Source organism: Grampus griseus (genome assembly GCF_964374135.1).
Source record: "Grampus griseus genome assembly, chromosome: 12".
NCBI lineage: Eukaryota > Metazoa > Chordata > Mammalia > Artiodactyla > Delphinidae > Grampus > Grampus griseus.
The window spans coordinates 25,981,322-26,104,547 of NC_139006.1; the positions used below are offsets into that span (position 1 = coordinate 25,981,322).

The following is a 123,226-nucleotide window of genomic DNA, read 5'->3' on the forward strand; positions in this document are numbered from 1 at the left end:
ACTCGTGTCTCTCTGTGTCTCTACCCACAGCCCTCATCAAAGCCCTGGTCCCCATAGATGCTCCTGTCTCCCTGCAGGCAGCTCCAGCTGGGATGGCAGCTCCAGCATCTCTAAGGGCCTCGGGGGGTCCAGCCCCTCAGGGGGCACCCTAGGCCTTCCACAGCCAGCCGCCTGTGTGCCTGCCCCCCACCCATCTGCGGGCCACTCACCATGGGTGGCTGCTTCTCCAAGCCCAAGCCAGGTACCTCCTCTCTTCTCACCCTCTCCCTTCCCCCTCCCTCTGTCGCTCGCTCCCTCCCTCCCTCTTCCTGCCACCTTCCTCCTGCCCCTCCCCCTGCCTCCGAAGTAGGTCAGGCTGGGCTGCAGCCGAATGTTAACGCTGTGGGCAGGAGTGGGGGGGCTGGAGCCCTCTTTATTTGGGGCTTAGGGTGCTGGTGGTGGGAATAACAGTGGAATCTTTCTCGGAAAGGGGAGGGGAGGGTTCCTCCTGCTGCTGGGTCGGAGAGAGGAGCATCTCCCTCAGCGCTGGGGAAGGGGGCTCCGGGGACATCCTCAGCAACTGCATGACCAAGGGCATGCAAGATACCCCTCTGAGCCTCACCTCCTCCCCCTAAAAAATAAGCCTGACCTCTCAAAATTGCTATGAGGTGGAGTGGACATGTCCTAGCCCTTTTCACCTCTTCTGACCCCATGTGACCGTGGGCCGCCTCCTGGGCCTCTCTGGACACACTTCCCCATTTGTAGAGGAAATCCCCACCCTGGCTGGCCCAAGCAGTCCCAGCCCAGGGCTGGGGGGCGGGCAGGGTGCTGGGGGATGCCTAGGTCTGCTCTCCACGGAGACCCTTGTGTGCTGGCTCTCCCTCCAGTCCCCACTTTCCCTCTTCCCTCCTCACAACACCCGGAAGGCAGGGGTGTGCAGGCCTGACCCAGATGAAGAAACCAAGGCTGAGAGAGGCCTCTGTAGTGCACCCAGGGATCGCCGGCCAGCTCGCCCCAGCTCCCCTTACCTGATACCCATCAGCTCCATTACCTTGGAGCCCATGAGCCTTTTCTCCTTTTCCTGGGTCTGAGGGAGAACTTGCAGGCAAGAGGAGACCTGCGATGCCCTGCCAGGCAGAGGGACCCACCTGCGCCTGCCCCATGACTCCCATGCTGCGGACACCCAGCCCTCGGGCAAATGATGTCCCTTGTCTTGACCCCAACTCTCTCCCGTCAGAAGCAGACAGGAGGATGCTGGCTGCCCCATATCAGGCTCCTGTAGGACTGCAGAGCTGACAGGAGGCCCTGGCAGAAGATGCCACCTGTAGGTTCCTTTAAAGGACCACAAAGGGCTGGTCTGCCTCAGACCCCAAGCCCCAGGACCCCCGGCCCCAGGACCCCTGGTATAGGGCTGGTCACTCCTACCACACCAGGGACAGTGCTAAGAATTTGGGCTCTTGAGCCCAAATCCAGCCCTGCCTGTTCCTGGCTATTTGGCCTTGGGCAGGTGACTTCACCTCTCTGAGCCTCTGTGTACTCACATGTGAAATGGGACTAATAGTTGTGTCCCTGTGCAGGCTAGTGTGCTTGGCATGGGCCTGGCACGTAGGAGGCACTTACAGGGTGTTAGCCCCTCTCTGGGGGGCTGGGCTTCCTGTGGGCTGTGGCAGGAGGGCAGGAGCTTGGGCCCCCGGTGCCCATGGTGGCAGGTCTGGGGTGAGGCTTGGGGAATATCAGGGTGTGGGAGTGAGAGCGTTCTGGCCATGACAGTTCAGTGAGGGTCAGGAGGGGCCACAGGGAGACCAGAGCGAGCAGAAGAGGCTTCTGCAAATTCCTCACTTTCCACCTCACTGGCTCCTGTGGCTCAGAGCATGTTAGAACAGTCTTCCTGAGCCCCCTCTGTGTGCCCTGTGCTTCAGGGGCCCCATGTTCCTCAGGAAGTGTTCCAGGCCAGTCCTTTGTAAGCTCAGAACTAGGAGGTAGTGCAGGTCTCTTGGCATCTTGTCACCTGACTTTTATTAGGCCACTGGTGCTACCTAAAGGTTTTCCCTCTTTGTCACGGCAGCCAGGAGGCTCGGAGCTAACCAATAAAACACAGCTACCCAACTTCACCTATTGAGCATCTACTCTGAGTTACATTTATTATTTCCTTCAGTATCCACTGTCCCAGAAGAGGTAGGTACTGTTCTCTCCATTTTATAATGAAGGCGTCTGCCGAAAGGGTCTAAGGGATCCACCGCAGCTCCTGAGGCTCCTGACCTGACGTCTTCCCCCGTTAGACTACACCAGCGAGCACCTCAGGGCCTTCTGGAAGGAGGTAGAGGATGAAAACAGCCTGGCTTGGCTGTCCTCTGGGCCCCTGCCAGGCTGCTCCTGTGAGCTGTCTCTCTAATTCTTCTGAAAACATTCTAACACCATTACATAAAGCGTGGAAAATGAAGGAAAAAACCCACCCCACCCATAACCCCCCACCTGACTGACACAACAGCCTCAGCGTGATGTGTTCCTGGGCCCTTCCTGCCCAGCTGGAATCAGGGAGCCACCTTCAGCCCTGTCTCTTGCGTGCCTGAGCCTTAGGGGAGGCGGCGGTGGGGGGAGGGGGGCTAGGACAGGAAGGATGAGGGGCCAGACCAGGCTGGGGGAGAGGATGGGCAGGCGTGAGCCCAGCCCAAGCCGGGAAGGGCAGGACAGCAGCCCAGGCCAAGGGAACTGCAGGGGCTAAGGCCCGGAGCTGTGAGCCGGGTTCTTTGTTTCTGGAGGGTCAGGTCTGTGGGGGAGGGGCCTGGAGGCTCAGGGGCCTCGGGAGTTGGGAGGGGGCCTCCTGCCCAGGCCTCGGCCCTGGCCCACGCTGTGCCCCCGGCTCAGCTTCCACGCTCCTTGCAGCAGCAGCCCAGGAGGCCGGATTATCACTGCTAAAAATTCTGTTTATTGTTCCCTTCTAATTAGGAAAATACCCCAGGCACATGGTAGGGAATTTGGAAAATGCGGAGAAGTATAAAGAAGAAAATGATAATCTCACTAACTCCCCCCAGAGGAGGCCCCACTGGTGAGGGCGGCGCTGTGCCCTCTGCATGCACCACCCAGTTGGGGTTCACCCCCAAGGCCCCTGCACCCAGCGCCTGGCAAATAATGAAGGATTCTCAAACTGGCGAGAGCAGCTATCTAAAGTTGCAATTATGGTGCATACACTTTTTTTTTTTAATTCTGAAAAAATTTCAAATCTCTGGAACCCTCGATTCCCCCGTTACCCAGATTCACAGGCCATGCACTGGGCTGCGTCCAGCTTTGGACACACTGTTTCTCAGGCCCCAAACGTGCCCCTGAGTCCTCAGGGATGACGCAGTCCTCTATGGGGGCCACTTCCTCAAGGTCAGCAAGGCTCCAGCACTGAGTTCTCACCTCCACATGGATTCCTGGAGAAAGGGTCGCTTCAGGGTTGAGTAAGCCTTGTTGTGCCCCCTCACTAATTCTGTTAGGGGAAAAGAGAACACGCAGAAATCAATTTAAGCTCGTCCAGGGCCCCCCTCACCCCCCACCCCCCCGCACCCTGGCTCTGCCTTTTGCTGGTGGTGCAGATGGCTTTCTGGAGGCCCGGGGAGAACCCGCACTCAGAGCTCATGGGGTGGGCCGGGCTGGGGGCTCACCGCCATCCCCCCTGCCCACCCACAGTGGAGCTCAAGATCGAGGTGGTGCTGCCCGAGAAGGACCGGGGCAAGGAGGAGCTGTCTGCCGGCGGGAAGGGCAGCCCCCGGGCCTACCAGGGCAACGGCACAGCCCGCCATTTCCATGCAGAGGAACGCCTGCCCGCCCCCCACCCCTACCCTGGTGCCCAGGACTGCCTGGAGGCTGCTGTCTGCCACATCAAAGACCTGGAGAACGGCCAGTGGGTGCTGGGCCTGGGAGGGGGTGGGAGGCTGAGGTGGGAAGACAGCTGGGAGGCCTGGAAGGGACCCATGACTGGCTCCATCGGGCCACCACCTCTGTGGCTCCTGCTGGTCTGGGGCTGCTCTCCGACCTCTGACCTCTGAGGGCAGGCCCTCCCCTCCCAGGATGCGGGAAGTGGAGCTGGGCTGGGGGAAGGTGTTGCTGGTGAAAGACAACGGGGAGTTCCATGCCCTGGGCCACAAATGTCCGCACTATGGTGCGCCCCTGGTGAAAGGTGAGCTGTCGGTGCCCACGGGGGCAGGGCGGGACCTCCCCGACAGGGGCTTGGCGGCTCCCCCATCACAAGGGAGGCTCAGCCCCCGCTCCACTAGGCCCCAGGCCCCCGTCTATTAGTGGGGTGTCCTGGGCTGTGGGGAAGGGCCAGTGGTGCTGGATACAGGGGTCCTTGGAGAGGAGCTCTTGCTGGTGGCCCAGCCCAGCACTGCCCCCTCCCAGGAGTGCTGTCCCGTGGACGGGTGCGCTGCCCCTGGCATGGCGCCTGCTTCAACATCAGCACCGGAGACCTGGAGGACTTCCCTGGCCTGGACAGTCTGCACAAGTTCCAGGTGGGGCCAGGCATGCAATGGGGTGGGAGCCTGGGGGTGCAGGGGCTGGAGCACCCCAAAGCCCAGCCCTGAGCAACACAGCCCTTGCAGGTGAAGATTGAGAAGGAGAAGGTGTACGTCCGGGCCAGCAAGCAGGTGAGGGGGGAGCTTGGGGCTCAGGCAAAAGAGAGAGGTGAGAAGGGCCTCTGGGCCCAGAAAACAGCATGTTCATGGGCCCTGTGGTGGGAGGGAGCCTAGCGGGTGTGGCTGGGGAGCAGAGTGAAGGGCTGTGTGGTGGGGATGAGGTGGCACTGGAGCAGCAGGACCTGGCCTGCTGGGATGGGCACAGGGAGCCCGGCAATGACCCCAGCTTCCAGCTGCCCCCAACTCGCTGGCCACCCCCAGGCCCTGCAGCTACAGCGAAGGACCAAGGTGATGGCCACGTGCATCTCTCCAAGCGCTGGCCACAGCAGCAGCACCAACGTGCTCATCGTGGGCGCAGGTTGGTGGTGGGTTGTGAGGGGCAGGGTGGGGTGGGGGAGAGGAGGCTCCTGACCCACTGTCCCCTCCGCTCAGGCGCAGCTGGCCTGGTGTGTGCAGAGACGCTGCGGCAGGAGGGCTTCTCAGACAGGATCGTCCTGTGCACTCTGGACCGGCACCTTCCCTACGACCGGCCCAAGCTTAGCAAGGTGGGTGAGCGTGAGCGGGGCCAGGCAGGGCCAGAGCCATGTCCCACTGGGCACAGTTAGGTCCACTGGGACCCTTGCTTGCCGCCCCTTGGGGGTCTGGCCAGCTGCCCTCTCTGTTCATGCCAGGCCCATCTGCAGTGCCCCTGAAAGATCTGGTTTGTCGAGCTCTGTCCTGTAGCTCCTGTGTGACCGAGGCTGCCAGCCCCCAAGACCCCGAGGCCCTGGTCCTCGGTTATAAAATGGGTCAGTGGCCACCTTGTCACTGGCCAGGTGGGGCCGGGCCTGCAGAGGGGTGGGAGCCTGGGGGTGCAGGGTCCTGTCTCAAGCCGGCGTCTCCTGCAGTCTCTGGATGCACAGCTGGAGCAGCTGGCCCTGAGGCCCAAGGAGTTCTTCCGAGCCCAAGGCATCGAGGTGCTCACTGAGGCCCAGGTATGGACAATGCTGGGGAACAGGCCTGGGGAAGGCTTCATGGGCACCGTGAAGGGCGTGAGGCCCCAGGAAGTATGGGTGTGCTCTGCCCTCCTGGCCCTGCTGCCCAGGCACCAGGCCTAGGGGGTCATGGGCCCCAGTGTGTGGGGCCACGGACCGTCTGCTCAGGGCTGGGACTTGGGAGCATTAGGAGGGCTTTGAGGGGGAGGTGGTGCCTGAAACTTAAAGGGTCAGGAGAGGTTGCCAGGAAAGGGAGGAAGGTTCATCCAGGTGGCAGAGCCTCGCAGAGGGCCTCGTGGGCGCTGGGCGTGGGGCGGGACCCGGAGGCCTCGCTCTGCCCGGCGGGGTCACAGGTGGTCACGGTGGACGTGAGGAACAAGAAGGCCGTGTTCAAGGATGGCTTCAAGCTGGAGTACAGCAAGCTGCTGCTGGCACCCGGGAGCAGGTGGGAGGGGTCCCCACGCCCCTGCCGGTATGCGGAGGGCTCGGGGTGCCGGGAGCCCCGCCCCCACTCTTGCCGTGTCTCAGCCCTAAGACCCTGAGCTGCAAAGGCAAAGACGTGGAGAATGTGTTCACCATCCGGACGCCCGAGGACGCCAACCGCGTGGTGAGGTTGGCCCGGGGCCGCAACGCTGTGGTCGTGGGAGCCGGCTTCCTGGGTGAGCAGCTGGGGGTGCGGGCTGGGCCTGGGGCAGCAATGGCCCTGGGAAGTGCAGGGTGCGAGCCTTCCCCGCCTGGCCCCAGGGATGGAGGTGGCCGCCTACCTGACTGAGAAGGCCCACTCAGTGTCCGTGGTGGAGCTGGAGGAGACGCCCTTCAGGAGGTTTCTGGGGGAGCGCGTTGGTCGTGCCCTCATGAAGGTGAGACCCCACTCAGAACCCACCGCCCCGGGCACCTGCCCTGCCCCCGCCTGGCTCTCACCCCTGCCTACCCATCAATCTACATGGCAGATGTTTGAGAGCAACCGGGTCAAGTTCTACATGCAGACGGAGGTGTCGGAGCTGCGGGCCCAGGAGGGAAAGGTGGGCCCTTCTCCACCCCCCGCCGCTTTCTGTCCCTTTCCCTGTGCCCGGGAGCTGCTCACTCCTGCTTTCTGCAGCTGAAGGAGGTCGTGCTGAAGAGCAGCAAGGTCTTGCGGGCTGACGTCTGCGTGGTGGGCATTGGTGAGTGGGGGGCAGGCGGTGGCAGTGAGCATAGTCACCCGCACACGCTCGACAGTGAACTTGGGCCAGTCCCTTCTCCTCCCCCAGCCTGTTTGCACTTCTGTAAAATGGGGACCACAACCGTACCCCCTTGGCAGGGTTGTTGGGGGGTGGTGGTACCAGCTTAGCCTGGCCTGGCATGGAGGACGCTCCCAATGACCCCTGTCCAGTAGCCCTGCGCAGCCGCAGGACACAGAAAAGCCTCTAATTAGTCCCTGCTCCAGCTGAGGTGCCAGTCCGGGGAGGGACAAAGCTGGGAGGTGGCAGCATGGGCTGGGGAGGCTCGGCATGCCAACCCCCACCAGGGGCTTCATGGAGAGCTTCTCGGAGGAGGCTACACCTGAGGCCTGATGAGAAGCCCCGAGGTCTGTGGGGCTCCAGGCAGCGAAGACAGGACATGAAGGCACAGGGTGTGCCACCTGCTGGGTGATCGGTCTGGGCTGGACTGTGGGAGTGAAGGGCGTGGTGGTGCAGAGCAGTGAGGCAGGAGGAGGGAGAGGCCGGGGAGTGGACACAGTGGCCCCTGTCTTGCCAGGTGCAGTGCCTGCCACGGGCTTCCTGAGGCAGAGCGGCATAGGTCTGGATTCCCGAGGCTTCATCCCTGTCAACAAGGTGGGGCTGGGTGGGGAGGGCGGGCAGTGTGCTGGGGCCGGAGGTGGTGGGAGGTCCCGCTCAGGGCGCCAGTCCTACCTACGAGTCCCGGTCCCCTCCCCACAGATGATGCAGACCAATGTCCCGGGCGTGTTTGCAGCTGGCGACGCTGTGACCTTCCCCCTGGCCTGGAGGAACAATCGGAAAGTGAACATCCCACACTGGCAGATGGCTCATGCCCAGGGTACCACCAGCCCTGCAGCAGCTTGGGGTGGGAGGCTGTCCCAGAGTCTCAGCCTTCCCCAGGCCCACCCCCTCAGTTGCTGGCCTTGGGTCCTGCTCACTGGGTCAGCCATTCAAGGCTCTGTGGCAGCCTGTCCAGCCAGCCCCATGCAGGTGGTCAAGGCGGCTCACAGAGACCTCCCATCTCAGACCTCCGTCCAGTGCCCTCTTGACATCCCATTTCACCAACCACAGTGCCCCACCTCGCTGGTCCCTCCACCAGCCAGCCTCTCCTTTCCTTTTGTCCTCAGAGACACATGTTCTGCAGAATTCCTCACCAACCTGTGCAGTCACCCAGGGAGGGAGAGAGGGGTTTAGTAGAACCCGGGCCAGCTCCCCACTCTCCCCTTTGGGCCACTTGACTGGCTCTGTGAACCCAGCTGCCTCGTGCAGGCCCCTGGGATGTGGCCGTCTGGGCCTGGAAACCTGGGCTCAGTGGGGACCTGCTGTGCTCTCTGAGGAACAACCTTCCCCCTCCCCTTGGGCGGTCCCTGTGCACACCTGGTCTGGGCCTCTCAGCCGCAGGTACAGCCAGTTAGCTGCCTCGGAGAGAGGACGGCCAGACCCCCTGCACCCTCCTCCCTTCTCTCGGCCTTCACGTTATCTGAGCATCTGTGCCTGAAACCCCACTCCTGGTACCAATTTCTGCTCGGGTCCAAGGTCTAAAGTTGGTGCTAGGTTTGAAGGAACCAAAAGCTACTCATCAGCTGAGTATAATTAAGGTTTAACTGGGAGGGTCCAAGGACTGTCACAGACCTCCAAATACAGGGGTCCAGTGGGGCCTTGTCCAAACTGGGGAGCCACCCACCCTATTCTGTCTTGGGCTCTGAGTGAGGCTGTCATCCCTGCTTCCCTGGACACTGGTGCCCCATTCGCCCGCCTCCCTCCTCAGACCTGACCTGTCCGGTTAGTTGCCTGTGTCACATCTGAAATGGTCCCGGGAAGCCAAGCCCTTCCAGACCCAGTCCAGGCACTTCATCTTAGTGGCCAGGTTTGGGCCTGGTGTCCCTCTCTGCACGCATTATCTGCGAGCAGCGGTGGACAGTGGGTTGGGCAGTGATTTACCTCTGGGGTGGGGGGGAATAGCCCCACCTGTCAGGCGTCCCCAGAGAGCCGGGGCAGGCAGTGGAGGGGTGGTGAGGGCTCGGGGCGGGGCTCTCACGACCCCGGGACCCTCAGGACGCGTGGCGGCCCAGAACATGCTGGCGCAGGAGGCGGAGATCAGCACGGTACCCTACCTATGGACCGCCATGTTCAGCAAGAGCCTGCGCTACGCGGGTAACAACGGGCCCCGGACGCGGGCAGGGCCCAGGTGTGGCAGAGTGAGGAGGCGGGGCTTGGACGTCAGGGCGGGGCTAGAAGCATCCAGGGGGCGGGGCCATGACGGCCGCAGGTGGAAGCAGGGAACTCCCTGCGGGCGGGGCCAGGACCCCCCTAAAAGAACCGCAGGGGCGGGGCCTGGGGTCCAGGGCAGAGTTGGAAGGGCACTGGGCGCGGACCCCGTGAAGCCCAGTCCCTTCCTCCCGGCCCGCAGGGTACGGAGAAGGCTTCGACGACGTCATTATCCAGGGGGATCTGGACGAGCTGAAGTTCGTGGCTTTTTACACCAAGTGAGAGCAACGGGGTGGGGCGGGGGCGGGAAGCAGCGGGTACTCAGTCGGGAAGGGGGCTCGTCCCGGAGAAGCTCTGCTCCGGAGGAGGGGGCTTCCCTGGATGGTGGGCCGAGTGGCACGGGAGGCAGCTAGGCAGGGGCCGGCCAGGAAAGGGGAGGAGGTGGGGACAGTTCTTGGAGGGGGGTGTTGACACCCTACTTTTACACCGAGGAAAGTGACACAGGTAGAGAGTGGGGATCTCAGAACAGGTTCCCGCCCTGAACCCCACTGGGCAGGAAGGCTGGAGCCTCTATGGGGTCCTGCAGGAGCAGAAGCCATGCTGGGAGCTCAGGACATTCCTGAGCGAGAGCCTCCCTGGGCCTCAGCTGGACTCGGGTCTCCAAGGACAGGGGCTGCTGCTGGGCAGTCCTCAGGCTCGGCCACCTCTCCCTGCAGAGGCGACGAGGTGATCTCCGTGGCCAGCATGAACTACGATCCCATCGTGTCTAAGGTGGCGGAGGTGCTGGCCTCCGGCCGCACCATCCGGAAGCGGGAGGTGGAGTGAGTGTGGGCACGGGGTGCCTTGGGGAGGGGGGAGAAGTCCCCCGAGGTGCTGGTTCTAGCTGCCCCCACAGTCCTCCAGTGTTCTCCCCAGCCCCGCCCCCCATCAATCAGCCTGAGGCTCCCAGGGCTATGGTGTGGTGTGGGGCAAGGGTTGTGGTTTGGGAGAGGGCTGGTTATTTGTGCTCTTGGTGGGTAGAAGGGAAAGAGGCTGTGTCCAGGGCAGGACCAGTGCTGCGGGGAAGGGTTAAGACCCACTGCTTGGGCAATCACTGAGCCCGGGACACCCCACTGCACATGGTTGAACACAACCATGGGGAAATGCAGCTAGTGTTGCCCCTGGGGACATCCTGACAGAGTTGTGGGGTGTTGTTCAGGGTCTGAAGAACACCGGACACCAGCCATTACCCTCATCCTGGCATGGTGCCACTGGGAGTCACCCTGTGGACTCAGTGGCCTACAGAACCCCCACCACCACCACCAAGGGCTGAGGAAAGCCTGGAGGCCACAGGATGGGGGCGGGGGGGCTCAGACTGGAAACGGAGAACCAAGGGGGGACAGGAATGACACACTCTCTCCCCGGCCTTCTCTGTCTCTTCCTCTTGCCTTCGCAAAGGCTGTTTGTGCTGCACAGCAAGTACGTGTGTTCTCTCCTTCTTCCGAGCCTTTCCCACCTCAGCCCAGAGCCTACGCCTGGTGGTCTCCCCGCTCTGCCCAAGTGCACATCCCTGCTGGGCACCAGGGCCTCGCACAGCTCCCTGCTGTCTTCAAGGGCTAGCTGCTCTTGGTGTCCAGAGGGGAACCTGCTCCCTTCTACCCTCACTCCTCCTCCCTCATTCCTGCAGGACTGGCGACATGTCCTGGCTCACAGGGAAAGGATCCTGAGCTTGCACGCAGCGGACTTGGGCAAGCATGTTGGGGCATCAGGGACAGAGGCCAAGCCTGGGGGGCAGGTGCCAACCTCCAGTTCCCCAGGAGCCCCCAGGGCAGAACCTGAGCCCTCTCAGTGCTTGCCTTCGGCTGCCTGGCTCACCTCCCAAGAGGCCTCAGCGGCCTCCAGGAGATGCTCAGCCCCCAAGACGTCCAGTGCCACTGATGGCTGGCAGTGGAGGCAGGACAGACCCTGCCTCTTCTTCCTCTATTGGGACTGGTCCCCTGTAGGACCCTGCAACATATTAGACATTATCTTAAAATTAAAACTCACACATTTGCAGATCTGTGTGACTTCCACTGTAATTGGGCAAACTCTCATGAGGGAGAAAGATGATGAGACAGGCACGACCACAGACCACAGAACGCTCAGTGTCACACCAAGGAAGTTCGGTCTGTGAGCACCCAGAGGAGGGAGCAACCCCTTTGCTGCTCCCGGGGTTAGGGAAGGCTCCTCAGACCAATGTCTTGGATCTGGATTTTGAAGGAAGGGCACTCCAGTTAGAGGGGACAGCACATGCAAAGGTTTTGAGGTAGGAAGTGCTTCTTCAGAGGTCAGAGGCAGCTCGGGTTTGGCAGTTTGGCGGCGTTGGCCCAATCAGTACTGAGGAGCAGGTCCCAAGACAGACCCACGCTTCTCATGGCAGCCTGAGCTTCCTGAATGCCCATTTCGCAGGTGAAGTAGCTGAGGCTCTGCTAGAGTAGGACTGAGAATCCAGAGCCTCTGCGCCACGCTGCCTCACAGCCAAAAGGAACGCCGAGGGGAGACGCGGGGACCGGGTCGGGGACACAGCAGGAAGGGGATGGTGGGGCGGCCTGCGGAGGCCAATGCGAGGCCGGAACCCTCCGTCCGGGATCCCTGGCGCGGCGGACGATCGAGGCCGAGCCACGCGCACAGGGCATGCCGGGAGCCGCGCCGGGGAAGTGCGGGCCGGGAGGGGCTGCGGCCGGGGACCCGCGCGCGCTGGAGCGGGTACAGCGCGCCCGCACTTCGCGGGGAATGCTTCTCGAAAGACTAGGAGCTCGCTGCACAGACGGGCCCTCAGAGTCACTAGGACTCCAAAGCTCGCCCAGAAGTGAGGGCGCTCCGCAGTGCGCCACCGTCCGGAAGTGCGGCGCCGTCGGTGTAGGGCTCGCCGGGAAATGTAGTCCCTCGGGGGCGGCCCGGGGCGGTGGCCGCACGTCCCGCGGACCCGGTGGCCCATCGGGCGTGGACCCGGCATGGCGGGGCCGGGTGGCTCGGGCGGCCCGATCGGGACCGGGGCCCTGGCCGGTGGCGCGCGGTCCAAGGTGGCCCCGAGCGTGGACTTTGACCACAGCTGCTCGGACAGTGTCGAGTACCTGACGCTCAACTTCGGGCCCTTTGAGACAGTGCATCGTTGGCGGCGCCTCCCGCCTTGCGACGAGTTCGTGGGGGCCCGGTACGGCGGGGCGTGGGGGTCCTGGGGAGGGGGTGTCTGAGGAGGTCCCAGGCGGGGCGCTGGGGCGAGGCCGGGCCGCCGTGTCCCGGAGCGGGACCCGGTAATGGCGGGGCGGGGGGGTTGTCCACGGCAGGGGAGGGGCTTCCGAGGGAGTCCCGGAGCGGGGTGGCCCCGGGCAGGGTACTAGAGTTAAGTTGTGTTTGTGGGTCTCGAGCTGGGGCCCCAGGTGCTCGGTAGGGGGGTGGGAGTGTCAGGGGTCCCCACATGCAGAGTCCTTTGGGGGTACTGGTGGAATTCAGGAGTCTCCATCGATCTTGGCAGTTGAGAGGTGTTATCCGACTTCTGTGGGAGCCTCAGTGCCAAGTCTCATTCCTTGGGTGCCCCCAGGAGGGTCCTAGCCTGACCGCCACCCACCCCTCTCTTTCCAGGCGCAGCAAGCACACAGTGGTGGCCTATAAAGATGCCATCTATGTATTTGGTGGAGACAATGGGTGAGTCTGGATTGAGGAGGGAGAAGCACAGTGGTGGGGACTGGGTCTCTGCAGCTCCACTGCCATCTCTCCAGATATTAGCTAAGCACTCGGCTTCAGCTTCCAAATCAGTGAGGCTCCCTCAGCACTGCAGCACACTCAGGACATGGAAATATCCCTCTTGTTCTGAGTGAGTGGACACAGCCTTGAAAGAAACACATTTGCCATGGCTGCCACCCCTGCCAGGCACTTCTTCCCTGCGCCTCCCTCTGGGCCTCATCCACATGCTCACATGGCAGTTGAGAAGGTTTGGAGGATACAGATTTATTTCCTTCCCCCATTTTTCACTTTTGTAAGGGTTTTCCCACATTTTGCTGTACATTCCCAGCAAACAGCTTTTCCTGATAGCACATCTCCATCCCACGAACAGTTCCCAGTGGCTGGTTTCCTTTGGTGAAATAATGGCCGAGGTGAACCCTTGGTTTGTGCAGCCGCATCCTTCTCCTGGAGTGTTTTTCCCAGGAGCTGGACCACCCCAGAGGGAAAGAGCTGTCTTAGCGAGGGCGGGACCACATCAAGTGCAGGGTGCGGGCACAGCAGGCAGGCTTGTTCTGCACCAGGAGGCAGGGTCTGGTCTGGTCCGGTCTGGTCAGGGAAGCCTTCCTGGGGGGCTGATGACCTGAAAGATGAGTAGGAGTGAGCCAGGCAAAAGAGGAAGAGTGTCCCGAGCAGAGGGGTCAGTATGGGCAACCACCCAGCAGTAGGACAGTGTAGAACTGTGCTGCCCGGCATCCACTGGGCTTCTGTCCCTCATCCACCCCTTCATGTGCTCAGGAGAGGCTAGGGATGCCCACCAGGGCTCTGGAAGGTTGGGAGCCTGCTTGATGTGGGGCTGAAGTTGGGCTCCTGGACAGACAGGGCTCAGTTCAGGTTACAGCTTTGTGGTTTGGGGCAGGTGGCTTAAAGCCACCAACTGCACCCTGGTCTCCTCTGTAGAAGGGGGTGGGCCTCTGCCCTGCTTTTGCAGGGTGCTCCTGAGGGTCAGTGAGCATAGGGCTGTGAGAGGCTGAGGACAGAGGTGTCCCTGTGCTGAGGGTGTGGTGTTGGCACACAACTCATCCTGCCCTTGAGTCCTGTCCCTGCCTCTCAACCATAGGCTCTGGCTTGTAGCCCAGGCAGGGCTGGCCTCTGATTGGTGCTGCAGCCATGGTCCTGCAGGATTCCCTGGAGGAGCTGACCTGGGGCTGACAGAGTGGGCAAGCCCCCACGGGGACCTTCAGACTGGATAGAAGGGTCTCTTGGGCGTGGCCCCTGGCTTCCAGCCTGTCTTCCTCAGTCTCTCTTCCCATGTGCAGCCAGCTAGAGTGTGTTCCTTCTTGAGTCATAACCCTGGGATGGTTCCCTCTGAGTAAAAATGCAAGCCCTCCTGGCAGTTTGTGAGGCCCTGCCCGCGTCTGCACCCACAGCTCCCCTGCCTCTGTCTGTGCTGCACTGGGTGACACCTCTGCCGTGCGGTGTTCTGATTGCACCAAGCATCCTCCTGGTTAGCCCCTCTCGCTGGCTGTTCCCTGCTTCCCACCCTTCCTGCCCCTCCTCTAAATCTCCTGTGAGTGAGGCATTCCCCCACCCCTTGGACTAACCGGACCAGCCAGCAGCGCCCCCTCCCCTTCTGCACCTCTTACTGGCTCCATTGGCCCCCAGGCACACAGATGTGTCATTTCTGTCTCCTCAGCCAGGGCTGGACCTGTATTCCAGCACCCAGACAATTCAATAAATGTTTGTCACTTGAAGGAATAAAATGAGGAAGAGGCATCCGCCCACAGATGTTTACTGCAGCCTTAATGAGAATCCCCTGAACCAGAAAAGGCCTGGTGTCCAGCGCAGGGCAGCGGGTGGAGACATCCCCCTGGAGTGTTCTGTAGCAGGTGGAGTTTGAGTGACAACTGTGTAGTGAGAAGCAGAAACATTTTCTGTACAATGTGACACTAAGAAACAGGATAGGAATTTGTCTCATTCTAGTTGCAACTTTGTACAGACTGGCTACAAAGGTGCTCATGTAGCTGGGGCGGGGGGTACAAATGAGAAAGGGGAGGGACTACAGTCATGCCTCTGCTTCCCAGCCCCAGCCCCCTGGCTCCGTGGCCTCAGGCAGGCCCTTTGGTCTCCCAGGCTGTTTCCTGGAGGCGGAGGCTAAATGAGGAGGCTGGGGTGCTGGGCTCCTGTTGGGTGGACGCCCTTCTCTCTCTTACTGATAAGGGCTGGTGGTAACGTGCGGGTCTTTTTTTTTTTAATTAATTTATTTTCGGATGCGTTGGGTCTTCGTTGCTGTGTGTGGATTTTCTCTAATTGTGGCTAGCGGGGGCTACTCTTCGTTGTGGTGCACGGGCTTCTCATTGTGGTGGCTTCTCTTGTTGTGGAGCACGGACTCTAGGCGCACAGGCTCAGTAGTTGTGGTGCACGGGCTTAGTTGCTCCGCGGCATGTGGGATCTTCCTGGCCCAGGGCTCGAACCCGTGCCCCCTGCACTGGCAGGCGGATTCTTAACCACTGCACCACCAGGGATGCCCCAACGTGCGGGTCTTGTTAGGTGGTGGGATGGCCAGTGGATTTGCTTTCTGCTTTATTGTATCTTTTTTTTTTAATTTATTTTTATTTTTGGCTGCGTTGGGTCTTGGTTGCTGTGCGCGGGCTTTTCTCTAGTTGCGGCGAGTGGAGGCTACTCTTCGGTGCAGTGCACGGGCTTCTCGTTGGGTGGCTTCTCTTGTTGCAGAGCACGGGCTTTAGGCGCACGGGCTTCAGTAGTTGTGGTAGTTGGGCTCAGTAGTTGTGGCTCGTAGGCTCTAGAGCGCAGGCTCAGTAGTTGTGGCACACGGGCTTAGTTGCTTCGCGGCATGTGGGATCTTCCCGGACCAGGGCTTGAACCCGTGTCCCCTGCGTTGGCAGGCGGATTCTTACCCACTGTGCCACCAGGGAAGCCCTGCTTTATTGTATCTTTAATGTAGTTATTACATTAGCTTTGCAATAAAGAGGTGGCAGGAAGAGAGAGAAGGCAAGGGACCTCCTCTGACATGTGAGCCAGCGTCTGCGTCGTATGGCGCAGCCTCGGAGAAGGGGTGCTGCAGCCCACAAGTGGGCGTGTGGGTGGGGATTCTGGAACAGGGGGTGAGGCGTGAGGAGCCTGGGATCATGCTTAAGTCCTGACCCCAGGCAGGCTGGTTCTGAACCAGCTGGGGAGCTTCCTTTGGGGTCACCTCTCTGGTCCCTCTGGCATCAGCTGGTTGCCTGGCCCTGGCTGAGTCCCCCAAACAGCTGCCCCCACCCCCGGGCACAGTGTCCATCTCCCGGGTCCCTGGCTGTCTTTCAGGAAGACGATGCTCAACGACCTCCTTCGTTTCGACGTGAAGGACTGCTCCTGGTGCAGGTGGGTGTCCCTAGTTCCAGCCCTGTTTTTCTCTAGACACGGAGCACCACTGGGGCCTGACTGCCAGCCAGGTCCTGCTCATGGAGAGCTAGAGAAGCTTCGAGGAGGAGATGACAGCGCCCAGGACTGCTCTTAGTGATCCCCTCTATTTCCTGGCTTTCTTTTCCGGTCTGTAGCTGAGATTGGTTTTTCTGGATCCTGTTACTTAAGGGGATCTATTTGATCCAGCTGTGGGTCCTTCGATTCTGCCTCAGGAGAGCTCTTCAGTCACCAGGCCTGTCTCCTGGAGCCGACAGGGGGACCATGGGCTGATGGGGCGTTCCAGGATGGTCTCTGCTGCTGCAGGGTGCCGCCCAGGGGCTGGCAGCAGCGGCTCCCCTGCCCTCCCTGCCCTGTGGGGCCCATCCTCTGGCAGGAGACCCCACACAGGCAGTGGGCAGCCTGTAGGTCCTGGCTTCCCTTCCCAGCTGTGTGGCCTCGGCCATGACACCTGCCATCTCTGAGCACTGCACATTTGTGCCCATCTGCTCCAGTCCAGCCCCCACTGGGAGCAGCTCACAGCTGAGGAGAGAAAAAGATCCCAGGATTAGGAGGTGCTGGGCTTCCTCCTGAGCTATGCCAGCTCCTTGTGCAGGAGCCCCTCGGCACCAGGCTCAGCAGCAGCTCTGGGCGCTGCTCTCTGGGTTGGGGTCTCACTGCCCCGCTTCGACAGAGGAGGATGTCCACGCCCAGTACTCACAGTTGCTGAATGTGGCCCAACAGGTGGCATCACCCCTTGCCCAGACACCCGGGTGGTGCTGTATTGCTTTGGAAGTTTGTGTGTTATTTCTCTCACACTTGATTGTAAAATGTGTCCAAGAGTTACAGATTAATTTAAAAATCACTCTCAAGACTTTATAATTCTTTGTTAAAAATTGCTTAAGTATAAAACTCTGAAAAGGAGCAGCCCCAGGAAAGCAGTATAAACCGGTTTTTAATTCAATAAATAAGATGTGTGGACCACCCATGCTGCAGAATATGGTGCAGCTGTGGGGATGCAGGTGTGGATGGTTCCAGAGTAGCAAGGACATCTACCACATGATCCATTTAAAACAATTACTTAGACGCATAAATATGCCTGGGAAAGGTGGTGGGGAGGCATGCTCAAGGTGTGGATGGTGGTTTCTGGCAAAGGAATTATACATATGTTTCAGTGCTGTTTTTTGGGGTTTTCTTTATTGGCAATATTTTAAGGTTTCTATAACGAGACAGGTATTACCCTCAAAATACAAAAGCAAAAAGAAGTTTGGGGGTGAGGGGGGCTGCCCCCTGCCGACACCCACTGCCCCTTTCCCACCAGGGCCTTCACCACTGGGACCCCTCCTGCTCCCCGCTACCACCACTCGGCCGTCGTCTATGGCAGCAGCATGTTCGTCTTTGGTGAGCGGCCCTCCTCCCATCAAGCCTCGACCATGTGCTGTGCTTGGCCAGCCTCTCTGTGTACTGTCCTCTGAGTTCCTGGGCTGGGTTGAGGCCCTCTCATGGGCCCCTTTCCCTGACCGTCCTGATCTCCTGGGGGTGGAACTGTCTGCCTCTGTGGCCAGGCTGGTGTCCCCCAACCAGGGGCAGGACACAGGGTTCTGCTCCTCTGTCACCAGAGCCTCGAGCAGGGGCAGGCAGGCAGGATGTGCCCCCGAGGGTCAGAGGGGTCCCAGAGTACATTTTAACTGAGGCTAGATCCTGCCCCAACCCCCTGGGTTTGATGACTGAGTTGCTGCCTTTGGATGTGATGGCTTCTCACTCCCTTTACAGGGGGCTACACTGGGGACATTTATTCCAATTCTAACTTGAAGAATAAAAATGACCTCTTTGAGTACAAGTTTGCAACTGGCCAGTGGACGGAGTGGAAAATTGAAGGACGGTGAGAGACTTTGCTGAGACCTTTGGCGTTGTGCAGGCTGCCGTGCTGGGTCTCGGGGGGCAGCGGGCCTGGATCAGCTCTGTAGAATTACAGATGATGGGCGTTAACTGCCAGTCGCTCCTGTCTGCGCCTCCCCCGGCTCTTAGATACCCTCCTTCCAGAGGGTAGAAGGGACAAGTGTACTGTGGATGGCACTTCTCTGGCCCTGTTTTGCACACACCCCCTTGATATTGGGTGGGAGCTGGGAAAGGGCTCTGTGCCCTTGAACATGTGAATCCTTGTCCAGCTGCCCCAGCCTCATGAGTTCAGCCTCTGCCACTGTCCCTTATTCCCAGTGGCCCAGCTGGAGTCCCCAGAGCTCCGGTCACCAGGTGTGGGCACGGCAGCTCCAGGGCCCAGCGGCGGCAGCACTCGTAGGCTGTGGCCCTGGCCTCATGGGGCCATGAGGCTCAGATCTGCACGGGGCAGCCTCCCTGCTCACCCCCTCCTCCTGCCCCAGGTTGCCAGTCGCTAGGTCAGCCCATGGCGCCACAGTGTACAGTGACAAGCTGTGGATCTTTGCCGGCTATGACGGCAACGCCAGGTAGGTGGCAGCCCGGAAGTGCACCAAGGCACAGAGCAGCCTTCCTGCGCTAGGGAGGGGGGATTCGAGCTGGGGGTTTCTCAGGAGGGTGGTTGTGTAGACAGGGCTGGGAGAACAGGAAGATGGGCAGGACGAGGGCCACTGAGTGGAGCCCCTGCCCAACCCTCACAGGGGACAGAAGTTCTGGCACCCCTGAAGCCCCCTGGGGCAACTGAGGGGGTGGCGAGCCCACCCATGTCTGTGCAGCTGGCCGAGGATGTGCTGGCTCCACAGCCCCGAGGCCATAGCTGGGTGTCATCAGAGCCAGGGGTTGGGTGGTGGCCCCTCGAATGGCTGGGGTGAGGATACTCGGGCCCACGGTGAGCAGTGACCTGAGTGAGCAGGAGGGTGGCAGCGGCAGGGCTCAGACCCGGCCCGCCTCCCCATGGAGGGCAACAGAGGTGCCTGCCTGTGTCATGGGCCCTTTCCTCCTTGTTGTAGAACATTGGCTTTGCTGTATTTTTCTAATTACAAAAACAGCACACGATCATTCCCCAGGAATTCAGCGTTACCGAAGCCCCAAGTGCTGCAGGGTTAGTGGTGGCTTCTGTGAGGGCCTCTCCTGGCTCCAGGGGGCCCGGCCCAGCAGGGATTCAGTGCAGCCGAAGCCCCCACCCCGAGGCCGCTCCATAGTCCCCTGGTCAGAATCCCCCTTGGTGCGTTGTCTTCCTGGAGCCTTCCCTCCTGGCTGGGCCCAGGCCCACCCTGACTGCCAGCCCAGCTGTGGGGTCCCGACCCCTCTGTCCTAATGCAGGTTGAACGACATGTGGACCATCGGCCTCCAGGACCGGGATCTAACGTGCTGGGAGGAGGTGAGGGGCTGGGGCCGGGGAGGCCGCTTTGTTCCTGGCCTCGCCAGGCCCTCCTGACATCCGGCCCAGCCCTCTCACTGTCCCCGCGGTGGTTACCCAATGACTACGGGCTCCGAGCCTGTGACTGGTGCAGTTTGGGGCTGATTCACCCTTCTCTGAACACAGTGGGGGCGGCTACTGTCGGGGTCCTGGGCAGTGTGTCTAACCACTGCCCTGTCTCACCTGTAGTGAAGGCTTCAGCCCCAACTGTTCAAAACTGGGCCCATTCATATGGGGGCTTTAAGCTGTTCCACAAAAATGGACCCATGACCCCTCACTCACGGAAGGTTCAGGAGTGAATGTAGCCCTAGCTCAGCGGGTTGGCCCCGGACCAGGAGAAGGGCTCATGGCTTCCCCAACCACGCAGGTGGCCCAGAGCGGCGAGATCCCGCCCTCCTGCTGCAACTTCCCAGCAGCCGTCTGCAGGGACAGGATGTTTGTCTTCTCAGGCCAGAGCGGGGCCAAGATAACGAACAATCTCTTCCAGTTCGAGTTCAAGAACAAGACGTGAGTGCCCTGCTGGTGGGGCCCCCGTTAGCACACCACACCAGTGCCCGGGGCTGCCTGTGTGGGCTCCACACACAGCCAGCACCTTGGGAGCGGGGCCGTGAGGGCCCTTACGCAGCCTGGACCTGAGACCCCGCAGGCCCCTCGGGGGGTGGCTGCAGCCCAGCATCCTGGGGCCTAGGCGGCCTCCCTCCTTGTCCCAGTGTGAAGACAGCCAGCCACCCCTTCCAGCAGCTGCCTCCCCGGGCAGGTGCCACCCTCCTGCTCTGCCCCTGCTGCCTGCTCTGTGTTGGGGGACGAGGGTGAGACAGGACCCCATGATGGGCTGCGAGGAGCCAGGCAGGGCTGGTGCCAGGATGAAATGGGGTGGGGGGCTCAGAGCCCAGGTGGAGGCTGCAGGGGAGCACGAACCCCCACCCCATCGCTGGTTCACATGCAGCGTGAACACACATCACAGGTGGACACGCATCCCCACCGAGCACCTGCTCCGGGGCTCTCCGCCGCCCCCGCAGCGGCGCTACGGGCACACCATGGTGGCCTTTGACCGCCACCTTTACGTGTTTGGGGGCGCAGCTGACAACACACTCCCCAACGAGCTGCACTGCTACGATGTGGACTTCCAGACCTGGGAGGTCATTCAGCCCAGCTCAGACAGTGAGGTGAGTGCTGCTGGTCCACAGATGGGCGGGCCCAGGGCCAGGGGCTCCAGACAGCCAGCAGGAGCAAGGCTGGGACACCTGGGGCCCTCAGTCCTGGACATTGCCCTGGCCCGACCCCGGCCTGGGCCCCTCTGGCCTGTTCTCCATCTTACCACCTATGGGCTAACACTTCATGGCCCAGCATTGGCGCTGTGCTGGGGATGTTCTTCCGGGATGCATGCCTTGACCGCAGCCAGGCTCCCATCTCGGCCGTGCTGGGAGCACCCTCATCCTGTCACTTTCCCCCCACACTGTCCCCACAGCACCCATCCCCACCCCAGGCGGGGACAGCAGCGGTCTCTGGCCACCTGTCCGGCCCTTGCTGAGGGGCCGTGCACCTGCCCGTCTCCCCCAGGTCAGTGGAGCCGAAATGCCCGAGCGAGCATCTGCTTCCGAGGAGGCACCTGCCCTGGGCTCCGAGGAGCGGGGCGGCTGCAAGAAGTCCCGGGATGTGTTTGGCCTGGACTTTGGCAGCACCACCACCAGGCAGCCCACGCTGCCAGCCTCAGAGGTGAGGGCCGGCACCCTCATGCCCACCCCTCACGCCCTGAAGCTGGTCCTGTGCTGAAGAGGCCAAGGCTCAGGGCTTACACAGCACGTGAGGCGAGGCCGGGAGCCCATGGCCTGCTGGACGGGCTACATGGGTGCAGCACATGACACCCAGCACCCTCTGCCACCTGGTGGGGCCACAGGGCCTGTCCAGTCTGTGGGCCCACACAGGCCCCGCCTCCCCCCGCCTCCCCGCATGGTTGTGCGGGGGGGTTGGGGGTCCTGCCCTGTGGCCCCTCCTTCCAGGCCACCGGTGCCCTCCTTGCTTAGAGCCTGGCCGCGGCCAGGCCTCAGCCAGCTCTGCTTCTGGAGACCCCGCCCTGTCCCTTCCCCTCCAGCTGCCCAGCGGAAGGCTCTTCCACGCGGCTGCCGTGATCTCCGACGCCATGTACATCTTCGGAGGCACCGTGGACAACAATATCCGCAGCGGGGAGATGTACAGGTTCCAGGTGGGGCAGCCCGCGCTGCCGGCCTGAGGCGGAAACTGGAAACCGAGCCCCTGGGGGGCGGGGCTTTGTGGGGGCGGGGCTTGTCTGGCGCCAGAGCCGAGGCTGTACCTGGTGGGCCGGCAACCCCTCTGACGGGTCGGGCGGTTGGGCCCGGGTACTCTGGAACCTGAGTGCGGGAGGGGCCGGGCGGACCCCCGCAGAGCCTGTGGGGGGCTGGCTGGGCGGACCTGTCCAGCAGCGTGGTCTCTGCCTGCAGTTCTCCTGTTACCCCAAGTGCACGCTGCACGAGGACTATGGGCGGCTGTGGGAGAGCCGCCAGTTCTGCGACGTGGAGTTCGTGCTGGGTGAGGTGGGTTGCCCTTCTGTGCCCGCTGGCGGCCCCCGCCCCCAGGGTGAGTGTCCCCCGCCCTCCACCAAGGTGTCCCTCTTCCGGCAGAAGGAAGAATGCGTGCAGGGCCACGTGGCCATCGTCACGGCACGCAGCCGCTGGCTCCGCAGGAAGATCGTGCAGGCGCGGGAGTGGCTGACCCAGGTGAGGGCCGCCCGCCGCCTGGGCAGAGGCTTCCGTGGGGTGTTCTTGAGCGCCCCTTACTCTGCCCACAGAAGCTGGAGGAGGAGGCGGCCCCGGCACTCAGGGAGGGCCCCGCTGGGGCCGCGGGTGGGGCCCGGCCACCCCTGCTGCGTGTGGCTATCCGCGAGGCCGAGGCACGGCCCTTCGAGGTGCTCATGCAGTTCCTCTACACAGACAAGATCAAGTACCCGCGGAAAGGTCGGCCTGCGCCGCGGGCGGGAGGGAAAGGGGTGGGGTGTGGCCACCCTGGCAGGGGGTGGCCGGGGTCTCCGAGGCTTCACCCCACCTGTGGCTGAGCCACCTCGTTGCGGAGGGAGCCCGGGCACCCCCCCCCAACGCCCCGCCAGAGGCTCAGGGGTTCTTGGGCACAGGCCACGTGGAGGACGTGCTGCTCATCATGGACGTGTACAAGCTGGCACTGGGCTTCCAGCTGTGCCGCCTAGAGCAATTGTGTCGTCAGTACATCGAGGCCTCCGTGGACCTGCAGAACGTGCTGGTCGTGTGTGAGAGCGCTGCCCGGCTGCAACTGGGCCAGCTCAAGGTGCGGGGTGGGGTCCGTGGCAGCCTGTGCCCCCTCCCCACCTGCTGTGGTAGGTCCGGTGAGGCCTGACCCAGTGGCCTGCGGCCTATCTGTCCAGGAGCACTGCCTGAACTTCGTGGTGAAGGAGTCCCACTTCAACCAGGTGATCATGATGAAGGAGTTCGAGCGCCTCTCATCTCCTCTGATCGTGGAGATTGTGCGGCGGAAGCAGCAGCCGCCTCCCCGCGCCCCCTCGGACCAGCCCGTGGACATCGGTAGGGACCCACCTGGTCCCCGAGAGTGGTGGACAGGGCACAGCCACCTTGGGCACAGGGTCCTACCGCAGGTGGCTCAGGCTCGGGCAAGGCAGAGACCTGCTCAGCGGGCTGGGTGCCAGGGTGACATCTCCCAGGACCATTCCTGGGAGAACATGGGCCCTGTCCAGCGAGTGCTGCCCTGACTGGGACGCCAGGCATGAGGGTCTGCAGCGAGCAACGAGCTGAGGGTCCCACGATTAGTTGCCCAGCTTCTCTTCTAGGTGGGCCCACATCTGGGCCTGGTGAGGGGTGGGCACAGCCCTCAGACGCTTGGTGCCTCCCTGTCCCATCCCCACCCAGCCAGGAAGGGACCTCACAGACTCCTTCACCCTCTGGCCCTGGGGCCTGTGCTGCCTCGGCCATGGGCTCCAGGTGACACAGCTGAGGGGGCGCCAGCACTGGGGCAGGAGAGAGCTCAGGGGGCCGAGTCCGGGAGAAGGTCAGACTCTGGGGGGACAGAGCCTCAAGGGCCAGAGTAAGGCCTCTGATCTGGGGGTTTCGTTCAGGGGGGCAACACGGGCAGATGCACAGGAGGTGGTGCCCTGGGGTCCTGCATCCTGAGTCAGAAGCCGCCCTCTGGCTCAGGCCCCCTCTACACCCCCAGGCACGTCTCTGATCCAGGACATGAAGGCATACCTGGAGGGGGCGGGCGCGGAGTTCTGTGACATCACGCTGCTGCTGGATGGGCACCCGCGGCCAGCCCACAAGGCCATTCTGGCAGCCCGCTCCAGGTGGGTGGGGTGTGTCTCGCGGGCGGATGGATGGGTGGGCAGCTGGGCACTGGCTGACTTGCTAAGGGCCTGCCCACCGTCTGCAGCTACTTTGAGGCCATGTTCCGGTCCTTCATGCCCGAGGACGGCCAGGTGAACATCTCCATTGGGGAGATGGTGCCCAGCAGGCAGGCCTTCGAGTCCATGCTGCGCTACATCTACTACGGCGAGGTCAACATGCCGCCCGAGGACTCGCTGCATCCTCACCTCTGGGGCTCCCGGGTCATTCCCAGGACAGCTTTGGGCCCTGCTGGCTTGGCCTGGCCAAGCGATTTCCTGAGGACTTCTTAGTGTCCAGTCTCTTCCGGGTTCTCTGGAACAGTCGGTTGGCTGGCTCAGAGAGGTTTGCAGTCAGGAGAGACGGGTGGGTTCAGAGGAAGGGGTCATGGCTCCGTGTGGGGTGATTCCTGGCCAGGTCATGTCTGTGGGGGTCTGAACATGGGAGGTCAGGATGCCCTTCAGGGCTCTGTGAGGCCGTGGATGTTTCAGCAGATGGGCATGTGGGTACTTTCCTGGGGAGAGGAACCTGTGGTTTTCTTTGGATCCTGAATGGAGCTTTGGACACCTGAGTGGTTCAAAGCCCATGTAGAGGCTCTGCCTGGATGGGAGCCCGGCTGTTGTGGTGGGTGGGCCCCCCTTGACCTGAGCAAGAGGCAGCAGCCCTGGTTCAGGGCTTCTCCGTCCCTGGTGGCTCCCCAGGGGGAAGAGGGCAGCTGGGTGGGAGGAAGGCTTTCTTGGCCCACAGCTCCTTAACCAGCCCTCAGCTACCTGTTCGCGGCGCCCTACTACTACGGCTTTTACAACAACCGGCTGCAAGCGTACTGCAAGCAGAACCTGGAGATGAACGTGACGGTGCAGAACGTGCTGCAGGTAGCTGCCCTGGCCCTGGGCCTCTGTGCCTGCGCGGTGTATGGGGCAGGGGCAGTGCCTCAGGGAACCTGCCGTTCCAGATTCTGGAGGCAGCAGACAAGACGCAGGCGCTGGACATGAAGCGGCACTGCCTCCACATCATCGTGCACCAGTTCACCAAGGTCAGGGCCCTCCCACCCAGTCCGCTGCCTGCCCCGTCTGCAGGACATACTCCCCTTGGCGGTGGCCTGGGCCAGGTGGGAGGGGCCCTGGCCGCCTTGTGCAGCAGTGGGTTCTGGGGATAACCGGGCAGAGCTTTCCACCCACTGGCTGATCCTTACCCCGTACTCGTTGGTCAAGTCCCCAGAAGACTCCTCGGCCACCTGGCCCTGGCAAGAACACGGCTCCATCCTTTTGGCCTTTGGTTGCCTCCGCAGGTCTCCAAGCTGCCCACACTGCGCTCGCTGAGCCAGCAGCTACTGCTGGACATCATCGACTCCCTGGCCTCCCACATCTCAGACAAGCAGTGCGCAGAGCTGGGTGCCGACATATGAGGGCCCACGTGGTGCTGCCCGCCCTGCCTCGCCCACTGCAAAGACTGTGCTGGCCACGTTCGGGCCTGCGGCCAAGGGGTCGTGTGCCCAGGGCCTCCGAAGGGAGCTGAGTGGGGGATTCCAAATGCCTCATCTCACTGCTGAGGACACAGGTCCCACAGGAAGCAGACGGTGAAGCGGGATCCTGGCTGGCACCCTCTCCCAGGGTGGAGGTGTGGGTGGGAAGCCAGGGCTTAGTGGTGAGGACACTGCAGGAGGAGGCAGGGGCCTGGCCAGGGCCCAGTGAGGGAGATGAGCCCACCAGGGAGCTGGCTTTGGGCCCCCTACACAGCAGGGACCCAGCATGGCTTGTGCATCCAGCCACTGGGTCATGTTGCCAAGACCCCTCAATGTGGGGGCCGCACAGCACCCCCAGACCCTCATCAAGGTTGGTGTAAGGGTTTCCTCCTGCCACCCAGAACTTGGGTAGATGGAGTCCAACTCCAGGTGAATTTTGAGGTGTGAAGGGCCCTAAGGTCAGCTCCCAGCCTGCAGGGTCAGCCACTGCGGACTGGGCCAGACATCCAGAGGGGCTGTGGGATCCCACCCACCTGTGTGTGCATGGGGGCCCTGGGCTGCTCCAGAGAGAAGTCAGAGATGCCCCAGGCCCGCATCTGTCCCTAAGTATTTATTGTCATAGGCTTGCCTCCATTAAAGCCACAGCAGTCCTACCTGCACCCAAACCTCACTGCGCAGTCCCCACCGGTGGCTCCAGCCCTCCATCCTCCTGGAGCTGAAGCTGGGCCATGTGGCCCGATGGCTCAGGATAAGCCAGTCTTGCCTGGTTCTGTTCATGCCAGCAGCTCTCCACCCCCACCCAGGGTGCCCCAGTCACATAGTGGGAGGGCTGGTGGGAGGAATGCAGGCCAGCCTCTGGCCCCTCCCCACCTGAGGGGAGCCCTGGGGGCCCGGAGCTGGCTCTCCTGGCTCCTGGGCTGCCCTGTAGGCTCCTGCCTGCACTGAGAAACTGAGGACAGGCCACTGAGTCCTTCCCTGTCCCGACAGAAGGTGCCAAGTCCACCCCAGTGGGGAAGGCACCATTCTGCTCCTCTTCTGGGAACAAGAACCCTTCTGCCCTGGTTGCCAGGAAGCCACTTTGGGGGAAACACAGTCTCTCTCTTCTGAGCCTTAGAGCTTGTTTCCTGCCTCTAGTTGTGCCCCACGTAAACGCAGCATCTGCCACTCCTCAGGCCTTGCTGAGAAGCCCCAGGTGGACATTCTTAGGCAAGGGGTGCTCACCTGTAGGCCCAGCAAGCTAGGAAATGGCCTGTGCAAGGTGCACCTCGGCCGGCCCGCAGGCTTGGGAACCACCTGTGACCTTGCCCTCTGTGTCTGCCTCCTGTAATGGCCATTTGACTGTGCGTAACGTGAATAAACGAAGTTTCACTCCAAGGGCCCCAAAAAGCAAACCACACAACACAGTGTGGCATTTTCCAGGACTAGAAAGGATTCAGCGGTGATCTTGGGGCTGCTGTGGCTGAGGCCCAGCAGGGAGGTCAAGTGTGTGGTTAAGTGCCTCACACACGGAGCTGCTGATCACAGATGCAGGGAGGCCTGCCACGTTCCAGGTGAACTGAAGGAAAATGAGGACAGAGGTGACACCAGGACTGCTGCCCAAGTGCCTGGCCCTCTGCTCCCCACACGCCTCATCCCAGACCTCTGGGGATCAGAATGGTCACTGTGGGGCCCTCACTACTTGCCAAGCATAGCAACCTCAGGTCAGTAATTGCCTTTCTTGTCCGTTTTTCAGATGGGACAGGCCTGGTGGTGAGTGGGGGGCTGACCAGCAGCTGGAGCTCATGCCAGGTCTGACTGCTGGGCAGATTGGATCTGGGGACGGAAGCCTGTTGTTTCCCTGAAAAAGAACTGAGCCTGGCCTGGGTTTCATGGGTGTCTTCAGAGACCAGCTGGCTAAGTCAAGGCTGTTTCAGGTACCAAGGAAAGGGTGCCCAGTATTGCCCCCGAACCTCTACTCACACGATCCCTCAGAGAGCCCTGTACAGTACACGGACACAGAGCTATATAGTGAAGGCTTTCTGCTCTCCACAGCCAAGGGCTTGGACTACAGGGCCTGAGCCCTTCGGGTGCTACAGCCAATCTGGGGAAACGGGCCTGGTACCCAGGGGAAGGGCCCCAGCCCCCAGCTGAGCCAGAGAGCAGCGCTTCTTTCTAGAATCCACTTTATTATGGCATCTGGCAGGGCTGGTGGACGCAGCTCAGATCAGATCCTCTCAAGGTGGATACTGAGGGAGAAAGAGGCTGAGGCCCTGCCGGGCGGCCCTCACTCAGGCCATGCTGCTGCTCAGCTGCATGGCAAAGTCCTGCACGTGCTCCTTCAGAGTCTGGCGGGCATCGGCCTGTGCCCGCTTTTCCCGTGCCCGCTCCTGCTGCAGCTTGGTCAGCCGCAGCCGCAGCCGCTGCTCCCGCCGCTTGCAGGCCTGCAGCTGGCGCTGGGCCTTGTCCAGGGCATCAAGTGCAGCCTCAGCCCGCCGCTTCCAGAGCAGGGCGCTGCCCACCTGGTAGCTGTGCTCATTCTGGATGTAGGCTCCAGCGGGCGGAGGGAGGCGCAGCATGTAGGCTGAGGGTGAGATGGGCCTCGGCTCCAGCGGAGACGGCTGTCGCTCTGGCTCCCGCTCAGGTGAAGGCTGGGTGCTGCAGCCTGCTTCATCTGCCTGGGCACCCAGGGGCCCCAGGAGGTCTGAGAAGGGGCTGCTGAGGCCAGGCTCCAGCCTCCCGGTGGGGGAGGCAGGCAAGGCGGCAGGTGCTGAGGCCTCTTCCACAGGAAAGCAGGTGATGTCAGCAGGTGGAGGTGGGCAAAATGGAGTTGTGGGCCCTCGGCCCTCAGAGCAGCTGGGGGGAAGAGAGAGAGACTGACAGGCCAGGCTCAGGGCTCGCCGACCCCATTTCACCAGGTCATCTAACCCCCATCCCTGAACCCACTCCACGGGCTCAGACCCCGGTCCAGCAAGGCTGCTGTCAGGCACCCTAAAGCCCAGTCCCTCAGACCTGGGGTGCAGTGGGGCACCTCCCCCTCCGCTGCAGCACGTACCGCTTCCTGCATCGCCGGAGCCGGCTGACGTCAGGGGGGCTAGGGGGGTAACTGTGCCCCTTGGTCTTGGTTGTTCGACGCAACTTGGAAAAAGACTCAAATATCGTCGGAACTGCTCCCTCCTTCAGCCTGTGATACCCACTGCGAGGGAGAGCGGTCTGGATGAGGTGGAACAAATCCCTGCCGCCCCAGCCGACCCGCAGGGCATGGAGCCAGCAGGCCCTCCAGCACTCCAGCAAGCTGCTGGGTTAGCTCTGTGGGAGGTGGGCGGCACCCTGCCAACAATGAGTCTGGGGAATGCCAAGTTAAGGCCCCCACCAATCTCTTCCGTGCAAAACTCCTCAGAGTTAAAGAGTGTGGACAGGCTCCACCAGAACAGGGTAGCCCAGCCAAAAGAACTAATTCCGTTTGTGCACTTGTAGGGAGGGCTGGGGTTGCAGGGAGTGCGCTCTGGCACAGTGATCCCTAGGGGGGTGGGTCTCACTGCCCAGGTCTGTCGGGAGAGGAAGCTGAGGTTCTCAGCTGGAGAAACCAGGGCTGCTGCTCCGGGGACCTCCCCACCGGCCGGCTGCCACCCCACTGCCCAGGCCCTGCCCACTGCCAGCTGCCAGGAGGCTCACCTGATTCCCACCAGTTCAAAGCAGTTCTCCTCGAAGTGCTTGGAGCAGAAGTAGATGTACTCGGACGCCGGGTCCCACAGGCCCTGGCCGCTGGGGTCCAGCCGCTGGCAGTTGGCCAGCCACAAGCCCCGCCTTGGATTGTCCTTCTTGGGGAGCCTGCGGGGCCACAAGCCCGTGAGCCCGACGGGAAAGGCCGGCCCCGCTCATGCCGCCCCCAGACCTCGCGCTGACACTGCCTGCGCACAGACAAGGAAGCTGAGGCCTCCAGAAGAAAAGAGACTCGCTGAACATCATCACGTAGGTGAGACTCGAAGCTGCTGGCCCGGGCAGGCGGACCGCCCCTCCTCCCCCACCCAGCCTCCCACTCAAGCCCCGCCCCGACCACAGAAGCGCGTGCGCAGTGGCTCCGCGAGGCGGCAGGACGGGCGCATGCGTAGGGGACCCTCCGCGCGCCGGCGCGCACGCGCGCTAACCTGTGGAAAGAGATGCCGCGGTTGCGCGTCTCGCGCGTGTCCCGTGTGCAGCAGCCGGCGGCGGAGCAGTGACGCGGCATCTGGGGAAGAGGCGGGAGCTCGGTCGCGGGCGGCCGTCGGGGCCCGGAGGGGCTTCGCGCCCCAGGCTGCCACCCCGCTGCAAGCGGCCCCCGAGTGGCGGGTCTTCCCCGGCTCGATCTCGCCCGAACCCCGTCCCAGCCTGTTCTCCAGACTCCCGCTTGCGGCACTCACGGTCTCGCCATTGCTGCGCCGCCGAAGTATCGCGAGGTTTGGCTCGCGGCGGAAGTCAATACCATAGAAACGCGGAAGTGCGCGGCGTTCGCCGAGAGGCGGGTCCCGGAAACTGCAGAGCGAGCCCGGGGAGTGGTCGCGGGGATCTCCCACGCCGCCCGGGTCGGGAAACGCCTACGACGGGAACGAGCCCGGCGGTGCTGGCGCGCACGCTTCCTGCGGGAGAGGTTCCTCTTCTGGGCCGGGCGGGAGGTTCCGGGACAGTTCCTCCGGGGGTGGGGCGCGAGAGTGGGTTCGTGCGGGGCGGGGCAAACGCGGCTGGCCCGCGACTCCGACGACGAGAACCAGCCCACTTCCGGCCCCCGAGGAGCGCCTTGGCCGGCGCGAAGGACTCCAGTTGTTTAGGCGGAGAGCGCTTCCCGGTTCTCCGCCCCTCACTCTGAAGCCTTTTTCGGGGGGTAACGCGGCAGTTGACTGCTCTGTGTAGCGAGACACACGTACGGACCTGCTGCATCTTTTCTGTTCGGGAGGAACATAGTTTCCCTAGAAATTCACTTGGAAAAGGAAAGTATCTGGCGTGGGAATTTGGTCGAAGTGCAGCACAGGGCAGACTATGCTCAATACAGAAACTTTAATAGGTAAACACATCTGTAATGTGACAGTCGGGGGACAGGGGGCCTATAGCCGCGCCCTCGCATTCAGTACTCTTCCCCTTCCTCGGCCTCTGCTTCCACCGAGTCCACGCCCACCTCTTCGTAATCTTTCTCCAGCGCTGCCAGGTCCTCCCGGGCCTCCGAGAACTCGCCCTCCTCCATGCCCTCCCCCACGTACCAGTGCACAAAGGCGCGCTTGGCGTACATGAGGTCGAACTTGTGGTCCAGGCGGGCCCAGGCCTCGGCGACGGCCGTGGTGTTGCTCAGCATGCACACGGCCCGCTGCACCTTGGCCAGGTCTCCCCCTGGGACCACCGTGGGGGGCTGGTAGTTGATGCCCACCTGCCAGAGAAGGGGAACATGGTGAAGTTTATTTATTTATTTAATTTATTTATTTTTCATGGTGAAGTTTATACTGTGGCCTCAGAAATTGTAGGTAGGTTGTTTTTTGTGGAGTTTTTTGCGGTACGCGGGCCTCTCACTGCTGTGGCCTCTCCCGTTGCGGAGCACAGGCTCCGGACGCGCAGGCTCAGCGGCCATGGCTCACGGGCCCAGCCGCTCCGCGGCATGTGGGATCTTCCCGGACCGGGGCACGAACCCGTGTCCCCTGCATCGGCAGGCGGACTCTCAACCACTGCGCCACCAGGGAAGCCCTGTAGGTTATTTTTAAAAACGGGGGCCGTGGACCCAAATTATGCCCTGTAGGAATTGGTACTTTGTTTTGTACCAATATATGCCAACATCTAATATCCGTTGACTTCATATTTTCACTTTGTGAAGCGCCATCTGAAATGGCAAAACTGGAAACAAATGTCCTTTGTGGAAACTAGTTAAATTATCATACACTCCCTACAGTAGAACACTGTATGATCATAGAAAAGAATGAGAAATCTGTCCCGGCATATAAATATGTCCAAGGTATACTTGGTAAAAAGAAAAGCAACTTTAATTCGATTTATGCTTAAAAATACCTGTAGAGTATTAAACACCAGCTAGAGTCTTTGACAGCTCAGGGAATACCATGCTGGAGGAGGACAAACAACGGGGAGAGGGCTGATGCTGTGACCCCCTCCCTGCCCTAGTGAGCAGCTAGCAGTCAGCAGCAGCTGGACACAGCCAGTCTCCAGAAGAGCTGGGATGAGCAGGGGGAAGGGCACAGGGGGTTCTGACTTGATAGAGGGGTGCTCTCGCACAGCGCTAAGGGCAGGCCAGCCAGCCCCTCCAAGTGGGAGTGCTGCCAGCTTCCGTTTCTCTTTGGCATGAGTGGAGTCTGTCACCTACCTTTAAAGAATGTTCTTTGCCCATGTCGCTGGCCCCTTTCTGTCAACGTCACCCGTATAACAAGAGGTGTAATGTGAATATGCACAGACTATCTCTTGAGGGACAAAGCTCTGGAAGGGGAAGAGGACTTCAGCTTTTCAGCCTTCTAAGTCATTTTAATATTTTGCCACATACACACATTTATAATGAAAAAACTAAACATAAACATGGGAAAGACTCCTTGACAATAGTGCATCCCTGAGGAAATGGTTATTAAAGAACGTATGGTGAAATCACACTCAGACTGACAAAAAGGAACTTAGAGCAATGAGAATTCAACGTGCTCCATCTGAGGGAGAACTATCCTCTGTGGGGACAGAAGCTGTGACTTCCTGTACCTCCCCACAAGACCGGCCTCCCCACTGGCTCACAGAGACTCAGCCAGGAGGGAAAGCCTGGGCAGAGGGCACATCACCCCCCAAAGTGCCACCCAGCTGCGGCTGCCTTGGATGTCCTTGCCTTCTGAAGGTCATGGTGAGGTGACTGAAAGGAGAAGTCAAGAATGGAAGGTTTCAACCCCGACCTATAACCTCTGAGGTCTGCAAACCTCTTATGGAAGGTGTAATGAATATTTCCAGATTGGTGAAACCTGTTATAGACTTTACTCTTCTGTGAGTCACTTTGCATCTGTCGGTCTTACACCCTCGGAGATGGTCAGTGCCAGGGTGTCTTGAAGTGGGGCTGACAGAGGCCAGGTGGGTGCAACAACTTGTCTGTCGTCAGAGGCAAGCTCTGGACTTTCCAAATGGCAATAGGATGACACACATATTGCTTCTACTTCTCTTCATTTTCAATCTGCAATGACCCTGGAACGTGCAACTCCCCAAAACACCTCAGGAACTCATCAGGGCTCACAAGTGCAGAATCTAGCACTTTTTCTAATGTGGAAGATCAATTGTGAACAAGGACGTTTAATGAAGAAGAGGGGGCAGAGTTAAGGATCCCAGGCGTGGCGAGGCACTTAGCCTGGTGATCACAATAGGTCTAACATGTTACTTGGCTTCCAGATACAGGTTGCTTTTCTCTGGGTAGACGTTTCATCGTGACACTAAACACGGTTGAAGGAGCCACCTAATTATCAGTGTGATTTTGTGTGCGAGGCAGTGTTCCGAGTCTGGTTTGGAGTAACAGCAGTGAACCACCCTTGGCCCCACAGAAAACACTGCATAATGAATTTAAAATTCTGTCTACAAAAACATAAATGTTACCTAAAATGCAGCGACAACTGGTGACTGAAGTAATGTGAAATCTAAAAACCATGATTTCTAATACAAAATGATACCATAGACCCTGACAGGCTTCTTGAGCAAGAGTAGGAAAATGTGGAGGACAGACATGCTGCAGTCAGACGTCCCTGAAAGCTCCCTCCATTGCTCGCTGCCCCTGAGGCTGTTAGATACTAAAAGCTGTCTCAGCCTCAGTCTCTAAACTGTAAGATAGTAGTAGTAGTAGCCCATGAGTGTTACAGGTTGGTTGTAAGAAATAAGGGTACGTAAAGTCCTTGCTAAAGATCAAGGCACCTAGCAAATTAATTACTAAACTTGTTCTCCCTGCAGTGCAGCTGCCCTGGAACAGGGTACCCTCCACAAAGGGGCAGCACCCCGTCCCAGGATCTGCCGCAGGCGGAAGGTAAATACGCGCTACCGCCCAGCCTACCTTGAACCCAGTCGGGCACCAGTCCACAAACTGGATGGTGCGCTTGGTCTTGATGGTGGCGATGGCCGCATTGACGTCTTTGGGGACCACGTCCCCCCTGTACAGCATGCAGCAGGCCATGTACTTGCCGTGGCGAGGGTCACACTTGACCATCTGGTTGGCCGGCTCGAAGCAGGCGTTGGTGATCTCGGCCACGGACAGCTGCTCATGGTAGGCCTTCTCGGCCGAGATGACTGGGGCGTACGTGGCCAGGGGGAAGTGGATGCGGGGGTAGGGCACCAGGTTGGTCTGGAACTCCGTCAGGTCCACGTTGAGGGCGCCGTCAAAGCGCAGGGAGGCCGTGATGGAGGACACGATCTGCCCGATCAGACGGTTAAGGTTGGTGTACGTGGGCCGCTCGATGTCCAGGTTGCGCCGGCAGATGTCATAGATGGCCTCGTTGTCCACCATGAAGGCACAGTCCGAGTGCTCCAGGGTCGTGTGCGTGGTCAGGATGGAGTTGTAGGGCTCCACCACAGCTGTAGACACCTGAGGGGCTGGGTAGATGGCGAACTCCAGCTTGGACTTCTTGCCGTAGTCCACCGAGAGCCGCTCCATGAGCAGAGACGCAAAGCCCGAGCCGGTGCCGCCCCCGAAGCTGTGGAAGATGAGGAAGCCCTGCAGGCCCGTGCACAGGTCCGCCTGCGGGAGAGCAGAGGCCGTGAGGCCACGCCCGCATGAGCCGTGCCACCACCCCCACGGGCCCCCACAGGCCCCGGTCACGGCACACTCTTCCTCTGCAGGTTCACAATACGGGTTCAACCCATCCACAGGGAACACGCATCACACTTAGCAGTTACAGACGTGGACGCACTGCGGCCACACCGGAAAGGAAGACCCTGCACTCATGGTTCTGCTGGGTTTTGCCAAAGTGATGTCCCGGGGAGATCCCGGGCCTCCCCTCCTGTCCAGGAGGCCTTCCCAGGGCCCTTCTCACCAGTTTGCGGATCCGGTCCAGGACCAGATCGACGATCTCCTTGCCGATGGTGTAATGGCCTCTGGCGTAGTTATTGGCCGCGTCCTCCTTCCCGGTGATCAGCTGCTCCGGGTGGAAGAGCTGCCTGTAGGTCCCCGTGCGCACTTCATCTGCAGAGAGGACAGCGTGCCCGAGACTCTAAGGACGGTCGCTGACTCACCGGGATGGCCAGGTCCGGGGAAACCTTCAATTCTACAGGCACGTGCTGTGCCTCGCAGGCCAGCAGCGTCAGCGTCTCACAGAAAAGGTCTCCGTGTGATACACATGCCTCATCTGCTGTTTATGGCTCCGGGAAGGTCCAGTCAACCCGAGGAACAAATGCCAGTGTGGCCAGTTCCCAAAGGCGAGGGAATGCTCACACCGCACAGGCGGTTCTGCGCGTGCATGTTTTGTTCACACCCACAGCTACACCCGGGGTGTTGCTGAAATGGCCCTGACATACTAGACATCAGCGTGACTTTTGCCGGGCGCCCTCTGTGGCCTGGGTTTCACGGGCTCCAAGGTGACATTCTGTTCTCTCCTGGGTGGCCGCCACTGAAAGGTGCTCTCTCCTGGCAGCTCCCCTTGGAAACTACCTCGGGCTTCTGATCTGGAGGAACCCAGCAAAGGTTCTGTGCTTCCCCTTCTAAGTCTAAGGGTACCTACCGACCACGGTGGGCTCCAGGTCCACGAACACGGCTCTGGGCACATGCTTGCCAGCCCCAGTCTCACTGAAGAACGTGTTGAACGAGTCATCCCCACCGCCGATGGTTTTGTCGCTTGGCATCTGGCCGTCGGGCTGAATTCCATGTTCAAGGCAGTAGAGCTCCCAGCAGGCATTGCCGATCTGGACCCCCGCCTGTCCCACGTGGATAGAGATGCACTCACGCTGGGAACCAGAATATACATGTGAGGCCCCTTGTCTTGAAGGCAGCCATTACTGTGTGGCAGGCAAAATATAATTAAATGTTTGTATGTGCTTCAGAGTGTCTGGGGCTTTCTCATTCCCTATTTTCTTTTCCAGGAGGCTTATGTGACCCTTTTATCCCTGTGAAAACTGGCTTGCCCTGAACCACTCTAGCTGATAGTGAATGCCAGAATTAGCCCCAGAACCTAAGTGTTTGCTACTATACAAAAATTCGGTTATTTAAAATTTTGCAAGCCGTATTTCAATAATAAACTCCATGTTATGGCTAGTCACAGTAATTCTCTGAAGAATATAGCAGTTTTTATTGTGTTCTGACCAAATGATAAGGTTAAGTGGTAATTGAGTTGGGAAAGGAAAAGTGGACTGGGACAGAGGCCACCATGGCCCAAGCATGGGTGGTCACTGTGTGTGTTTCATCTGCCCCCCTAAGTCTAGCCTCTGTTCTCTGTCCAGCTCTGTGCTCAAGGAGGCTGACCCATGTGGACTGTGCCCCCTGGCTTTTGGTTGCTTTAGCCAATGTCAGGCACCAGCAAGAGCTGGAGGTTAGAGGAAGGTGTGGTCGGGCTGCTTGACCCTGGCTCCCTCCCTGCCGGGCTGCCTTGGGTCGCTTGAGTTCCTGTACAAGGGCACAGAGTGTCAGCAGTCAGCGCTTGTCATAAACCTACCCTCTGAGCTTCTCATAAGCACTCCATCCCCTCACCTCTTCCAGCCTAGGAGTTAATGGCTCCCAGATGGCACAAGTGCTGGGATATTGCACTGTCCTTTGGTGGTTTCCTTAAACCCTGCGCGTATCTTTATAAATAGTATCTTCTTAAAGATTGTCCTGTGAGTATCTGTTTTGAATGTACCGTTTCTTTCCTGCCGGGAATTTAACTCTAGTCCCTAATCACATGTCTGATTTTAGACACATCATCCTTACAAATACACAGAGGTGATCACATGAAATTTGAGGTGTGCCACCCACACTAAATTCTGACTTACATACAGTCCTCAGAACTTGAAGTCCTGTTTTCTATTATACAAGCACCAAATCTCAGAGCAGGAGAGACCAGTTTGATGCAGCAATCCCCGAACATCATCCCAGAGGGAAGCATTCGGTTTGGGAAAGATCTCCAATGACAACGAAATCACTCCCCCAGAGGAGGACTCCATCGGCACCCCGGAAGTCCTTTGAAATCCACCCAACCGCACCATTTTCTGGGTTTTTTTTTTTTTTTTCCGTACGCGGGCCTCTCATCGCCGTGGCCTCTCCCGTTGCGGAGCACAGGCTCCAGACGCGCAGCCCCAGCGGCCACGGCCCACGGGCCCAGCCGCCCCGCTGCATGCGGGATCCTCCCGGACCGGGGCACAAACCTGCGTCCCCTGCATCGGCAGGCGGACTCTCAACCACTGCGCCAACAGGGAAGCCCAACCGCACCATTTTCAAATGCACACTATTCGCTTTGAATCCAGATCCACTGTATTTCACAGGATGCCTGTTGTGTCCTTCTACTCTCTCAGCCCCAGTGTGATCAGAGCCAGCTCTGTGATCCGAAGAAATACCCCAATGTCTTCATTTACAAAATGTGGCTGGGGAGCTCCGTGGTTTGTAAGGCCACGTCCATCTGACTGTCTAACAGTGAAAGGAATTGCAGTGCTCGGGGATGTCATTCCTCGCTGTCAACAGAAAGCGAGCGCACTGCCGACCTTGCCTGGATTGCTGAAGTTTGTTTATATTTCTGTACTCGGCTCTATTTCCTCTCTGAAAGTTCCTCCAGACCAAGTCCTGTGTCCCCTTCTCAGCAGATGACCTCCTTCCCCAGCACGGCCCCCCGCCACCCCCGGAGGCCGGCCCTGCCCGCTGTGCCCACTGTCCATGCACCGGGCAGCCCGACCACTGCAGCCTGGACTGCCCGCCTCCCCTAAGCCCAGAGACAACGTGCCGAGGCGAGCTGACTGCCGCGGCTCTCGGACTCGGACGTTGTTACTCGTGGGAACTGTGGCTCCACGGCCGAGAACGCCGCCTTCGCAGTTTCTCCTTTTCAGCCTCTGCTCTGGCCGCGCGATCGGGGAGCGGACGCCCACACGAGGCTCTTCGGGCATCCTTTCAGACCCGGCCCCCACCCATCTGCCCGGGACACGGCCTCCAGGCCTCCCGCCCGCCCGGCTGTACCATGGTGAGCACCACCACCGCACTCCGATCTCAACAGCTGCAGCCGCCCAACTGCTGCTGCCGCGCCGCGCGCTCCTAGGACGCGCGCCGCCAACGCCCATTGGTCTGGAGCACCATGGGGCGGGCCAAGGTCTGGAATCCCGCTCCCTATTGGTTAGCACGCGACTCCCAGAGTGTGGCGCGTTCTGATTGGACGTAGATTTGGCGGGAAGGCTGCGGGGACGCCGAAGGATGAGCGCAGGTGGGTGTTCCCGCGAGATCTTGGCCTTCAGGTGGGAGTGGTGTTCGGTTTCCTGTTCTGTCTACGCCAGCTAGGCGGCTTCGAGGAGGCCTGACCGTGTCTACGCAGCCGAACCTGGCTGTTGTCCGCTGGTGGGCGGGGGGGGCCGCCGCTGGGGGGGCCGCCGCAGGGAGCCCGCAGGGCGGGGCGGGGAGGGGAGGGAGGTGCCGGGCTGGGCAGCGCTCGGTGTCCTATCTTGAGGGCGCGGGCAGTCGCGTAACGACAGGCTGGAGTAAGGCAGAGTCTTCCGGGGAAGCAGGAGAGGGTCCCGCCGCCTCTGGTCCGGTCCCGCCGCCCCCGTGCTCAAACCGCGAGATTGTCTCACCGCTCTGGAGGCCTGAGGGTCGCTGTCCGGAGCGGCCCCGCGTGGGGCGGGGAGAACGGGCTTCAGGGGCGCTTATCCCGCGGGATCGGGGGCCTTTACCTTCAGTTACCTCCCGGCTCCGAACACAGTCTCAGGGCGTTAGGGCCTCGTCCTGGGGATGGGGGTGCCCTCCTTCAGGCCGTAGCGCGCGCAGCTGACTTGTAGCTTGTGCCACCCGCCATTTCTTAAGTACAATTAATTTTTCTGATTGTTAAAGTAACACACATTTATAGAGTAGAAAGTGTGGAACATGCAGAAAAACAGAAAGGAAATAAAATCTATAAAGCCACAACCTAGAGACAAACATTGTTAATACCAGGGTTGTTTTGTTTGTTTTTCCTGCTAGTATATACATGTATACATTTGTTATCCATACAACTTGGGCCAAACAACATGATTTTATGTATTTATTTATTTACTAATAGCTTTCCTGAGATATAATCCACATATCAGACATCACCCATTTAAAGTGGTACACAATTCAATGGTTTTTTTGTATATTCACAGAGTTGTGCAACCACCACCACTATCAGTTTTAGAACATTTTTATCCCCCAAAGAAACCCATACCCTTTAGCTGTCAGTCCCCAGCTCCTCCCCTCTCCCAGCCCTAGGCAACCTATCATTTTCTTTCTGTCTCTGTATATTTGTCTATTCTGGACGTTTCATATGAATGAAGTACAGTATATGGTCTTTTATGATTAACTTCTTTCACTTAGGGTAATGTTTCCAAGGTTCATCCATGTTGTTACATGTGTCAGGACTTCATTACTTTTTCTCTCTCTCTTTTTTTTTTTTTTTTTTCAGGTGGCACCATGCGGCATGTAGGATTTTAGTTCCCCAACCAGGGATCGAACCTGGGCCCCCTACATTGGGAGCTTGGAGTCTTAACTACTGGACCGCCAGGGAAGTCCCTCATTCCTTTTCCTCTTAAACAACTTTATGAGCCACAGTTCATATACCATACCATTCACGTGTTTAAAGTATACAATTCAAATACTTTTAGTATGTCAATGGAGTTGTGCAACCATTACCTTAATCAATTTTAGAACACTTCCATCACCCCAGATTTCATCCCTTTTTATTGCCAAATAATACTCCATTGTATAGGTATACCACATTTTGTTTATCCACTCATCAGTTGGTGGGTATTTGCATTTTGTGAATATTATGAGCAATGCTGCTATGAACATCTGTGTTCAGATGGTTCAGATGTTTTGTGTGTTTTCATTTCTCTAGAAGTGGAATTGCTGGGTCATATGGTCAACTCCATGTTTAACCTTTTGAGGAGCTGCCAGACAAACCATGTGATTTTTTTATCCTGATTTTCTCACTTAACATCAATCATGTGCATTTTCACAAACTGTTAAATGTTCTTCGAACACTTGACTTTTAATGTTTACAGAATTCCAAATTGTAGTAAGCCAATCCCCTGTTATTGGGCATTTAGATTATTTTCAATTTTCATATCATAAACAGCATTTGCATGTGCATCTTTGGGCATCCGGTTTTCCATGCATCTCTGGTGATTTCTGTGGAGCAGATTAGTCAGAACTTTGGATCGCAGGACAGGCAATTTTAAGGCTCTTGGTGCATGATGATGAATTGCCTTCCAAAAAAGCTGTGTCCATTTGCCTTCTCCCAAGTTGACTTTGAGAATGCCAGTTGCAGACCACCTTATATTTTAATTGTGTCCAAAGGTCTCCAGGGCAGGGTCTTGTTTGGGCATCTTTGACCCCATGCCCAGCTCAGTGTGCAACATATAATACAAGTTCGTGTTACACGAATGAGTGAGAGCAAAGGAAGGCCCCGATTAGTACCAGTGTCTGAGTCACTATGAAGGCCGGCTCTGTAGGACTTGCCACCCAGTTGACCTGGGGACTTGGTGCAGACTCATGTGTTGAAAGCCATCTCAAAGTTGAAGTGGCCAATGGGAGAGATGAAGAAACCATACAACATAGTCATTGAGACGGTCTGAAGACGGGCAGGAATTCTTTTTTGTACTCCACTCTGTGGGCAGCTTTATGTAAAGCCCTGGAAGAATGACCTTCACTGAGCTGGTGAGGTCATCAAACTCTCTGTTCACATGGATATCCTGAGGAGAAACCCATTACAAGGCTGTGCGTTATCACTTTCTGAGAACTTGACTGTTTTACTTATGTACCCAAGGTATCAAAGAAGCTTATTAGGGCATTAGTTGTCCCAAGCCTGAAGGATTGAAGCTGTAAACACATCTCTGGAAAGGCTTTGACTCAGGCCTGGGTTGAAAAATATCAGAGGTAGAATAAGCAGTGATTTGTGACTAGACTCTTTTCATAATTTGTATTTGGGGATTCTCTCCTTAATGTTTAACCACCTTAGAAAAGAGTGACATTTTTTCTATATTAAAAAGGCAAAATTGAGTGAAAAGGGGTTCTCATCTCCTGTGCAGTTCCCCAAGTGAATCTTCCAGCACCTGCAGCCAGTACTGGACAGGGAGAGGGGCCACCTTGCAAGAGCTGAACCTGCAAATCCAAACATTGGTGAGCAGTGAGCGTTGTGCCCCCTAAGCCACCTATTCTCTCTCGGCCAATGAAGAACCCAGGCGGGTCTGAGGTGAGACCACCGTGATACCCCACACGGGGGTGGGAGGCAAGTCCGAGTGGCGGCATGACCCAGGTTGAACTTGGATGTGGCCACACCATGTATCTGCCCTGGGCACTCTTTCTCTAATCCCCACTTTTTTTCCTCTAAAATGGGGAAAATTATACCTCCTAGGGCTGTTGGGAGGATCCGAGATGAGTTTTATGAGAAGTTCTTACAGAAAAATCCAGCAGCTCTAGGGCAGACAGTGGATTAGCCTGGACAGACCTGAGAACACCAAAGCAGCCTTCACTTCGCATGGGATTCCTGGACACCTGAGAAACACACACACAGGTGAGAGACGATGAGCCCAGGGAGGCGGGAGGGGTCCCTCATCTTTGTTGATGTGGCTCTGGGCGGCCCCGCTCCCTCAGCTCAGAAGGCACCTCCCTCAGACATGATGCCCTTGGTGAGACTGGAGTCAGGGAAGAAAGGAAGGGAGTGGACACTGACTGAGCCCCCACCCTTCACCCACTCTGTGCTGGGAGCCAAAGACATAGACACACAAGACACACCCCGCCCTTAAAGAGCTCACCGGTACAGGGAGGAGAGGAAAGGAAACATAAAAGTATAATGTGAAGAGTGCCATGAGACCGGGTGCACCAACCCTCCCTGGGAGGTAAAGGGTGGGCAGGGGATAAAACCCCTGAGCTGAGCTTTACAGGTGTGGTGGGTGGAGCTGGGCATTTCAGTAAGAAGAGCTTCAGGATCAAAGCAGGGCTGAGAAATTGCACTGTGTGGTAGGAGAATTGCAAGCAGCTTGGGCTGAGAATGATGTGCCTCAAGGTGGGGGGTGGGGGGTCTGCTGGCAGAGCCCAGAGCCCACATGCTGTGAATGACACGCTAAGCTTGGATTTGTCCAGAGGGGAGTGCCCAACAGATTTAAAGCAGGGGCATGTTTCTGGTGTAGAAAGATCACCTGGAAGCAGGTGGGAAGGAAGGGCCAAGACAGTGAACAGGAGGAGGTGAGAAGGAGAAGCAGGCAGCCCCGTTCCCCCCACCTCCCCACACTGTTCTTCAGAAGGTGAGATGGAGGGAAGATGTGGAAAGGGAGGGTTCAGCACTGGACCCCAGGCAGGTCTGTGCCGAGCCCCCAGCTTCTGACTCAGTGGGAAGGAACCCCCACCTAGAGGCAGCCCTTCAGGGGGACGACACGTTCAGGTTCGACTCCCAGAATCCAACGTGCCTATTCCCATCTGGGGGATGGTCCAGCAGGTGGCTGGAAATGGGGACCCAGAGCTTAGAGAGAGGTCTGGGTTTCAGCCGGAGCTAGGAGAGGAGTGAGCCTCAGGCTGGGGAAGGGGGTGCTGCTGGGGGCTCCTGTGCCAGCTGAGGGCCATGCAGGACTGGATGCCCCCAGAGCTGCTGGTACAGTGGTCTTTGTGGGCCTACTCCTCCCTCCCTTCTCTGTTCTCTGCTCTCAGTGATCAGCCACACACTCCCCACTGGAGACAGAATACCTGGATGGCCCCTGGGTTCCAGCAAGGCCAGGGGAAGAGCAGGGTAAGGTGAGGGGAAGCCAGGTGGCCCTGGCCATCTTCAGCAGAGCACAACTCCAGTGGGCTGAGGGGGAGGGGCAGCTGAGAGGGAAGGATGGAGGGGGAGGAGTCTGAAGGAGTTCTTGGGTCAAGCCAGAGATGGGTGAGTGAATGATAAGGGGAAGAAGTGGTCACATGAGGAAGCCAGGGGGCCCCCTACCCCACCTGGGCTCTGGGACCCATGTACCCACTGCCACTGGGGTGAGGAGATGTAGTGGGGGAAGGGTCTGTGTGGACAGGCACAGGCAGGTCTGTGCCGGGGCCTTCCCCATCAGGCTAGCACTCACAGCAGGAATCCTCAGTGTCTGGTTGACCTGCAGGCCCAGGCTCAGGGCTCCCACTGCAGAGATGCGGTTGTTGCTGCAACAGAAAGGCATGTGCATGGTACTGCCTTGCAAACAACTGTGCAGAGCCAGGTTGCCCCCAGGGTCTTGGCTGGAGCTGCTGGTGCAGCCCCCAGGTCCAGCTTCATGAACACGCCAGGGGCCCTGGGCAGGTCAGTGTGTAAAAGCTTCATCAGAGGCTTTGGTGTTCAAGATTGCCCAGCAAACACACCTAGAGTGTTATTCCCCCCACCTCCTGCACCAGCTGCTGCTCCCTGGCCCTCAGCACTCAGCACTGCTCCCGGCCACTCTGTCTCCACAGTCAGCCCCATGTCCCTCTAACTTAGACCCCAGCTTGACCTTGAATTTCAGCATCTCTCCTCTGACCATGGCTCCTTCCATAAGGAGGAAAAGTGGGCAGGATGGAGCACATGTCCCTGCCAATGGCAGGCAGGCCCAGCTCATTCTGGCAGCCCTGGTGTGAGACTCAGCCGCAGTAGCCCATGACCTGTCTGGCCTCTTCCGTTCCCTCTGGGCTGTGGCTCCCGCTCTGGTTTTCCCAAGAGGCCTGGGACCCTGCCAGGGCCTGGAGGAGCAGCCCACCCATGGCAGGCCCCCTCAGCAGCCGTGTGCTGGGCAGAGAAGACCACTCCTCCTGAAATGCAGGAAAACTCGTGTGGAGCACACACCCCACCCACCCCCGCACCAGGCTCTGCTGAAGATGCCTTACGCGTTTGCACTTCCCAGCCCCTGGCCTCGCAGTACACGTTATGAGTCCCAATTACAAAGGAGGAACTTGAGTGAGAAGGATGGAGCTGGGCTGTGGCTGCGGCCCCACCATGAGTGCGTGTGGCAGGTTTGGGCACGAAGTGGTAAACAGCAGCAAGATGAGCCCCAGTCCCTGTGTGGCCGTGGGCTTGGAGGCAGGGGCGGGGCACCCCGTGCTCTCACCTCATGTAGACCTCCTCCAACATGTTGTTGGTCTTGAGCCCTCCCCCAGCACGGAGGCTCCCGGATCCCCACAGCCATTATACAAGATGTCCAAGACCTTCGGGAAGATGTTTGACGGACGCAAAGCAGCAACCCCATGGGACCACATGTGAAGGTGGAGGAAGCCAGTCCCCAGCCTCCGAGCCCAGGAGGCCCGAGGAGCAAAGAGCGTGGACAGAGAGCAGAAGACCACAGAGGTTCCAGAAGAGAGCCCTGGGGCTTGGACGATGGTGACTGGCAGAGTGGAAAGACCAGAAGCAAGCACAGAGGGTGGGTGTGGATGCGAATGAGCCTCAGGACTGGGCCATCTTCCTTGGGCAGCAGGCCCCAGAGACACAGTGATCAAGCTCCCCCCGCCCCGAGTGGGGACCTCTCAAGGGCAGGGCCCCCAAAGCACAGTGCAGCCCAGGGCCCAGAGGGCACCCCAGTGAAGGGCTATTGGATGAAACATACCCAGGGAAATGTGATGGGGAGGAGGGTGGGAGCTCGTGGGTGCCCTGGGGACACAAAGCCTGATCTGTCACCCTGTGGGGCAGGACCCCAGGTCAGCCCTGTCAGAGGGCAAGGCAGTGGCTGCTGTTCCCTGAGGAGGATCCCACAGAGGCAGCCGCCACCAGAAGCATCACAGGCGCCTGTGCTGCCCACTTCCAAGGCCTACGAACCACAAGACCCAAGGGAGCAGGCAGGGTGTTTGAGAGTGTGTGCTGGGATCCCAGGGCGCAAGGCTGTCATCTCAGGGAAGCATCTGCATCTGCCCAGCGGTGAGCGTGTGTCACTGGACTGCATAGTGTCCCCACCAGCCGCCTGTATGTGATGTCTCAGAAGGTGTGCGACATTCAGCTGTGGACACCTCACTTAGTGACATGAGAGTGGGCACAGGGAGACCACATGTTGTCGTCCTTAAGTAGAGCCAGGAAAATGAAAATCACCTGAAAAAACATTCTTTGAGGGCTTCCCTGGTGGCGCAGTGGTTGAGAGTCTGCCTGCCGATGCAGGGGACACGGGTTCGTGCCCTGGTCCGGGAGGATCCCACATGCCGCAGAGCGGCTGGGCCCGTGAGCCATGGCCGCTGGGCCTGCGTGTCCGGAGCCTGTGCTCCGCAACAGGAAAGGCCAGAGCAGGGAGAGGCCCGCGTACCGCAAAACAAAACAAAACAAAACACATTCTCTGAGCTCTGCTGAAAAGATCCAAGACTCATTTCTGAAGAGCTGCGAAAGATGGGGGGCTGGCGTCTGGGAGACCTGCCCCCAAAGGACAGGCCGGAGGGGCTTACTGGGCGAGACCTCATACCTCTAGTCCCCTGGCGAAGGCTACAGTTCCTGGGCCTCGCAGGTGATTCCAGCTTATGTTAAGCTCAGTGAGTCCTGTTTTCTGCCAGGGCTGGTCCAAGCATCTCCCCTTCAGAAACACCAAGACAGACTTTTTATTCACTCTGTTCATTCCTTCAAAAAGTGATACCGATGCCCGCTGTGGGCTGGGGTCTCTGCTGCGCACCAGCGTCAGGGCGTTGAACCCCACGTGGGCCTGCCCTGCCCTCAAGGAATTCACATTTATTGGAGAAGCTATAAATATAAGTTAATGGGATGTTAGCTACTACAGACCGCAACAGGGAGGTGTGGGGACAGAGTGGAGGCCAACCCTGCCTAGGGGGTCAAGAAAGCAGAGAGAACCTTGAAGATTGAGGTACACACTGTGCACGTGGGCAGGCACCGTGGAGAGTGGATCTGGGGAGGAGCGGATGTGCTTGTGGAAATGCACACTGGCCTGGCGCTGGGCTGGCCAGGCAAGCCAGTGGAGGAAGGTGGGAGTGACGGGCACTCGAGAGATGCGTTAAGAAGTGAGAAGGTGGGTGGGAGGGGGCGGAGACAAGAGGCCAGGGGACCAGTTGGATGACTTGTGCCACTGTCTACACAAGAGGTGACAGGGCCAGCACAGCTGTGGCAGTGAGGAGGCAGTGGTGTAGAAAAGGAAAGAGCAGGGCTGGGTGGGTAAGAAAGCTGAGAGATATTTTACACATAAAATGGGCAGAAGTCCTACCCACCCACCCTGCTTTCCACTCTGTCAACACTTAGCTGGTCTGACCTGGTCCCAGTTCTCAGCCTCCAGCTGCCCCCTGTGTGGACCTGCTGATCCCTTTCTTCACCTGGATAAGAGCTCCTCATCCTCACCCAGGAAGCCTTGCCTGTTCCGCCAGGCTGGGCCGGGCCACTGTGGACCCCATGTCCACTGTGCTTCCATCCTTCCAGGCTCTGGCTGTTAGACCTCTCTGCCTGGCCCGTCTCTCCCACACACCTGGGAGCCCCTCGAGGGATCTGAATCTGAGCCCTGTCCATGGTGCCGGCACCCAGCACAGGCTGGTTTGAAGAAATGCCCAGAGCAGAGCGCTCAGCCGCCAGTTCCACATAAGTGTTAGCACCTAGGAGAGCTCCCTGCAGGACAGTGAGGACTCCCTGGGCTGCCTCCCAGGGAACCTCCCAGAGAAGGGGGCTCACACCCTGCATCCAGCCCTGGATATGACACCCGCAGGTTCTCAGACATGTACATTGCTCTTCCTCAGACACTCCAGGGCTGGGAGAGGAGGGCGGTGGTCCGCCACTGCTGAAGAGCTGGAGGGTGAGAAAGTTCTATACGCATGAATCGGCCTCCTGTAGTTCCAATGCTTGTTCTTCATGACCCCTGCAGCCAACCCATGAGGTAGGTGCCACCCTTGCCTTGGGTCAGGTGGGGAGACTGAGACCCCTAAGGGAGTCTGTCCCACCCACAGATCTCCACTTGGGGAAACAGCCCATCCCTGCTGTGCAGCCTTTGTGGGGCCTTGCCTTCCAGCCCCTCCATCCTCACTGCCTCTCCTGTGCTAACGCTCTGACCGTGCAGGCCCAGAGGGACGCCTACCCTTAGTTTGTTGAAAGTCTGAAATGAGCTTCTCTTTTTTTTTTTTTTGAACTAATGTTTTTATAGTTACCTTTTTTTTTTTTTGTGTGGCTGTGTTGGGTCTTCGTTGCTTCATGCAGACTTTCTGTAGTTGTGGCGAGTGGGGGCTACTCTTCCTTGCAGTGCGCAGGCTTCTCATTGCGGTGGCTTCTCTTGTTGCAGAGCACGGGCTCTAGGCACGTGGGCTTCAGTAGTTGTGGCAAGTGGGCTCAGTAGTTGTGGCTCACAGGCTCTAGAGCACAGGCTCAGTAGTTGTGGCACACGGGCTTAGTTGCTCCACGGCACGTGGGATCTTCCTGGACCAGGGCTCAAACCCGTGTCCCCTGCATTGGCATGCGGATTCTTAACCACTGAACCACCAGGGAGAGTTTCTCTTTTTTTTTTTTTTGCAGTACGCAGGCCTCTCACTGCTGTGGCCTCTCCCATCGCGGAGCACAGGCTCCGGACGTGCAGGCTCAGCGGCCATGGCTCACAGGCCCAGCCGCTCCGCGGCATGTGGGATCTTCCCGGACCAGGGCATGAACCCATGTCTCCTGCATCGGCAGGCGGACTCTCAACCACTGCGCCACCAGGGAAGCCTGAGAGTTTCTCTTTTAATTTCACTGATTTCACAACAGTTTTCTTAGAAGGCAGACTGTCTCTCTGGCGGTTAAACTCTAGGGCTGATTCGCCCAAGCCAAGGCTGGCGCCACCCCCACTCACACTAAGCAGTCAGAACAGTGATCCCCGAACTTTCTGGATCAGACAAATCTCCTGGGGCTCCTGTTAAAATGCAGATGCACCCACATCTCCCCCAAGAGGATACAGAGGTTCAGGAGGCCCAGGGCCACGGAATCTGTATTCCTAACCCAGGGTCCCAGGTGATTCTTAAAATCAATTGGGGTGGTTGAGGACAGGCAGGTAGAACTTCATGTTCCTGGCAAAGCAGCCAGCCCATGCAAAGGCCCTGGGGCATAAACAAAAGTGGTAAGATCAAGGAATCCCACTGATGTCTTCCACAGCACTCGGAATGAAATCCTCATGCCTTTTGCCATGATTTGTAGTTCTGTGGCCCTGCTGTCTCTCCATCCCACAGCTGGACCCTCTCTCCTGGCATAGTAGCCCAGTCACACTGGTGTCTGTGTGCCTGGGAAATAGTTCCTCATCTTGAAATACTCTCCCTCTGGTCTTGCCATGTCTGATTCCTCCCCCATTGCACATTTCAGCTTAAACATCTCCTCCTTACAGAGTCCTCCCGAGTGGTCAGCTCTCTAAAGCGGGGAGGGGCTCCACATTCGTCTCTAGAATCAAGCCCTGTTTGTTTCTTTTGTAACATAATAATTATGGAGAGTTATCTTGTTAATGTGTGTTCCTTGAGGGCAGGGACTTAGTATACTTCATGGCTGGATCCCTAGTGGCTGTCAGCACCCAGCATATGCAGTGGTGGGCAGTAAGACATTCGGGGAATGGGCCGAGAGTTCTGTACGGGGATGGGGGGGGAGCAGGATCCACAGCATGGATGCTCAGAGTGGTCCTGCCTACTCCACCCACCCTGCCCCAGGAAGATGGTCATGAGTGCCACCATGGTCTCCCTGGCCAGTGGCCGGATGTTACCTGCTTGGTCATTCAGCTGGTTATAGCTCAGGTCCAGGGGTTTCAGGCCTGTGTGGGCCAGCAGGAGTTCAGCAAGGTACTGGGCCACCTGCTCCTCCAGGCCATTCCCTGCCAGCTGTGCCTTCTGCACAGCCGGGTTCACCGCCAGGGCGGCACAGACAGCCCAGGATCCCACCGCTCCCAGCTGGTTCTCCGACAGGTCCACATCTGGGGGCCAGCACCACTCCTTACTGGTGGGATCCAAAGCCAGGCATCACCCTCCTCCCTCCCGCACACCTTCCAGGCCTGACACAGCAGGAGGGGCCTTGCAGTCAGACTGTCCAGGGGTGGATGGTGAGTCTGCCACCCATCAGCTGGGTCCCCTCCGGCCCCAGGCAGCTTCCCAGACCTCAACCCCCACTCCATGTCTCCACGAGTTTTGTCAAGAGGCTAAAACCACCTACTTTGTGGGGCTGTGGAGGACGTCTGCGATGTAGATGCAGCCAGCCCGCTGATGATTTGTGTGTGGCATAACACAGCCCACCCACAGAAGCCCCCACTGCCACATTTCCGGGGACTGGCAGTGACAGCCCAGGTGGCTGTGTGTGGAGCTCATATGTGAGCAGACACTCCGCTGAGCATATGTTTCCCACATACCCAAGGTCTAAGTGGCATTGTTGGGCCCACTTCACAGATTGGAAACTGAGGCTCAGCAAGGTTGGCTCCTTGCCCAGGGTCACCCTGCCGCAGAGGCGGCATTTGAATCCAGCCCTGACAAACTCCAGCACCCTGCCTCCCGCACTGCCCGGCCCCTGACCCTCTGTGCCGCACTCTCCCACCTGCCTTCAGGCACTGGGAGGATGACGTATGCAGGGGTGCTGGCTAGCAGAAGAGGGTAGAGGAGGGGCCCAGCGCTGGGTGCACCACAGAGGGTCTAACTCCACCCCACCCTCCCCACCCTGTGATGAGGCTCTGCCCCCAGCAACACCGGCAGGTCGGGGGGTGACAAGGCCCGGTGTGGGGGTAGCCTGCCCCCCTGTCCCAGGCACGGCACCTACCACAGATACTGCTTTTGCGCAGAGCACCTGCCAGGGCCTCTGTGCCGGCCCCACAGAGCCCACTGTCCTGAAGTTCCAGCCGCTTGATGTAGGGATTGGAGGTCAACACAGAAGCCAGAGCCTGGGCAGCCTGGGGCAGAGAGGGGCCTGAGCCCTTCCCAGAGCTGAGGGCCCCAGATAGCTAGCCAGTACCCAGGCTCTGTTTGCAGGGCTCAGCCCACTCAGTGCCCTCCAGCTGGAAGGACCTCCCCTTTCCACAGGCCCAGGGACACCTGCTTCTCCTTCTAGGCTCCACCCAGGAGCTTCGCTGACTCTCCAGCAAGTTATGGGCTGCTTGCAGGCTCCCCAGCCCTTGTACTGAACTTTGTCATAGCCCCGATCCCACCTGTCACCCATTGTGGGGGATGGGACATGCCTGGTACAGAGCAAGGCCGGGGAGTGTGTGGATGGGCTCAGGAAGGGACCACACCCATGGCTGCTGCTCCCAGGTCCTTGCCCTCCAAGCCTGGCCCCAGGATCCCTCCAGGGGTAGCTGGGGCCCCAGGCCACAGTGCTGCAGGTTGAGCTCTGGGGTGCTCCCTTGGCGCAGAAAGCAGGAAGCAGGCACGACGCTGTGGGCCCAGCAAGACCTCAGGTAGAGGGTGTCCTTGCCCAGTTCTCCAAGCTTATGGGTGCCTGATAGGAGACAGGGATAGATGTGGACCCCTCCCCTGCCTCCATCACTACGCAGCCTTGTTTTCCTCCTAGAGGCATTTCCTCCTGCTAGTAGGGACTGTTGCCCCCACATACAGACAAGGACATTGAGGCTCAGAGAATGCAAATCCTTTCCCCAAAGTCATGCAGCTTGTAGCAGCTGATCCTGGCCCTACCCTGCCTGTCTGACACCAAAGTGCATGCTGTGTCTTCCGCTGGATTGCAGACCACATAACGCTTTATGAACATTTTATGGGGAAGGAAGCTGAAGCAATTCTAAGTTCTATACATCCATTACTTTAGTTTCTCCTGAGGGTTGGGAAAACCCAGCCCTGATCCCATGTCAGGGTGGGACAGCCCTTCTTAGACTGTTTGGCAGGATTTTTGCATCTTAACATCATTCTGGAAGCCTGTTCTAATCATGGAACTCCTGATGCCTCCAGGAACATTACGGAGATGGCACAGGGCTGGAGCGGCCGCCGGCTGCCCCGAAGGTGTCCACGGAGGGATGCGCTCCTGCTGGACAGGGTCCCCTGCCTGCTTGGCCCCAGCCTGCCCCCCGACCCGTAGGCACCTTCTTTCTCCTGGTCGGAGTTCGAATCCGCGTCCGAACCCTTCTGGGCCTCCGGGACCCCTGCAGGACGCCCAGCGGCCGCCGCCGCCCCTTCCTCCAGCTCTTCCTTCTCTCCAGGCCCCTCGCAGGGACCCCTCATGGTTACTTCCACTCTGCACTCGCGGACACCGAGGCCGGGACTGCGAGGGCTGCATCGGGAGCGCGGCCAGGGGATGTGGGCGGACCCTCCGGTGCATCGACCTATCGGATGCGATGCATGGCGAACAGGCGCCCGCTGCAGCCAATAGAGAGCCTCCCGGGCGGCAGTTGCCCAGGCGACCCCGAGTTGTTGGTTGCTGCGGACAACGCTGCGGCCCCGGGCTGACCTTGACCCGCTCGCAGCCAGGACCGATTGGCGCGTGGCAGGCTTGTCTTCCCGTCGCCCTAGGCGGCTCCAGCATCGCCCCCTTTCCACTCCAGAGACTGGGGGTGGGGCAGCTCCTCGGGGGCGTCACAGAGGAGGCTGGGGGACCTTACAGGGCCTGGCCACCTCCTCTCTGGAGCCAGGGTCTCGCTCCCATTCTGTGGGTCCCAGCTCTCACACGCTTTAGCGTCGCATATGTTGCTCCCTCCACCGAGAACATTCCTCCCCAATGCTGCTTGTTGAACTTAAGATCTGCAAGTGTCAGTTCAGAGGTTGCTTCTTCCGCAAGCTTTCCTTGTCTTCCTCTGGGCTCCTGCTGGCCCATGCCGCCCTCTCACAATACCTATCCCACCTGTCATCACCCCAAGGAGGTGAGGCCAGAGGGCAGTGGACAGAGACTGCTCCTCTCTGTGTGTCTGGGGCCCAGCAGAGGGAGTCTGAAGCGGATGGGAGGCCCAGGGCAACTGGGGGTTGGGCCTGGGAGGTGGAGGCTGAATCCCGTCCTGAGTGTCCCTTTAATAGCTGCTGGCCTGGCCCGGCTTGGCGCCTGCTTCTTGCTTTACCTCCCGTTCAGCTGTGGCTGCAGCTGCTGTGCTGACTCACGCGCCCCAGCCGCCGGCAGGATCTGGGAGCATGGTCTCCCCAGGGGCCGTGGTGGGCTGGGGGCTTCTGGATTACAAAACGGAAAAGTATGTGAGGACCCGGAACTGGCGGGTGGGCGCCTTGCAGAGGTTGCTGCAGCTGGGGGTCATGGTCTACGTGGTGGGGTAAGAGAACGGCTCCTGGGCGTGCTAGCCGGAGGGAGGTCCTGTGAGCAGGCTGGTCCTGCTGGGCTGAGGGGTGAAGGTCTGACTCTTCAGGGGCTGGGCTGGTGGTTGTGGAGCAGGTCAGGAGGTGGGCAGAAGGAAGGCTCTCCGTCTGTCTAGAGGCCAGTGGGGTGTAAGAGCAGGTTGTGTGCTTGGGTGCCCACCTGCATTCTTTCCTGTGCCTTGTTCCCAGCCCCATGTTGGGCTTGGGCACAGAGCAGGATGGGCCCCCATCCCTGCACAGGAGGCCCCCGGCCGGCAGGAGGTAGTCCCTGACACTTGTGAGAGCTGAAGCACTAAGGCCCCCAGTAGAGACCACCAGTTTAAGCTCGGTCAGGGTAGTCTTTAAAGAGGAAGCTGGATCTAGGCCGGGCAGGGGGAGAGGATTGGCTGGTGAAGGAGGTGGTGGTGGGCATCTCCAAGCCCATGGGTGCCTGATGAGGGTACTGGTTCTCCTATGCATGGCCAGAGCCTCTAGCCTGTGCAGGGTGTTTGGTGTGGGAAATGAGGTGAGGAGTAGGTGGGGCCCCTGAATGCTGACCTGGGAGCCTGGAGGGTATCGGGGGAGAGACTGAGCAGGTGGTCCCAGATCTGCCGTGTGCCGGGGACATACCATACCACCGGTTGCCTCCTTCTCAGGTGGGCCCTCCTCGCCAAAAAAGGCTACCAGGAGCAGGACCTGGACCCCCAGATTTCTGTCATCACCAAACTCAAAGGGGTTTCCGTAACCCAGATCAAGGAGCTGGGGAACCGGCTGTGGGATGTGGCTGACTTCGTGAAGCCACCACAGGTGGGTGACTTGGTGCTGCTGCCAGGTACTGGCACCTCTGATACCACCCCTGCACCGAGTGTGTGCAAGAGAGGGATGTGATGCCAGAGGGGGTGCTGGTGCTGTCACAGGGCCACGCTCAGGAAGGGCCTTACAGAGGAGTGGTGTCTGGACAGGGCTTTCAGGGATGTGTAAGAGGTTTCCGTGCAGAGGAGGTGATGTGTTGGGAAGCCAGACCAGAGGGATGCATTTACAAAGTCTGCATCTGGAGTAGATAAAGAAGATGTGGTACATGTATACAGTGGGATATTTCTCAGCCATAAAAAAGAATGAAATAATGCCATTTGCAGGTACATGGATGGACCTAAAGAGGATCATACTAAGTGAAGTAAATCAGGCAGAGACAGACAAACGCCATATGATACCACTTATATATGGAATCTAAAATATGACACAGATGAACTTATCTATGAAACAGAAACAGACTCACAGACATAGAGAACAGACTTGTGGTTGCCAAGGGGGAGGGTAGTGGGGGAGGGATGGATTGGGAGTTTGGAATTAGCAGATGCAAACTTTTATATACAGGATGGATAAACAACAAGGTCCTACTGTATAGCACAGGGAACTATATTCAGTATCCTGTAATAAACCATAATGGAAAAGAAAAAAATAAATTAAAAGTCTGCATCTGGAAAGGAGAGGAGTGTCTAGGAGCTCAAGGCTTGAGCTTGAGGGTGGGGTGAGAGGGGTGCAGGGTGCCGAGACCTGGAGCTTCCTGGACGCCTCCTCTCTGACCTGGAACACTGCTGTCGAGTGCTCCTCCTCTGCCCCTCCCATGCTGCATTTCCGGCAACTTCTCCCTCCACCCGATTGTCCACAACCTTAGTTTCCTCCTCTGTCCTGCTGGTGCCCAAATTCTAACCCTGGTGACCACCTGCCCTGAGTACAGCTGCCTCCTGGGTGCACACCCACCACATCCAAAGAGAAATCATCTCCCTCTCCCAGTGTGGCCTTTTGTCATCCAATGACATCCACCAGTGCCGAGGCTGGACCTGCTGGATTCCTTACCATCCCTCCCTCCTGTTCATACCATTTCCTAACAGCTTTCACAACTGCTCACACCATCCCTGAATGGCTGAGGTCTTCTGGTGGGTCCCCATGCGGCATCCAGGCTGAGTCTGCCAGCCCTTACCTTTGACCCTTAGGAGGCTTCCTTTCATGATGGTGGCCATGAAGCCCCTCTAGATCCTGACTACCACCATACCGCTGCCTCTGCCTCTGCCCAGCCCTCGCCTCCCCTTCCTGGGCGTGCATCCCCCACACCCGCTGAGCTCTCATGTGCAGCACAGAGGCGCCAGTCATCTTTTGTCCAAACAGAGCTTACCTCCGGCTCCCCTGGCCCCTGGCCATGCCTGCAGTGAGGGGCACACCTCCCCACCTGGATCTTCAGTGCCTGGAAGCAGGAGGCTCTTGGAAAATTCTGGTTGAGCAACTAAATGAATGTGAGAGGCACACATGGGCTCAGAAATGGCCAGCAGCCCAGCCAACCTCCTGTCTCTGCCTCCCTTGCCTCACTGGAGAGCATTTTCCTGGGGCTCAGGGCTGATGACCCGATGGGGCCAGGGCCCCTTCCCGCACAAGCCAAGCTGCTGGCTTCTGGCATCTCCCGATGGGAGTGGGGAGCAGAGACCAACCCTGACACTTGTCTTCTAGGGAGAGAACGTGTTCTTCTTGGTGACCAATTTCCTTGTGATGCCAGAACAAGTTCAGGGCAGATGTCCAGAGGTAAGGCTGCCTGAGGGCTTCCCAGCGGGTTCCTAGTTCCAGAATCTCCTGCTGCTGTCCCCCATGAGGTGTCCAGGCCCCTCCACATCCTGGTCCCACCTCTGGGCATTCTGGAGGTTGTCAGGGTAACACCCAGAACGGGGCACAGTGCTCAGGTGGGCTCTTATAATAGCAAGAGGCAAGCTGGGGGACTTCCCTGGTGGTGCAGTGGTTAAGTATCCGCCTGCCAATGCAGGGGACACGGGTTCGATCCCTGGTCCCACATGCTGCAGAGCAACTAAGTCCCTGCGCCACAACTACTGAGCCCACGCACCACAACTGCTGGAGCCCATGTGCTTAGAATCCATGCTCTGCAACAAGAGAAGCCACCACAATGAGAAGCCCGCGCCCCACAGTGAAGAGTAGCCCTCGCGCGACACAACTAGAGAAAGCCTGCACGCAGCAACGAAGACCCAGTGCAAACAAAAAGAAACAAAAAAAACCAGGCAAGCCCTTTTCTATGCACAGCCTCTATTAATGTGTGCTGGGGCAGCTTCCATTTTTGTGCGCAAACAGCACACTTCTGCTTATGCTGCAGTCAGGGTCCCTTATGGTCTCTGGGTACTTTTCACTACAACTGTGGTCAAGCCCGTCTCCTGCCATCTTCAGATCCATTTCTTATCCAGAAATGCAGATCCTCCCCCTGAAATCTCACCTTTTCCCCTTGCCTAGGGATGTCCCAGGGATCCTGCCTCTGTCACAGAGCCCACTGACTCTTCTCTCCAGCTGTGGATTTTTTTCCAATTTTTTAAATTGTGATAACATACATGTAACATAAAATTTACAATCTTAACCATTTTTAAGTGTACAGTTTCCTAGCTGCGGATTTTGTTTGAACAGTCAGGAACCAGGACATAGCCTTGGAAGCCTACCTCCATGGTGACATCTTTCTTTAATCGAGGCTAAAAGTTAATTGCTTGCTGGGCTGGAGAGTAACTGTGTGGTCCCTGCCCCTAAGTCCTGGTCGTTGGTCCCACCACAGTTGCTGGGGATGTCACATGTCCCTGGTCGGCCCCATCCTCAGAGGAGGTGATGTGTGTGCACTGGGCAAACGCATGATGTCCTTCCCTTTCCAAATGCTCAGATGACGCCTATTTATTGTTCAGTGTGGACTGTCCTGAAATTTTTCTGGGGCCATGGTTCTGCATTTTCTGGAATCCATGGGATTCCTCTTTGCCCTGTGTCCCGGCTTCTGGCTTGTCCCATGAAACTGACCACCAGATCTGACCACCCGGCTTCCTGAGAGCAGCTCCTCTGAGGGTCCTGATCGTCTGGTCCCTCCCAGCACACCGTGCTCCCTGTACTGTTACAGCTTCAGAAACCTGCTGAGCCTCCCCCGGGGCTGCAGAAGTCCAGCCTGCATACGCCAAGGAGCTTCTGCACAGACAGCCCAGCCACGATGCCAGGTCCTGCGACGGGGGCAGAGGCTGCAGCTAGGAGCCCCAGGGAGGCGCCTCCTCTGCCAGCTCAGGGCCTCAGGAAGGGTTTCCCACTGGACTCAGAGACTCAGTCAGGATCTTGAGGCTATCCAGGCAGAGGGGGCTGTGTGGGCAAAGGCCCCTGCTGTATGGGGTGAGGCATCTCTGGGGTCACCTGCTGCTCAGTGGGGTTGGAGCCTGTTTGGACTGGAGTGGGAAGGGTGGAGCCCAAGATATCAGGGCCCCAAGAGCCCTGCTGTGGAGCTGAGCTTGATCACAGGAGCATGGGGGCGCAGAGGGGCTCAGGGGAGGGGCGCTTCATCTTCTGTGCCTTGGGAGGGATGATTCAGGCTGCTGGATGGAGGAGAATGAGACTGAGATGGGGACCCATGTTGGTCACCATGGGGTCTGGACAAAGGAGATGGTGGCCCAGCCAGGGTGGAGAAGAGGGGCAGATTCAGGACACAGGTAGGGACAGCAAGGCAGAGCAGGTGGCTCCACACTGTCCTCTGCCCTCTAATCACATTTGGCTCAGAGCCCCTGAGCCCTTCTTACCACCAGATGCTGTGTCCCCCCTGCTGCCCCTGAACTGGGTGCCCTGGGCAGCAGCGTCAAGCCTCAGCCGGGACAGAACTACAGAACTGCGTCCGTGAGGCTGTGCCTTCCTTTCGGGGCCTGGGACCCCCGGAAAGCTCACCACCTTCCCCTCTTGGCTGATCCCCAGAACTCTGTCGCTGTGTGCAGGCACCTATGTCCCTGTTTTACAGAAGAACCAGCAGGGAAGGGAGGAGCCTGTGTACTTCCCAGGCCCCTCCCACCAGGGCCACCCCCTTGGTCAGCCCCCAGCACCTCCACCCTGGCATGAACTCACCTTCCCCACCGTCCTGCCATCTTCCCTGTTCTGTCCTCTGAATTGGACCAGAGGAGCTAGGCCTGGATGAACCACTTCTTTTTTAAAAAATATTTATTTATTTGGTTGTGTGGGGTGTTAGTTGCTGCAGGCGGTCTCCTTAGTTGTGGCTCGCCAGCTCCTTAGTTGCGGCATTCCAACTCTTAGTTGCGGCATATGGGATCTAGTTCCCTGACCAGGGATCAAACCTGGGCCCCCTGCATTGGGAGCGCAGTCTTATCCACTGCACCACCAGGGCAGTCCCCCTGGATGAACCACTTCTGCCCCCACAGAAGTAGCAGGGCAGGAGTCTTGCTCAGCCTTGGAATACAGCAATTGCACCCCTACCCAGCCAGGGCTGTTCGCGCCCCCCTTTCATTTGCACCCTCCAGCTTTCTCTTGGGCCCCCAAACTCAGAGATCCCTGAGAGGCTAAGGCAGGGAGGGGCGAGTCCCTGTGGACTTCAGGGCAGGTCACGGAGGAGGCATCCCTCGGCCCTTGGCAAGTCTGCTCTCTCACCCCTAGCACCCCTCCATCCCGCTGGCTAGCTGCTGGGCCGACCAGGACTGTCCTGAAGGGGAGACAGGGACCCACAGCCACGGTAACCGGCCCCCCCAACCCCCACCTTGCAGTGCTTTCACTGGAATGGGGGCTCCGGGGGCCTGGTGGGACCCTGGGTGGCTCACCAGTGCACATGGTGCCTCTGCGTCTCTCTGTCAACGGCCCCCTCCCCACCCCTCCCCAGGCCCCATGGAGATTTGAGGGCCTGGAGTTTGTCTTGCATTTTCAAGGCATAAAAACGGGCCAGTGCGTAGTGTTCAACGGGACCCACAGGACCTGTGAGATCCGGGGCTGGTGCCCAGTGGAGAGTGGTGCTGTGCCTGTGTAAGTCTCCCCCGCATCCTCCATCCCTGCCCCAGGACCACAGAGCCTGCCACTCACCGCCCCCCCCCCGCCCTGCCCCCTGCCCCACAGGAAGCCCCTGCTGGTCCAGGCCGAGAACTTCACGCTGTTCATCAAAAACACCGTCACCTTCAGCAAGTTTAACTTCTCCAAGTAAGGTGGGAGGGTCCTGGCTGGTCGAAGACCCTCTGTGTCCCCTGCCTGGCCTGACCCTGGCCCACCCCTTTCAGGTCCAATGCCTTGGACACCCAGGACGCAACATATTTCAAGCGCTGCCGCTACGACCCGCGCTCTAGCCCCTCCTGCCCTGTGTTCCGCATCAGGGACCTCATGGCCGCAGCTGGAGGGGTCTTTGAGGACCTGGCGCTGCTGGTGGGTCTGTGGAGGGGGCAGGGTTCCGGGAGGGCTGGGAGAGGGCCCCGGGCCCCAAGCCAGTGGAGCAGTGCTGTGCTGTGTGCAGGGCGGTGCCATGGGCATCCACGTCCACTGGAACTGCGACCTGGACACCAGGGCCTCTGACTGCTGGCCCCACTACTCCTTCCAGCTGCAGGAGCGGAGCTACAACTTCAGGTGCGGCCCCCACTGCCCACCTGCTCCGAGCCAGGTTCTCGTCTGCCTGTCCTCCTGTGGTGGCCGGCACAGACCACCCCTCCCAGAACTCTGGATGTCCACTGTATGTGGGAGGGGGGCCCAGGGGAAGGAGGAGGTGGTCTCAGCTCCACGACCCCCAACACAGGCTCCATCCAGCCTCCCTCCTGAGTCTTATCTCCTCCACCCCAACCCCTGCTGCTGCTGGGACCCCTCCCCCAGCCCCTCCTCCCCCATCCTGCCTCTAGCACCTCCCTCCACTGCACAGGGGGCTTTCTTTTTTACTTTTCCCTTAAGGTTTTATCAAAAAAATTACAAAAATCTATAGAAAAGTTCAAAAATTAGTACCGTGAACACCCATATAGCTGTCATCTGGGTTCACCAGGGTTTTTTTTGTTTTTTGTTTTTACCATTTTGACACGTTTGCTTTCTCTCTCCTCTCTAGACTGAGCTGGATATATTTAGATAGATTTCAGACCAAACCATTTGAAAGTAAGGAGATGTCCGGCAGACACTCACCCCTCCCCAGGCTGTCCTGAGAATAAGCACCTTTCCCAAGTGACCGCTGTCCTGTTGTCACATTCAAGAAATTTAACACTGGCAGAATGAATCTAATATTTAAATTTCCCCAATTGTGCCAATAATAGTCCAAAATCTTTTTATTTTCCAATCCAGGGTGTACTCAAGGAACTTGCATTGCATTTATTCTCATGTCTTTGAGTCTCCCAAGCAGACCTTCCCCTGCTGCTGCCCAGTGGGATCCTATGTTTCTGCCACCTCATGTCACCTCGTCACTTGCGTGCACACACACACGAGCGGACCTTGCCTGGACTGGTTTCACTGACCTCCCCTGCCCTTTGCAGCTATGTGGAGCTGGCCCCCACCTGTGCTCTGCTCCCCTTAGTTCTGTGCTCTCGCTGGTACTGCTTTGTCTAGAACTCCTTCCTGATCCCTGGAAAACCAACCTGCGTGTCCCCACTGCAGAAAGCCTTCCCTGGTTCCTAGGTGAGAGTGAGCTACCCCCTCTGGACCCTCACAGCCCTGGGCCTGCCCCCCAGCTCCCCCTGCCCCCACTGCAGGCATCTATTTAGAGACCCCTCTACCTCATCCCCTCAGCAGGCAGGGAGCTCCTGAGAGGCGGGTCCTGCTTGCTCTTTCCCTGTATCCTCAACAAAAAACCCAGGACTCAGGGTAGGGCTGGGGGTTTGTGGAGTCAGTGGGTGCGTAAGATGGAGGCCTGGGAGGGCTGGGAAGCGGGCAGAACAGGCCACCAGACTCTCTCCTGCCCCCAGGACGGCCACTCACTGGTGGGAGGCCTCGGGTGTGGAGGTCCGGAGTCTGCTAAAGCTCTACGGGATCCGTTTTGACATCCTCGTCACTGGGCGGGTAGGTGGGCCGGGGCGGGTGGGTGGGGGGTGACAGGCACGGCTTAGAGGCTTACCCAGTTCTCTCAGGCAGGGAAGTTCGGGCTCATCCCCACACTCATCACTCTGGGCACAGGAGCAGCTTGGCTGGGCGTGGTGAGTCTGGCTCAAGTGTGCTCCCTCTGGCTTCAGTGAATGTGGGCCCAGGCCCATCCGATGGCACAGCCGAGGCCCCTGACGTTAGGTCTAGTTGGGGGGAGGTCTGGGGAGGTGGCGGGAGGACGGGTTGGGGGCCGGGACACAGGTCAGTCCTGCCTCTCCCAGATCACTTTCCTGTGTGACCTGCTGCTGTTGTACGTGGATGGAGAAGCTCATTTCTACTGGAGGACCAAGTATGAGGAGGTAAGCTGCTGGCCTGCCTGGCGCCTGGGCTCTGCTACACTTCTGGGGAACGTCGGCCTGAGCCCCGACCTGCTATCCTTATCTGCAGGCAAAAGCTCCAAAGGTGACCGCCAGCCCTGAGCAGACAAAACCAGCATCTGCACCCCTGCATCTGGCTGCCCAGGCTCCTTAGAGGGGCCCCAGCGCCTGTCCCAACGGCCAGGGCTGCTACCAGGAGCTGGACACCAAAGCCTTGGCCCTGGCGCCTGCTTGCTGGCCCATTCCTGAGGCCTGTTCCCTGCTGTCAGGGGTCGGGGCTGGGAAGGGAGGGGCCTTGCCTTGGGAACCTCATGGATGGAGCCACAGCAGGACCAGGGCAGGGAGTGGGAGAATTCCATCCTTCAACTCCCAGGCACACTGTCCCTACCCTGACTCTGGCCTCGGCAGGGTACTGCCCAGGGAGCAGCAGAAGCTACTATTGCACAGAGACCTGCAGCGGAACATGTCCCAGGCGCTGGTCACAAGGGCTCCAGCTGTGTCTGGAGAACTCTCTCCCAGCTCTGTCACCAGGGCTTCCAGCAGCGGCTCACTCACCAGTGGTCAGCACAGACCCTCCACTGGCTGTGCAGGCTCTAGCCCTCTCCCCTGGCAGCACCCCCATTGTAGGTAGAGCCCCCACCCTCTCAGCGCCGTTCCAGGGTCTGTGCTGCCGTAGTCTAGGGCAGGGTAGAAAGAGGTCTGACAAGAGGGCTGGCTGTCTCTGCTGTTCTGGTGCTGGGTACCTGGGGCTTGTCCCCACCCAGTTTGGGGGGGTCATCCATGGAATTCAGACTGGGGCAGGCAGATGATCCAACCCACTAGGACCTGGCAATGGCGCATGCACCAGCCCTTCCCGGTGGCAGCCCTCAGACTGTGGAGGGCTGGGATTGGGAGAAGAGGATGGAGAAGCTGAGTTGGTGGTCATTGGGTCCTTTGGGACCGTCTGTGTGCTCCTTGGTGACACCCAGCTCAACCTCCTGGAACTGTGGGGGTGGGGAGAATGTATATCTGGAATTCACTGCTACCTAAGGTCACACACCTAAGAACCAGCCCGAGGCAACTGCTCGAAGGAGGCCCTGTCCTTCGCTTCGGGTGGAGCCCAGTGGCCAGAAGGAATGCCCCAAACAAATTCCAGAGGCCCCGGCAGGCTGGCCTGGATCTGGCTGTGACGTCCTCACAGGGTGTGAGTCCTGCCCGCTGGAGAACTCCCCATGCGCCAGGGAGCCTACAGCTGGGAGGGAGGGACTGGCTGCAGGGGTCTGACCTTGTCTTGGCCCCAGGGGAGCGGCAGGGGTTTGGGAGTGCCCACCTGGGAGGCGAGGGGCTGCTTTCTCATGGGGCCCGGTGACTAGGCATTCTGGCCGCTTGCCGGGGCAGTGACATGGGCCAGCTGGGGAGGGCAGGGTTGGGGTTCAGGCTGGGCTAGCATCTGGAACCATCTGGCATCTGGAGCCTCAGCAAAGCCTTGGGGTCCCTGATGCCTCGCAATCCCCAGAGCAGTGTCTCTGGGGAGGCAGGCCACAAAGGTCAGGGTGAGAGAACATGGCCCTGAGATCTTTACTGGGGTGGGGTCCCATGTATGGGGCCCAAAGAAAGCTGATGTATGGCTTCAGGGTCCAGGAGTAAAGCCTGTCGACAGCAGCTTCCTGCGTGCTCCTTACAGGCAGAGACGGGAGCTAGTGGTGCCTGTGGTGGGCACAGCATCACCTGGGAGACGAGTGGGCAGTGCAGGGTGGGCCTGGGGACCCCACCCCAAGGACCAGGGGGGCTGGAAGGCACTTGGGGCAGGTTCAGGCTCTTGCGCACGCATCCCCTGGGGCAGCTGGAGAGCAGCACCAGGGTCTGAGCTTGGAAACAGCTGCTGCCTCAGTCTGCACACAGTGCGCACCCCAGGGTAGCCGCGCGGGCACGTGGATATATGCTTGAAGCTGTGTGTGTGCCTCTGCCTCCCTAGGCAGGCCTCAGGCACATGCCATGCTCTGGAGAAACCAAGGGGACCCCGAACTCTGCTGCCCTTTCTAGGTGGCCTCCTTGGGGCCCGGGCACTTCTGTCTGGACCCATCCCCCAGAGGAGGGGAGCCTGACACTGCCCCTCTTGTACCTAGTGCATATGGGTGTATGTATAGTGCCTTCTGACCAGGGCAGAGGGCACTGGCCTGAGTGTCCTCGACTAAGGGCTGTCCCAGGGCTGGCATCTCCCCCTTGCAGAACTTCTGCACCTTTGCTTTGCACTGGGGACAATCGCGTGGTTCCTGGGGCAGGTGAGGACTCAGTGCCGCAAAGAACAATGGACACGACACAGGCCACATGGCTGGCTAAGCAGTTATTATCATGGATTCCTGAGGCTGGGGCTTCTTCCCGACCCGCCCTACCCCACCTGCCCAGGTTGCTGGAGTTGGACATAAACTGGAAGGCACTGCACAAAGAGTCCACCACACCAGCGCTGGCCACACTGGCTCCAAAGACTCAAAGCTCAGCCCCTGAACTACAGTCCGAAGGACCCCCCTAGCGTGGGCAGGCCCGCAAACCGGAGCTGCCTTGGATGGAGGGCAGGTAGCTCTCATGGACTGCTGGGCTCCTGGGCTGGCACCTGGCTGGGGGGCTGCACAACCTGCACTGTCTCCTCCAGGCTGCCGCTAGAGAAAACCACATAGCGTGTGATGGTCAGCCCCGGCAGCTCCCGCTGGTTCTCCTTGCTGTGCCAGATGCCATAGCCGAAATATACCAAGAGTCCTGCAGGGGTGGCGCAAGCATGAATGGCAGGTCTCAGCCCTGCTCGCCCTCCTCACCCTCCTCCTGCAGCCGGCCCAGGACACCAGCCTGGCCCCCCACTCACCAATCAGCAGCCAGATGGAGAAGCGCACCCAGGTCAGGTAGCTCAGCTTCAGCATGAGGCAGATGTTGAGGAGAATGCTCAAGGCTGGAATCAGGGGCACCATGGGGATCTGAAGGGGCAAGGATAGGGCTGGGCTGGGCTGCAGGGGAGGCTGCTGGCCCAGGGCCCAACTGCTCTAGAGGCCTCAGAGCCTTTCTCTGCCTCTGGAGATTCTGGAGACCAGGGCCCGCTCACAGACACAGGTGGATGTGCATGCTGCCTCCCCAGCCTGTGAGCCGTGGTCATCCCGCTGCAGCGGAGGATGCGGGGGAGAAGGGAGCTGGTGGGCTGACAGTAAGTGGGTGTTGGGAGTGGAGAGAGGTACCTGGAAGGTGTCCTGCTGGCGTTGCTGCTGGTGGGCCCCCAGGACGAGGAGACTGAGCAGAAACATGATGCTGCAGAGCAGAAGCAGCAGGATGTAGCCCCAGCGAGGGAGGTGCAGGGCTGAGTCCCCGAAGATCAGCACACAGCCCAGGGTGATGGCTGAGGCCACCAGGACGCAGATCGCTGAAGCCACGGCCACTCCAGGGCTGCACCTATCCAGGAAGCCCAAGTAGGGCCTCAGGGCTGGCCGCAGCTGCCCAGGCTCGGGGGCTGGGACCTGCTCGGTGCCCACCAGCTCTATGTGGTCTGAGAAGGAATTGTACTCCTTGGCCGCAGGGCGGGGGCTGGCTGGGCTTGGGGAACTGGACAGAGGGGCCTTCTGGAATCGCAGCACGATAATGCTGATGGCCACGAAGGTGTAGGCCAGCAGTGTGCCAATGGACAGGAACTGGACCAATGCCTCGAGGTCCAGCAGCAGCGCCACCAAAACCGTGAGAACCCCGAACACCAGGATGCCTACCAGAGGCACCTGTGTCCGGGGGTGCACGTAGGCAAATGCCTGGAAGAATAGCCCGTCGACGGCCATGGCGTAGATGATGCGGGGAAGGCAGAAGAGACCGTTGAGCAGGACAGTGGTCATGGCTGCAGCAGAGGGCGGGGGCTGGTCAGCATGGCACATAGACACCCCACGGGCCACGGCTGGGGCACCTCGGGAGCATGCGCACGAGTCTGTCTGGGTTCTCAGAGTGAGCCTGAGTGCCTATAGGGTGCAGGATTGTCACTACCCCAACCCAGGAGTGGGACACCTCAGTTTAGGTCACAGGCCACTGGGGAATCTGGTGAAGGCTGAGTACCTCTGTCCAGGAAAGGACACAGAAGCACACGCCCAGACCGACATACCATGTACAACAGGGAGTGGGTTGAGTAGGTCTCTGCCAACAAGCCTGGGTGGAGTCTAATAAGTAGCCCGTTCCCGGGTCCATTATACAACTGGTAAAACTGAGGCCCAACTGGAGATGTGTTCCCCGGGAGGCCAGGGCAGGACCCCACTTACCGCAGATGGAGCCAGTCGCCACGAGGTAGCCAGCCCAGCTGTAGCCCCGCTGGTAGAAGGCGTCAGCGAGCGCTGAATTAGGGTCCAGGCTGTGCCAGGGCACCATGAGGGTGAGCACCGTGGAGACCAGGATGTAGGCGCTGGCTGCGAGGCCAAGCGAGATGGCAATGGCCAGGGGCACGGCTCGCTTCGGGTTCCGGGCCTCCTCACTAGAGGCGGCAATAACGTCAAAGCCCACGAAGGCATAGAAGCAGGTCGCGGTGCCGGACATGATACCGGAGAAGCCGAAGGGTGCAAAGCCGCCCTCCTCCTTGCCCCAGTTGTGTGAGCGGGCGAGGACAAACCCCAGGATGATGATGAAGAGGATGACGACCATGCTGATGGCAGATAAGGTGTGGTTGAGCCAGGAGGAGACACGGGCTCCGCAGGAGACGAAGGTGGAGGCCAAAAGTAGGATGCCGGCAGCCAGGAAGTCAGGATATCTGGCCAGGAGGGGCACCTGCCAGATGCCCACATGGGCCTCGGTGAAGTTGCGGATGTGGTGGTCGAACATGGCGTCCAGGTAGCCGCTCCAGGCGCGGGCCACAGCAGCACCAGCTATGACGTACTCGAGCACCAGGTTCCAGCCGATGAGGAAGGCCCACAGCTCGCCCATGGACACATAGGTGAACAGGTAGGCAGAGCCTGTGCGGGGCACGCGTGCCCCAAACTCAGCGTAACACAGGGCCGCCAGCAAGGAGGCCACGGCGGCCACAGTGAAGGACACGATCACGGCCGGGCCGGTTATCTCCTTGGCCACGGTACCGGTGAGCACATAGAGGCCCGAGCCCACCATGGCCCCCACTCCCAGCAGGGTCAGGTCCAGCGCGGACAGGCAGCGCTGCAGCGATGTCTCCATGGTGGCCTCCTCCAGCGGCTTCAGCCGTTTCAGCTTCTGGCAGAAGCGCGCCAGGCCGGCAGTGCTGGGCAGTCCTGAAGCCATTGCAGGCAGCTGAGAGGAGCACCAAGCCAGCTGCTGGCACCTACCAGGGCCAGAGGGGAGTGACAGGCTGCCCAGCCTTCCGTCCTCCCTCTGATCCCACCCAGGGGTAGTGAGCCGCTTAACACTGGCCTGCCAGAGGGCAGGGCTGGGACAGGGGTGGGTGGGAGGCCCTCTCCACCTCAGGGGCTCCATGGTGGAGCCGAATCTGGGCCTGTTGGTGGGGGTGGGGGTGGACCCTGAGGGTGAGAAGGGGGCAGCCCCAGGGAGCATGGCTGGGAACCAAGCCCCTGTGATCTGGGATCCCAGAGCGAGGGGGAAACCCGAGGCTTCCCGGGAGCTGGGCCAGGCCTCCAGGACGCGGAACAGGAGCGGAGCTGCAGCCCTGGGCGTAGCCCAGGCGGCCACCTGGCCCCAGACATCGCGGTTCCCCCCTTCTCCGCCCTGCTGGACTGGAGGAACAGCGCACCTGACGCGAGCCGAGCCGGGGAGCCCTGGGCGTGGCGCCGGATCCCTGGGCTCGGCGCTGCACTGCCGGCCCCAACATGCCGCCGCCGCCCCTGGAGCCAGTTTCGCCTCACCCTGTCCCCAGGTACCTGAGCCTTCGCCTCCTCCTGGGCCTGAATCTGTTTCCGCTGGACTCTGCGACCCACCTACTGTTGCCACCGCCGCTGCCGTCGCTGCCGCTCTGCACGCTGAGCCTGCCCCGCCTGCGGGTGAGGTCAGTGCGCAGAGCCCGCCCCAACCCCCAGGGCGCCAGACCCAGCACCGGGCCCCACCTCGCTGTCACAAACACCCAGGTAGCCCACCCCCTCTTAACTCACCAGGTCCTAGGGATACCCTATCATTGTGTCTGCTTCACAGATAAGGAAGCCCAAGCCACCAGAGTGGCCTCGCAGCCAGGTGCAGGTTAAGGTCCAGGTCTGGGGGTGGGGGTCTGGAGCCCACACGCGTTCCACTGGGGCAGACACCCTCTTTGATCCCTCCTCCCCACATGTGCATTCCACCCCGCTAGGCACCATCCAGCCACCCCCAACTCCGGGGGTGTGGGGGCGCAGAAGTCAGGCAGGCCCTGGTAAGCTGAGGGTAGAGGTCTGGCTGAGTGGCTCTGGACAGTCCTGACCTCCCCCGCACAGTGGGATGGCAGGAAGCCACCTCACACATTGACGAAGGAGTGCCTGGCTTCAGGAATGTCCTGTGAATTGGCAGAATGCACACTGGCTGTTCTGAGCTTCTTGTTACAGACAATGTCCCCAAAGGAGGCAGCAGCCTCCTGGAGACAACGCACAGCCCTCTAGCCCAGGATGCCCCTCAGGCCCCTCCTAGCCAAGGAGCACCTGCGTCAGGCCAGGAGGACCCTGGGGGACCCCACAGCAGCCCCCCACTCATGGATGTCAGTGAGAGGCACAGTGTACTGAGCACCTACACCATGCTTAGCCCTACATCATGGACAGTCCCCGCGTCCCATCACATGACATGTTTATGACAAGGCATGTTTATTCCTGGGACTGAGGGGTCTTTGTCCTGCCACTTCTTTGAAAATGAAAAGGTGGGTGTGACAGGGTGTTTACTTGTTCACAGCAGAATGATGACAATCCATCCAAGCAAACCAAAACCAAAATGGATAGCCTTTTCTCCCAGAACTTTGTACGTGTTTTCAGGTTTATATGTGGTTTGTGGAATAGGATTTTAAGGGCACCTGCCACCTGTCTGCTTCAGTGGGCTCGTGACAGGATGGTGGACTCCCTGGTAAGATGGTGCCACTTGGAGCACTCTGCCTTAGCCAGCCCCCTTGCTCCCTTCTGTTATTTGGCTGATAATGTCTTGAGGAACTTCTCAGATGGGGTCCCACTTCCTGCAGGGAAGATGTCCCTCTCGCTTTTCTCCCATGTGGCCTCAACAGAACTGAGCAGGTGTTCCTTGTTCTGAAATGCCTCCACAAAAATCCAGAAAAATGCATTTCAAACCAAGAGGGTTGGGCAGTTTTGTAACAGGAGGTCCCGAGACGCCTTACTGATGACCCCTTGAGAGGTGGTGTGCAGTGCTTCATGGCCCTGACTTTGTATCTACCCAGAGAAACACTCTTACCATAGGCACTAACACCCAATGGATATTTGAGGCCAAGCACAATTGACGCAGTGAACTAAACTTCCAAGGGTATGGCTGGGACCCCTGTGAGCAAGGCGGTTACACAGAGGAGCACCAGGAGGATGCAGAGAAAATAAAGCCCAAAAAATAAAGGAAGAAGAAGGAGGGAACACTTCCCAACTCGTTCTACAAGACCAGGATTATCCTGACACCAAACCCAACAAAGACATCACAAGAAAAGTACAGATCAATATCCCTTAAGAATATAGATGAGGGGCTTCCCTGGTGGCACAGTGGTTAAGAATCTGCCTGCCAATGCAGGGGACATGGGTTTGATCCCTGGCCCGGGAAGATTCCACATGCTGTGGAGCAGATAAGCCCGTACGCCATAACTACTGAGCGTGTGCTCTAGAGCCCATGTTCTGCAACAAGAGAAGCCATGATAATGAGAAGCCCGTGCACCGCATGAAGAGTAGCCCCCACTTGCCTCAACTAGAGAAAGCCCATGAGCAGCAACGAAGACCCAACACAGCCAAAAATAAAAATAAAAAAATAAACTTATTAAAAAGAATATAGATGGGAATTCCCTGGCCATCCAGTGGTTAGGACTTTGTGCTTCCTGCAGGGGGCATGTGTTCGATCCCTGGTCGGGGAACTAAGGTTTCGCATGCTGTGGGCTTGGTCAAAAAACAGAGAGAGAGAGAATATAGATGCAGAATTTATCAACAAAATACTAGCAAATCGAATCCAGGAAAGTATAAAAAGGAGCAAGTGAGATTTATCCCAGGAATGCAAAATTGATTTAACATATGAAAATCAATCAACGTAGGGACTTCCCTGGTGGCACAGTGGACAAGACTCCGTGCTCCCAATGCAGGGAGCCTGGGTTCAATCCCTGGTCAGGGAACTAGATCCCACATGTATGCCGCAACTAAGAGTTCACATGCCACAACTAGGGAGCCCGGGAGGTTCAACTAAGACCTGGTGCAACCAAATAAATAAATAAATAAATAAATAAAATCAATCAATGTAATACACCATACTAATAAAGGACGAAAACCACATGATCATTTCAACAGACAGAAAAAATATTTACCAAACTAGGAATCGAAGGACTGTCCTCAACCTGATAAAGACCATCTACGAAAAACCTTCAGCTGCTATACTTAATGGTGAAAGACTGAAAGCGTTCCCTTCCCATCAGGAACATAAGGATGCCCGCTCTCTCTTGTATTGAATGTTGAATACCACTTGTATTCAACATTTTACTGGAGGTTCTAGCCATGACAATTCAGTGAGAAAATGAAATAAAAGGAATCCAGATAGGAAGAAGGAAAACTGTCTCTAGTCACAGATGACATGACCCTATGTATAGAAAATCCTAAAGAATTCACATACACACAAATATTACAACTAATAATCAAGTTTAGCAAAGGTACAGGATTGAAGATTGATATAAAAGAATCAATTACAGGGACTGCCCTGGTGGTACAGTGGTTAAGAATCTGCCTGCCAATGCAGGAGACGCAGGTTCCATCCCTGGTCTGGGAAAATCCCACATGCCACAGAGCAACTAAGTCCATGCGCCACAACTACTGAGCCTGCGCTATAGCGCCTGCGAGCCACAACTACTGAGCCCATGTGCCACAATTACTGAAGCCTGCGTGCCTAGAGCCCATGCTCTGCAATGAGAGAAGCCACCACAATGAGAAGCCGCGCCCTGCAACGAAGAGTAGCCCCCGCTCACTGCAACCAGAGAAAGCCCGCGCACAGCAACGAAGACCCGACACAGCCATAAATAAATAAATAAATAAATAAAAATCATTTACATTTCTATACATTAGCAATGAACTATTCAGAAATGAAATTAAGAAAACAATTCTGCTTACATAGCATCAAAAAGAATAAATTTATTTTTAAACATACTTAGAATAAATTTAACAAAAGAAATGCAAGACTTGCACATGGAAATGTACTAAACATCATTGAAAAAAATTAAGACCTAAACAAGTGGAAACACAACCCATGTTCATGGACTAGAAGACTTCATATGGTTAAGATGGCAGTATATTCCCCAGATTGGTCTGCATATTCAGTGCAATCCCTATCAAGATCCCAACTGCCTATTTTGCAGACGTTATCAAGCTGATCCTAAAGATGATATGGAGATGCAAGGGACCCAGAATAGCCAAAACAATTTTGAAAATGAACAAAGTTGGAGGACTCACACTTCTTTATTTCTAAACTGACTACAAAGCTACAGTCATCAAGACAGTGTGTTACAGGGACTTCCCTGGTGGCCCAGTGGCTAAGACTCTACATTCCCAATGAAGGTGGCCTGGGTTCAATCCCTGGTCACGGAACTAGATCCCACATGCCACAACTAAAGATTCTGCATGCTGGGACCAAAAGATCCCGCATGCCACAACGAAGATCCTGCACGCGGCAATGGAGATCCCGTGTGTTGCAACTAAGACCCGGTACAGCCAAATAAGTAAATATTAAAACAAAAAAAGTGTGTTATTGAAATAAGGATAGACACATAGATCAGTGAAATAGAATTGAGAGTCCAAAAATATGTCCAGTTAACTTTTTTTTAAATAAATTTATTTATTTATTTATTTTTGGCTGCATTGGGTCTTCATTGTGGTGCGCGGGCTTCTCATTGCGGTGGCTTCTCATTGCAGAGCACGGGCTCTAGGCACACAGGCTTCAGTAATTGTGGCACCCGGGCTCAGTAGTTGTGGCTTGTGGGCTCTAGAGCGCAGGCTCAGTAGTTGTGGTGCACGGACTTAGTTGCTCTGTGGCATGTGGGATCTTCCCGGACCAGGGCTCGAACCCGTGTCCCCTGCATTGGCAGGTGGATTTTTTTTGTTTTGTTTTGTTTTGCGGTACGCGGGCCTCTCACTGTTGTGGCCTCTCCCATTGCGGAGCACAGGCTCCGGACGCGCAGGCTCAGCAGCCATGGCTCACGGGCCCAGCCGCTCCACTGCATGTGGGATCTTCCCAGACCAGGGCACGAACCCGTGTTCCCTGCATCGGCAGGCGGACCCTCAACCACTGCACCACCAGGGAAGCCCTGGCAGGTGAATTCTTAACCACTGAGCCACCAGGGAAGCCCTGTCCAGTTAACTTTTAAAATTTTATAGCCAATTTAAATTTATGGCCAGTTTATGGCCTTTTGATTTAAAAAATAGACTTTATTTTTTAGAGCTGTTTTAAGTTTGCAGGAAAATTAAACAAAAGGTAGAGTTCCCACATACCCCCGCCCCTACACATGCACAGCCTTCTCCACTATCAACATCCTCCGCCACATTGGTACACTGGGTGTAATTGATGAACCTACATTGACACATTATTATCACCTCCAGTCCACAGTTTACTTCAGGGTTCACTCTCGGTCATGTACATGCTATGGGTTTTGAAGAATGTATAATGAAACATATACACCATTACAGTATCGTGCAGAATTGTTTCTGCACTGTAAAAATCCTCCGTGCGTCACCTATTCATCCCTCCTTCCCCACTAACCTCTGGCAACCACTGATCTTTTTATTGGCTCCACAGTTTTGCCTCTTCCAGAATGTCATGCAGTTGGAATCATACAGTATGTAACCTTTTCAGATTGGCTTTTTTCACTTAGTAATATGAGTTTATGAGTTTAAGGTTGTCTTATGTCCTTTGTTTTTTTTTTTTGGTCATATGTCTTTTCATGGCTTGATAGCTCATTTCTTTTTAGTGCTGAGTAATATTCCTTGTCTGGATGTACAACAGTTTATTTACCCATTCACCTACTGAAGGACATTTTTTTTTTTTTTTTTTTTTGGTCTTGCTGAGCGGCTTGTGGGATTTTAGTTCCCCAACCAGAGATTGAACTGAGGCCCTCAGCAGTGAGAGTGTGGAGTCCTAACCACTGGACCACCAGGGAATTCCCCTGAAGGACATTTTGGTTGCTTCCAAGTTTGGTAAGTATGAATAAAGCTGCTATAAACATCCATGTGCAGGTTTTTGTGTGGAAGTAAGTTTTCAACTCTTTTGGGTGAATACCAAGGAGTGTGATCACTGAATCATATGATAAGAATATGTTTAGTTTTGTGAAAAATCACCAAACTGTCTTCCAAAGTAGCCCACTAGAATGTTCTGTGTTCCCACCAGCACTGACTGAGAGTTCCTGTTGCTCCACATCCTCACCAGCATTTGTTGTTGTCAATGTATTGGATTTTGGCCATTCTAATAGGTGTGTTGTGGTATCTCACTGTTGTTTTAATTTGCAATTCTCTAAGGACATATGATGTTGAACATCTTTTGATATTCTTATTTGCCATTTGTATATCTTCTTTGGTGAGGTGTCTGTTCAGATCTTTTGCCCATTTTTAATTGCGTTGTTGGTTTTCTTTATTTTTTTTTAACTTATTTATTTTATTTTTGGCTGTGTTGGGTCTTTGTTGCTGCGCACGGGCTTTTCTCTGGTTGCGGCGAATGGGGCTACTCTTCGTTGTGGTGCACAGTCTTCTCATTGTGGTGGCTTCTCTTGTTGTGGAGCACAGGCTCTACACGCGAGGGCTTCAGTAGTTGTGGCACACGGGCTCTAGAGTGTAGGCTCAGTAGTTTTGGTGCACGGGCTTAGTTGCTCTGTGGAATGTGGGATCTTCCCAGATCAGGGCTTGAACCTGTGTCCCCTGCATTGGCAGGCGGATTCTTTTTTTTTTTTTTGCGGTATGCGGGCCTCTCACTGTTGTGGCCTCTCCCGTCGCGGAGCACAGGCTCTGGACGCGCAGGCTCAGCGGCCATGGCTCACGGGCCCAGCTGCTCTGCGGGAAGTGGGATCTTCCTAGACCAGGGCACGAACCCATGTCCCCTGCATCGGCAGGCAGACTCTCAACCACTGCACCACCAGGGAAGCCCATGGCAGGCGGATTCTTAACCACTGTACCACCAAGGAAGCCCTGGTTTTCTTATTGTTGAGTTTTAAGTGTTCTTTGTATATTTTGGGTAACAGTCGTTTATCAGATATGTCTTTTGCAGATATTTTCTCCTAGTCTGTGGCTTGTCTTCTTATTCTCCTGATGACCAGTCGATTTTTGACAAGAGTGCCAAAATGACTCAATGGGGCAAAGAATAGTCTGGAACAGCGTATCCTCAATGCAAATAAATGAAGTTGGACCCCTACCTCACATGACATACAAAAATTAACTCAAAATTGACCAAAGACCTAAATGTAAGAGCTGAAACTATAAAAATGCTGTTGGGACTTTGTTAAATTAACATTTGTTAAGTGGAGCCCTGAGGGTGTTGGGTAAGGAATCTCTGATCAACAAAAGACCAGGAAGGAATTGAGAGAGAAGTTTGTTACAGGTTCTGGAAGAAGTACACCATACACTGTGAGGGGCCACACCAGGAGGCTAAGGCATAGTGCAGGCAGAAAGCATGGCAGGACCTGGGGGACAGGCTTTTATTAGGGTCTGCAGGTAGAGTGCTTTGGGGTTTCCAGGCTGAGTCTGGATTGGTCAGTTCAAAGCAAAAAGAGTGGGGTTCTGGCAAGCTTATCTGAGGATCACACAAGGGGCCATTCCTGGGAGGTGGGAGAGAATGCTTATCAGGAGGACAATTGAGGAATTCATATCAGGAACTTACATTATTTACCTGTGAGTCTGTAGGCTGTTATCTAGGGCATGCACTCTTGGGAGGGGTTAATATCAGTTCAAGACCCCAGCAGGCTGCGTGGCCACACAAAATGGGTCCCAAGACAACAATGTTATCTAGTAGTTTAGCTAAACTCTAAACAACCTCTTACAAGAAAAGATAGGAGTAACTCTTTGTGACTGTAGATTAGGCAATGGTTTTGTAGGCAGGTAGGGTAGGAGGTCCCTGAAGGAAGAGAACCAGACATAATTTCTTGACATAACCAGATTAACTGGAACCTAAGGAATGACGGTGTTGACTTTTTCTGACCCTCGTGATCCAATCAGCTAGAGCCTGGACTCTGTCAACCTTTGCCACAATTCTAGGCTGAATTCTCCTCTGCTCAAGCCCCTTCACGAACATGTATGCACTCTCAGCTTAAGTCATCCTCAATTTTGCTGGTCAGAGAGACTCTGCTTTGGGAAATAACCCTGGTGTTCTCCTTACTTGCTGCAAGTAATAAATCCTTCCTTCTCCAGCTCCTTGACTTGGTGTTGTCTTTTGTTAGATACCCACCAAGGGGCGAATGCAGTTTTCAGGTAACGGTTTCACAAACATGACACCCAAAGTTCAAGCAACCTAAGAAAAATATAGATGAGTTGGAATTCATCAAAATTAAAAACTGGGGACTTCCCTGGGGTCCAGCTAAGACTCAGCGCTTCCACTGCAGGGGGCGCAGGTTTGATCCCTGGTTGGGGAACTAAGATCCCGCATGCTGCACAGTGCAGCCAAAAAAATAAATAAATAAAAACAAAATAAAAAACTTTTGTGTTCAATGGATACCACCAAGAAAGTTAAAAGAGGGAATTCCCTGGTGGTCCAGTGGTTAGGACTCGGCGCTTTCACTGCTGTGGCCACGGTTCAATCCCTGGTCAGGGAACTAAGATCCTGCAAGCTGCGTGGCTCAGCCAAAAAAAAAGAAGAAAAAAAAAAAAAAAGGGAAAAGATTAAAATCCACAGAACAGGAAAAATTTTGCAAATCATATATCTGATAAGGGGATTGTATCTAGAATATATAAAGAACTCTCACAACTCAACAACAAAATGATAAATAGCCCCATTTAAAAATGCACAAAGGATCTGAATAGACATTTCTTCAAAGAAGACATACAAATGTCCAATAAGCACATGGAAAGATTCTTAACATCATTAGTCTTTAGGGAAATGCAAACCAAAACCACAGTGCGATGCATCCCCTAGGATGGCTGTTGTCAAAAAGTCAGATAATAATAAGTGTTGAAGATAATGTGGAATAATTGGAACCCTCGTACACTGCTGGTAGGAATGGTAAGTTGGTGCAGCTGCTTTGGAAAACCACTGGCCAGTGGTTAAGACTCCGCGTTTCCAATGCAGGCAGCACGGGTCAGGGTAGGATCCCACGTGTCCCGCGGTGCAGCAAAAAAAAAAAAAAAAAAAAAAAGAATAAAGTGGTGATACCACCCAAATAAATCTTGAAAACATTATGCTAAGTGAAAGAAGCCAGTTACAAAAGACCAAATGTTGTCTGATTTTATTTGTATGAATAGGCAAATCTATAGAGACAAAGAGTAGATTAATGGTTTCCAGAGGGTTGGGGGGTGGGGTATGGGAAGTGACTGCTAACAGGTACAGGGTTTCTTTCTGGGGTGATTAAATGTTCTGAAATTAGATAGTGGTGATGGTTGCACAATTACGTGGATACAAAAAAACCCCACAGAACTGTACATTTTAAGCTGGTGAGTATTATGGTATGTGAATCAAGTTGTCATAAAAATAAAAGATTAAAGGACTTCCCTGGTGGTCCAGTGGTTAAGACTCTGCACTCCCAATGCAGGGGGCCCGGGTTCGATCCCTGGTCAGGGAACTAGATCCCGCATGCCGCAACTAAAGATCCTGCATGCCGCAATGAAGATCCCGCGTGCCACAACCAAGACCTGGTGCTGCCAAATAAATAAATAAAAATAATAAATATTTAAAAACTAAATAAATAAAAGATAAAGCACCAAACTGTTTGCAAGAAAGAATTCCAGGGACAGGAAGGGCTGAGTGGCCAGAGAGAGATGAAGCCTCTGGTTGGTACACAGAGGAACAGACTAAGAAGTTGGGAGACCATTGTTTTCCCCTAAACTGGCCCCTTCTGCATTGCTTGACTCAGGTAAAGGCCATTACTCTCCCAACTACTCTTAGTCACTGAGACTATGTACCTACCACATGTGACTCAGATGTCCCTACGTCCTTTTGCCTCCTGGAGCTCCCCTTTCTGTTAGTATCCGAACGACGTGGCTCAAATAGCTCCTTTATCTCAGGTATCCAGGCCCTCCCCAGCTTCCAGGAGCTTTTTTGGGGGGAAGTGGTTGAGGCAAAAGAAATCTTACATTTTTCCCATGTCATCGCTATCTTTTCCTCCACTCTTGTCCGTCTCCTGCAGCTTTTGTCCTCTCTTGTCTACATGCTAGCAGCCCCCTCCCCCAGTCTGCTATTCTCCCCAGGGCCAAATTTAGCCCAAATTCCACCGTTCAAAGTCCACCAGCATGTTGTTGCATATTACCTTTACAAAATGACCCCCATTACTCCTCACCATGAGCTGGTTTCCCAGCTCTTCCTTCTTTTTTTTTCTTTTTTCTTTTTGGCTGAACCTCTCAGCTTGCGGATCTTAGTTCCCAGACCAGGGATAGAACCCATGTCCCCTGCAATGGAAGCATGGAGTCCTAGCCACTGGACCACCAGGTGGTGGTCTCTCTTCCTTCTTTATGTCCCCCGTCCCTGGCAATGACAGTCATGTCTGTCCCCACCTGTTCCAGTCCTTACCAGGGGTGCATTCTCTCCCCAATTTCCTGTCGGCCCCTCTGCCCAAGGCTGACCCCGGTTCCTTGCACCGATCCTGTTGGACCTCCCTGGGAAGAGGAGGGCTTCTGGTTTTCCCTAGCTAGCTGCCCAACCCTTCTAACGCCCTGACCGCACTCTGAAATCTGCCAGAGCAAGGGAGGAGTGGAGCTGAAGTTAGTCCCACTGAATCCATGGTGGTGGTGTGTGTTGCTTAAACCCAGACCGTTTGATCTGCTACTATGTACATTACCCCAGGCCTCTGTTGACCTAGCAGTGGTAGGCAGGGTAAGAAATCTGCATTTTGCATCTACATTTTAAAATTTGTTTACTTTAAATTAGCATATAATGTATGTTTATAAATTATTATAAGTAATTTGTATTTATTTATATTCTCTTTATTTAACCCCTTTTTGGTCCTCCCTTCTCCACGAAGATTCCAGCTCATTCAGGTTGTGCTTAGAAGAGCCAAGAAGGGGCTCTTCTCTGTGGTGTAAACACAGATTCTCTCATGAACCAGCAGCAGGAGTGGGGGGATCTTGGGAAGGTGGTGAACTGAGGATATCAGTCCCCCTTCCGGGAACCTGGGAATTTCTGTGTCCTTTCGCCAAGGTCTGTGGGTGCGTAGTTCTCTGGCCTCCTGGAATAACCACCTGTGGAGTCTCCTGCCCCATCCTCCCCCTAAAAATGGCCAAGCCAACCCGCCTCTGCTGCCAGCTGGCTCCCCACCCCCCCAAAAGCCAGGCCCCCCGGTCTGGCTGAGTTCAGCCATCTTCTTTACTGCCATTCTCGGACCTCCCTGTCCCCCGCCTGCCTTGCCCACCCACCCTGCTTGGCTGCTTGTAAAACTCGCGATACTTTGAGACCCACGCATTAGTCCCATTTCCTGAAGGCGGAACTACCCTCCTCAGCTTCACAGCACCTCCTTCCGGGAGTCTATCATGTGGTTGCCACAACGTGCTCTGGCGCGAGTCGGGGGTACTGAGGTCTGCACCAGTAACAGGCTGCTAACCGAATAGTCTTTCCAGGTATCTGCCAAGTCCGCAAAGCCCGTAAGTCCCGTTACCAGCCCAGTCCCTTCTCACACCCCGGGCAGCTCTGCAGGAAGACCGCATTTTACAAACTATGGAGCCTCCCTCACCCGCAGTGACCAGGTGTCAGCCCGCAGCTTCCAGCCAATGCAGCACGAGACCTTCCGGTTGCCTTTTCCCGCCCAAAGTGATGACCAATCAAAAGCGAGTTCGCCCGTTAAGGAAACGGCCAATCGCCATTGGGGTCCTGGCCTGGGGTCCGCCCCCAAAGTGGTCGGAGCCAATGGCAGTTGCGCGGCTGGCGAGCCAATCAGGACACAGCGTGTGGTGCGGCGGGTCGGCAGTTGGGCGCGTGGCGTCGGACTGAGAGGAAGTTGGATTGTAGTGAAGCCAGGTGGTGCCGCCATGGTACGGAGCGGAGGGGCCTGGGGGACGGGCCAGGACGGGCGGCAGGACCGTGGGGGACGGGCCTGGATGGGCAGCAGGACCTTGGGGGACGGCCCTGGACCGACGGTGGGGCCTTGGGGAACGGGCCTGAACTGGCGGTGGGGCCTTGGGGGATGGGCCTGGACCTGCTGAGGGGCCCCGGGGACAGGCCTCGACGGGCGGAGGGGCCTGGGGGATGGGCCCAGGTGGCGCGGGAGTGTCCGGAATGTGCATGTCAGGGGCAGGCGCGGGGTCACTCTGCAGATGCAGTAAGCAGCCCCTGCCCTCGATCTTCCAGACTCTTCCTTCTCGAGGCAACGGTCCAGGGTTGCTCTTGAGCTCTGTCATTTGTCTCAGCTGTGCTGTGAGCTCACGAGGGCACTTACAGAAATAGGCCCTTAAATAAGAGTGAGAGAAGACTGTATATGCTGAAAAAGTTGCTTCCTCCATTAGATAGGGTTGTGAGTTGTTTGGCCGCTCCACGTGGCATGCAGCATCTTGGTTCCCCCACCAGGGATTGAACCCGTGCCCCTTGCATTGAGAACTCAAGAATCTTAACCACTGGACTGGAAGGGAATTCCCCCTCCCTTCCTCTCTTTTTTTTAAGCAAAACTAAGCAAACAGGAATAGGTAGGCTTATATCCCCCCTTTTTCGCGCCTTGTTTTTTCATTGTGCAAACAGTCCGGCTCCCTCCGTGTCAGCATGCAAAGACCTGCGTCCTTGTTTACTGCCATGTAGTATTCCAGGGTGTTGTTCTGCATCTTCAGCCTGTTCTGAGTCGCTGGACATGTGGATGTTTTCCAGTCTTTTATGCATGGAGTTGCAATGAAGAATCTGTGCCTGCAGTTTCCACTGGTGTAGGTGTATATGGGATACCACAAGTGAATGGTATATAGTTTCAGATTCCGTTCCATCAGCAACACACATAGGAGAATTCCTGTTTTCCCACATCAGGGTAGGCTTCTGCCTTTAATTTGTTCATTTTTATGTCCTCAGGTCATAGGGATCTAGTTAATTGTTGAATTAATTACATTAATATTTTGCACACCAATGGAACTCAGCCAACACCTCTGTCATTGTGCACATCTAAAACCTTTATTTGGAGAGAGGCTGGAATGACCCCTGACAGGGCTTTACCTGGCCTGGTTCACGTCTTGCTTGTTCCCAGTTAATTGAGGCTGATGTCATCCCAGCCTCTGTGTTCTCTTCTCATCACTGCGGTAGCTTCCAAACTCTATTAAGAGTGCTAGATAATAACTACATAATAACTCACACTAACGTCTGCATTATTCCTTTGCAAAAGTTGGTTCTGAGGCTTCTCTTATTGGTTATTGAACAGCATGACATCAAGCTGCTCAAATTTTTTTTTTTTTGTAGAGGTGATTTATTACAAGTATAAAGAAAAGGTATCTGCTGTTACCTGACAGGTAAAAGGAAGCTTCAGGATTAGAAGAAGTTTGTGCATTTCATCATTTTTTAGGAGCTGTTATTTTTAGCAAAGCCTTTGTCTTAAATAAGAAAAATACCATGGTTAATACTTTTAGAAGAGCTGTTCAGCCGTTGTTGGTTGGTATAACAGGGTCTTCTCAAGTTGAAATGCCTAAGTTCACAGTACTTAGTTTAACCAACTAAATTAGGAAACGTCTAGTGAGGGGGAGGTGGTGATGAATTGGTGTGAAGATAACCTAAACGAAATTACACTGATCTCTGGGAAAATGTTGTCCATTACAGATGCCTTTCCTTTGTGTTAGAACGGTTTGTGTCTCAAGGTGAATTTAATGGGAATTCCAGCAGTAGAAATTTTGTTTTAAATCCTACTTTATGCATCCTAGAGCCTCATCACAAAGTTGAGTACCTTTTGGAGAATCTACCCAGCCTCATAAGGGTAAATTTTTTCTGGCTCAGTATTGCAGTTGGTTGGAATCAGAATTAGACTATCAGCTATGATTTGGCCCCTTGTCTTTCAAGGATAAGACTAGAAGCTGAATTTCTAGGCTTCCAGACCATCACTCTTAAGGGCTAGGAGATTATAAATCTGGGATGTGATCGTAATTGTATGATGAGAAGATAATACCCGTGTTTAGAATTATCTGTCTCATGATGTGGCCATTTTGATGGCCTATTTTCTCTTCCTTCAGTTTATCTCCTTTTTTTTTTTTTTTTTTGACCGCACCCCACACGGCTTGCGGGATCTTAGTTCCCCAACCAGGGATTGAACCTGTGTCCCCTGCAGTGGAAGTGCCGAGTCCTAACCTCTGGACCACCAGGGAATTCCCCAAGTTATCTCCTTTTGAATGAGCTTCAGTAGTGTGTGTAAGGAGTTTATCCATTTCATCAGTGTTGTTGAATTCATAATATTCATTTATCCCTTTAATATCCTAGTAGTTATAGCCTCTTTTTTGTTCCTGATACTGGTAATTTGTGTCTTCTCTTTTTCTGGGTCAATTTGGCCAGGGGCTTATCAATTTGATTGTTCAGCTCAAAGAACCAGGTTTTGGTTTCATTGACTTTTCTCTCTTTTTATTTTCCTGTTTTCTGTTTAGTTTATTTCTGCTAGTTATTATTTGCTTTTTTCTGCATAATTTGGATATTTGCTCTTTTTCTAGTTTCTTAAGGTGGAAGCTTAGGTCATTTAATTTGAAATTTTTGAACAAACTTTTGTGTCTAAGTTCATGAGGGATATTGGTCTGTGGTTTCCTTACAGTGAATATCTTTGTGTTTTTTTTAATTTATTTTTATTATTTATTTATTTATTTTTGACTGCGTTGGGTCTTGCTGCACACGGATTTTCTCTAGAAGCGGTGAGCGTGGGCTAGTCTTTGTTGTGGTGCACGGGCTTCTCATTGTGGTGGCTTCTCTTGTGGAGCACGGGCTCTAGGTATGCAGGCTTCAGTAGTTGTAGCATGGGGGCTCAGTAGTTGTGGCTGACGGGTTTACTTGCTCCGAGGCATGTGGAATCTTCCCAGACCAGGGCTTGAACCTGTGTTCCCTACATTGGTAGGCAGATTATTAACCACTGTGCCACCAGGGAAGTCCAGTGTCTTTGGTTTTTGTATCAGGGTAATGCTGGCCTCAGGGAATGAGTTGGGAAGTGTTTCTTTCTCTTCCATTTGCGAGAACAGTTTGCAGGGGGGAAGAAATTTTCCTCTTCTGGGTTCTTCTCATTGGTCTAATAATCTGATGACAGAAGACAGATTAACGTGAGAAAAACAAATTTAATTTTGTACATATGGAAGTCCTATAAGTATAGGATCTAAGAATTGACCAAAGCAGGCTGTTTATATACCTTTTTAGACAAAGAATCAGTAATTTATGAAGATTTGAGGAAAGAAAGGGGTTTTTGCTTGGGCTAGCAAGTTAATGAAGGAGTAACAAAGTTTGTTTATGCAGCTTTCTCAGCCTTGAATTCCCTATCTCCAGGGATCATGATGCCTCCCCATGGGAGCTTTGTTTCCTGCTTTCAGGGGAGCAAAGGGTCAGAGTGTTCTTGTACCAGCTGATTCTCAAGTAACTTTTTTTTTTTGTAAAATTTTGTTTATTCATTTATTTTTGGCTGCATTGGGTCTTCGTTGCTGCTCACAGGCTTTCTCTAGTTGCAGTGAGCAGGGCTACTCTTCGTTGCGGTGCGTGGGCTTCTTATTGTGGTGGCTTCTCTTGTTGCGGAGCACGGGCTCTAGGTGCACGGCTTCAGTAGTTGTGGCATGTGGGCTCAGTAGTTGTGGCTCGTGGGCTCTAGAGTGCAGGCTCAGTAGTTGTAGCACACGGGCTTAGTTGCTCTGCGGCATGTGGGATCTTCCCAGACCGGGGCTTGAACCCGTGCTCCCTGCATTGGCAGGCAGATTCTTAACCACTGCACCACCAGGGAGGTCCCTCAAGTAACTTTAATTCAAAGTAATCAATATGCCACCAGTATATTTTGGGGTGGCCTGCCCTGAGCTCCATCAAGTTTTATAGGTCATTGATTTTATGCCTTTATACACATACATGTTACCCTCTGAGTCCTATTTTAGCTGCATCCCACAAATTTTGATATGTCATGTTTTCATTTTTATTCCATTCAAAATACTTTCTAATTTCCCTTGTTATTCGTTTCCAAATATTTGGGGATTTTTCAGATACCTTTGTGTTACTGGATTTGTAATTTAGTTCAAATATTTAGAAAACATATTTTGTATTATTTGAATATGTTGTGTTAATCAAGACCTTTATTAAGAAGTGCTTGGGGGAAAAGAAGAAAAAAAAGTGCGTGGGGAATTCTCTGGCAGTCCAGTGATTAGTACTCCACACTTCCACTGCAGAGGCACAGGTTTGATCCCTGGTCAGGAAACTAAGATTCTGCGTGCCGAGTAGCATGGCCAAAAAAAAAAAAAAAAAGTGTTTGCAGTTTGTTGAGTTTTCGAAAATAGCAAGTTGTAAACTTTTAATACAAATTAAAAATGAGGTTCCTAAAAACTCAAGTTGCCCAGATATGAAACAATTTAAGAACCTTTAAATATATATTGAGAAAAGCCAGGCTTTAAGAAAAACCAGGTTTGTCATTATCCAAAAGAGATGTCTTTAAGTAAAAGCCCATGCTGCATAGATAATGCAGATGGTGCTAGTGATCTGGCCAAGCACTTAAGGTCTTCAGCTTCCATCTTTTGTTCATTTCTTTTTATTTATTTATTTATTTATTTATGGCTGTGTTGGGTCTTGGTTGCTCCGCGTGGACTTTCTCTAGTTGTGGCGAGCGGCGGCTGCTCTTCATTGAGGTGTGCAGGCTTCTCATTGCGGTGTCTTCTCTTGTGGAGCACAGGCTCTAGGCATGCAAGCCTCAGTAGTTGTGGCATGTGGGCTTCAGCAGTTGTGGCTCGCGGGCTCTAGAGCGCAGGCTTAGTAGTTTTGGCACATGAGCTTAGTTGCTCCGCAGCATGTGGGATCTTCCTGGATCAGGGATCGAACCCGTGTCCCCTTCATTGGCAGGCGGATTCTTAACCACAGCGCCACCAGGGAAGTCCCGTTTCATTTCTTATTGCTGCAATTTCATGTTCATTCTTGTTGGATGACTAAACCAGATGTCGGTAGAGATGGTTAGTGGGCTTTTACCCAGCCCACCCTGCTCACTCAGTTTATCCCAGTCTGCCTTCAAGTGCTGCTACACCACTTCACAACGATATATCAATACCTCCATTTCCCCCTTCTTGGCCTTTATGCTATTGAGTTGTTTTTTTTTAAATATACTTATTTATTTATTTATTTTTGGCTGTGTTGGGTCTTCGTTGCTGCGCGCAGGCTTTCTCTAGTTGTGACGAGTGGGGGCTTCTCTTCGTTGTGGTGCGTGGCCTTCTCATTGCGGTAGCTTCTCTTGTTTCGGGGCTCGGGCTCTAGGGGTGTGGGCTTCAGTAGTTGTGGCATGCGGACTCAGTAGTTGTGGCTTGCGGGCTCTAGAGTGCAGGCTCGGTAGTTGTGGCGCACGGGCTTAGTTGCTCTGTGGCGTGTGGGATCCTCTTGGACCAGGGCTTGAACCCGTGTCCCCTGCATTGGCAGGCGGATTCTTTTTTTTTTTTTTTTTTTGCGGTACGCGGGCCTCTCACTGTTGTGGCCTCTCCCGTTGCGGAGCACAGGCTCCGGACGCACAGGCTCAGTGGCCATGGCCCATGGGCCCAGCCGCTCCGCGGCATGTGGGATCTTCCTGGACCGGGGCACAAACCTGTGTCCCCTGCATCGGCTGGCGGACTCTCAACCACTGCGCCACCAGGGAAGTCCTATGCTATTGTTTGTTGTATGTTACTTCTATATGAGTTGTAAACCCCACAATAATAAATCTTTATTTTTGCTTTATTGTTCAATTATTTTTTTTTCAGTTTTTAACTTTATAGCATTACCTTAAACGTGTAAAGAGTTAATCTTATCACACTACACATGGCTGAATTTATTAAAGATAAAAATCACAAATGAGGGCTTCCTTGGTGGCGCAGTGGTTGAGAGTCCGCCTGCCGATGCAGGGGACACGGGTTCGTGCCCCAGTCCGGGAAGATCCCACATGCCGCGGAGCGTCTGGGCCCCGTGAGCCATGGCCGCTGAGCCTGCGCATCCGGAGCCTGTGCTCCGCAACAGGAGAGGCCACAACAGTAAGAGGCCCACGTACCACAAAAAGAAAAAAAAAAATCACAAATGAGTGACACAGTTACTTGCTACATATTCTTCCCATTACAACGGACAGTTTCATTAATCATACAGTGTATTTTATTATTAGAAGCTATAAAGGAGATCAAATCTCTAGTAATTTTTCTCCTTCTCTTTGATTAGTGTGTTGTTTCAGTGTGCAGATAAAATATAGTGTTAGTCACCAAGAGTCTCATGAGACTTTCGTGTTTCCAGTAAGAATATCTTTGTTTATTTGCAATGTAAAAATTCCCTATATCATTCTCTAGATCATGCATCATTTTCCATTTATTTGGTCATCAGATCAGGTAAAAAGTCTGTGTGCACCAATTTGCAGAAGTGGTCATCCAGAAGTAAGTGCTGGGCTCAATTATATTTTTAAAATATGGTATAAAGTCTTTTATATTTGCCCACATATTTAGCAGTTTTGTCATTCTTCAGTCCAATTTTGCAGTTACAATTTTCCATCTAGTATGATTTTCCTTCTTCCTGGAGAAATTCCTTTACCATTTTTTTTTTGTAGTGGTGACTACTACTCTCAGCTAATGATTAATTCTCTCAGCTTTTGAATGCCTGAAAACGTCTTCATTTTGCCTTTTATTTTAGTTCTGTTGAGGTATAATTGACAAAGTATTCACTGAAAGTGTATAATTTGACAAGGTTTAATATTTATTAACATCTTGATTATCCATGAAATCATCACCTCAATCAAGATAATGAACATATGCATCACCCCCCACAATTACCTGGTACCCCTTTGTAAATCCTCCCTTCTGCCTCACCCCCTTTCCCTCCCCCACTAATCCACATTTCTGTATTTTCTAGGATTTTATATGAATGGGATCATTGAGTTAATTTGTTGTTGTTTGGATTCTTTCACTCACTATAATTATTTTGAGATTCACCCATGTTGTTGCAACACAGTTCATTTTTATTGCTGAGTATCTCCTTTTTTGTGTGTGGTAAACTACACATGACAAAAGTTACCATTTTAACCATTTTTAAGTGTATAATTCAGTAGCATTAAGTACATTTACATGCTGTATAACCATCAGCACTATTTCCAGAACTTTTTCATCATTCTCAAATGTTCTTAGTATATAATCTGCTGGGGAGTTTTTGTTTTTTAGTTTTTATACAATTTTTTTAAATAAATTTATTTATTGATTTACTTATGGCTGTGTTGGGTCTTCGTTGCTGTGCACGGGCTTTCTGTCATTGGGGTGAGCCGGGGCTACTCTTCGTTGAGGTGCGCGGGCTTCTCATTGTCGTGGCTTCTCTTGTTGCGGAGCATGGGCTCTAGGCACATGGGCTCAGTAGTTGTGGCTCGCGGGCTCTAGAGCGCAGGCTCAGTGGTTGTAGTGCACTGGGCTGAGTTGTTCCGCGGCATGTGGGATCTTCCCAGACCAGGGCTTGAACCCATGTCCCCTGCATTGGCAGGCAGATTCTTAACCACTGTGCCACCAGGGAAAGCCCTTTTATACAATTTTTAAAGTACACTTTTCATTTATAGTTACTACAAACTATTTATAATCAGTTGTTAATCTCATCCAGTGTGTTTTTCATTTCAGACATTGTCTTTTTTTATCATTAGCAATTTGAGTTAGGTCTTTTTTATATCAAACATGTCTCTCCTTATCATGCTCATTTTTTCCTGTACTTTCCTGAGCATGTAGATATATAATAGTTATTTTAATGTCCTTGTTTACTAATTCTATCATCTGTCATTTCTGGGTCTGTTTTTATTGATTGCTTTTTCTCTTCATATGGTAATATTGTCCGACTTTTCTAGGTTTTATTTTTTAATTTTCTGGTGTATATGGTAAGTTTAGATTGGATACCAGACATGAATTTTACATTATTGGGTGTTAGATTTTTTTGGCTGTTCTTTCAACTGTTTCTAGGCTTTTGGGAGGTTGCTATTAGTATACCGGGGAACAACTTGATCCTTTTGAGGCTTGCTTTTCAGCTTTCTTAAGTGGATTCAGACCAGCCTTTAGGGTTGGCCTCACTTGGCCCCACTACTGAGGACTCCACCCAGTGCTCTGTGAGTTAGGATGTCTTTCTGCCATGGCAGGTGTGAGCTCAGGGGTCCCTCCCCACCTGTGCTGAGCAGCCCACAGTGGGGACTCGGGACCCCCCTGCTGATCTCCCTGAGCTCTCTCCATGCAGCTGTCTCTCCTCCAGATAGAAAGCCAGCACCAGGCTTTCTAGCTGCCTTGACCTCTCTCAACACAGGATTCTCTCTGCTCACCTCAGGGAGATCCCTGGGTTTCTCCTCTCTCAGCTGCAGCCTGGACGGTCCCCAGCAGCCTTCTGGGGCATCTGTAGGGCTTGCCTTGTTTCCGTGCTCTAAGGAATCACTTGCTGTCTTCTGCTGCCTATTGTCTAATGACTGAAAAGTGTTACTTCATGTTTTTTTTCTAAGCCATTGCTAATATCAGGTTGGTAAATACAGCCTTAGGTGGAAATAAAATGGCTTGACTGCTTATTTGTATAAATTTTTTTTAATTTATTTATTTTATTTTTGGCTGCATTGGGTCTTTGTTGCTGCATGCAGGCTTTTCTCTAGTTGTGGCGAGCGGGGGCTGCTCTTCGTTGCGGTGTGTGGGCTTCTCATTGCGGTGGCCTCTCTTGTTGCGGAGCACGGGCTCTAGGTGCACGGGCTTCAGTAGTTGTGGCACACGGGCTCAGTAGTTGTGGCTCACGGGCTCTAGAGCACAGGCTCAGTAGTTGTGGTGCACGGGCTTAGTTGCTCCGCGGCATGTGGGATCTTCCCAGACCAGGGCTTGAACCCGTGTCCCCTGCATTGGCAGGCGGATTCTTAACCACTGCGCCACCAGGGAAGGCCTTGTAAAAATTTTTAACGTTTTTTATTGATTGCTGGGAAGATGTTTTATTTACTTGTTTGTTTATTTATTTGGTTATGCTGGGTCTTAGTTGTGGCAGGCAGGCTCCTTAGTGGCGGCTCGCCGGCTCCTTAGTTGTGGCAGGCGGGCTCCTTAGGTGTGGTATGCGAACTCTTAGTTGTGGCATGCATGTGGGTTCTAGTTCTCTGGCCAGGGATCAAACCCGGGCCCCCTGCATTGGGAGTGTGGAGTCTTAACTGCTGTGCCACCAGGGAAGTCTCGCTGGGAAGATGTTTATAATGGCTGTATGCCTTTTCACAGTTCAAGTGTGTCTCCATCCATGCTCAGACATAAAATGACCATTGGAAGCTCATGGGACAATAATGTCTGATAAGACGTTAAGAAACCAAAAGATTTTAGAGATATTAATTTAAGACGTTGGGTCTCATTTGCGTGCCACATAGTGACAACTGCCTTGAAGCTGAGGGGCCTCACGTGTATATTCTCGTTCCCAGCGTGAGTGCATCTCTATCCACGTGGGACAGGCGGGGGTCCAGATCGGCAATGCCTGCTGGGAGCTCTACTGCCTTGAACATGGAATTCAGCCCGACGGCCAGATGCCAAGCGACAAAACCATCGGCGGTGGGGATGACTCGTTCAACACGTTCTTCAGTGAGACTGGGGCTGGCAAGCATGTGCCCAGAGCCGTGTTCGTGGACCTGGAGCCCACCGTGGTCGGTAGGTACCCTTAGACTTAGAAGGGGAAGCACAGAACCTTTGCTGGGTTCCTCCAGATCAGAAGCCCGAGGTAGTTTCCAAGGGGAGCTGCCAGGAGAGAGCACCTTTCAGTGGCGGCCACCCAGGAGAGAACAGAATGTCACCTTGGAGCCCGTGAAACCCAGGCCACAGAGGGCGCCCGGCAAAAGTCACGCTGATGTCTAGTATGTCAGGGCCATTTCAGCAACACCCCGGGTGTAGCTGTGGGTGTGAACAAAACATGCACGCGCAGAACCGCCTGTGCGGTGTGAGCATTCCCTCGCCTTTGGGAACTGGCCACACTGGCATTTGTTCCTCGGGTTGACTGGACCTTCCCGGAGCCATAAACAGCAGATGAGGCATGTGTATCACACGGAGACCTTTTCTGTGAGACGCTGACGCTGCTGGCCTGCGAGGCACAGCACGTGCCTGTAGAATTGAAGGTTTCCCCGGACCTGGCCATCCCGGTGAGTCAGCGACCGTCCTTAGAGTCTCGGGCACGCTGTCCTCTCTGCAGATGAAGTGCGCACGGGGACCTACAGGCAGCTCTTCCACCCGGAGCAGCTGATCACCGGGAAGGAGGACGCGGCCAATAACTACGCCAGAGGCCATTACACCATCGGCAAGGAGATCGTCGATCTGGTCCTGGACCGGATCCGCAAACTGGTGAGAAGGGCCCTGGGAAGGCCTCCTGGACAGGAGGGGAGGCCCGGGATCTCCCCGGGACATCACTTTGGCAAAACCCAGCAGAACCATGAGTGCAGGGTCTTCCTTTCCGGTGTGGCCGCAGTGCGTCCACGTCTGTAACTGCTAAGTGTGATGCGTGTTCCCTGTGGATGGGTTGAACCCGTATAGTGAACCTGCAGAGGAAGAGTGTGCCGTGACCGGGGCCTGTAGGGGCCCGTGGGGGTGGTGGCACGGCTCATGCGGGCGTGGCCTCACGGCCTCTGCTCTCCCGCAGGCGGACCTGTGCACGGGCCTGCAGGGCTTCCTCATCTTCCACAGCTTCGGGGGCGGCACCGGCTCGGGCTTTGCGTCTCTGCTCATGGAGCGGCTCTCGGTGGACTACGGCAAGAAGTCCAAGCTGGAGTTTGCCATCTACCCGGCCCCCCAGGTGTCTACAGCTGTGGTGGAGCCCTACAACTCCATCCTGACCACGCACACGACCCTGGAGCACTCGGACTGTGCCTTCATGGTGGACAACGAGGCCATCTATGACATCTGCCGGCGCAACCTGGACATCGAGCGGCCCACGTACACCAACCTTAACCGTCTGATCGGGCAGATCGTGTCCTCCATCACGGCCTCCCTGCGCTTTGACGGCGCCCTCAACGTGGACCTGACGGAGTTCCAGACCAACCTGGTGCCCTACCCCCGCATCCACTTCCCCCTGGCCACGTACGCCCCAGTCATCTCGGCCGAGAAGGCCTACCATGAACAGCTGTCCGTGGCCGAGATCACCAACGCCTGCTTCGAGCCAGCCAACCAGATGGTCAAGTGTGACCCTCGCCACGGCAAGTACATGGCCTGCTGCATGCTGTACAGGGGGGACGTGGTCCCCAAAGACGTCAATGCGGCCATCGCCACCATCAAGACCAAGCGCACCATCCAGTTTGTGGACTGGTGCCCGACTGGGTTCAAGGTAGGCTGGGCGGTAGCGCGTGTTTATCTTCCGCCTGCGGCAGATCCTGGGACGGGGTGCTGCCCCTTTGTGGAGGGTACCCTGATACAGGGAAGCCAGGCTGGGTCATGGATTAGTAAGTTGGGGGACAGTTCTCATTCCTTCACTGGTGTCTCTAGAACTTCCTTCCTGAGTCATCACGTGATACAGCTCTGTGAGTGTATTTTTTACAGAAATTATCTGGAGAAGTTCTTGGGTGGAAAACAAATTGATTTAGAAATAAGGTGTTTTTTCTTATAGTAATTTTTCTTAGAATATAAATGTAGGAATTTTCTGGGCATTTTGGTAATTTATGGCGATATTTGAACTTGGGGCACTACTGTAAACTGACTCTTGTCTCTGAATTCCACTTGATTCCATCGGCATGTAAAAATTAACATCCAATTTAAGTGTCGTATGGAACGTTTGATTTACAGCACTGTCATGAATCCTTCTGTGGAGAAGTGGAGATTGGGGAGCCTATACAGTGTGTCCTGGGTTGTCCTTAGACCCATCTTGCTCCGACCTTCCACTGGACACAGGACAGAAACCTTGCTCCTTACTTGATTCCCAACCTTCCCTCTGGGAATGGAACTGTACTTCCCTGAGCCCTGCTCTTAGGGCCTCCGCTGGCTCAGACCCTCGCTGCTGCGGTGGGTTCTTACCTAGGAGTCTGGGTTTCTTCCTCTGGTCCAGGGCTCAGCACAGCTGGCCGACCCATCACCTGGTTTTGTTAATGGTTTCATGTGAGCACAGCCATCCCCGCTCATTGGCTTATTGTTGTGGCAGCTCTTGTGCTGCAAAGACAGGGTTGAGTATCTGTGACAGAGCCCCTGTGGCTCAGCAGCCTAGAACGTGTGCTGTAGCCCCCTTGACAGACCCTGTATCTCCTGCCAAAACCTCTGGTCATGTGATCCCTGGTCTGAAGCTTGGACTGCCTCTCCCTTGGTCCCAGTGCTGGGATCTCGTTCCCTCCCTCTTACTAAGCGTTCATGTGGGCCGCGTCCATGGCAGTGGTCACACAGCGTCAGGGACCTCTGACGGTGTGCTTGTCACTCTGCTATGTGTACACTGTTTGTTGGGAAAGCAGGGGGTGTGACCTGCCCTCGTGATTCTGCCACAGTTGTGTTCTCTGAATCTGCCTGGGTGGAAAAGGCTCAGCTACAGACATTAATCCCTATCTTGTTGAACCCTCTGGAGAAAATAACATATGAAGAATCCCAAGCAGTGTCCCTTCTTAGAGGGAAGATAGTCCTATCACCTGGGTACCTATCACATGTCACAGTTGCTGGGACACAGCCCCCCCCTCCAGCAGCTTGGGTGTGAGCCAGGGTGGCAGGCTCTGGGGCTCCTCTTTCCTTGTCTGGAAACCAGAACCCTGCTTTCCTGGCACCTTGCCTGGCACACAGCTGGGCCCAGAGTACAGGGTGGCCCCAGCCTCCCCGGGTCACCAGTGGGCACCTCCATGCCTTCTGTTTCCACAAACGCAGCCACCATTCCTGGATTGACGGAAGCTTCACGCAGTGCCTTCTCCCCTTCTTTGGCAGGTGGGCATCAATTACCAGCCCCCCACGGTGGTCCCAGGGGGAGACCTGGCCAAGGTGCAGCGGGCCGTGTGCATGCTGAGCAACACCACGGCCATCGCCGAGGCCTGGGCCCGCCTGGACCACAAGTTCGACCTCATGTATGCCAAGCGCGCCTTTGTGCACTGGTATGTGGGGGAGGGCATGGAGGAGGGCGAGTTCTCGGAGGCCCGGGAGGACCTGGCAGCGCTGGAGAAAGATTACGAAGAGGTGGGCGTGGACTCGGTGGAAGCGGAGGCCGAGGAAGGGGAAGAGTACTGAACGGGAGGGAGCGGCTAGTGGCCCCCTGTACCCCGCCAACTGTCGTGTTACAGATATTTACCTACAGTTTCTGAATTAAACCTCTGTCTCTTGTGCTCACCTGGAACACGCTCATCTGTCCACAGGAGCAGGGAGGACCCCTCTGCTGGGCCATGTGGACGGCTGTCCAGCTGCTTGGGCTGCGCTGCTGGGGTGGGTGGACCTACATCTGTAAGGAGCCTCTGCTTGTGTGACGTGACCCAAGGGCAAAAAGTCAGTGTTTCCAATCCAAGGTTTTAAAACAAATAGTTCTAGGAAAACTGAGTTAGGTTTTTCAATTGAATTTGCCATTTTTCAGGCTTCTTTATTGACGGGACAAGTGGACTAAGGTATAAAAGCTTAGAATTGGAGTTTGAAAACCTGAGGTCCATGTAAACCTGTAAAACTGGGGCAAATGTGGAAGGTCAAGACATTTTGGGGGAAAGGGTTTTACTGGATTCTCTGTGGCATGCATGACCCACAGAGGGTTAAAAGCTCTAGGTCACAGCCCTTCTGTGCTCAAACCCCTGCTGCACCTGAGCGCCCTGGGAGGGCCTCAGTGAAAAGGCAGAAGACCTGGTAATATGCACATTTTCTCACAGGCTCAAAAATGAGGTCTGGGAGGTGGGGTCACTGGTTGAAGTCACTTGGTTGGTTCAGCTGAAGCATGACGAGGACCAGCACACAGAACTAATTCTAAATCTCTGTGCCTTAATATATTCAAAAGGTAACAGAAGAGATCTTGAACAGACCCTCAGGTTTTCAAAGAGGTTTATTACCAACAGGAGGAGCAGCCTGTCTGAGAGGCTGGCGGCCTGCGGTGGGCCCGTGCAAATCCTCTTGCTCAGGTGTTGCTCCGCGTGGGGCTCTTCCCCGGCCCGCCCACCTTGGGCAGCCTGGTGGCGCTGGGCTGGCGGGGCATCCTCTGGCTGGATCCTTCCCGGACACCGCGTTCTGGCAGCGTCGGGCCTCCGCCAAGGGCACCGCTGCCTTTGTTTCTCCCTGAGCAGACACAGAACACAGGTGTTAGCAACCTGGCAGAGGCCACCTCGCAACACCTATTGTCTGTGTCCCGAGAGCAGTGCCAGGGGCAGCTCGGCGTGTCGACCCCCAGCAACTGCCCTCCCCGCCAGACATGGTGACGCAGAAAGCGTGTTAGTCAGGCTTCTGGATTTGGATCTTGGAAGCTCTTCCTCATACATTTTCCTCCCTCTCCCCTCAGTGTTCTACAAATATTCAGGTTCACTGGGTCCTATGACTGGGCTCCTGCTGAGGACGCGCCCTGTCCATGGGGCGGTCACGCTCAGGTGCAGAGCACAGCTCTGGCCGCTCCCCCACTGGTAACCTGCCAGATTTAGCCTGTCTTCTGCCCACAGCCAGGAAGGTCTGCAGTCATGCCTGGGCCAGTGCCTGTGGCATCAGCAACAGAGAGGACCCCGGGGGACAAGCGTGCCTGGGTCACAGTCCCTCCCCGCTGGGCCTGCCTCAACCTGGGCTCTCCTTCAGCCCGCAGCTCTGACCCCCAGCCTCCATCCCGGTTTAGTCCAACAGCCTGCAGTGGGGAACCGGGGGCTCTTGGACAGAAGACATGACAGTTTCCTAGGGGCTTGTTAAGTTGTTTCTGCTCACCGGCTGTCACTTGGGCAAGGAGAGGGACCTGCATTTGAGACTCAAGTCCGTGCTCTAATCCTCACACCTAGCTTCTCCCCAGGACTCCTGCAGGGATAGGATGGCCCTTCTCAAGACACTTCCTGGGAAAGTTCTTCCTCAGAGAGCAGGAGGTCTGTGCTGCCTGGCACGGGGGGTGGGTTGCAGTGGCATCAGCTTGGAACCCTGAAAGCTTGGGTTTTCCTGGCGTTGCTTCTCCCCGAGAGCCCATGTGTACTCGATTTGACAGAAGTGTAGTAGTAACGGGTTCCCCAGTGCCGGATGGAGTAGACGGGAACATGTGGTAGGGTGAAGCTGGGCCAACTCTGTCCCAGTGACTCCCGGAGACAGAAGCAAAAACATCACCCCTCATCTCTGGTACAAATGCTAATCTTCTGGTCCCCACTGACTGACCCTGTGAGTACATGGGCCCCACCACTCTGCAGGGTTTCCCAATGTGCCAGTGCCCTGCTCAGGCCATGCTTCCCCCTCCCCACCAAGGCTGAGCCAGGCCAAATCAGGTCCGTGGAGCCCGTGGCTTAGCCCGCGGTGCCGGGTGCTCCCAAAGCACAGCTCAGGTGCAGCTCCACCGCAAGCAGCAGGGCGGGTCCCAGCTGCAGGCCTCACTGTGAAGCCAGCTTTGCTTTTGCTTGCACATGTGTGAGTTTCCTCTCCCCCTCAGTGTAATGACCAGGGCCCCTCTGGACACTCAAGGATGAGAGAAAACTAGAAAAGAGCAAGTAATGTTCATCTTTAAATCTGACGAGGCCGATAAACCCTGGAAGTAAGAAACCAATGTAACTTTGAGTCATAGAAGGTGTCAAAGAAAACTATTTTAAGGATGAAAATAGCCCATTTATCCAGCTCAGTGTGATTCTTAGAACCCTAAAGGAATCACATGCTTTGGGCATTCGTGGGGAGACCCACTCAGGCCTCATTTTACACGCGGCTGTGGAGGTCAAGAAGGTTTGCAGAGCCCAGTGGACCCAGCAAGGGGCATCTGGGAGCTCGTCAGGCCTGCTCCAGCTCCCTCCTGACAGGGTTATTAGGGTCCGATGGAATGCAGTGAGGACTGGGGCTGAGCCAAGGGTGACCACAAGCTGCGGTGGGGGTGGTGGGGACATGCTCCCAGGCCTGGTTCCTGTGGGGCCCTCTTAAGGGTCAAAGACAGATAAGGGTGTCTGTTAAAAACAGTCCGGTTTACCCTCCTACCCCTGAAACCAGCTGTGGCCACTCAGTGTTGGATGCCCCCTAATGAAGCAAATGCCCCAAATTCACCAGCCCATTGCTACCCTTGACTCAGGGGGGGGCCCTGAAGTTGGAGAACCACCCAGACCCGGTAGGACCCACTCTGCCATTGACCTTTGGAGTGGCCCCCGGGATCCCTGATCACCCACCCTTAGAGCTCTGCCGCAGAGCTGGGCAGGAACGAGAATTATAGAAAGCCCCAGAGCGCTTTCTCCTGGGTGGTGGGCGCACCCCCTTATGGAGTCACAGACCAGATGGCTGCTGAGGCCAAATGTCAGTGACCGGCTGTGAGCCAACACTGAAGGCATGTTGTGTGTGGAGGGGTGGGGGGACGGGTGGGTTAGAAATGAGAGGGAAAGAATACACCACAGCCCTGCTATCTGCAAGGCCAGCTGGCGGGGTCTGGTGGCCAGGATGAGCGGGCGGCCAGGGGTGTGCAGAGCACACAGCAGGGGCTTGATCGGTGCTTCCAGAACAGATACAGACAGAACAATGCACAACACGGACTGCACGTGTGCGCTTTAACCCTTAACTCAGCCCACACTTCTGGGGAGGTGATCCCTACATGGACATGCCTGTGACTCCTCCAGGCACACGGCCCGATGCCGTGTTGGGGAGAAGCTCGGCGTGAGTGCTCTGCAGCTGTGCTGCCCCCAGAGATGGGCTGCGAGCCACCTGCGTGGTCTTTAGCTTTTTTAAGAGCCATGTTAAAAAGTAAAAAACAGGAAATTGACTTAAATGTTTCAATTAACCCAAACATCCAGTATGTCATTTTAGCGGGTAATCAGTATAAAAGTTATCCGTGAGGTGTCCATTCCTTTCTGGTGCCAACGCTCGGGTACCTGTCCTCATGGCTCCACACACCAGACTCCACCTTATGCTTTCTGGGGGGGACATCTTTTTATAGAATGTGTGGTTTCCCTAAACTTCAACAGCACACAACTGAACCTAACTCCACGTCCTTACGAAGACAAGTCTAACCCCCCTGAGCTCTCAGGACAGAAATGGTGAGTCTGACAGGCCCCACAGGGCACCTGGATGGCCAGGAACCCAGAGAGCGAAGCCCTTGAGTGGGGCTCCAGCCCTTGGTCTGGGTCAATCTCACTCCGATTCTGAGGGAAACCTAAGGCCAGCTGGCTCCAACGTTCCCAAACCCCCACCACCAGCCTAGACCACCAAGGTCCCCCATTGCTTACTCTGTGACAATGCTCCTTATTTTCTCTACCCAGATCCTGCCATTAACCAGGTGACCAGAGATCTGTGTGGAGAGATGCTTTGACATGCAGCCTCAGAGATCTGTCTCATTGGTGGCCTCTGCCTCTCGGCCTCAGTGTACTCCTGGCACGGCCCCTTATCTGCCCTCTACCTCCACTGGGCATCTCCCCAGGGCCTCAGTGCCCTTGTACCCTGGCTGGTGGCCGCCCAGCCCAGCAGGACCTATGGCCTGAGCACTCAAGGGGAAACGACCCTGTGGGGCCCAGTGCCCCATGCCTCTCCAGTCCCTGGCCTTCCTCCCCACCTCCCATCCCTCTATGCAGTGCTCCCAGCCCCGCACCCCAACACACCCTTGACTGCACCCTCTCCCTCCCTCCCCCCACACCCTAGCTCAGCCCCCTCCCAGGGGATGCAGCAGCGCACAGGACTCTGCAGCTGGTGCGAGGGCCCTGCCCCCAGCTTGTTTAACTCCTGCTACTCCAGCAAGGCCGGTGCTGTCCTTCGAGACTGGACGCCCGTCACTGTCGGTATGTCTAGCCACTGGACAGGCAGCGTGTCCACCCTGCAGCCCCACTGTGCCCTCAGCACTGAGAGCAGGCCTGGCACTGAGCAAGGGAGGGAGTGGCAAAACCCCCCAGTGAGGGGATCTCTCTCCTTTAGTCCCCACGCTCCTCAGGCCCCCTGTCCAAGCTCCAGGCACTCCTGGAACAGCAAGGTGGGTGATGCAGGGAGGGGCACGTGGGAGGGTGCAGCTAGAGCTCCCATGGCATTTCACACTCTAACACACCAGCCTCATCGTGCCTGGCAGTGCCTGGCAGGCACCCCCAGCTCAGAAACCAGGCAGTTGAGGGGACCCATGGTCTGATCCTCCAGGCAACCAGTCCAGGTGGGTGATGGCATCTAAGAGGCCCAGGTGCCTGTCACACCTCAGGCTTTGCTCTCCACAGCATACCACGCTGTCCCTTCCCCGCCCCTTGGGTGTCCTCCTCTGGGCTGGGGGCAGCTCTACAGAGCGCAAGTCTCACCAGCAGAGTTAGCCTTTGGGGACGGGGTGTGGGCCTGTTCTGTGAGCGCTGCACTTGTCTCTAGTGAGCGGAGCTGTGAAATCACGCCCTCAGTCCCTAAGCTGCGGGGCAGGGATGGCTCACTGGGTCCTGCCCTTGCAGCTCAAAGCTGCTCTGGCTTTCTGGGGGCCACAGCAGTTTCCACGGAAACAGGAGAGAGTACCAACCCCCAGAGATAAACCAATAAACGCAACCTGCAAAAGGAGAGAACAGGCAGCAAGAGAACCGGAGGGAACCGGGGGGCCCCGGAGAAAGAGGCGAGTGCGAGGCAGCTGGGCCGTGGAGCAGAACTGGAGAGGCCGCAGGCTGCAGGGCCGAGGAAAAGGAGGGCCTTGCGGGGGGGGTACAGTTCTCGGCAGAGAGAAAGGAGGCTGCTGGAGGTCAGAGAGAGACACAAAGAGAGCAGACAGCGTGCATCAGTGAGGAGGCCTGCACTCCAGTGCCCAGGGCCTCTCAGGACAGGGTCACGGGCGCCCAGGGCCCAGGCACACCCACCCACAGGGCCCAGCTGCCCTCCGCCCCAACGTCAGCCCCTTCTCAGGATGTTTCTGGCTAAGGAGCCAGCCTGGAGGTTCTGCTGCATTTCAGAGGGTTTCCGGGATGGGGAGCAGAAGTAACACCTGAAGCGGATTAGAGCTCCATCATGACACCCTGGTCACCAGCACCTGCTCATCCCCCAGCCATGACCCTCCAAACTGAGGAGGCCCCTTGGGCCTCTGTACCCTGCCAGCCATGGCTTCCAGGCTGCGCCCACTCACAGCCCAAGGATGGAAGCTTCGCTGTCCAGATTCCTGGGTAGGACCTGGGCCGGATGGGGTGCCAACAAGGGCACGCAGGAAAGCCTCTGCCCGCCCTGCTCCCTGAGGACTTCCGCAGAGGCTATACAGGTCATGAGGACAGGAACCAAAGCTGCCTTGTTCCCATGTTTGCGGGATAAAAACATTCAGAGTAGAGATGGGGAGGAACTGGGGTCGCAAAAGTCCCAGACGAGGTCTAGCCTGCCTGGGTCTCCCACCCTGTGTCCTCCCGATCTGGAAGTGCACCCTCAAAGGTGGCAGCAAAGTCGAAGCTAGGGACGGGAGCCCAAGGGGCCAGACCTTGGATGGGCCCAGCCTGTCCTGGGACAAGAGGAACAGAAAGGCCTGCACTCACGGCCAAGCCCGCGCGGTGCCAGGCGCTGCTCCCCTTCCGCCCCCGTCCCCCTCCTCGCCGCCCAGGCCCGGCTCTGACCTCGGGTCTCAGGCACGCTGGGCGTGGGCAGGGGCGCCGCCGCGGGGTCCTGGGGCTCGCTCGCCAGCCTCTGCCCGGCGCACATGGACTTGAGCATCTGGAAGACTGCGAGGGGCGCCACGTTTAGCTTCAGCAAGTCCACCAGGATCCTGGCGAGAACACACGCTGCGGCAGTGAGCCCTACTCGCCCGGTCCGGCCGTCCCCGGGGACCCCGACTCCCCCGGGACCCCGCCTCCGCCGGGCGCTCACTTGAACACGTCGGGGTCCATGGCGCCGCCCGCCGCCTGCGCCAGCTCGAACAGCTCCATCTCCTCGGCGCTCAGCACCTTCTTCCGCCGCAGCGCCAGCTTCTGCAGGGCCGCCTCCAGGCCCGGTGGCGGCCCCGGCCCGGGCCCCGCGCCCGGCGCCGTCATCTGCAGACCGCAGAGGGTGTGCGCCGCTGGGTCCGGTTCCCGCTCCGCCCGGCCCCGCCCGGTCCGGCCCGCCGCGCCGCCTACCGGCCCGCCGCGCGCCCCTCTCCCCGCAGCGCCCACGCCATCCGGCGCTGGGACCCGGGCCCGGGCGGCTGCAGGCGTGCGTAAGACCGGGCCCTTGGAGACGGAGCTTCCCCGCGCGCTAGCCGAAGTGGCGGCACCCAGTACAGCGCGGGCATTCTGTGGGCGCTCAATAAATGCCCATCGGGGCCAGAGCGTAACTGTTCCGCGCCGACTCCCCGGTAGGCGGCGCACCTCGAAGCCCTAACGCACCGACACGTCTTCGCGCACGCGCGCTCCTTACGGCGGATTTCCCCGCTGCGCACGCGCGTTCTGAGGCGGGCCTTCGCTTTGCGCACGCGCCTTTTACTGTGTCAGCCAGAGGAGGTGGCGGCACATTTCCTGCTAGGCCGGGGGAACGTGACGCCACGCGCAGCTTGATGACGACATTTCGGCGCCGGGTCGCTGAATGGTGGCCTCGGTCCTTAAAGCCGGAGGCGCTGTGGTTCCTTCAGGTGAATGGTGGGAATCGCGCGCGGTCCGGCCTCGCGTCCCGGCCTCGCGTCCCGGCGGCCACCCCGAACTTCCGCCGAAACCAGCTCTGTTCCCACGCGAGCCCCGGGCCTCGGGCCGGGCCGGCAGGGCGCCGAGGGCCGGACTGCGACCTCCCGTCGCCTTCCCGCGCACCTCGCACGCCCCACCTCGGTGGGCCCGCGGTTAACGTTCGCTGCGCGCGGTGGAGGAGGGAGAGTCTGGGACTCAGCGAGCGGTGTGGAGAGAGCGGGGTGGGTCTCGGCCCCGGCCCGACCCGATCCTTCCTCGCCTCCCCCGGTGTGGGCCGTCTTTGCGGAGCCTCAGTTTCCGCGTCTGTGACACGGGGGCCCCGGTGCTCCCTTCACGGGGCAGTAGTGAGCGGCAGGCGGAAGCACGCCCCGCTCGCAGCGCGGCCAGAGGGAGGCCCTGGCGAGATTGGCGTTGACGGGGCTGCAGCTCACGGGAGGGACCCCGAAAGCGGATCGGAAGCCGTTCCTGAAGGCAGCGGGTGTGGAGGTGGCGGGATGAAGCGGAGGCTGGGCACACAGCGCAGGCGGCGTGGCGGGGAGACGCTGCCCTCTCCCCAAGGAGAGGCGCTTGGGCGCCTCGGGCTCATTCCTTCAGCCGCTACCTCTGCAAACTTGCTCTAAGCAAGGAGCAGCATTTAATTCATCATCTCTAAAGCTTTGCCCTTAGCAAACAGTTCAGGGTTTTATGTCGCTTTGATCGTTTTGGAGTAGTGCAGTGTTCCCTGGACCACTTGGTTAAGGACTGAAACGTTTTATTTAAGTCATCCTTAAAACTGAAACCCATAGCTAGTTTAATTAGGAGTTGAACAGTCTCAGTGTTACTGAACTCAGACTCGGCTCCTCCCAGCTCAAAAACCAATACTCCAGAGACAAGTGTTGGTACAAAGGAAAGGTTGCTTTACTCAGAAGGCCAGCAACCGGGTAGAAGGTGGACTGGTGTCCCAGAACGCACTCCAAAGATTCTGCTCAGCCGTGACAGTTTTTAAAGGGAAGAAGGGGAAAGAATCTCAGAATCGAGGCAGAAGGTCAAGCTCTGCGTCATTTTCCATTGGGTGTGGACTGGCTGACTCCTCATGAGCTTTCTTCAGATGTTATCTTGCCTGCGTGATCTCCTGCCGGATTGCACAGGGAGAAGCTGGGGGTAGAGAGCTAGTCATTCTTTAACTACTTAATTTTTCATTCCTACTTCTTTTAATCTAGGGAAGGAATCAATAGGTTAAGCAAGGTATTGTGTGCATTCAGTAGAGCATATGTCAGGAGTTAGGTTAAGTGTTGCCTGGTGACCTCATTTCTATAAGGTTTGAGGCGAACAGAAATGGGCAAACAGGAACGGGGCAAAGGAGCTGCTTACAGATCCCCACTGTCTGACATCATTCCATTTCTGTGGGATTAGGGGCAAAGGCTCATCTTCTGTAACTTCTTCATGCTGACATAGCGTGCAGTATTCTTAGAGTGGAAGATGTCAACATGAGTCTGTGGCATCTCTTTGCTGACAATTTTAGTTGCCTGCTTACTAAAAATTGGGCAGAGCAAGCTACAATTATTTTGATGCCCACAAAGATATAGATTATTATGAGCAATAACGTTAATCTCATTGTCTTGAGGCCAGTTTTTGGAATCGTGCTAGCCACAGATGGAGCAGCTTATGTCATGGCTACTGTCTGGTCATCATGCATTTGGCTTTTTCTCTCTGGTGGCAGTTATAGTATCTGTAAAACAACTCAGGAGTGTACATCAGACACTGAAAGATTCTGTGACTCTCTTGTCCTAATCGTTAGCTGCTTGAGCCTGCTCTTTTGTGACTCAGGGAGACCTGGGAAACTTCAGCTTTTCTACAAACAAGAGGCAGGGGACATGGAGGGGCCTTTGTACAGGGGTGGGGAGTGTGCAGGTTTCTGCTCGGTTTCATGGGAAGGTGTTCAGAATGCCTCAGCTGCCCACCCAGCATCTCCATCCACATACACTGCCAGTTGCCGCATCAGCACCGTTCCTCAGGCCATGGGCAGAGCTGTGCCAGGAAAGCCATCAGCAGCTCATCAGTGGGACTTGCATACTCCCTCTCTGCTCAGTCCGAGTCTGGATATTTTCAGTTTCTGATTGGGGGCACAGAGAGGTAGGATTCTGGAGAGCTACCCCTGATTTTCTGGTGGCTGTTCAAAGCCTCCATTGGCAAAGCTGGCTCATCCCCTCCCTTCCTTCTCAGAGAGCACAAGTAAGACAGAGGAGATGTGTCCACCTGTCTCTATGGGAGAGTAGTGAGGAGGTCTGTGGGTTTGAGTCTTGGCTCTGCCATTCCCCAGCTGGCGGAGGGCAAGTGATTTTTCTCTCTGCCTCCATTTCCTTATCTGTACTGACCTCGTAGGGTTGTTATGAGGATGTATTTTCTACTCTTGCTTAACAAACTTTGCAGCTTAAAGCTTCATCTGTTGGTTGTCTCATGGTTATGTGTCAGAAATGCAGACTCAGCTGGGTTCTCTGCTCAGGGTCTCTCAAAGCTGAGATCGACCTGTTGGCCAGCTTTGCTCTTATCTGGAGGCTCTTGGGAAGAATCTGCTTTCAAGCTTATTCAGGTTGCTGGCAGGATCCAGCTCTTTGCAGTGGTAGAACTAAGGTCCCCATTTCGTTGCTGGCTATGAGTCAGGACTGCCCTGTATCTTACGGTTCTCACACTTGAGACTTTAATTGTATCTGCAAAACCCCTTCACAGCAGCACCTAGAAGAGTGTTTGAATGACCAGAGACAGGAATCTTGGATGGCTGTCTTTAGAATCCTGCCTGCCTGCCACCGAGGATTAAATGAGAAATGTATGGAGAACCCTCAGAACCAGGCCTGGCATGTGGCAAGTGCCACACAAGCTTAACCAAGTGTTCCCAAGGGCTCCCTGCCACAGACCTGGCTCCGGGGCTGGACACTGTGGACGGCAGGCACGTAAGCAGCATTTCTGTAAAGCGTGGGCCTTGGCAGTGCAGTGGTGCTGAGCTGTGCAGATATTCTCCTGGCCTTGTGTGTCTTGTGTGGCAGAGGTTGAGGTTTTGTCTTTGTCTCTCTGCAGTGGTCCTCTAAGACGGCCCGTCTGGACCCTGCCCAGGAGGCTGCCATGGCATTCCCCCACCTGCAGCAGCCCAGCTTCCTACTGGTAAGTGTCAGCTGCCCGCCTGCGTGCCAGGGTGATGGTCGCTCTGCAGCGGAGGGACTTGAGGGTTTTGCCACTGACTTGAAGAACTGTCCAGTGGTGATGTTTTGGGGGGATGTGCTGGAAATAACACTGGACTCGGGTGAGAACCCTCAGGCTCGACTCTGCCCTCTGTTGGTGCAGGACCTTGGGTTTATGCAGCTGCTGAGCCCTGGTTTTCTCATTTACAAGAGGAGTTGATTGAAATGCCGTTTCCTCAGTCTCCTGGGGTGTGGGGAGGAGCAAGGGAGAAGGATGTACACCCACATTTTCACGTCTTGTAAATCCTTACACGAAAGCGAGGTGTTTTAATGACCGTAACTGTCATTGGTGAAAAACGGAAGGAGGCTGCTGTGCTGGGGCACTAGGCCTGCACTTTTTATAAACCTGTATTTGGAAGGATGTTCTTCTTCAGTGCCCCTCTAGAGCCAGCAGATCCGACCCAGGCCTGCACAGCCGGGTGTCTGCCTCTGACCGAGACCCTGTGGACTCCATCCTCGTGTGGAGGTGGCCAGGGCCTTGGATACCCTGGGCAAAGCCTTTGTGGTTAGAAACCTGGCCTTTCCTCCTGATGTTCATCCATGTGCACAGGGCCTTCTTCCCTTTGTGGTCAGAAAAGACGAGAGCTTTCCTTCACCCCTGATCTGGGGTACATTTCCTTCTTGTCCTGAATGTTTTCTGGCTTCTCCGTCGCCAGAGTGTTGGCATTTGGCTGAAGCTGTCTGTGGTTTTTGGCCTGCTGCGTCTCTGAAGGTAACAGATAAAGGACGTCTTGGGTCAGAGGGCCAGTGACAACAAATGGTAGCTCACAATCACAGGGCTATAAATGGTGGGTGGTTAGCCCCCGGGGAAACTTCCCATTCACGTGCACACACTCGGTGAGTGCTCTGATCTGTGTGGGGTCCCCCCCTGGCTGCGGGGCTGACCCAGGAGCCAACCCCCTGCTTGTGGATTGGATCCGGGTGGATTTTGTTCTCATGATGTGCAGCTCTCTGAGGTAGCTGGGGTGCCTGACAGAGGGAGCTGGGAGCCAGCCTGGAAAGTCCTGACCTAGAGAGCACGGGACCTGGCCTCGCCTAGGGGTGTCCTGTAGGCCCTGGACACACGCACGACCTGATGTGTGAGGTGCTGGGCAGTCAGGCCAGTGCTGTGTCTCATTCCTGCCCGTCACTTGGATTACTGTTTGTTTATTTGTTTTTAAAGATTTATTTATCATTTATTTATTTATTTTTGGCTGTGTCAGGTCTTAGTTGCAGCGTGCAGGATCTTCGTTGAGGCATGCGGGATCTTTTGTTGCAGTGTGCGGGCTTCTCTCTAATTGTGGCTTGCAGGTTTTCTCTTTAGTTGTGGCGCACAGGCTCCAGGGCGCGTGGTCTCTCTAGTTGAGGCGCACAAGCTCAGTAGTTGTGGAGCGCCGGCTTAGTTGCCCCACAGCATGTGGGATCTTAATTCCCTGACTAGGGATTGAACCCGCGTCCCCTGCATTGTACGGCAGATTCTTTACCACTGGACCACCAGGGAAGTCCCTGGATTTCTGTTTTGACTCGCACCAGAATATCAGCAAAAGCTGCAAAGCAAATGTGCTCGCTTTATTTTGGTTTTTTGTGTCTCCTAGGCTAGCCTGAAAGCCGACTCTATAAGTAAACCCTTTGCACAGCGGTGCCAAGACTTGGTTAAAGTCATCGAGGACTTTCCAGCAAAGGTACAGTTCTGCAGCGTCTCTTGGGGGCGTGTCTCACACACTCCTGGAAAAGCATTCTCGCAGCCCCTGCCTCCCACCTCTGAGCGCTGCTCTGCGGAGGCCTGACCCTGTATTGTGACTCTCACGTTTGTGACACATGTAAACATGTGACCACGACCACGTAGACCAGACTTTCTCAGCCGTGGGCCTTCTGTCCCACATGGGACACTTAGCAGTGTCTGGAGGCATTTTTAGTTGCCACATGGGGTGGTGCTGCCGGCCCCGAGTGAGTGGAGGCCAGGCATGCTGGCATCCGTCCCCCAGGGCACAGCACAGCCTCCAGGACAAAGACGCGTCCACCCCCAAATGTCAGCAGTGCCAAGGTTGAGCCCTGCTGTAAGTACTGAAAGTATGTGTTTACACCACACCCTGAATTGGCAGAGTAAGTGCGGGTCAGTTCAGGAGGCCCGCCTGGACCAGGAGTTGCCACCAGATGACAGGAAGGGCTTGCCCTGAGGAAGAACGGATGGTTCCACCCTTTTTAGTAAAGCTCTCTTCGGGTCAGAAGTTTCTGGCATTTTAATTTTTATTTATTTAATATATTGATTGATTTATTGGCTGCGTTGGGTTTTCATTTTGCGCCTGGGCTTTCTCTGGTTGTGGTGAGCGGGGGCTACTCTTTCTTTTGGTGCGCAGGCTTCTCATTGCGGTAGCTTCTCTTGTTGTGGAGCACAGGCTCTAGGCGTGCGGGCTTCACTAGTTGTGGCTCGCAGATTCTAGAGTGCAGGCTCAGTAGTTGTGGCGCATGGGCTTAGTTGCTCCGCGGCATGTGGGATCTTCTCGGACCAGGGCTCGAACCTGTGTCCCCTGCATTGGCAGGCGGATTCTTAACCACTGCGCCACCAGGGACATCCCCACTGTGGGGTCTTATCCTCCTCTTTCCCTGCCCGACCCTTCTGCTTGCTCCCTGCGGTAGTGGGGGGTGAGGGCGGGTGGAGGCCTGGAGGCAAGTGGCAAGAATCACCCAGAGCATTTTGAACCTAGTGGATCTGGAAATTTGAACTGCCCCCCCCACCCCCAGAATTTTTAAATAAACCTTTTAATCATACGCTGGCTTATGTAACGGGGTCAGACATGAAGCAGCCACGCAAGCACAACAAAAGGATCCACAGCTGCTCCTGTGGGCGCCACTGGTCCTGCTGGTCTCCGGGCCAGGGAGTGACGTCCTTGGCCCAGGGCCAGCAAGGGAGGCAGGCAGTGGTCCCCAGGAGCTTGCCCAAAATCTCCCTGTGCTGTTGCAGGAGCTGCACGCCATCTTCCCGTGGCTGGTTGAGAGCATTTTTGGCAGCTTGGACGGCGTCCTGGCTGGGTGGAACCTCCGCTGCTTGCAGGGCCGCGTGAGCCCTGTGGAGTACAGTATCGCCATGGAATTCCTAGACCCCGGGTAGGTTGGTCTGTTACCCCAGAGGGACTGGACTTTCTCTCACAGTGATCTTGTTTGCAGTCACTGTTAAGGAACAGTCAAAGCAAGATGGTTCACGGTTCATTTGCCCTGTTTTTGTTGTTCATATTCAGGGGCCCAATGATGAAGTTGGTTTATAAACTTCAAGCTGAAGACTATAAATTTGACTTTCCTGTCTCTTACCTGCCTGTAAGTAAGCTATGGTGGTGAGAGCCAGGCTTGGGGCCAGGTGCCCCACGCAGTGGCTGCAGTGCTGGTGGGTGGGCAGGGGCCTGCAGGGCTGTGACAGTGGCCAGAACGTCATGGTATCTGTTCAGGGCCCAGGAGCCATCACAGATTGGAACTTCAATGGTTTTTTTTTTTTCAAAGGTCATCTGAACTCTGCCAGTGGGAGGGCCTGGTTGGCTCCTGGCTGAGTGGCAGGGCCACGTGACTGGTAGCTTTGTCTTTCTGAGTTTCCAGTCCTGTGGGGGCGAATTAAGGGGTGGCACACTCATGGGTATGAGAAACAAAGCAGACAGGATCCATCGAGCGCCTGGCTGGGTCAGAGATGCACACAGCTGCAGCCCCGCTGTGGTGGGTCTGTGTGAGGACGAAGGGACAGAGTCTGCGTGAAGCTTTTTTGCACAAGCACCGCGCAGAGGACAGCACTGTTCCCCAGGGGGCTCTGTGTGTTGGGCTCCTCTGCAGCCTTCCCAAGAGCCACCTCTGTCTGTCCACAGGACCCTGTGAAGGCGTCCATCCAGGAGCGCGTGCTCCCCGACAGCCCTCTGTACCACAACAAGGTCCAGCTCCCCGCAGCCGGGGGCCTTGGCCTGCACCTGGCCCTCAGTATCCTTTGTCGGCCCCGCAGTGGGGGAGGCCGGGCGGCCAACACAGAGCTGGGTGGGGGGCCCCGACAGCCCTGTCATTTGCCCCCTGACATGGCCCTCAGATCCATTCGAGTATTACATGTTCTTCTTTGCCTTGAGCCTCATCACTCAAAAGGTACAGAAGGGGTGCCTCTGAGCTGGGTTTGCTTTACTGAAGCCCCCGTGCAGGGAGGGGCTGAGGCCCAGGGCTTGTGTCCACACAAAGAAGGGCTGGGCCAGCCGTCGGCCTGCCTTCCTCCATTTCTCCTCCCTTTCCTACCTCCTTTCCTCGGGTCCCCCTCTCTTCAGCCTTTGCCCCTCAGGCCACCCTCACTTAGTGAGGCTGACAGGCTGGGGGCAGGCTTGATGGGCCATGTGGGGTGGGCTGGTGCCCTGAGTGGTGGTCAGGGAGGCTTCCTGTAGGAGGTGGCTACTGGTGTGGGCAGGGTGGGGGGATGGGGGTGTGTGTGGGCTGGTCAGGACTGAGGGGTCTAGTCAGGCCCTTTGTGGTGGGGGCTTTTCTCCTGGCACCGCCCTGTGATTGCTGGGTCAGCAGCCTGGGGCGGTGCCCACAGCCATGCGCTCACAGGAGCTTTGCTTTCCAGCCGCCCCCCGGGGCCCTCCACATCCGCACTTCAGACTGCGCCTACTTCATCCTGGTGGACAGGTACCTGGCGTGGTTCCTGCCCACAGAAGGCAGCGTGCTCCCCCCTCTCTCCTCCAGCCCGGGGGGGCCCAGCCCCTCACCGGCTCCCAGGTGAGTGGCTGAGATGGCCTGAGCCCACCACTAGGTAAGGCCTGGCCCTTCCTGGTTGGAGGGCATTGCTCATGGGGACAGTGGTGCCACTCCTTGTCTGGAGCACTTGCTTTTCTTAGGCCTGAGATTCTGCAGCCCCAGCTGAGCACAGGCTGGAGGTCGGGGTGAGGGGGACGTCTCTGAAGCAGGCAGGTTCTGTGGCCCTGTGGACGGGGCCTGGCTCTGGTATGGGAACGGGCCGTGTTCTGCTTGTGGCCGCCCTCTCCACACGCGGCACCCAAGCCCCATGCCCAGCGGTGAGCAGGGTGGTGAGGGACTCAAAGCCGAGAGCTGATTGGCAGCGCTGGGCGATTGGTCCTGGAGAGGAGGGGCTTGTGGGCAGCGCTGAGCTGTGGCCAAGTGAGACTAGCAGGGACCTGTGGACTCGGGGACCAGGCCTTTGTTGAGCCGGGGCCTGTGGTAAAGAGCCGCTGGCACAGGCAGAGCAGGAGGGGAGCGTGAGGCCAGCCTGTCCAGGGGTGAGGAGCCTGTGCTCCTCTGGCCCTTGCCTCACTATCCCCCACTCCTTCCCTGGAGGCTGCAGCTCTTTCCTGTAGGTGCTGTCCCCCCACATCTGCTGGCACGTGCTGTGCCGTTACCCCAAACTCGTGTGGACAGAAGCTCCCAAGGAAAGGGGATGGCGAGGAGGAGTGCGGGGGAGGGGCTGCACAGGTGTTGCTGATGCTGCGGCCTGGGGAGTGGGGGCCAGGGATCTGGGGTCGGGGGAGGACCCAAGTGTGGCCTGGATTCACACCCCCTCAAAGGCAGACTTCAGCTGCTAGGCAGTTTTCTGGGCTGGATTTGATTTGTTTTCACAAAATAATTTCAGATTTTACACATTGCTACATATAACAAAGAACTTTCACACGCCCTTCATGCCTGTTGATTTCCGAGTTGTTTTATTCTGTTTAATCTGTGTGTGTTTTTTCGTGGGCCATTTGAGTAAGTTATAGACACGACGCCGTTACCTCTTAACATTTCAGGGTGTGTTTTCTGAAAGTGTGTGCATCTCTGTAACCGCGGCCATTCCATTCAAATCAGGAGGCAGTGTTGCTGCCAGGCCACCATCTCATCCCCAGACCCCACTTGGGTTTCACCAGCTGCCCCACTCATGGCTGTCACGCAGCTGGGTTCCGTGCAGGGTCATTTCCCGCACGCGGCTGTGTCTCTGTTGTCCAGAAGGTCTCACAGCCTTTCCTGACCTTGACAGCTGGTGTGTGCACAGTGGGTTCTCGGGTGTTTCCCATGATTAGGCCCAGGTTGGGCATCGTTGGCGGGGGCACCGCAGTGGCAGCCGTGGTGCCCATGAGCCCGCTTGCTGGGCTGAGGGTGATGCCAGGTTTTCCTCCTGTAAAGTTAACGAAGGTCTTTGGGCCTCAGTTAGTGAACGGGGGACTTAGTGGGAAGATCCACTGAGCCCCTGCTCTTGTCAGCAGTGTCGGCATCTCTCGTGGTCTTCATTTCAGCCAGATCCATTGTGAACAGGGTGGTTGGCAAACAACGCTTTTCTGATCTCACCCGTCCTGCGGTGAGATCTGCAGTGGGCAGATGTGGATGGAAAATTCACTCTTCTGTTTGTTTATTCACACATAGCAACATGGACTTGAGGGTCGTTGGACACTTCCACGGGTTGTACTTGTCGCTGCTGTCCTGGGTTTGAGGCCCAGATTGCTGTGGCCACACCCGTGGGAGCCTGCCGACAGAGATCTGCTTCTGTGTCTCCCTCAGGACGCCAGCCGTGCCTTTTGCATCCTACGGCCTGCACCACACCAGCCTCCTGAAGCGACACATCTCTCATCAGACGTCTGTGAATGCAGACCCCACCTCCCACGAGATCTGGAGGTCGGAGACGCTACTCCAGGTGAGAGCCCGGGTGCCTTCTCTGCTTCTGTTTCAGATAAACTGCTCAGCACCGCCCACCCCAGGGTGCAAGGGCCTAAAGACTGCCCCTTGGTCTGGGGGTGGCTGTCAATTGTTAGTGTCTCTGCTGTGACTGATGAGAAAGAATTTGCCCACCTGTCTCACCTCTGTGTTACTGGCAGTGTTTTCACCCCGGGAGCCCCTGTCCACAGAGTCCTATTTTATTGTGGTGACACGATGGCTGCCCAGCCTTTCAGTTTCCAGTGGCTTAGGTCACCCTCTCTGACCGCTACTGTGGTTTGGGAGGGGTGGAGAGTAAGCCCTGCTGCAGCAGGTGTTTAGGGCACTGAATGGGGGGCCTCCCCTTGCTCAGCAGGACCCCATCCCCTCCCTGCCAGGGGGCCCCAGTGAGGACGGCAGTCCTGTGTGTGACCTTATGCGGCTCCAGCAGACCCCAGGCCTGTCTCGCCACCTTGGAGATATTCTGCTGTTCTGATGCTGGATTCCAGGGCTGAGTGGGTCACCACAAGCCTGGCTTGTTGAGAGCCTGGAGTGTGGATGAGATGGGGTTCTGATTTTATTTGGGAACTGAGGTAAAATACACATAATGTAAAATCTAAGTCTTAACGATTTTAAAGCATATAGTTGAGTAGCGCTAAGTATGTTTACATTGTTGTAATGGGTTTCCAGAACCTTCCTATCCTGTAAGACTGAAAGTCTATACCTGTCAAACAGCAGCTCCTCAGTCCCCCTCCCACCAGCTCCCACACCCACCATCCTGCTTTGTTTCTGTGAATCTGACTCTTCTCGTTGCCTCTGTCAGTGGAATCACATAGTATTTTTCTTTTTAATGACTCACTGGCTTCACTCAGCATAATGTCTTCAAGGCTCATCCACGTTGTAGTATGTGTCAGAATTTCCTTTTTAAAGCTGAGTTAAATTCTGCTGTGTGTGTGTAACTATGTTTTGTTTATCTGTCCATCTGATGGACACTTGGGCTGCTTCCATCTCTTGGCTGTGGTGAACATGAGTGTGCAGTTCTCTCTTTAAGACCCTGCTTTCCGTCCTCTTGATTATCTGTTCTGAAGTGGGATTACTGGGCTGTACGGTAATTCTGTTTAGTTTTTTGAGGACCTGCCATGCTGTTTTCCATGGTGGCTGCACCATTTTTCATCCCCACCAGCAGTGCACAAGGGGTCCAGTTTCCCCACACCCTCGGAACACTTGTTGTTTTCTGGGTTTCTGACTGTGGCCACCCTAATCGTCGTGACTGGTCTGCTCTGCCCTGGTGACGTGTTGCTAAGCAGCGTTTCACGGCCTTGTTGGCCACGTGTGTATCTTATTTGGAGAAACGTCTATTCAAGTCCTTTGCCCATTTCTGAATTGGGATCTACTTTGTTGTTGACTTCTAGGCATTCTCTATATAGTCTGGATGTTAATCCTTTTTCAGATACATGATTTGCAAATATTTTCCCCCATTCTGTGGGCTACTTTTTTACTACGTATGTTGTGTCTTTTGATGCACTAAAGCTTTTAATTTTCATGAAGTCCAGTTTTTTCCTTTGTTGCCCATGTTTTTGGACTTACATCTAAGAAATTACTGTCAAATCCATTGTTGTGAAGCATTCCCCCATGCTTTCTTTTAAGGTTCTACAGTTTTAGCTCTTATATTCTAGGTCTTTGATGCATTTTGAGTTGTTTCTTGTTTACGATGTAGAGTGAGGGTCTGACTGTGCTCATTTGCATGTGAGCACCCTGTTTTCTCAGCAGCACATGTTGAAGAGGCTGTTCTTTCCCTCATTGAATGGTCTTGACGGCCTTGTCAAAGACCTTTTGACCAGCTATGCTTTTTTGCAGGTTTTTGTTGAAATGTGGCTTCATCATTATTCTTTGGAGATGTACCAAAAAATGCAGTCCCCTCACGCCAAGGTATGTTGCTGCCACGGTTTCTCTTCCCACCTCCCGTGCTGGCCCTGGTCGGCCTGCTGCTGCTTGTCCTTGATTTCAGTTAGTTTCAAGGACTGGCTAGTGGGACCCAGCAACCTGCCATCTCACCTCCCTCAAGTGCTGAGCAGCAGGCAGGTTGTCTTCTGTGCTGGGCTTGTACCCTGGCGGCTGAGGCCCATCCTCTCTGGGCCTCCCCATGCTACTTGCAGAGCCCTCTCCGTGGCAGCAGGAACAGATGTGGTTGTGGTGCTCGTGTTCTGGGGTGTGGGAGCCGTGGGTGCCTTTGGGAGTCACAGCGCCTCCTGCTGTCCTGCTGCGGTGGCACCCAGCAGACTCTGCCCACCTTGGTGGCCCTGCTGCCCTCCACGTCCTCCAGAGCAGCGGCAGCAGCCCTCCTGGTGGTGGGTGGGGTCTGACGCCCTCCTGCATGTGGCCTGGGCTGTCTCCTCCTCCTCCTCTCCTTTTCCTCCTTCCCTTGCTGGGCAGCTCACGTGTGTGCAGAGGCCTGGAGTCCCTGGCCCCCTCCCGGGGTTGTGGCCACAGGGCTGGTCGGGGTAGAACATTTCTGTTGAGTTAGGGAGAGGTGCTCAGGTCCACAGCCTACGCGCAGGACTGCAGTGTACCGCTTCCGTGCAGCAGTTTGCTCCTTAGACTTTGCTTTTGCCGCTGCCAGTCAGACTCCTCAAGGGCTTCCTTAGGAATTAAGAATCTGTGGGTCACATTGGAACAGTGGCCTGTGCCCTTCCCTCGGTGGTCCTGCTCCCCGGCCCAGGGTTCTGCCGCACGGAGGACTGGGACGCAGACCCAATACTCCTCTTAGAGCGCAGGGTGTCCCAGCCTCCGTCCTTGGCCCCGCACAGGAGGAGGAGGAGGAGAACGGGGGTGGGGCCGGGAATCCATCCTGGGCTTCTCACGTCGCAAAGTGCCCACCATGCCCCCGTCTGCTTCCAGAGTGCACTTGCTGCTGCACGTTCCTGCCGCTGCCCGGCGGGCAGGGCTGGCTCCCCTGCAGGGCACGCGGGGCTTGGTCTCGCAGAGGCTGCTTCGCGGTGTCACCTTCCTGTCTGCACGTCTGTGTCGGGAGCCCAGGGTAGCCCACCCGCTTCAGGTCTTAGCTGTAGCTCTGCCGGCCAGAGGGCCCTTCCGAGCTGCTGGTCACCTGGGGGAACACCAAGTCCATATGGGGAGGGGTCTTCCCGCTCCTCCCCATGGTCACAGGAGGGTGAGAGCTGCTCAGGTTGACTTGGGTCAGTGCGGAGGAGGGCACCATGAAGGCCCCACCAGGCGCCAAGAAACCTTCTGCCCTTTGCCACCTGTTGAGGCCGAAAAACAAAACCTGAGGAGGTGGGGTGTGTGGGAAACCAAGGCCCCTGCCGTCTGTCCAGGCCTGCCCCACACCACGTGGAAGTCCTTGCTGGCCCCACGTAACCCTGAGGTCAGTTTGCCGGGTTTTCTGGGTGCAGGAAGTGCAGCTCCTGGAGCTCCCTTGGTGTGGCTGTGGCCGGGCTGGGTGCAGGCGCATGCACGCTCCCTGCAGGGTGCTCTGGGCCCGGGCTAGGGCCTGAAGTGGGACCGTGGGCTCCCCATTTCCTTGCTGAGTGCGGCCGTGCCCCTTCCTGCCCCAGCCCTGCGTGTCTCTGGCTGTGCCCGTCTCCCCAGCGTCTGGCACGTTCCTCCAGGCCTCTTCTGTGTGAAGCATGGCGCTGGGGCAGGAGGCGGGCCCTCATAGGGCAGGACGTGTGCTGGGCTGGCTCTGGCTGTGCTTAGCTGCAGGGAGATAGGGTGGAGGTTCTGGTGTTGGGGGCGGACAGTGTGCCAGCTCAGCTGTTACCCCTGGCCTCAGGGTTCCAGCTGCCTCTGGGTGTGTGTGGCTTAGTGTCTGGGGGCTCCTGGTGAGGTAGAGGGAGGTAGAGGTTGGTCTTCCCAGAATTAGAACCAGTAAGTGTTAGCACCACGTTAACCATTTCCAGGATGTGGGGCCTGGTGGGCTGGGAACCAGCCCCGTGCACAAAACCTTTCAGGATGGGACTCTGATTGGGTCTTTAATACCTAGGAATTGATTGCATCATGTGCTGATAAATTTCTTTTCCGGACAACCCAGGAAGTCCAATAAATTACATATTTTTCTCTTCTGGGCAGAGGCCTCCATCTAGAACTGGCTTCTCAAGTTTCTTTACTGAGCCTGGGTCTTCGGGCCTTGGTGACCAGCAGCGTGTCCCAGGGAGGTGGATGGGCTGCTGACACGTGCTGCACCCAGTGCAATGGGGTAGGGCTGACCTCAGGGGCTGGAGGGGCCTCCCAGGTGACCTTGCGGTTCTGTCCTCCCTCTGCCTGGCAGCTGGAGGATCACGCCTGGAGGGGGTGGTTGGCGTGGTTGGCGTCTCATTGGCCTGATGCTGCTGGGCTGTGATTGTTTGGATTGTCACTGACTTGTGCTTTTGTTTTTTGTTTTTCTTGTCCTTACTTCTGGGCTCTTTCTCACTATTTCTTTCTCTCCCCTCCTCTTCCCCCCGCCCTCTCCTCTCGGCTTCTCTGCTGTTGTCTCTCAGCTGGAGGTCCTGCACTACCGTCTCAGTGTCTGCAGCGCCCTCCACAGCCCTGCCCAACCCAGCCTCCAGGCCCTCCACGCCCACCAAGTACTGGCCGCTTTCGTTTTGTTCCCTTTCACCCCCGCCCCATGGTTTAACCCCAGAGCTCATGTCCTGCGCAGTAGCCAGGGTCTGGCTGGGGGCCGGCTGGGGTGACCAGAGACCAGTTCCAAGCACAGCCAGGCCCTTCGGCCTGGACCTGGGTTCAGGGTGTGCGGCCACATGGCTGGGAGTGATGCACAAGATCCCACTGGCTGTGGGGGAGGTCACGGAACCCACCTGGCCAAGCCCCAGGCCAACCAAGGTGTCGAGTCCTCGGGTGTCTTAGGGCTCCGTGCTTAGCCCCGGTTCGTGGGGGCAAAGTAGTGTGGCCTTTGCAGTACAGGCCTGGTGCTGGGGACTGACCAAGGATGTGGAGGCCCTGGGGCTCATGGGCAGTGACCTTGTGGGGACTGCCGTCTGCTTAGGCAGGAGTGACCAGGGATGGACTGTGGTCAGTGAGCTGGGTGTTTGGGGCCAATGGCATTGTGAAGTTTGCTGCTCCATGACACGACCGCTGGGAAGTCTGGGCAGAGACGTGTGTCTGGAGCTGTGCTCACGGCCAGGGATCTGTCCCCCTCGCCCTAGGTGGGGCCACACACCACTGAACTTGAATTTGAGCAGATGCAGCAGCTGCACTGAGGAGGGAGAGAATGTTCCAGAAGGGGTGCTGAGGGCGGGCCACATGCAGAAGTGGGTGCCACTCAGGCCTGGGCTGGGGAGGGCCTCACCTGGCAAAGAGCAGGGCCCCTGCCTTCACCTCCACAGCGGGAGGCCTGGCCCCGTAAGTGTCCACATGCAGCTGTGACCAGGGGCTCCTGTGGGCATTTGGCTCAGGGAAGGGGGAGGCACTGGAAGAAAGCACTTTGACTGACAAATGTAGAGAGAAAGTAGCCCAGTGGTGTCCAGTGTGGTTGCTGGGCGTGGGGCAGGGAGTTGCCCCTGCAAACGTGGAGGGCGGGGGCGAGATGCGGTGGGGGTTTCAGTTCCTGGGAACGATAAAGGGGATAGCTCCCTAGGCAGAGTCACGGCCTGGCACAGAGGATGCTCTGTGGTTTTTTATTACTGTTAAAGTATCCCTTTTTTTTTTTTTTTTCCAAAACGCTGCAAATCTACCATATAATGATCTAAAGATAGACACATGCAGAAGGACATTACCCCCGCCTCCCACCCCAGGCATAGCGGCCTTGGGGTGTGTTGCATGGGCCTGTGGAGGCATTTCCGTGCCAGGGAGGCCTGTGCAGACCGTGCCCTGGGCAGCGGGGGGTGGGGAGGGCTGCCGGTCAGTGCCCGGCTTCCTGCACGTAGGGCCGGGAGCCGCCTTCACCCCACTTGGCGTTGCTCACCTTGGGGTGAAGCTGCTAAGAGCACTTCCAACAAGTCTGTCAAGGCCCGAGGGGTGGGCGTGGGGAGCAGGCGGCCGGCCCCCAGTCTTCCCCCGTGTGTGGGGTGGTCTCAGAGACCCTCCTGGCCTTTGTGAACCAAAAGCTGAGCTCGCAGGACTGAGGGCGTTTGTCTCAGAGGCTCCATGAAGGGGGTTGAAGTGCAGGGAAGCACATGGCAGAGCTTCTGCCCCAGTGGCTGTCCCAGGGTGCCATGTGCGGTGCATCCATCGGGGGAGAGGCACAGCCCAGCACGAGGTACTGACGAGGGCCCTCCCCCCAGGAGTCCTTCATGCCCACGGAGGAGCATGTGCTGGTGGTGCGGCTACTGCTGAAGCACCTGCACGCCTTCGCCAACAGCCTGCGGCCCGAGCAGGCCTCGCCCTCTGCGCACTCCCACGCCGCCAGCCCCCTGGAGGAGTTCAAACGGTGGGTATGGGCTGTGGGCAGGGGGGCAGTCACCTCAAGCCCTCCTGGGACTGTCTCCTCACTGCCACCCTGGCCCAGAGGTGGGTGGGGGCCGCCTGGCTGCTTCTCAGGCTGGCCTAGGAGAGGCACCATCTTGCTGCCCCCTCTTCCCCCTTCTTCCCCTGTGGCAGGAGAGCAGCAGGCTGCTCGGTGCTGCACCTCACCCCCACGCCACCCCACCCCGGCAGGGCAAGGGCCGTGGCCTGACTCCCAGGCCAACAGGGCCAGCAGAGCTGGCGATGCGTGGGCCGTGCTGAGCTGAGGTGCACACAGGAGCCACACTGGATCGGCCACGTGTGTTGTGTGTCCCTGGAATGTTCTCTAACTTCTCTGAACTTTCGAATTTCCTCTGAGGAATGGGGCTAAAAATAGGAGGCCTTGCCCCCAGGGGGTGCCAGGCTCCCCTGTGAGGTGATGCCCCCTCCCCCACAGGGCCGCCGTCCCGAGGTTTGTCCAGCAGAAGCTCTACCTCTTTCTGCAGCACTGCTTTGGCCACTGGCCCCTGGACGCGTCGTTCAGAGCCGTGAGTGTTGTCCTATGGCCTTTGCCCTGCGTGTGCGCATGAGGGAAGGGAGGCCTTGGGGGCCTCCCGTGCTGTTCCGCCAGCCGCGACCTTGAACCCAGCTGTCCACGCAGGGTGGGTTCCCAGCTTCACGCAGCTGCCCTCCGCTGCACTCGGGGGAAAGCCTGCTGGGTGACCTGTTCTGAGGGGCCAGGCATCTTGAGGGGGCTTGAACCCAGCTGTCCACGCAGGGTGGGTTCCCAGCTTCACACAGCTGCCCTCCGCTGCACTCGGGGGAAAGCCTGCTGGGTGACCTGTTCTGAGGGGCCAGGCATCTTGAGGGGGCACAGGCTCCCCCTGCGCCCCTGCTCACCTGAGTGCCAGCCACCTGCCCCAGCTGCACGTGTTTCCCCAGGTCCTGGAGATGTGGCTGAGCTACCTGCAGCCCTGGAGGTACGCGCCTGAGAAGCAGGCCCCAAGCAGCGACTGCCAGGCCCGGAGTGTGTCAGAGAGATGGTGAGCCCAGACCCGAGGTCCTGCAGGCAGGGGGCCCGGGCCACCCCCTTGTGCCCTGCTGGGACTTGTCCAGGTTCCAGGATTGCTCTCTTGGGGACAATGGGCGGCCTCTGTCCTTCTGTCCCTTTCCCACATCGACTCACATAAACCTCCCCATAGCCCTTCCTAGCCAGCCCTGCAGTGTGGCTGCCCCGCCCCCAGTGGCCTTGTTCCTGGGAATGGGCCTCGTCCGTGGAGGATTCTGTCCTTGGGGCCTCACCTTTGCCCACTTGTCCTGCCCCCTCGTGTCACCCCCGGCCCCTCTGCCACCATTCGTGATACCTGGGGGAGACCGGAAGCTGAAGAGAAGCCCTGATGTGCATCTGCCCGCAGGGCGCCCTTCGTGCAAGAGAACCTGCTTGTGTACACCAAGCTCTTCCTCGGCTTCCTGAGCCGCGCACTGCGCACGGACCTTGTCAGCCCCAAGAACGCACTCATGGTGTTCCGCGTGGCCAAGGTCTTCGCGCAGCCAAACCTGGCTGAGATGATCCAGCGGGGTGAGGCCCCTGCCAGCCCTGTCACCCGTGCGCTCGCAGGGGTTGCGTGTGTGCCCCACAGGAGGGGAACGGAGCTCTGAGCCGCATCCCCTGGTGGCTCGTAGTGGCTTTGGGAGGCTGTGGGCTGCTGTTGGGCTCTCCTCATAGCTACTCCCTTGTGGAGATGGGTGGGGGTGGAGGGACTTCCGGGAGCTGGGCCTGCACTGTGCGGTCACTGCCCTCGGGGACCTATGGTGGGACCCGATGTCCGTGCTCTTGGAGCCGCAGCCAGGCTCACATCCTGCCTTCCAGGCGAGCAGCTGTTTCTGGAGCCCGAGCTGGTCATCCCCCACCGCCAGCACAGGCTCTTCACGGTGCCCACGTTCACTGGCAGCTTCCTGTCGTCATGGCCACCAGCCATCACCGACGCCTCCTTCAAGGTGAAGAGCCACGTGTACAGCCTGGAGGGCCAGGACTGCAAGTACACCCCAATGTTCGGGCCCGAGATCCGGGCACTGGTGAGTAGTTGGGGCCCTCTGGGCTCTGGCATTTCACACCCCTTCCCTGTCTTGTTCAGTGGAGTCTAGTTTCTTTCTGATGATAGATGTACCCTCTTGGAAAGTGCACCTTAGTCCTTAAAACTCATTTTAAGTTTTCCATCGTGTGGAAGCCACCCCTGGGCTGTCAGTGCCATGAGGCGGCCCCGAGCCAGCTAACCACCCACCCACCCACCCACCCACAGGTCTTGCGTCTGGCTCAGCTTATCACACAGGCCAAGCAGACGGCCAAGTCCCTCTCTGACCAGTATGGGGAGAGCACGGCCGCCCGTCCCTTCCTGTCGTGGCTGGGCTTCTACCCCGCGGACACCAATGGCTCCTACCCGGGCAATGACCTGGATGAGATGGGGCAGGACAGCGTCCGCAAGACGGACGAGTACCTGGAGAAGGCCCTGGAGTACCTGTGCCAAGTGTTCCGGGTACGCCCTTGGCCCTGCTCACCTCCCCCAGGTGTCACGTGCCTGGGCCCCTCGTTGCCGTTTGAGGCCCAGCGGGGGAGAAGGCCTCCCTCCACCTTGGAAGTGACGGCAGGCATCTCCCCGACAGCTCAGCGAGGCCCAGCTCGCCCAGCTCACACTCGCCCTGGGGACCACGCAGGATGAGAACGGGAAGAAGCAGCTCCCAGACTGCATCGTGGGGGAGGACGGACTCATCCTCACACCCCTGGGCCGGTATCAGGTGAGGCCCACATCCCGAGGGGTCGGGCTTTCCAGGGCCCTCTGGGCAGTGTGGCCATGGCTCCCGGGGGCTCACCTCCTGCTGCTTCCAGATCATCAACGGGCTTCGGCGCTTTGACATCGAGTACCAAGGAGACTCGGAGCTGCAGCCCATCCGGAGCTACGAGATTGCCAGCCTGGTCCGAGTGCTCTTCCGACTGTCCTCCGCCATCAACCGCAGGGTGAGTGTGGGAGGGAGGGCCACCCCCCCGCCCCGCCAGCCCGCGAGCGGCAGGTGAGAGTGGGGCCTGTCTGTGCTCTAGTTCGCAGGTCAGATGGCGGCCCTGTGTTCACGGGCCGACTTCCTCGGCAGCTTCTGTCGCTACCACCTCCTGGAGCCTGGGCTGTCGGACAGGCGCCTGCTGAGCCCCGTGGGGCGGGGGCATGCGGCCAGCCTTGCCCGGGGCCCCCGGCTCAGCCTGCGCTTCCTGGGCAGCTACCGGACGCTGCTGGCCCTGCTGCTGGCCTTCTTCGTGGCCTCTCTGTTCTGCATCGGGCCTCTGCTCTGTGCCCTGCTCCTCGTGCTGGGCTATGTCCTCTACGCCGTGGCCATGACACTGCTAACCGAGCAGGGCAAGCTGCACCAGCTCTGACTGCAGGCCGGCCACCACCCCCAGGCACCAGGGAGGCCACTCTGCACCCAACACCTGTCACCTTCGTGCTTCCAGGGGGCGTTTTCTTGCAGCCCTGGAACCATCTGAAGAGAACCTGAAAAGCGAGGGCAGGGCCAGGCAGAGAGGTAGCCACAAGGGGCGGGCAGCCTGCCGGCCCTGGGCCTCCCCGTTTCCTCAGCCAGAGGGCCTGCAGGGCGATGCCTTTCTCTTCCTCAGCGTGTGAAGCTCAGGAGTTGGGCCTCCCCGGATGGCCTGCGGCCTCTGCCTTTGCCGCCCTGGAGGTGGGCAGTGAGACCCCAACATGGGAACCCAGCCTCTGGCTCCAGAGAAGAATCAGGCCCTAAAAGAGAGCCCTAAGAAAATTAGACAATGGTTCTCTGTTTCATGATTTTAAACCTGATTTTGCTGCCGTGTTTGGCAAAGTTAGGGCCACTGTATTTTCCCAGTAGTTCCAAGTCTGGGCCATATGCCTGCTTTTGAGGAGAGACCCTCCGAGAACACAGATGCCCCCAGGCCACAGAGCAGGTCATGAGGGCTGTCACCACCTTGTTCCCTGTGGGTGGTCTACAACCAAAGATGGTCAAAAGCATCATTTGTATCTTCAGTCAAATCAAGCGCTCAAAGACACTGATTTTTTGGTAAGATTTAAATATCCAAAGTATATGACAAATGTGAGTTCACTGTCAGAAATCCTCACAGCATCTCACACGCGTTTCATTCTACAGATGACGCACCAGGGAGAACTTTTCAGCTGAGATTTTTAAAAGCCTTAGTCTTTGGTGTATTTTTTTAAGTTTTCAAACTGTAAGTATTGGGCTTTGTAGTTTGATGTAAACTCGGAGTAGTGGCATTTGGGGCCTGTGACCAGTAACCAAACCAAACTTGTAGCCGACCATGGATCTGAATAAACCTGTTCTTGGTCCTGAGTCTTGTGGTGCCTGGCCCCGCCCCCAGGGTGGCCTCCTACATGGGGTCCTCTGCACATTCAGGGGCTGCGGAGATGCCACTGGGCACCCAGCGTCCCTCGCCATGGGATTCCCTTGGGCAGATGCAAACACGGACGTGGCTGTGATGGGACAGGGCAGCCACTGGCAGGTCTGAGGTGCGAGAACACTGCCTACAACTCAGTGGGGCAGACACGGTCTTCATACTAAGAGCTAGGATCCTGGGACCTGTGTTGCAATTTCTGTGGCTTCTGCAGGGGTGCGTGTGACCGGGGAACCGAAATGCACTCACCAACCCACATGGCCTAGCCCGAGTGTTAAATGTCCCCCTTTCCCTGGGCCAGGCAACTGCTTTGGTCAAATTCTATGGAAATAGGAAGTAAGACAGTTTCTACAAGTTCACATTGATAGATTACGGGCTTTTGTTAACAAACTTTGTGAGATGATGGTCTGGGGTCTGCCATCCGTGGCACCGGTCCCTGATGACGCCTCTTCTTGGCCTCCCCTGATGGACATCCGCCTGCCTGTGAGGGTAGGACCTGCCCCCCCACAATCTCTCCAGGGTTCTGCTCGCCCCCAAGCCTCACTTCACCTACACACCCATTAACCATAGAACAGCCACCTACTGCGTGCCACCCTCAGCTGTGCTGGGACACGTGGGGGACCTCATGGTGCAAAGTCCAGAAGTCAAAGATCGAAGCAAACACTAAGGTCAAGGAGGGGCCAGCAGACTTACCTGGTGGCGCACTGGTTAAGAATCCGCCTGCCAATGCAGGGGACACAGGTTCAAGCCCTGGTCCGGGAAGATCCCATTCGCCGTGGAGCAACTAAGCCCATGTGCCCCAACTACTGAGCCTATGCTCTAGAGCTCGCAAGCCACAGCTACTGAAACCAGTGCGCCTAGAACCCGTACTTTGCAACAAGAGAAGCCACCGCAATGAGAAGCCCGCACACTGCGATGAAGAGTAGCCCCCACTCGCTGCAACTACAGAAAGCCCGCACGCAGCAACGAAGACCCAAAGCAGCCAAAAAAAAAAAAAAAGGGGGCCAGGGTGCCAGTGGTTGGGCCTGGGGCCTGGTTTTGGGGAGGGTGGTTTGGGACCCATGGTGCTCAGTGGCTTGCGCCCAGGGAGCTGAGCGGATGAGGGCGATGGGGACCTTACCTTCACGATGACCCCGAGTTAGTTTGCGGGGCTCTAGCTGCAGAGTAGAGAAAGGCATGGATGGAGCAGAGGCAGAAGTGTCACTGAGCCAGATGCTGAGACGCCGAGGTTCACAGCAGAGAAAAGAGGCTGCCTATCCAAGGGCCGAGGACGGGTATTTACAGGATGAGGCTGAGGCACAGGAGGTGGGGAAAGGTGATTGGAAATAAGAAAATGGTGAGGCAGCCGTTCTGTGAGGGACACAGGTTCTGAGGGGCAGTGCCTGGCCTGACGGCATAGGTGGAAACTAAGTCCCGTGACTAGTTTACAATTAAATTCTGGTTCCCTTCCTTCCCGGCTGCACCTACGTGGTCACGTTTGCCTCATCAATAAAGAGCAATGCAGGTCAGGTGCCTGGAGCCTCAGCTTCCCAATAAGCATCACATTCACGTGCCATTCTGAGTCATCTTCCGGGGCAAGATGGCCTGTACAGGTTACAGAGACAGAGACCCCCAGGTCACAGACGATTAAGGTGATGAACCCCAGTCCCTCTATACTTCCCCTTTAAAAACCACTAACTCAGAGGCCACATTGCAGTGGGTCTGAGGCCTGCCCCCCACTCCCTTGCTCGGCACCCTGCAAACAACATCCTTAGTTTGCTGCAAAGCCCGCCGTCAGAGGTTGACTTGCTGCCCGCAGGCACATGAGCCCAGTGCTCGGTTTCAGTTGGAGGGTTGGAGGTCCTAACCACTCACCAGCTCAGCTCGAACTGGACACAGCTGATACCAAGTTCCTGAAGCAACAACTCAGGCAAAAGTCTTACCATTTAGGCTCCGTGCCACTCAGAGGATACGCAAATTTTCATAAAAACAATTCAAGCGATGCTGCAACTAGAGAAAGCCCGCACACAGCAACGAAGACCCAACGCAGCCAAAAAAATAAATTAATTAAATAAAATTTTAAAAAAGCAGCTGTTGTTAAAAAATTGAAGTGAACTTGGTCGGGGAAGGCAGATCATAGGTGGATTGGATCTAGCTGATGCCAATCCTCAGGGCCCTTGGTTTCAGAGCTGCAGCAGTGGAAAGGCGGCGGGGGCGGGGGGGTGCTCTCAGCTGCAGGGATGGTACTGGGGGATGGGGCACATCTGGGGGGACACACCCGAGGAGAGGCTGCTGGCCCCGCTCCCGGAGGTCAGGCTGAAGATGGGGGTTCTCTCCGTGTTTCCCCTCACCTCACCGAAGCCTCTGGTGGTTTATGCCAACTGCCCAACCCCTCAACTCCCCCAACACCCCGACTTTCACCCTCTGGCCACCACCCCAACCGCTGCCAAAGGGTCAAACCTGGTTGCCTCTCAGAGCCCCTGGCTCTGGCCTCCTGGCGGCATCTCCCAGCCCTGCAGCCCACGCTGGACTCACTGTCCTTCATGACCTGTTTCCCATGAGGCATCCAGTAACATCCAAGCGTCTGTGTCCTACAGAACATCCTCCGGAAAGCTTGGGGTTTGTGTATCTGAAATCTCCAACAAGACCCGAGCTTGGGGCAGCCAGTCAAGAGGGGAGGGAGCTGCTGACTCAGCTGGCCCCACCACCCGGAAGTGGCCTCTGACCTCCCCTTCCAGGAGGCCAGGGGTTTCTGCTGGGCTCTCAGGTGGTCTCTGAGGGTCTGCACCCCCTCCCTCCCCACCAGGGGACCCCCGCCCCCCCCAAGCCTCCCCTTCTCTCCACCTCCCAGTCTGGACTAAGAGCCCCCTCTGTACTCACCTGCCCTGGTCCACAAATAAAAGCAGAGAGATACTTCTTGTCACTTGTGTGATGCTGGGCACTTCAAGATGCTGAATAAATACTTGTGACTGATTCTCCGATGTGTATGTTTGCTCCTTGTGGACAATTATTGTACTTTTTCTCTCCAGCACTGAGCAAGCACATAGTAGCTGCTCAATAAATAACTTATTTTACCTATTATATACACATCCAGCTCCTCACATCTCAGGAATCAAAATATGAACTATTGGATAAATTAATTTGTACATGAGCAGAAAAGGATTAGGATAGGAAAAGGGGCTCTTCAGTCTAACGTTGAACAAAAACCAACGAGGAAACGTGTGGTCACTGTGTTGAAGGGACCTGTCCAACATTCAGATCATAGACGGATGTAAAAGAAAGGGCTAAAACTAGAACTGTCAAGAGAAAACACAGGAGTAAATATTCATAACTGTGAAGTACTAATGGTTTTTCAGATATGACACCAAAAGCGCAAGTGACAAAAATTCAGAGAAATGAAAATATGTACAACAATATACATGTTTTCCCATCATATTACTTTTTTTTTTTTTTTTGCGGTACGCGGGCCTCTCACTGCCGCAGCCCCTCCTGTTGCAGAGCACATGCTCCGGACACACAGGCCCAGCGGCCATGGCCCACAGACCCAGCCGCTCCGAGGCATGTGGGATCCTCCTGGACTGGGGCATGAACCCGTGTCGCCTGCATTGGCAGGCAGACTCTCAACCACTGCGCCACCAGGGAAGCCCCATATTACTTATTTTTTTTTAAACCCTTTTCTGCACATTGCTTTCCCTGTTCATAAATTGGAAATGTAATAACACTTGCCTTGACAAATTTATTTCAAGGATGAAATGAGATAATGCACAGGAACTCTAGGCTCTTATGTGACTGCAAAGGAGTGGAGGGTGCCACATCACAGCCCTCAGCTGTGGCTGAAAAGATAGTCATCATTTCCCATGTGACACTTGTTTACTTAAATCAGCAGGTAATTCCAATTCTAAAAATAGAGAGTCAGCAGGTGAAAACGTTTTCTCCCTGTTAATTGAAGCACATCTTATGGTGCTGACAATTGGTGCAGCAGCAGGAGCCTCCTCTCGGACTGCACACCTGGCCCTTACTGTCACCGGAACAGTCAGCCTGTCCTTGACTTTGCCCTGGAGGGTTAGGATGGCCCAGGAGAGCAAAAATAGGATGAGCCCAGAAAATACTGTGTAGCAATAAAAAACAAAGGCAGGCAGGTCATGGAAGCAACCTAAATGCCCATCGACAGATGAATGGATAAAGAAGACGTGGTACGGGGCTTCCCTGGTGGCACAGTGGTTGAGAGTCTGCCTGCTAATGCAGGGGACACGGGTTCGAGCCCTGGTCTGGGAGGATCCCACATGCCATGGAGCAACTAGGCCCATGAGCCACAACTACTGAGCCTGTGTGTCTGGAGCCTGTGCTCTGCAACGAGAGGCCGCAATAGTGAGAGGCCCGTGCACCGCGATTAAGAGTGGCCCCTGCTTGCCACAACTAGGGAAAGCCCTCGCACAGAAACGAAGACCCAACACAGCAAAAATAAATAAATAATTTAATAAACTCCTACCCCCAACATCTAAAAAAAAAGAAAGAGAAGATGTGGTACATATATACAGTGGAATATTACTCAGCCATAAAAAGGAACGAAATTGGGTCATTTGTTGAGACGTGGATGGATCTACAGACTGTCATACAGAATGAAGTAAGTCAGAAAGAGAAAAACAAATATCGTATATTAACGCATCTATGTGGAACCTAGAAAAACGGTACAGACGAACTGGTTTGCAGGGCAGAAACTGAGACACAGATGTAGAGAACAAATGTATGGACACCAAGTGGGGAAAGTGGCAGAGGGGTGGGGGTGGGGGTGGGGGTGGGGGGTGTGATGAATTGGGCGATTGGGACTGACATGTATACGCTGATGTGTATAAAATTGATGACTAATAAGAACCTGCTGTATAAAAAAATAAATAAAATTCAAAAAAATAAAAATAAAATGCTAAAAATAAATAAATAAAAAACAAAGGCAGGAACTCATG

The 123,226-nt window shown here is 56.4% G+C and overlaps 10 protein-coding genes across 17 annotated transcripts; 5 read left to right on the forward strand and 5 right to left on the reverse strand.

Annotated features, from left to right (window-relative positions):
• Window positions 1-210: 210 nt before the first annotated feature.
• Window positions 211-10,817, forward strand: AIFM3 (AIF family member 3; the record flags this gene model as incomplete). 2 transcript variants are annotated; one of them, XM_082667509.1, is made up of 20 exons in its annotated part: window positions 211-241; window positions 3,649-3,862; window positions 4,029-4,138; window positions 4,360-4,469; window positions 4,560-4,604; window positions 4,854-4,950; window positions 5,025-5,137; window positions 5,480-5,566; window positions 5,920-6,011; window positions 6,095-6,225; window positions 6,311-6,426; window positions 6,517-6,588; window positions 6,666-6,729; window positions 7,304-7,380; window positions 7,486-7,603; window positions 8,821-8,919; window positions 9,176-9,251; window positions 9,690-9,794; window positions 10,411-10,431; window positions 10,640-10,817. In XM_082667509.1, the coding sequence occupies 20 exons, from the start codon at window positions 211-213 to the stop codon at window positions 10,677-10,679; spliced, it is 1,818 nt and encodes a 605-aa protein (XP_082523635.1). In that variant the 3' UTR covers window positions 10,680-10,817. The 2 variants fall into 2 exon arrangements, with proteins under 2 accessions (XP_082523635.1, XP_082523634.1); XM_082667508.1 differs by lacking the exon at window positions 10,411-10,431.
• An 850-nt stretch (window positions 10,818-11,667) lies between these two features.
• LZTR1 (leucine zipper like post translational regulator 1) lies at window positions 11,668-26,612 on the forward strand. 2 transcript variants are annotated; one of them, XM_082667973.1, is made up of 21 exons: window positions 11,668-12,145; window positions 12,574-12,636; window positions 15,979-16,035; window positions 17,375-17,454; window positions 17,827-17,935; window positions 18,435-18,518; window positions 19,312-19,369; window positions 19,776-19,915; window positions 20,373-20,574; window positions 20,969-21,124; window positions 21,501-21,611; window positions 21,868-21,960; window positions 22,048-22,143; window positions 22,215-22,380; window positions 22,554-22,723; window positions 22,821-22,977; window positions 23,624-23,750; window positions 23,837-23,986; window positions 24,554-24,659; window positions 24,740-24,820; window positions 25,076-26,612. In XM_082667973.1, exons 1-21 carry the CDS (start codon window positions 11,946-11,948, stop codon window positions 25,190-25,192), a joined length of 2,523 nt encoding a protein of 840 aa, XP_082524099.1. In that variant the 5' UTR covers window positions 11,668-11,945; the 3' UTR covers window positions 25,193-26,612. The 2 variants fall into 2 exon arrangements, with proteins under 2 accessions (XP_082524099.1, XP_082524100.1); XM_082667974.1 differs by having other exon boundaries at window positions 22,051-22,143.
• A 792-nt stretch (window positions 26,613-27,404) lies between these two features.
• Window positions 27,405-29,846, reverse strand: THAP7 (THAP domain containing 7). 2 transcript variants are annotated; one of them, XM_082668239.1, is made up of 5 exons: window positions 29,626-29,846; window positions 29,374-29,453; window positions 28,901-29,056; window positions 28,281-28,421; window positions 27,405-28,081 (listed from the first exon to the last, which is right to left on the reverse strand). In XM_082668239.1, exons 2-5 carry the CDS (start codon window positions 29,451-29,453, stop codon window positions 27,517-27,519), a joined length of 942 nt encoding a protein of 313 aa, XP_082524365.1. In that variant the 5' UTR covers window positions 29,626-29,846; the 3' UTR covers window positions 27,405-27,516. The 2 variants fall into 2 exon arrangements, with proteins under 2 accessions (XP_082524365.1, XP_082524366.1); XM_082668240.1 differs by lacking the exon at window positions 28,281-28,421.
• A 380-nt stretch (window positions 29,847-30,226) lies between these two features.
• Window positions 30,227-35,035, reverse strand: LOC309831124 (tubulin alpha-3 chain-like; the record flags this gene model as incomplete). Its single annotated transcript, XM_082668106.1, has 4 exons — window positions 30,227-30,620; window positions 33,255-33,935; window positions 34,231-34,379; window positions 34,915-35,035. The coding sequence occupies 4 exons, from the start codon at window positions 35,033-35,035 to the stop codon at window positions 30,324-30,326; spliced, it is 1,248 nt and encodes a 415-aa protein (XP_082524232.1). The 3' UTR covers window positions 30,227-30,323.
• A 4,292-nt stretch (window positions 35,036-39,327) lies between these two features.
• LRRC74B (leucine rich repeat containing 74B) lies at window positions 39,328-50,430 on the reverse strand. Its single transcript, XM_082668238.1, is given in 12 exon segments — window positions 39,328-39,997; window positions 40,000-40,066; window positions 40,773-40,868; window positions 42,419-42,491; window positions 43,406-43,445; window positions 43,448-43,520; window positions 44,735-44,810; window positions 44,812-44,842; window positions 47,969-48,175; window positions 49,006-49,152; window positions 49,555-49,680; window positions 50,273-50,430. Coding segments are annotated over 12 exon segments (1,140 nt in total). The 5' UTR covers window positions 50,412-50,430; the 3' UTR covers window positions 39,328-39,932.
• Window positions 50,431-51,254: 824 nt separating this feature from the next.
• On the forward strand, window positions 51,255-61,276 carry P2RX6 (purinergic receptor P2X 6). 2 transcript variants are annotated; one of them, XM_082668302.1, is made up of 12 exons: window positions 51,255-51,442; window positions 52,121-52,271; window positions 53,967-54,038; window positions 56,910-56,985; window positions 57,176-57,269; window positions 57,360-57,440; window positions 57,518-57,659; window positions 57,748-57,857; window positions 59,168-59,261; window positions 59,330-59,395; window positions 59,564-59,641; window positions 59,730-61,276. In XM_082668302.1, exons 1-12 carry the CDS (start codon window positions 51,309-51,311, stop codon window positions 59,811-59,813), a joined length of 1,182 nt encoding a protein of 393 aa, XP_082524428.1. In that variant the 5' UTR covers window positions 51,255-51,308; the 3' UTR covers window positions 59,814-61,276. The 2 variants fall into 2 exon arrangements, with proteins under 2 accessions (XP_082524428.1, XP_082524429.1); XM_082668303.1 differs by lacking the exon at window positions 57,360-57,440.
• A 771-nt stretch (window positions 61,277-62,047) lies between these two features.
• Window positions 62,048-64,909, reverse strand: SLC7A4 (solute carrier family 7 member 4; the record flags this gene model as incomplete). 3 transcript variants are annotated; one of them, XM_082668470.1, is made up of 5 exons in its annotated part: window positions 62,048-62,392; window positions 62,496-62,604; window positions 62,860-63,500; window positions 63,913-63,961; window positions 64,577-64,894. In XM_082668470.1, the coding sequence occupies 5 exons, from the start codon at window positions 64,892-64,894 to the stop codon at window positions 62,220-62,222; spliced, it is 1,290 nt and encodes a 429-aa protein (XP_082524596.1). In that variant the 3' UTR covers window positions 62,048-62,219. The 3 variants fall into 3 exon arrangements, with proteins under 3 accessions (XP_082524596.1, XP_082524594.1, XP_082524595.1); XM_082668468.1 differs by having other exon boundaries at window positions 62,860-62,961; window positions 63,388-63,500; window positions 63,913-64,894; XM_082668469.1 differs by having other exon boundaries at window positions 63,913-64,909.
• A 21,622-nt stretch (window positions 64,910-86,531) lies between these two features.
• On the forward strand, window positions 86,532-90,174 carry LOC309831086 (tubulin alpha-3 chain; the record flags this gene model as incomplete). The annotated part of the gene is made up of 4 exons (XM_082668043.1): window positions 86,532-86,652; window positions 87,188-87,336; window positions 87,632-88,312; window positions 89,878-90,174. The coding sequence occupies 4 exons, from the start codon at window positions 86,532-86,534 to the stop codon at window positions 90,172-90,174; spliced, it is 1,248 nt and encodes a 415-aa protein (XP_082524169.1).
• Window positions 90,175-90,946: 772 nt separating this feature from the next.
• On the reverse strand, window positions 90,947-97,319 carry MZT2B (mitotic spindle organizing protein 2B). 2 transcript variants are annotated; one of them, XM_082668107.1, is made up of 4 exons: window positions 96,847-97,319; window positions 96,597-96,745; window positions 95,561-95,740; window positions 90,947-91,194 (listed from the first exon to the last, which is right to left on the reverse strand). In XM_082668107.1, exons 1-4 carry the CDS (start codon window positions 97,008-97,010, stop codon window positions 91,037-91,039), a joined length of 651 nt encoding a protein of 216 aa, XP_082524233.1. In that variant the 5' UTR covers window positions 97,011-97,319; the 3' UTR covers window positions 90,947-91,036. The 2 variants fall into 2 exon arrangements, with proteins under 2 accessions (XP_082524233.1, XP_082524234.1); XM_082668108.1 differs by lacking the exon at window positions 95,561-95,740 and having other exon boundaries at window positions 96,847-97,302.
• Window positions 97,320-97,453: 134 nt separating this feature from the next.
• On the forward strand, window positions 97,454-118,191 carry SMPD4 (sphingomyelin phosphodiesterase 4). Its single transcript, XM_082668424.1, has 20 exons — window positions 97,454-97,585; window positions 100,686-100,769; window positions 102,421-102,507; window positions 103,788-103,930; window positions 104,062-104,137; window positions 104,671-104,779; window positions 104,883-104,935; window positions 105,405-105,556; window positions 107,324-107,456; window positions 109,313-109,384; window positions 111,952-112,038; window positions 113,695-113,840; window positions 114,312-114,402; window positions 114,797-114,897; window positions 115,270-115,433; window positions 115,725-115,930; window positions 116,155-116,388; window positions 116,516-116,647; window positions 116,739-116,867; window positions 116,949-118,191. Exons 1-20 carry the CDS (start codon window positions 97,511-97,513, stop codon window positions 117,276-117,278), a joined length of 2,604 nt encoding a protein of 867 aa, XP_082524550.1. The 5' UTR covers window positions 97,454-97,510; the 3' UTR covers window positions 117,279-118,191.
• Window positions 118,192-123,226: the final 5,035 nt, after the last annotated feature.

What these genes read in the sequence shown, in the direction of transcription:
- LZTR1 (XM_082667973.1), top strand. Translation starts at nt 11,946, where the DNA reads ATGGCGGGGCCGGGTGGCTCGGGCGGCCCGATCGGGACCGGGGCCCTG. An exon ending in TGGAGTTCGTGCTGGGTGAG is followed by an intron (nt 21,961 to 22,047) that starts GTGGGTTGCCCT and finishes CTCTTCCGGCAG; the next exon opens with AAGGAAGAATGCGTGCAGGG. An exon ending in GGACCAGCCCGTGGACATCG is followed by an intron (nt 22,978 to 23,623) that starts GTAGGGACCCAC and finishes CTACACCCCCAG; the next exon opens with GCACGTCTCTGATCCAGGAC.
- THAP7 (XM_082668239.1), bottom strand. Translation starts at nt 29,453, where the DNA reads ATGCCGCGTCACTGCTCCGCCGCCGGCTGCTGCACACGGGACACGCGC. An exon ending in TTTGAACTGGTGGGAATCAG is followed by an intron (nt 28,422 to 28,900) that starts GTGAGCCTCCTG and finishes TCTCCCTCGCAG; the next exon opens with TGGGTATCACAGGCTGAAGG. An exon ending in CTCCGGCGATGCAGGAAGCG is followed by an intron (nt 28,082 to 28,280) that starts GTACGTGCTGCA and finishes TCTTCCCCCCAG; the next exon opens with CTGCTCTGAGGGCCGAGGGC.
- P2RX6 (XM_082668302.1), top strand. Translation starts at nt 51,309, where the DNA reads ATGGTCTCCCCAGGGGCCGTGGTGGGCTGGGGGCTTCTGGATTACAAA. An exon ending in ACTTCGTGAAGCCACCACAG is followed by an intron (nt 52,272 to 53,966) that starts GTGGGTGACTTG and finishes CTTGTCTTCTAG; the next exon opens with GGAGAGAACGTGTTCTTCTT. An exon ending in GACAGGGACCCACAGCCACG is followed by an intron (nt 56,986 to 57,175) that starts GTAACCGGCCCC and finishes TGCATTTTCAAG; the next exon opens with GCATAAAAACGGGCCAGTGC.
- MZT2B (XM_082668107.1), bottom strand. Translation starts at nt 97,010, where the DNA reads ATGACGGCGCCGGGCGCGGGGCCCGGGCCGGGGCCGCCACCGGGCCTG. An exon ending in CAGCGTGCCTGAGACCCGAG is followed by an intron (nt 95,741 to 96,596) that starts GTCAGAGCCGGG and finishes TCTGACCTCCAG; the next exon opens with CAGCCTCCTTTCTCTCTGCC. An exon ending in CCTGTTCTCTCCTTTTGCAG is followed by an intron (nt 91,195 to 95,560) that starts GTTGCGTTTATT and finishes GTGTCTGCTCAG; the next exon opens with GGAGAAACAAAGGCAGCGGT.
- SMPD4 (XM_082668424.1), top strand. Translation starts at nt 97,511, where the DNA reads ATGACGACATTTCGGCGCCGGGTCGCTGAATGGTGGCCTCGGTCCTTA. An exon ending in GGCTGAGATGATCCAGCGGG is followed by an intron (nt 115,434 to 115,724) that starts GTGAGGCCCCTG and finishes CCTGCCTTCCAG; the next exon opens with GCGAGCAGCTGTTTCTGGAG. An exon ending in GGCCCGAGATCCGGGCACTG is followed by an intron (nt 115,931 to 116,154) that starts GTGAGTAGTTGG and finishes ACCCACCCACAG; the next exon opens with GTCTTGCGTCTGGCTCAGCT.